Genomic DNA, 116,279 nt, shown 5'->3' on the forward strand with positions numbered 1-116,279 from the left:
CATATGTTTATCCTCCCAAAACAGGAATTCTCTGACAAAAATGTCGCTTGTTATCGTTTGTAAACTTACTTGCTAACCAGCGCCATTCATCGCTGCAATGTGTCATCATGATGACAGCCCTGGGTAAAGGACTAATTTGCAGTTATGACTGCTTCATATCGCCATACACGCGGCTGTGTCGGTTGCTGCCGTGCGCGCTGTCGGTGATGATGAAGTTGCTGTCAGTTAAACTGCGGGCGGAATCCTGCACGACGACAATTGTAGGCGGAATCACAACAGGCCGCCATTATCCGGGGCGCGTTGTGTCACACGCTCGCCCTGCTCCACCCGAGTACTGTGCCGCCATTCACTCCCATAACGACACAGACGGACGAGTGATAGAAGGCTCGCGAACTTTCTGTCTTAATCGCTCGACCCCCCCCCCCCCCCCTCTCGCAGCTGTTCCCTCTGACCTCTGCCTCTCGTTCCATCGATTCACGCGCCTGTCGGGAGTTGCGCGCGCACCTCGCAGCCGACTTCCCCGCAGCAGACGACACAACGTCACGGCGCCAGACGCACTGACAGACGCCAAGGAGTCACAAACCGTTTTTACCTGCCTGCAGCTTCACGGATATCGGCTTTGGTCGAGTGTTTGCATCCAGAGTTTTCCATTCTTGTCACCAACTCAACAAGTGAAAGGTAAGTAGCTATTTTTAGCTGTCCATTGACTTGTGTTTGGCGGCGGCGCGCGGCAGCTGATGCTGGAGGTTATTTTCGGCTGCTGGCCGAGTGTTGCAGGCGCTAACAGACCCTCGGCTTCTAGAAGTTTGTCACTATTCACCCACGTGCCCACGTTCATCGTGTACTCAAACCCCGTTATTACACAGAGTGTGCAGTGACTCACACATTCTCTACATGCTGGTCTTGGAGATGAACCATGGTGTTAGACGATGTTGAGCTGCAGCATGCGTTGATGTTTGTGGCTGTCAGCTGTTGACAACACGCAAAAGGTAGTAGCTACCGTTAGTGATCATCAGCCATATGTAACATGGCGATAGCTACTGTAGTGCGAGATCAACATCTGTAACAGGCTGTACTAGCTGCTGTTTGTCATCAGTAACTGTAACATGACAGAGTAGTTACACATTGGCAGCTGTCATCATCATGTAACAATAAGGTCCTTGTGTCATCATTTACTGGATGCCACAGGCAAGAGGCAGCGCCCTCTGTTGTATGTGGTCAGCAGCTGCCAATGGTCACACGCTGGCTGGACATGTAAAGGGAGGCCGGTCGATTCGACCATTTGCCGATTCGACCACAGCACTTGTCGATTCGACCAAAGTCCTTAGTCGATTTCGACCACATCATCATCCATGCGATGGTGAGTTTTGATGGAGTCTCCCCTTTATCGTCCTTCCTTGACCTTAGTGTTTCATTAAAAATAATTGTTTTTTTGTTTGAAATGGCTTTTTATGGGTTTTTCCGCTGGCTCCTACAAAGGTTCCCATGCGCCACATTCGAACAGAGTTCCTTTTCAGTGAAAAACAATGAAGCATCACGTGACTAAAGAAATAGAGAAAGTATACCAACGCCGCTGCATTGATTAGTAACTTCTGTACTCGCTGGTCTCATCGAATGAGGACTGTCATCAAATCGACTTTTGGTTGCGGACGATTCGACGTGGTCGAATTGGTCAATGGTTGACTCGACCGGTGACGGTGTAAACGAGCGGGCTAGTGCTATTTCGAGATGCGCAAATCGAGTTACCTGCAGTTCTTAGACAATAAATATTTTTCTAGGGACACGATGTTTACAACTTCGACACAATTAGTGCCAGCTGCTTGAGTGAAAGGCATGCTAGGGCTCTTTCATCTCCCGAGGACTCCTATTTTGAAACAAAAGCGACGTTTGCTGTACACCTGGTTAGGCAAGATGGCCCCGGGGGAGCTGTACTGATCACAATTGAGTTGAACAAGAAACGGAGAAAGCTCAGACCGAGTGTGTCGTTAACAGGTCAACTCAAATGTTGAGGAGAGGGCGAGAGACAACAGCGCAATATTCATAGTCATTTCGAGGTCACGTGATTAAACCTGGCGGTAGCCTAGTGAGTTGCTGCAAGTTGACCAGTGTGACATCGCGGATAGTACTGTGTACTGTGCTAATTAGTGTCGTAGTGTCGTGACCCATGTAGTACTGTGTACTGTGCTAATTAGTGTCGTAGTGTCGTGACCCATGTAGTACTGTGTACTGTGCTAATTAGTGTCGTGACCCGTATAAAAGTGAGTACTGTGCTAATTAGTGTCGTGACCCGTATAAAAGTGAGTACTGTGCTAATTAGTGTCGTGACCCATATAAAAGTACTGTGCTAATTAGTGTCGTGACCCATGTAGTACTGTGTACTGTGCTAATTAGTGTCGTGACCCGTATAAAAGTGAGTACTGTGCTAATTAGTGTCGTGACCCATATAAAAGTGAGTACTGTGCTAATTAGTGTCGTGACCCGTATAAAAGTGAGTACTGTGCTAATTAGTGTCGTGACCCATATAAAAGTGAGTACTGTGCTAATTAGTGTCGTGACCCATATAGAAGTGAGTACTGTGCTAATTAGCATCGTGACCCATATAAGACATCACAGGACGGTCGGCGGCTGGTGCAGTCCGTAGACATGTTATTTTGCTGCTGCTTGTGTACGAGTGACACAACGCATCTTTGAAATGTTTCATGCAGAGCTAAAATTTGCCTTTATCTCACGAAAAAGGTCATCTCAAGTCAGCTGACTGTATGTTACAAAATTCGTCTACATCATCACGGGGAGGGTTAGGGGCAAGAGAGGAAATCCAAACCGCACTGACCCTGGCACGCGGTCATACAGCGAGTCAGCTCTCGACCTCCTGTCGGTGCATTGATTACTACATCATATTGTATTGATTGTATCCTCATGGCCAGGCCACAGTCCGTCTTGCGGTGTTAGCTGGTAAACAAGCGCCCAGCTACATGACCACACAGCATACTGGCTGAGCAGGTGGCGTGGAGATGTCTACATAATTCATAAATCATAAATACGCTTGATGTACTATTTGCTTGTCCCCGGGACTGGATGAGTCCTTTATTTTATAGTCCTTCAAATTACTGCGCATCTGACCTCTGCTGGTGTTGTATCTATAGAGAGATATACATCACCTGACGGTGTGTTATCACTATAGTGAGTATCCAACACACCCATATACATCACAAGGCGGGGTATACAACATACCCATCACTAAGCAAACCCTCTCTACATTGTACTTATCTGGGTACTTCATAGGGTCTGCCGTCGGGGTTTTTTTCCGGGTACTCTGGTTTCCCCACCCTGCCTTCTTTTCCCACATGGTGCGAAGTCACCTCGAGGTGGAAGCACTCTCTCGCCACAGCAAGCAGGCAACCAAGTACCTGAGCTGTTTAGTGCCAGACGCACAGTCCCATAGCTCTAAATAACTGATGTGTGAAAGCAACTAATGTTAGTGTGTCAGCATGTAACATTTACACCTTGGTGAGAGGGCGCCACGTGATTGTTTCGTCTTTACCCCAAGCTGTACATTCTCAACGGTCAGCACCACACTGACGTCATGGCGACGGGGGGCGATGCTCATCAGACGGTCTCTGTTCTCACCTCTGTTCCTTCCTTCCTTACTCTGCGAGTAGTCTTGTTCTCAGTGGAAACACAAAGTTCCGACAGAATTTTTCAGAAACTTTGGACTAACAAAATGCGATCCTAACCCTTTGAGCTCAGCGAAAACAAAACTTGACAGACCAACAGACACATTTCCAGACTACTCATAACTCATGAGTTAAATCATAATAACTTGGTAGCATGATCGTTTACATAAACATTAACTAACCATTACATAAACTAAACATAATCTAACCATTACTTGTCATAAACTAAAGCGCAGCACGTGCTTAGCACCACGGTGTCCACGTGCAGTGCTGGTTGCCACAAGTGACAGACTCGCGCTGTCTGTGTCTTTTTGATCTTTAGGCTGACCAGCCGCTGTAAACAATCAACAACCCCAAAGTACTAGAAAGAAGGTGGGCAGATTTGTAGGAGAACAAGCCAGCAAAATAAAGGTCGACAGAAACAAGAGTCAGTCCCACTGCGGCAGGCTGAGTGTGGTTCAGTCGCTGCCCGGATCGTTTCCGCTAGAGCTCGGCTTTGAAACTGATAACCGCTGTGCAAATGTCTCCACCTTTGTTCTCACACCTGAAGTACCCGAGACAAAGCAAACAAAGGCGGCTTGATCGATCAGCCATACCGCAAGAACAAAAAGGGAAATTTCATAATTAGATAAACATAACTAATAGTCACGTGATCGACTAAGTGAGCTCACCACCGCTGGATGCAACTGGAAGACTCACCCCAATGATTTTTATTATTTGGGACGTGGTGAGAGTAGTTGCTAAGGTAACAGAACTGATGCTTGTTCCCACATCGCAGGTTGTTGATGTTGGTATTGGTGTTAGTGCGCACAAGAACGTGAAAACATTCATTGTCTCACTGACACCGTGACCTGCGTGGAGGTCGTCCCTTTACCCTTTAGCAGGAAGCTGGTACCGCCTTCTGCAACGTTGGAACCGGAACCAGGGGGTGGGGCTAAGCTTGGGGCTGGGGCTGTAGGGTGGTGGGGGGTTCTGCATTTGCTGTCAGTCATACCTGAGAATCCCGGACGCTCCCCTTCTGTCTGAGCAGCTAAATAGCCCGCCACCAGGTTATGCTACTTGGCCTCGCTCTTTCACGGAAAGCCTACCTGGGATACCTGCAGGAGCTTGTGGGATGGTGCGTCCTTCACGATCCCTGTGATGCTTGCTGACTGTGTAGACCGTTTTCCTGTAGAGCTCTTCCCGTGGTGCAGCACTGCGGCTGTCTGTCATGACCTGGGGCACATGTATCTAGGGGGGACTACTTGTAGCTCTTTGATGTACTCTTCCACACCACAAGCAAAAGCGAAGTTACCTGGGATGCTCGGTGTAATTCTTGTCGACCTGCTGGTGACGTCAAGCATGTCAGACGCCCAGACGCCCTCGTAAATCACGTGACCTCACCTTTCGCCAGAGGTCTGGCTCCTTCTCCAGGGGACTGGTCCTGGCTCTCCTCCTAACACCGTGTGATTGTTTATAGAAGAAAACTTGTTTTTGTTCCCTTCACGCCTGTGCAAGTAGCTAGATGTGGGTGACGTACCCAGCAGGCCAAGGTGGAGAAGCTTGTGACATTTTCTTGAGGGCCGGGGGAAGCTGTACGTTTGATGAGGGCGGGGAGGCTGTTACATTCGTCTTGGCGGAGGGACAACCTTGTCGCCTAGTTGTTTGCATTGTTTGTTTACGGTACCCTGGCTAGCCTTGTGGTCGTGGTCCATGTGTTGTGTTACGACCACGTCGCTCACGTGATGGTGTGGCCATGCTTATTGTGTTACGTCTGTGTGACGTGTAATAAGCCCTCATATCGCGTTACATGCTGCGTTCATAGTGTTACATTCACGCCGTGCTCAGACACTGATTGGAAGCTGGTGGTGAAAAAAGTTAAAAACAAACAAACAAACCACAGACACACGAAGCAGCGAGCTTGTGTCTCCTCCAGTCGACCTACCCTCCGCATGGCCACCCTCCGCTTGTTTCCGATATCTGTTTGTACAGTAACAGCGCCTTGCTTGTTCGCACCACAGACGGCGATACACGTAACACCGATATAGCAGTGCACACACCGATACTGCGATACATTCAGTGCTGATACAGCGATACAAACACCCACACAGCGATACATTCAGTGGTGATACAGCGATACGAACAGAGAGCGATACGTTCAGCTCTGATACAACGATACAAACGCAGAGCGATACGTTCAGCGAGGGGACTGAGAGACACTCGAGGCTCAGCACCGATACTGTGAGGTCTACTATATCTAAGGGATGGCGACGTCACAATGTATGTGTCTGTCTGTCTGTCTGTATAATTACTGATGACGTCACACGGCCGCCTGCATGTGTCACGTGATGTGTCAGTGTCAGTACTCAGTGTAACAGTCTGTGTGGACCAGACAGGAGCGGAAATTGTCGAGACAGGAAAGTGTTGGCTACAGTTGGTTGCTGTAGCCGTGACGTGCAGTGGAGTAATGGAGGGTGTTGCCCCCAACAACAGATTACACTCAATTAAAGGCAACTCGTTCTTCAGCAGAAAAGGTCGAGGACGGAGACAAAGCATCACTCGGTCAAAGCTGCTGACTGTACAGCTGTACAGCACCAGTCTCCTCCACCCCCCATGACACATCACATGACTGTAACAATTAACAGTAACAAAAACACTTTATTGCTGACATTTTCGCAAAAGTCTTCAGGCGGCAAAACTTTTTTTTAATGTCTTGCTGCATGCAATTTTTTTTCTTGTGACTGGGAGATGCTACATGGTTAGACTGTTACACTGGAGATGTTGCACTGTTGTGTTATTCTATAAATAGACATACCCGGCTAGAAGTGTAGGTGTGCTGTCTGTCTACATCAGACGGACGGACAAGATGCACATACCCACATAGGTACATATCACAGTTCACGTTCCCTCCAGCATGGAAATTGTCATGGATTATTGTGTTTCTGGAAACGGAGCCTGAACATTCTGCTGCCCCCCCACCCCCCACCACCACACACACACAGGGGCCTGCATCATCCCCGCTAACAGGGAGGGTGCAGATTGATGAGGAGCCTTAGCGATGCCACTGTTTATGTGTGGACTGTTAACCCTGCACGTGCCGAGGGTAGCAGAGTTCAGCAAGGACATGTTGTATCTAAGCTGATTGGACGAGCGGCGGCACGGGATCGAGTTCTGGGCAGTCCTGTCCACGAGAGTAGGCCGCGAATTGAACTAACATTCTTGGCTCTGTATCCTCCACAGCAAACACGGAATAAGTTATCGGCACGAGCGGCCATTGACGATAGCTTTGATACAGACGAGAGAATGACAATGACAAGGTAGACTCGGACAATCGTGAGTAGATGTCACCACAGAAGGACGATGAGTCGTGCTAGCGCTAGCTGGGTGGTCAAGTCAAGCACTCAGCTAACATGGCAGCCATACGGATACCCCTTCAACCTCCTCTGCTCCAGGCTTCTAGTCACTGACTGAGACTGACGGCAGTTAACTGTTTATTGGGTCTTCCTACCCCGCTCACACACTTTTACTCCGCTACAACTTTATTCTTCCACAAGGGTAGTTCCAGATAGAACTCGTACTAGTGATAGCGATGATACATACTCTACATACATGTTGAAAGATCTCTCTCTCCCTCACACACACACATCCCCAGCAACAGTAGATACACTTGCTGACCTTAGGTCGCCTCGGGCGAGGACAAAATAACGGCCAGTAGAGTTGATCAAGTGAACTGCACGTGGAATTGAGAGACGACTGAGAAACAGCACATCAGCCCTGCGTACCGCAACGCGGGCGCACGCGTGCGCCCGCGGGCGCCTACGACGGGCGGGCCGGACCGCAGCGAAATTTGAGTGAGCGCACGCGTACTTGCTTGAGAGGTACTACGCCACGGGCGCAAAGATGGCCGCCATGGTTGTAAAGTTTAGACTTGTAGATGATATTCACGTGGATCTTCTAATAAATAAGTATTTTGCAATAGATAGATATATGCAACGACAAAGAGGATATTTAAAGTTCAGATTTCATCGTCATGTCTTCTAGAGATGGTAGATGAATTGCCTTCGACCTTGAAACTTCGAATCGGACGACAACAACAGAAAGTCTGCTCGTCGTTTGTTTTTACATGATATGCTTGACTACCGCATTGTTCTTTTTCCACATAATCTTTAATTCTCATGGACTTTTTCCTCTTTTAGTTCCCAAATGAATGCACTAAAAGTATATTGTTTGGCGCTGCAATAGATTGCTTCTATTAATTGTCGTCGTTGTCAAATATGCCATAAACAAAATTATTTTCTACTTCGCTGTCAGCCGCCATTTTAACAGGCGCCCACGGTGGGCGAAGGGTATCACAAGCTCTTTAGGGCGTGAGTGAGCGCCCGCGGGCATCCGCGGTGAGCGCCCGCGTTACGGTACGCAGGGCAGGTAACTTCCCTCTTCTGCACTTCCGGACAAACACGAGGGTTTAGTGTTTGGGTACTGCACGTTAACAACTATGCTACATCCCAAGGAAGGAAACACTAGGTACACACTAGGTACGTTAGGTACTCACCAGGTATAGCTAGGTATAGGTATAGGTCTGAGTGGAAACTCCTGGCAAAGCTGTGGAGTATTGTTAGTTTTTTTAACAGTTGTGAACAGTTTAGTCACTTTAGTGGGAGAGACAATAACGGTTGTGTACCCGGGGCACGTGTACACATTTAAAAGTTCTACACGCTGTGTTCTGCAAACCGCATCAAGAGCAGCTGTGTGAATGTCCCGGTCAGCTGGCGGGCCTCGTCATGTTGCCGAGTTTTTAAGTGTTTCAACTGTCATTTACAGATTTCTGTCTCTCTCTGTCTGTCTCCCTTTCACACACACACCTTCTCCTACCTTCATGTTATAACACCCAGCGTGAGGTGTGAAAGGCTTCGGCAAAGTGTCGGAGGTTGGGGGACATGCCGTGGTCGTGGTAATAAGCTCTGGTGTCGTGCTACTACTGGTGTACTTGAGGTCGAGCTTATCTCATCGGCGACTGCTGGGCTGTAAGGAGTCCTGGGCCTCAGGGTAGGGGGAGTCGACTCCCCCATCTTTTTGTTGTTGTGGTTGTTTTTGCATTGGAAGACAATCAGAAGACGTCCGTATGAAAACGAGAGCTTTTGGAGAGATGTCGCTGACTGGAGGCATAACTCGCAGTGCGTCTAAGTGAAAGGTAATAATAATAATAATAATAATAATAATAATAATAATATCCAGAATTAAGCAAACACCGTGAAACAACAACAAAATCTGGGGCTTGCTGCACCGTTTGGTCTTTATCATGTAACTGCATCTTTATTACGTAACTATTATGTCACTGTGCGTGTATGTGTGTTTATTATGTAGGCATACAACCTGCTCGTTATGTTTTGTTGGAGGGGGAGTAAATGGGGAGGGTATGGGGGAGGATATGGTAGATGTTATATGCATGCTGACACATTCAGGGTGGCAAGGCGGCAGGGCTGTGGAAGATACTGTACCGCACGTTAGGAACCTGTCTGCCCACAAGTGGGAGGAAATGTGTTGGGAACAATTGGAGAGGGTTGGGAACTCTAGCGACTCTTGTGAATTACCTAAACTTAGTGACTGTGATGTGAACTTGGTGAAGCTGTCACTGTTGTCATCACCGCCGTGATTGGCTGTAGTCAACACTACAGGAGATGGCAGCCCTATCCTCCACTGGGGTGATTAGGAACAACACTACAGGAGGGTGAGACGGAGCGTTACGACGTGGGTGATCTCGATTGTAGACGGAAGCAGAATGGAAGTAAGCAAGCTGCTCGCTACCTCCGTGGTCTGGAGAGTTCTGATTAATGTGTGTACGTCATCACCAGTGAACACCTGCACACGCTAACAGGTGTGAAGTCAGCAGGTTTCGGTCTGCCGTGACACAGTTACCTTTTCCTCCCGACTACTCAAGTCTGGGGCTGACGTCATGAGAATTACACGATGGTGACGTCAAATGTTTGTCGTCATTGCTAAAGTCTGAAGCTGACGTCATGAGAATTACACGATGGTGACGTCAAATGTTTGTCGTCATTGCTAAAGTCTGAAGCTGACGTCATGAGAATTACACCTAATGGTGACGTCAAATGTTTGTCGTCACTGGCGACTGTTGGTGCACGTGATCTCGTTCCATGTTGTCCTGGTCCATTGCACTTGTTTGTTTTCTAGGAATCGTCCTCACTCAGCCCGTAATGTAAACAATCGCTGGGGTAGTGGGGTCGTGGGGTCGTGGGGTCGAGTACATCCAGTCGCTTGAGACTTTAACCAGTTGTACTTTACCTTTGAGTAGTTTTCCTTCTTGCTTCCTTTGTGACCAACTACTTAGCTCAGCACGCTTCCCTCCCCTTGCTGTGTTGGGGGACAAGAGTGAGGAACGTGAGATATCTGCAGACACTGGGGCTCAGTGTGCGCCCCGTCTCTCCACACCACCCCGGTGTGAAGCAGGCTTCCGTTGAGAGCCGGTGTACACAAGTGTACGCAACACGTGATCCTCATACCTGCCGTCAGGTAGAACAACAAAATCAGGTAATAAGCAGGTATTAAGCTGGTAATAAGCTGGTAATAAGCTGGGTTACAGCACACAACAGGCGGCTTGGCATGGCGCTGCTGGCGGCATAAAACAACAACATCCACCACCATCATGACTGAGTCTCTTTGTGTTGATAATGTGGAGACAGCGGGTGATCAGTGACATCTCGGGTGAGTTTCAGAAACAGGGTAGAGTAGGTGAAGCTGTAGTCTTTTTGTACTTTCTGTGAGGGCTTTTGCGAAAACTGCTGTTGGTTTTTCTTCTTCTGTACTGTAAATCATACACAAATAATATTTTTTAAAAATTCTGGCACTAATAAAACCTGAAAGAACCAAGACGGAAATCGTTGATTAGAGAATGGTGACAGTGCCAATATGGTGATGCTGGTGGTGATGATGTTGGTAGTAAGGTGTACCCCAGGGAACAGGACTTGCCATTGTTCGATGCCAGCTGTAAGGAATGCGTTAGATTGCCGCTCTTGCACTCTGTGCCGCTCGTTAGTATGGCGTCTGCACTTGGCAACATGCCTTCCAAGAAAAACAAACAAGATAGTTGCTGCGGAAGTTACAATTAAACTTTATTAACGAGCGTTTCTACAAGGACCAGAACTTTTTCAGGCGAGCTTTGACTCAGTGCCTGTAAAATCTGCAGTGCGCATGTCAGGAAAAAGCATTTCCACTCGCATGTTTTGAAAGGGAGGAACCGAGCGAGAACATGTCAGACGATTTTCTTGCTTTTGTTGTCATAGAAACAGGGCAACACTACATGCTCGTCAGAGAGTATCGTTCTGCAGCCTGGGTGTATATCCACACATAATTATACAGATTATAGTTTAGGCAGGCTTGGTGAAGGTTTGCAGGATTTTCGTAGGACTGTCTTCAGTCGGCAAGATGAGCGCTGACTGCTGACTTCTCACTGACTGTTGTCGCATGCTGAGTATGCCTTTGACACACCTATCTCTGTATACCCGGTATGGTGCCCACCGCTGATCTGGAAAAGCACGGGAAGAGAACAAAGACGATATTTTAAAGTGTTTTGTCGGTTGTTTGTACTTCAGTGTTGTTGTCGGTGGTTGTACTGCAGTGCTGTATGATGGTGGTGGTGTCACTGTGTACATGTAGCTTAGTCTTCAACACCCTGTTTTTTCTTGTCCATCCACCCGCGACCCTTCTTGACAGCCTGTGACCATTGACTATGTTTTCTTGTGACTTGCAGTAGTATATCTTGTGTCTGCCTACAGTACCACTACAGTAGATGTGTTTGCAAGCTCTCTGCCCATCGTCGTGAAGACTGTCACAGGGAGTTTGAGAACTGCCAAGAGTGTCTCTCAGATGGTGAATTAATTGCGTTCTAGCCGAAGCAAGCATGATGCGAAAGAGATTTACGGCGCGAGCAGTTGTTTTCCGTGGAAGGTACACAGCTGGTGCAGGCCAAGTGGGGTCCTTGCTGGTCTTGAGGCCTGCAACTTGACCTTACATGACAACATTGACCCCCGACATTGACCAACATTGACCCCCGTGGTCCAGGCCTGCTGGGTGCACTTCATGAAGCACTCAGTGCTAGTACAGCGGCTCACCTCTAGTCTCACCACACCACTTCTCCTGGCAAGAGCGAGCAGCTGCCCCTGACTGGCACATGGCTAATAGTCAGAGACTGACCACTGTCTCCACCTTTCCGGAAAAACTCTCTGACACACAAACACCACTTCGTGCGACAACGACAGACAGTAGGAGTGGTTGTGTGGGGATCACACTTGAGTGATCTGGACTGGAGACCCTTCACTCGCATACACACACACATGGAGTGCAGACCCTTCACTCGCACACACACACACGCATGCACACACCGCAAATCACTCTCTGAGTATTGGTTGAATCATCTGTCGTCCTCAAGCAGCTTGTAGCGCCCTCTTACCGAGACCAGACTGAGGCAGTCACGCGCCTGTCTCGTGCTTTAACGTCTCTGTGTCGGCTTATTGCTGCACTGAGTCGACAGGAGAAGTACAACACAAACAAGGAAAAACAAAACAAAAAGTCCCAAATACTCTACATCGATTGTTTTTTTTCTCTCTCACAACTGGTTATCTGATTCCTGCTAGCCTCCCCTAGAATGTGGGTTGTCTCCCCACACAGTGCACTTTGTCTCTTGGGAGAAAAAAAAACAAAAAACCCTGGCGCAGGTTGAATGCGGTTAGTTGGACACTTGTCATCGTTGAGATAACTACAGGCAAGAGATTGTTGTTACCATGACGAAGGTACTTAGCGATCTACCTTCTAGCAAGTTCACAGTTCATCAGAAAGTTAAAAATAAACTGCACACATTACTTATGTGCAAACAGTTATTTCGTCTCATTTTAGGTTGTATACATTTATCGGCAGAGTAATAAATTGTTAAACAACTATGAAGAGTGTATGACATGGATGAACAGATGTGTTTGTTTCTCTACATATATATCTTGGTGATGCAAACACAAATGTGATATACTTGTGAAAACTGTGAGAGAGAGAGAGAGGGGGGGGGGTGTTTGACTTCACAGACTTATTGGGCTGTCGCCACCTGGTGGATTCTTTAGGCTACAGTTGTGTGCTCACCTGCACAGGAATGTTGTAAGGCTAGAGTCAGCCCTACAAGACCATTCATGCGTGACCAGGGTCCCATCAATGGGGTGACAGACAGGGGTGGGACTGGGCGACTGACTTGTTTCCGTTGCCAGACATGAGCCGCTAAGTGAGCGAGATACAGAGTTTGTATACTCACACTGACACTGTGCATGACTTAACTCGACTGTCACTGTGTCACTCTGTCACTCAACTCTGTCACTTTGTCACTGCCATTCAACTCTGTCACTGTGTCACTGCCATTCAACTCTGTCATTCAACTTTGTGACTGTGTCACTGCCATTCAACTCTGTCACTTTGTCACTCTGTCAGACGGAAGGAGCAGTAATGTAGCAGTCAGGTCGCCTCCGCTGTTGCCAGTCGCTGAGTACAATTTTAAAACAAACCGTTGACCGTTGCTGATTGTCATGGAATACACTCTGTGAACAAGGCGGTACTGTCTGTCTTTCCGTCGCAATGCTTGTGACTTTTCAGAGCTTCTCGCCCTTTCACCTCCAGTTAGGCTGGCAGACATGAAAAAAACATTGCTCGTGTTAACTGAGGTTGACAGTTGACGACTTAACTGTTGTTGTCAACAGTCGGGTAGCACACTGCTACAATGTTCACTTGTCTAACAGACGTGGCAGGGTGCACCAAGCTCGGGTGGCTTACACCAGGCGTGAAGTGAATGAACATCGGGGCTTCACACTTCTCACTCAACTCTTTCTCCTCTGCAGCCTGGCAACACACGGCCTGTGGCTGTACACAGCCAGACTTCAGCCTGGAGGATCTTATCGCCCCCTCCCTCCTGTTGTAAGTGTTGTGAACTGCCATTTGAACTCTGTCGGTCGCTTGGGTGCCAGCAACTCTCGTCTTGCCATCACAAGTGTACCTGTGTGTGTGTTGCCTACAGACATGTCGGACAGCCAGCCACCCACCCGTCATCCGGCCACCCTTGTGCGAGTGGGAGTGCTGGCTGGTCTTCTGTAGTGCTGGCTGGTCCTGTGAGGCCTCCATCATCAAGTGTGTATGTGAGACTGTAGTGCTGGCTGGTCCTCTGTAGTGCTGGCTGGTCCTCTGTAGTGCTGGCTGGTCCTCCATCACCAACTGTGTGTGGGACTGCAGAGCCTCGCATGTGTCTCAGGTACGTACTGTCGGTGCTTACTGACCAGTAGCTGTCTGTAGCTTTCATGCATAGTGTGGGAGGAAACAAGTCAACCCCTGCAAACCCACATACATCCCCGCGCTTGCTCGCACGCACGCACCCACCTAACTAAACCCACGCTCACAATACAAATGCACATCCTCATACACGTCCATATGTACAAACACTCAAGCACGCTCACCCGCGAACACACCCACATACACGTTCACATACTTGCATACGTCAGCACACGCAAGACATACGGGTGGAGGGGAAGAGGGTGGCGTGATGATGGAGCTCCGATGTGCCCTGATGCCGGTACACGCGGGGTCGGTGCGGAATGTCGGAGGTTCTCCAGGGGAGATAACGCTGCGATAGGGTGCAGCTGGCGCTGCCGACCGTGTCTGGTGCCGGCCTCCAGAATCTTCCGCCGCTGACGCCATTGAGGCTTTTTATAGCTCAGCCTGCTCAGACCTTCCCTCGCCACGTGCGACTTGTAGAGATCCTACACCAACCCTCGGGCTGGACAGGGTCAGGTAAGGGTCAGCCTGGCACGGGGCGAGTGGTAGGTCAGCAGTCAGCAGCCACATTTCTGGTTGGCTTGATGTGCAGCCGCCAGGTGCCGTGCATCTTACATAATAACAACACTTGACGATCATTTCCTGTGAGCGGTAACTGAGAGAAGGACATCTACCACACTGACAGACATCTACCACACTGACAGACATCTACCACACTGACTGACATCTACCACACTGACATCTACCACACTGACATCTACCACACTGACTTGTCGTGAACTGTATGTTATCTATGTAGCTGGTTCTTTAGTGCTCAAGACAAAGTAGTGCCACAGGTGTGGAGGTGTTGTGTGGTGTATGTTGGTGGTGTTGTAGCTGCTACATTAGTGCTGAAGACAAAGTATGTCACAAGGACTGTGCTGCAGTGTGTATTGTAGTGCTGCACAGACTGTAGGCTCCCTGTTGTAGTCCTGTAGTGTTGTACTACACTATTGCTGTAGGTATTTCTGTCTGCACCCAGCTGGTGACGTCACACGTGTGACGGGATCACTCTATTCACCCAGCTGTTGACGTCACACGTGTGACAGGATCACTCTATTCACCCAGCTGTTGACGTCACACGTGTGACAGGATCACTCTATTCACCCAGCTGTTGACGTCACACGTGTGACAGGATCACTCTATTCACCCAGCTGTTGACGTCACACGTGTGACAGGATCACTCTATTCACCTAGCTGTTATAAATACAGACACCGAGAACTTATTATTGTTTTATACTTTTGCCAGCGGCTACAGCTGCTGACCACCTCCTAGTCTGTCCTCAGGCGACTGTTACAGCAAAGTGAAAGCTGATTGGATGACTCCATGTGTCTCCGGGGTGTATCCTACCTGTGTGATTAGCTTACCTGCCATCTGCAGCGGTGCGGGGTGCGTGCGACTTCAGTAGACAACGCGTTTGACAGATAAGATTTGCATGTTACTGTACCTGCTACACCCGACACCAGCTTCAGCCACCTGGTGCATTCGCTGTTTACGGGTGGAACTAGTGGCTGTCAACATGACAGACTACAATAGAGACTGGTTCAGAGATGGCGAGAAGGCAGTCGGAGGAAGAAACGATACATAAACATACCCGGACATCACACACACACCACACACACCGTACAACATACACAAACAGCACACAAACACACACAACAACAACACACACCGTACAACATACACAAACAGCACACACAAACAACAACACACACCGCTAGAGGTGCAAGGTCCACCTCAACACGACCAGGGTCGAGGAGAGGAGGAAGGCGGGAATAACTGTTTCTCTGGCCTTCCATAAATCTTCTTTTATAAAAGCCGGTAAAGCTGGGATGGCGACAGGACAACCTGCAGGATAACCAACTGCAAGCTGCTCGCTGTGTCTCTGGCTTGCCAGGCAAAGCCCAGGCCTCCCTCCTGCCATCGTTAGTCTCCCTTGAAACATCAGTTATCCGCTCACTGCTGCCACCTGTAGTCTCCCCTCAACATCAGGTACCCGTCCATTGCTGCATAAGCAAAGATCTTTTTCCAGTCACTGGCACGAGCCACCTTTGAACCAGCTACCCTCAGGCTGGAAGTCATTGCCCTCTGAAGCTGTGCCGCCTTCATGGCTTGTACCTGAGTAACCCAACAGGTGTTGTAGTACACGTGTCTGTTACTTCCATAGATATATATATATGTACATGTATATAAAGTAGCGGCATTGTCTCTACACCTTGTATTACCTTTGATATGGCTTGGCAAGATTTGTCTGCTTACACCTTATATTACATTTGTCTGTTTCGCCTTACCGTTGAAATTGATATATTTTTTCACGGGAATGGCAGAGGTGATCCTCCACGTGGTACTTCAGGTAAGGCGAGGTGCGCCCCCCCCCCCCCATACTGACTGGTGCTGATTCAGCAGGAAACTGCCGGTGATAAGGATACCAGATACCTGGTCGTAAAAGACTGGCCTCTGTGTGAGACCGGACGTGTCGGTGCCGGCAGCTGAATCAGTCTTTGCAGGCCATGTCCAGACCTGTTCTGTCAAGACTGCCAGCTGTGCCACCATTCCACGCCCGACTTCCAGAAGTTTCGGCGGTTCTCACTGAACTGACATCGCGACGACCTTACCTCCCGCCATAAGCGCAGCTTGGTACACTGATGTATCTCTCCAGCTGATTAGTGTTACTAATGTGTCTACAGCCGACTAGTTTATGTCTACAGCAGACCTAGTCAGTAGCTGCACAGACCTCCAGCGGCTTTTGAACACTTGTCAGCTTGCTGGACTCTTCGCTCGACAGTTTGCCGCTAACGAGTTTGCTGAAAAGTTTACAATTGTAGATTTTGTCAGAAATAACCAGGTGCTGTCATGGCCGAGTGGCCACATACATACCGACGCCTGGTATGTGAGTACATATATAGACACGTAGACAAGACCCAGATAATTGTCCCTTCCTCGGCGTCCGGGGGTAACTATCGGGAGGATAAGATCCTGCACTGATGTGGTGTAGGAATGTGTGCGATATTAGAGCCTCCCGTCTGTTTGTTTTAACTCCGCGCTGCGCTTATCACAGGGAGGAGGGATGAGGATGAGCAGGAGGGAGGTAGATAGCAGGCAGCCCAAAGCGAGGCTGTAAATTTGACGTGTTTTTTTTTTTTTTCCTCAGAAACGGGTGACGTCAAAAGGAGCTACACCTGTCAGGTAACACCTCGTGACGATAAGAAGGTGAAGCCATGGCAACCAGAATTCCCATCAGCAAGGAGAGCTTCGGATTTGAAGACCGGCAGAAGAAAATATGGGAAGAGATGGAGTCGGAGATGGACCGTAGAAGGCGTGAGTGGGAAGAGGAGATCGAGAAGATGAGGAAGGAGTTCTTCATGCTGCGACCAGAGAGCGACGACAGCAGGACTGCAGCGCTGGCAGAAGGCGGCCCCGGCTCACCTCTGGGGCTGTGTGGCGAGCGGCTAGTTCGTAGTCGTCTGCTGGACAACTCCGCCAACGACGAGTGCAGGGGAGCGGTGGTCAAAGACGAACAGGGCAACCCAGTCTTTAAGGTAAGGCGTGTGTGGACCGGACACCTGAGTGTTGTTTGTGTGTTTGGCTGTTTGTGATGTGTGTGTAGTCTGTGTGTGTTTGTGTGTTTGACTGTTTGTGATGTGTGTGTAGTCTGTGTGTGTTTGTGTGTTTGGCTGTTTGTGATGTATGTGTAGTCTGTGTGTGTTTGTGTGTTTGGCTGTTTGTGATGTATGTGTAGTCTGTGTGTGTTTGTGTGTTTGGCTGTTTGTGATGTATGTGTAGTCTGTGTGTGTTTGTGTGTTTGGCTGTTTGTGATGTGTGTGTAGTCTGTGTGTGTTTGTGTGTTTGGCTGTTTGTGATGTATGTGTAGTCTGTGTGTGTTTGTGTCTTAGAGGTTGTGACTTGTTTGTGTTAGGATGTGTGTGTGCGTGAACGATATGGATATGGTGTGTCTTATATCTTTCGTCGTATTAAGAGCAATTTTGTTTATGTGTGCATGCTGTGTTGTTATGTAAGTGCAATTTGTTGTGTGTGGATGGTGTGTGTGCATGTATAATAATAATAAAAGTAATAAGGTTAGTGTATAGCTCCATATCACAGCCCTATGAGCAAGCTCATGGCGCATTACAAATGATGCCAGTGATAACAAGAACAAGAATTATTACAGGGAGAAATTGAAGAAACTAACCAACACGACACGAAGAGAAAGGGAAAAGGCGTGTAAACGGGAATAATAATAATAATAATAATAATAATAATAATAATTGTAGTGCTGTCTGATTGACAACTAAACCAATACAGTCCTCTATTCTCCAACAAGTCTATGAAATGACCACAGATACCTAAATTATGGGAACTAAAGTGTTGGAGACAAGGGAGAGGCGGGGCGGTGCCAGGGCCTGGCAACAACAACAACAACAACAGACTGACTTCGGTGCAAATGGCGGCCTGCGACCGTTAGTCGGCGGCTACACGGCAGTCTACCAGTGAAACAAAATGTGACAGTCGACAAACACAGTCCAGCACATCACTGGGGTCACGACAGGTCAAACAGTGGACTCTGAAATCAAAACTAACTTACAAAACAAGCGCTAATGAAATCGCGAAGATGTCGTCCCCTCAAGGGACACCACTCTCCATGCGTTATGCTGTGTCAGTGTGTGTGTGTTCCTGTCCGTTTGTTGGCATTGTGAATATTGTGTGGTTTCGTGTGTGTGGGGGAAACAGTTACACTTAGTGTAAAAATTTAATGCGCACGTGCGAGTAGGCGCGCGCTGTGAGAGAGAGAGGAGAGAGGTGAGCACGCAGGCAGGACTGGCACTGAGGGTGAGTTGTACTATCTGCACCCCTCCCCGCTATTTATAGCTCCCAGGACTGGCATTGAGGGTGAGTTGTACTATCTGCACCCCTCCCCGCTATTTATAGCTCCCAGGACTGGCACTGAGGGTGAGTTGTACTATCTACACCCCTCCCCGCTATTTATAGCTCCCAGGTCTGAAGTCTTTTACTTGCACAAGATTAGAGACATCCTGCCACTCACATTTAAACTCGTAGGAAAGTGTATGAGTACAGTGAGTTCCCGAAATCTTAATACGACAGACAAATACTGACAATTATTTCAGGGAAACGTTGGCGAAGGGGATGAAATAATTGGTGTTTTACACCGACCGAGTAAAGAAGGCAAAGCAGCCAGCCCTGTAATCAGATGCCACACTCAGAAACAGAACAGCGTGTCCAAGACGGGATCTGAACCCAGGTCATCCAGTCCCCACTGTACATGTAGTGATGATTGCAGGGACTTGGACGCAAAATGCGTTATGTAAATGTTTTTGATGACAATTTTATTGACAAGTCTTGATCATGTGACCGTGTTATTCCATACAGTGCTGTAGCTACTAGGAATATGTTATTCCACAGAGTGCTGTAGCTACTAGGACCGTGTTATTCCATACAGTGATGTAGCTACTAGGACTATGTTATTCCATACAGTGCTGTAGCTACTAGGACTGTGTTATTCCATAGAGTGCTGTAGCTACTAGGACTATGTTATTCCATACAGTGCTGTAGCTACTAGGACCGTGTTATTCCATACAGTGCTGGTGCTACTAGGACTATGTTATTCCACAGAGTGCTGTAGCTAGTGTCGCTATGGTCGATGCTGCGCGCCCTCCTGCTGAGGGCCTTAACGTCGTTTAGCAAACTCTGTCCAGGATGTCCAAGCTCTGTGGCGACCAGTGTATCGGCTACATAGGATGTCGATCACTTACAAACCAACTGGTGCATACACGGTGGAGAGGATTCCAATGGGAGTCTCTGTGAAAACAGCTCGTCAACAAAGTAATAAAAGAACGCTGATTCAGCACGATAAACCTTAAATATTAAGCTGTTGCAGCTGGTTATTACTACTTACATAAATGTAGGTCTGTGTGCATCTCATTAAAGGGTTATTATCGACATTCGGATACAGTGTCTATACACAACGTGATGTATAGCTAGACCAGAATCTGTGAGAGAGAGAGAGAGTGGAAGAAGAAGAGAGAAAGTAATAATGAAGAAATGAAGGTTTGAATGTGTGTGTGTTGGAAGGGGGGGGGGAATAACAGGAGAGCCCTCGCTGTTAGAGCGACTGGGTGCAAGTTGGCTGGAGACTGAGAATGGTGGGTAGAGAAATGACCATTCAGGTTTGTGAGACATTCAGTCACATAATATTTGGTGTAACAAGACTTTTCTTACATGTTAACGGACATGGCTCTGATTGAACGGCTCTCTTGTAAATGTTCATGGGCATTAAATGTAGGTAAAGTGTCGTATTTGCCATGATGTAGTAACAGTTTGTCCTGTATTTGCAGGTGTTGTTTGATGTACACGACTACAGGCCTGAGGAGGTGACGGTCAAGATGGACGCCAACAAGATTCTGGTCAACGCTAAGCACGAGGAGATAGTGAGTGGCTCGTCTGTGAGTCGCGAGTACAGCCGCACTGTCAACCTGCCCGAACGAAGTTGACCCCATGACCTTGCAGTGCACCATGGGACCAGATGGCATTCTCTCAGTGGAAGCACCGCTGCCGGTGCCAAAGTACTCCGCCGTCAAGGATTCAACAGCTCTGCCGGTAAAGGTCGCCGCCTCCGACTCTCCTTCCCAGCCATCAGCCTTCCCCTCGGCTCTCAGGGGCGCTGGCCATCCACCGACTGATCCAGCTCACAAACCCGTGGTAACATTTTTGCAGAACTCTGGTGCAAGCCCTTCCCCATCACTGTCTGCACAGCAAGCCACACCGGCGTCTTCCTTCCAGACCAGCTCCGCGCGCGACGTGTCGGGAGGCGTGCCAGGCTATTCTAAGGTCACTCCACCTTTTCAAGCTTTCTCCTCCCCGCCCAGCTACAGCCCCCGGCTGCCAAAGGCTCGCCGGTGATGTCGGTGGACAAGGACGGCAGGTTCAAACTGGAGGTGGAGATCGAGGATTTCCGGCCGGAGGAGCTGACGGTCAAGACGCAGGACCAGCGCGTGGTGGTGTGTGCGCGGCGCGAGGAGAAGAGCGGCAACCGCACGAGCTGTCGCGAGCTGAGTCGAGAATACACGCTGCCCGACACCGTGGACCCGCTGACCATCAAGGCCTTCTTCACAGACGGCGGCAAGCTCATCGTGGAGGCTCCCTACAAGGATGGCTCCCACGTCACGGGCAGATAATCCGGACAGTGCTGCCCTCAAGCCCAGAGTAGCGGAACGTGGGTCAGTAGGCTTTGTCGGCATCAGCAGGTAGCAGGTGTGCATACAGGCGATTCTCGTGACCCCACACCTGTGGGTCAAGGACGTTGCACCATGGCGAGAAGGGCAAAGGATTCACTAACTTACCTAGCTCCGCCCATCATGTGAGCTCAGTTCATACGCTGATGTACGATTATCTTCCTGTATATGATTTTTTAATGATATTAATTCACATAACCTAAAGTATTTTTGTTTCCCAAGCTGACTCATCAAACCACAAATGTGGCAAGTCGCTCGCTTGCAGTGTGCAGTCTGCTTTACACTTTGGCTGTTGACATTTTGTAGAACTGTAGTAGCTGTAGCTTGTCACCTGTCAGCTTTCAGCCTGTATCGTAATTTATTTGTTTTTAGCAGCAAACATCGTGTCTGGCGTCTCCTGAATGTAGAGGAAGTGTGTATGTGTGTGTGTGTAAGTGTGTATGTGTGTATGTGTGTATGTATGTGTGTGTGTGTGTGTGTGTGTATGTGTGTGTGTATGTGTGTGTGTGTGTATGTGTGTATGTGTGTGTAGTCCTACACAGTTTGTGTGGTGTGGACAGAACTACACACGCTGTATTCAGATTGGACAATGTTTCACATCCCAAGGCTTGTCAGATGGAATTGCAGGGTTAGGCGGTGTGGAGTTGTCGCTGTCGCTGTTCTCACCTGGGATCAGCAGCTGACGTCACTGTACACAGCAGCTGACGTCACTGTACACAGCAGCTGACGTCACTGTACACCAGCTGAGTGCCAACACCAGGTAGTCTGCTGACAGCGGTAGTTTATAAACCAACTTGCGTCTGTTTGTCCAAGTGTAGCAAAGGTTTCACGTGATGGTAGTCAAACATTAGTCATTGTCAGTCTCAGTTAATAATTAGTTTGCTGCTTGCCGTCTAGACGGCGCTGCTGGTGGTCTCCGGCTCCATGTAGCTACTTGACAGCACTCCTAGTAGCTCTGCTCCTGTTAACAGTACTCGTTACAGTACTCCTGTGCTACTTGACAGCACTCCTAGTAGCTCTGCTCCTGTTAACACAGCTACTTGCAGTACTCCTGCTATCGAGCAATGCCTGGTCATCTTCACTGCTTATTGGCATTGTGAATAGAACACTGCGCTGCACGCTTAGTGTATGTATGTGTGTTTGTATGTGTGTTTCCATCCGTTAAAGCACAAACATTTTGCCAGCAGGCTTCCCGTCAACTTCATGCTCAGCCCACAACAGAAATTGTCATTTTCTTCAGGACGCCTTTCTTTCTCTCTCTTTATCTCAAATAAATACATCAAAGCGAAATAACCAAGCAGTGGCTTATTCAACACAAGGATTGCAGCAGATACCAGTAAACTGCGAGGCTTCACCAAAAGGTGGCAGACCCTGAACACACACACACAAACAACAACAAAACTATTATCTCCCCTAGCGATATAAACAATAATATGAGTTCAGCACAAATGCCAAGGCGAGGGCGGAGAATAAATTTGAGATGAAACATCACCGTGTGAACCTGATTCGACAGACTACGAGAACATTTAATATTTGTAATCTTTGAAATATTCAAATAAAAGGTCACATTTCAAGTGCCATGCATCATCAGCTAACGATGCCCTAGCCCTCGTCAGATCATAGTAATACTGTTCACAGGCTCGCGTGGTATCACCATAGGAACATAGGAACATAGGAACATAGGAGCAGTGGTCAACGGCGGACCAACGTTTCATCAAGATTAACAGAGCTGGAACCTTCTTTCTTTCACTGCGAGGTCTTCGCCCATCCTACAAACAACAACACACAGCTGACTGCGGTCACGTGCCGAAAGTCCAGTTCACCGGTAAGGGAGGTAATCCACGCTGGGGCGGATAACGCATCAACACTTATTCGCAATACAGGAAACGTGGCGACCTCCCACAAAGACGCAGGTGGGAAGTCAAGACATATTTCACTCTGTGGTGTCCGGCCACGTACAGGCCGAGTGTACTTGTAACTGTTTTGTTTGAAGCAAAGATGGACTGACATGGCTGATTGTTGTCTGATGCCCCTCGTCAACTCACGAGGTCAAGGGTTAAGCCAAGAATGGCGGGCGCCTGTTGTAAATAACCTTGTCTTCAGTCTTTATGCGCGGATATTTTATTGTCCTTTAATTCCTCCTTATTTGTCTCCTACCATTTACTTCCACGCATGCTGTCATCTCCTCCGGGGGAAGTGTGGGTGGCGTGGACGAGTCACGTGGTATCAGCGCAGGCCTGGGGCCGGGTGCCCGCCGTTAGACGGCAGTTGAGGGAAGGGGGTTGTAGCAGCAGACAGCTAAGCTGCTGTTACTGTAGGATCTGATGCTGCCTCCAGTGTACACCCGGCCCCTAGGAGCCTCTGATGTTGATATGCAGGGTAGCTGGCCCCTTGGTGTGCCGTGAGGCATGCGCTGCCTGGTGCTCCACGGGTGAGGGCTGCACGAGCTACCCCGCCTCTCCGGCCATCCTAGAAGATTCTTCTGTTTCATCCATTGACTGCTGCGGATGTTTTGTGGACCTCAGCATGGCGGACCTGTTTATGATTATGGGGATTATATGCGGGAGGATGGACCTAGCACATAATACGGCATTTCGCAGTGTCCTCAGGTTTGGTGTGAGCATAAATCTCACTCGCCATCCGGCAGTGGCGACGTTTGGTGCCGACATGAATATTTCATGAGCTCGTGCGTGGCGCCCCTCGTCAACAGACTGGCAACGCTCGGCACACATACAGGGTGAGTACCGGACTGATTCCCGGGCTGACTGATGCCGGAGAATGTTTATGGAAGATCGAACATGTTTGTAGGATGACCAGGTGTTGCTAATGGCGACCTCGCGCACACCACACAAAGTCAAAATGGCGGCTGGGGAGGAGGCGAGCCAGTGGACACATGGCTGGTAACTGGCAGCAGGCGGGCCACCTTTTCTTGTTGTTGTGCTTGTTTACATGCTAGCTGCTAACAAACAGATGTTTACAAAGAAATTTAATCCGCTAGGTGAGCTTTTTCCAAACGTTGGAGATGATTGCATTTCCGCCATAATACTGTTTACAATCGACCATTTATTTTGTGTCCTGCTGGGTGTTATCTGAAAGCGATCGTAAATAAAGTAAAAGAAGTTCCTACAGCTTTGTGCAGGTTTTTATGAGAACATAATAAGTGGGTGTCTGAATGTTTCAACTGGTACAAGTGTTACATCGACATGCGACACGTGACAGTGCGCCGTCAACATCCGGTCTCCAGCAGGCGAGCACAATTTCTCGCATCGCCATCTTTACACACATGCACACACACGCACATGCACACACACATGCACACGCACACACGTACACACACAATGAAAGCATCTCGATCACCATCAGGAGCACACAAGCACACAGTTCCACTAGCAGGCGATGTGGAAGTAAGTAACTGTAGGCATCTACCTACATGCATCACCTCCAAGGTATCTTGCGTCATCAAAGTGTAAGATAAATAAACAACTCGGGTTTATTTTGTAAAATGTCTTGACTGCATATTAGGCAAAATGTCAAAGCAACCATCAAATCGTGAAGACATCATTATCAAGGTTAGAGAAGCAGGAACCACCAAGACCATAATACTTACCCACAGCCTACACTAGGTGACAACACTGACTCAAGGCACTTGCTCTCCACCCGCTGGTTGTGAAAACAAAGCTTACTGTTCATGTCACCCAACATCAAAACACACACCTACGATTATGCTGCAATATTACAAGCATGGCACTGATTGTACTGACAACAGTTCAGGTTCATAACTCATCATTTCTAAACAGCCATAAACATTTATTTTAACCGCATAGCAGCCGGCAGTAATCGTTTGTGTGCTTGCGCGCGTGCGAAAGAGTTCTCATTTGTCTTGAAAACCTGTGACAAACAAAGTGTAAAATATTAGTCACCGTGACATAGACATGCAGACATCTCCATGAATGTCAACACGAGGCACACACATGACAAACACTAGTGTTAGTAGTGAAGGTTGGCACATGGCGTGTGTCACTAGTGAAGGCCTCACAGTGTCACTGACAAATGTCACATAGGGTGTCACTAGTGAAGGCCTCACAGTGTCACTAACAAATGTCACATAGGGTGTTAAAGTGAAGGCAGTCACAAATGCACAATTTATCAGACTGCAGCACCAGTCACGTGGGATACTGCTGGGTGGTGACAGGTGGTCATAGAGTCGATGAGCAAAAAAAAAAAAAATGATTGCTATCTGGATTAACATCTGCCTCCATCTTTGGTTTGTTTAGTTGCCATTTCCAAGTCTCACTGCCAGCAAATATTCCGCTGCTCCCACCCAACCGTTTGGATGCTGTGTTTTCTCTCAGTGATGTCCATTTCTCCTTGAAGCTACCCCTACTCATACCCCTCCCGCCAAAAACAGGCTCCCACCCTCTGCCACCTTATCTACCCAGCCAGACCAGCCAGCCAGCCAGCCAGCCATCCACTGCAGCTCTTTGTTGTGGCGCGATATCGCCGTGCACAGCGGGTGGTGCAGCACGGGTGTGCCGGGTGGTCACGTGCAGTTATCCGGCAAGTGCGTGCGTGTGACTGGACCGTTGTCAGCAGTCCTCGTGGAGATTGGAGAGCTGCCGGCGCCCTCTACCCGTGAACTCCTCGGCAGGCCAGGAAGTAAAGCTCCGCTGCGCCTGAATGAAATAGAAAGCAGATTTCATTCTCCCTCTTGCTGCCAGTTGCCATGGAAACTAGCGAGCTGCAGCAGCTACATGGTGCATGACCTACTGTCATAACGGACAGACACATCACTGCTGCAGATTACCTTTCCGCCGATTGTTTCTGGGGCTAGTCTCCACAAACACCAACTTTGGACTGATTGCCGGCTCTCCAGTAATTAATAAGCTCTCCAGTAATTAATGAGCTCTCCAGTAATGAATGAGCTCTCCAGTAATTAATAAGCTCTCCAGTAATAATATCAATGAGCGAGGGCTCTTCTTGTGACGGGTATAAAGCGGGTAGATAACAGCCTCGTTCTGCCAGCATCGCCAGACTACACGTAGCATGTCTATATTAGGACTGGGTCCTCCAGGCATCAGACTTGTTTCTTTTCTGCTAAATGTGTAGATGATGTTTATATGGTGCTTTGTGTGGCACCCCTCTGGTGTTAATTGCTTGTACATACTGCTTGTACATACTGCTTGTACATACTGCTTGTACATACTGCTTGTACATACTGCTTGTACATACTGCTTGTACATACTGCTTGTACATACTGCTTGTACATACTGCTTGTACATACTGCTTGAACATACTGCTTGAACATACTGCTTGACAGATCGTCACTGTGTGCCGCACACACCTCCTCCCACAACAAAGGATAAGATGAGGGGAGGCTTGGGACACCCAGGCTGTCCGGTCTATGGTAGGCTTTCTCCAAGAAAGAGTAGACAGAAAATACAGGGGATAGAGAGAGAGGTTAGACCACAGGAGTAGAAGATAGACAGTAGGGGCTGACAGTAGGGGAGACTAGGGCTATATGGCGGCAAGAGACAGTACGGACAGAGATTAGGTAGTTAGACAGCGGGCGGAGTGAGAAGACAAACAAGGGGTGGCCTGGGTACCCTATTAAAGCATGCACAAGTGTGATCCCATCTTGTGCTACTTCTCTTAGGGCGAGAGTAAGAACAAACAGTTGCTCCATTCCTCGTCCCACGAGCTTTATCTGAACAAGCGTAAATAAAACCCAGTGCATGCAATATGTGTGTGTGTGTGTGTTAAGTGTTAGGAGGGGTGGCACCATAGGTGTGTATTGTAAACTGTGATGGCGGTAAGACACTGTGATGTACCCTGTACCCTGCCCGCAGCCAAAGACAATCATGTTTAGCTAACACACGAGAACTATAGAGGACAGCAGGACACGATATCCACTACAACACTAATAGCAATAGCTGTTTGTTTGTTTGTTTGTTTGTTTGTTTGTTTGAGGTTTACGTCGTGCCGGCAACTAAGTCTATATCACGGCGACAACAATAATAGCAAGGAATTATCATCAACAATAACAACAACAACAACAGTAACAAAAGCAGTGTTTGAGAAGCCAATAATATGTATACAAGTTACAAAAGGTCAAAGTGTAGAAGGGAAACTTGCAGTCTGCCAAAGCACTGACACCGGCAATGACTGACACTAACAATACTTGTAGATAATATCAAGTTTCAGTACAACAATGTTTTACACCTTTCTGTCTTGGTCAACACCTTGGGCTTTTCATTTACCAATCTTTTTAATTTGTACTGGTGGTTGTTGAAACATGCATTTCATGTCCCCTACAGACTGACGACAGCTGAAGGTAGAGTGACAGACTGCCACACAGACACTGATGTACAGAGTGTAGCAGGCCTTCAGTTCAATGTCTACAGCCCATGTACAGCTGGGCACCAGATACTAAACATTGCAGTTGCCTGACTAATAGACATGCACAGAAATGATACAGACAGGTAAGGCAGCACACAGCCTCGTTGTCTCCTCTCTCTCTTTCTCTCTCTCGCGCGCACACACACACATCTATATATCACCAAACGATGGTGAGATACTTATTCACAGGTCTGGATGGAGAGTTATATGAACACAAAGCACCGAGCATATCTAGAATAATCTGTACAAAGCAGTACACGTTGATTATTTACAAAGAACACGATAAAGCAGCAGAAGAAACTGGTTGTGTGAAGTCGCGGAGGTATGAAAACAACAAATAAACACGAGGCTGTGTAAAGCTGGCAGTGGAGGGATCAACACTTGAACTTTGTCCGACGAGGTGAGAGTGAGACAAAATACTCACTACACTGACGACTAAAATTAACAAAAAGACAACAAGACTTGTAAACCAATCACAAAACAAGCTGGTGAACTGATGGCCGCTGGAATACTAATTGTTTGTTTGTTTGTTTGTTTGTTTGTTTGTTTGAAAAGCTAGCGTTCGCGCACAGGGAGAGGTAAACACAGAGGGGAGTCCTACAGGAAGCACCACGTGGTTAAACTGTTCATCTCCCTACTTGGCAGTCTGCGACAGTTCGCACTTCAAACTCTTTGTACAAGCGAAGTCTGGTGAAGTCTGAGGAGACACCGGTCACGTGCAGCAGGCCGCGCGCCACGTGATAACACGCACAACGAGAACACGCATGTCCGCGCTCCTGCTCTAGTTTCCATGGTTACAATATGAGCATTGCTACACCTGTCAGGCTACAGCCTCTCTGAGAGAAAGAGAGAGTGTATGAGAGAACGAGAGGAGAAAAACCTTTACACTGAGGGTCGCTACACCAAGTCCTTGGCACTTGACTTTCTTCTCGTTTGTTGGGTGTCGGCGACATTGTTTCATACGGGTAGATACCTGTCATTCTCACCCACCGTCTTCAAAGATGTTTGCCTCTCGCTATTCAGCTGCCCGCTTTGTTCTACAGGTGAGCAGTGTCTACCTGAAGCCTTGAGAACCACAAATACGAGAAGGTAACCGAAGTTTGCCTGTTGGACCGACCGTACAGACAGGATGCTCCGTGATGCACAGGTGAGATGAGTGTTGATGTCCGCGCCACTGACAGCCAGACAAGGAGGGTGAGGTGTTTTTGTGCGCGCATGTCTGTACACGTGTGTGTGTGTGTGCTACTGAATTGTGTGACCTCGTGGTACGGTGCTGCCACCATAGCAACTGGCGGGATGCACAATACGACGATGAGTATAGAGGCTTCTCCCCACCCACCCCACCCACCCCAACGCTGAACATGGTTTGCTGACGTCACAGGCCACCCTGGGAGGAAAGGGCCTCAGAACACATCTGTGACCCCTGACCGCTGACCTCCCAGCGGCCGTCTTCCGTCCGACGCTGCGCCAGGTGCTTGGGGGGCAAGGTGCGCGTTCTCCTGTCTCCTGGAGCGTTGTGTAGGCCACGGTGAAGTCTCCACGCTCCGCTCGCGGGCCTCCCACCGTCTCCGGGCAACCGCACGCCACGCATCCTCCCAGCAAACGGTCCCTGAGAGCGGCCAGCGCCTGGCGCAGGTCCGGCAGGACGAACCACGACAGCGGCAGGAGGGCGGCGCGCAGCAGGTACAGGCGGTGCAGCGACACGTCCACCAGGATGACCACGTCCATGCGCATGTTCTCGTAGAACCACCAGCAGATCATCAGCGGCAGCTCGCACACCAGCGTCACCACCAGCGGCAGCAACATGTGCATGGGGCGCTCCACCTCCTCCCCCACCTCACACCTCGGCGCGGAGGACGAAATGGCGGCATCTGCAACCACCTCAACACAGCCGTCGCCATTAGTGGTGGTGATAGTAGTTGGGGGTGTGGCTGTGACGATGTCTTGATCAATCGCATCCCCGCCATCCGCAACGACGGTGACATCCGTCGCATCATCTCGTCCATGGGACCAGCTGGTGGGAGGCGACGGCAGGAGGCTGGCTTTGAACCCGTCCCGTGATCGGTCACCCGTTTCTTCTGCTGTCAGCTCGGAAAAGCCCTCCCGACTTGCCCTCCCTCCGTCTCTTGCTGATTCATGCGGCGGGGAAGCAGCAGCAGCAGCAGCCGCAGCACGGCACAGCGCGTTGTGTGAGCGCGGCGGGCGCGAGTGTTGGCGGGCGGTGGTCATGTCCAGGTAGCACACCAGCCCCACCCCCGCCGCCAGCAAGGCGATGACACCCACCGGCAGGTAGAAGACGATGATGAGCACGGCGATGCGGGCGGGGAAGACGATGTGCAGCGGGCAGAAGGTGTCGCGCCAGTAGTTGGACCGCGTCGTCTCGTCCACCGACAGCAACACCACCGGCAACGGTACGGCCAGCGCCGCCAGCCACGGCCAGCACACCGTCAGCACCTACAACAACGACCGTGACGTCACCTTAGCATCACAACAGTCCCTCTCACAGCAAGCACGTCCGCAACTTTCCTCCCAATGTGTCAAGGACCCTGACCTTTTTAGTCACGTGACAGACTCGCACGTGAGGCGGCAGACAGGCGAAGCCGGAGCGAGGTCTGGGTTGCAGCACGTCATACTGGCCGGGGAGAGTGGCCCTCCATCCCCACCTGTCCCCCAACAGCCGCCAGACGTACACGGCAGCCACCGTCACCAGTGTCCAGAAGCAGACAAAGTCCTGTGTGTAGTCACCCACTAGCTGCACCAGCACGTGCAACTCGCACGAGTGGTACATGGACCTGCAGCAACACGTCAGTTCATGATCATCTTTTGCTTACATTGAGGTCACGAGACATACAGCCCTCCTCAGGTTTGCACTCTCGTGCTTATTCAAGGTACATTACGATGTGAGTGTTCAGTACGAGGCTCATCTAATCATGGTGTTCAATAGGTTACCTCAAACTCACCTGGTGACGTAGGTGTACAGGCAGGTAGCAGACTCACCTGGTGACGTAGGTGTACAGGCAGGTAGCAGACTCACCTGGTGACGTAGGTGTACAGGCAGGTAGCAGACTCACCTGGTGATGTAGGTGTTCATGTAGAGAGGCTGTGTGAAGGCGCCCACCACCAGGTCCGCGGCACACATGCTGACGAGCATCACATTGCGCACGCGCGAGCGGGTCTGCCGGCACGACAGGATGACAAGCATGAGGGTGAGGTTGATGACGATGATGAAGACGCACAGCAACACGTCGACGACCAGCACGGTCCAGAACAACGCGCGCTCGTTGATCATGGCGCCGGCACGTGAGATAGTCTGGGGAAAAAAACAAACATACATACACAGATATGTCTGGATTGATCGACGGAAAGTAGTCAGAATGGATGAAGGAAAAAAATTATCTTTTTTCTCCCTCCTTCACCCATACATGTGTACACCAATGCGTGAGTGAGCGAATGAAAGAGTGAAGAGAAGAGAGCCAAGAAGGAAGGAATGAAGGTTCTGTCGACGAGGACCTCAAACAGTGCATGAGGTCGGTCTTACTAGGGGGGCACCTACAGTTGCCAGCTTTGTTTGTACCAGTCAAGATCCTCAGCCCTCCTCACTCCCCCCACTTCTCACCTACTTACCGACAGGTGACAGACGGCTGTGTTGCTGGACCCACCGTTAGGTCCACCGATGGTGTTGAGCGCTTGTCTGGTTACATTCTGTTGTGGCTGTTGTCTCTGTCTCGTTATTATTATTATTGCCATGTTCATGTTGTTTTGCGGTTTCCATGACAATAGCGCAAGACTGCAGCCAAATAATTGCGATACACCACATGGCCCTCCAGACAGCCAGACAGCTGAGATACCTCTCGTGAATGCTCTCTCTCTCTCACTCACACACGGTGCAGTCTCCCAGCACTTGCAGGAAAGAGATGAAATGGTTAAGAACCTGAGGTTCGCACGTGTGTGTGTGTGTGTGGGGGGAGATGTAGTAGTAACAGTGACGATGCTTGTCTCACCTGCCAGACCAGCCACACTGCATCATTGACTGACTGACACAAGCAAGCCGCTGTAGGGATGCGGGCGGGAGGGCGAGCCACCATCACGAGACCACCGTGGCCTCACACAAGGAGGGTTTATGCAGGGCGGCAGTCTGTCCATCCCCGATACGGTGGCAGAGGGCTTGTAATTTGCCTGGGATCACCGGCGAAATGTATCTCTACAATGCTCGTCACAGCATTGCTTTGGCATGGAAAATGTTATTGGTATTGGCATTCAGCAGAAATGTCTGCCCTTATCCAACTCACTTCCAGGATTCAAGGATGTTCCACAGACTGGGACGGCGAGTGGACTATGGGACGGGGAGTGCCATCATTAAACATGTAACAGCAAAGTTACCTCGACATCAGACCGGGTACCACCCGCAGACTAGGCCTTGGCATTAGCATGATGAGTGTTAGCACCAACCTAGGCCTTAGCACCAACAGGCTCAGCACTAGCCCAAAGTGCATGTTGACACTGTATTTATTTCAAGAACAAGGAGCTCTACAAGCAGAAAATGTTTTCAGCACCCTGCTCATAAAAAGTCCATAGTCTGATGGCGAAAAATGTTTTTCCAGGAGATAAACAAGCCTTCTGACAGCTTGTTCACCAACTTCGCAAAAACTCTGGAGAATTTTTCTCATTTTCTCTTAATACTTCCATTTAGATTAAAAAAAAAATAATGGAAATTATGGAAAAAAGGGTAAATTAAATTTACAACGAAACTCGCCGAGAGTTCATCGTCCTCTAAGGATCTGGGGCCAAGGTATGTGTGTGGTTCTCTCCAGTCAATGTAAAAGACATTCTAACACCTTGTTTGGAAAACTTTATTTTCTTTATTTTTATTTTCGGGACAACAGTATGTGTGGATAAGTGTTACACCTGCTGATACCTTCGCTAGCTACATGGTAAAATGACAGAACATGTGATCACACAGTCGGGTGTCTACTGATACACAGTCTCTGGCTTCCGGTAAGGATTGCAGCCTGTCGGGTGGTGCTCAGCTCACACCATGAACCCTGACCCCGAGTTTCACTTGGTCTGAAAGTCCCGACTGTAGAGAGCAGCACACTGCACACAGCATACATGTGATCACAAATGAATGTGTGATTGTTGTTTGTGAACACAGCCAAGCATGAATCACCAGACACCTTGCTGTCACCACAGTAGCAACAAGCTGAATGTTCTTTCCGGTGTAGGGGTCAACACCGGTGTACAGACACAACTGGTCATCTAAGGCTGATGTTTGACCTCAGGAAATCCCTGTCAACACTCGGCGACACGGCATTCAACATCTGTGTGCTAGAGACCATTGTCAGAGATAGTTTACATCGCTGATACGAACTTGAGACACAAACCGGATGTAGTCAGCTGTGGAGGAGGGTGGATGGTGTTACATAAGCTCCTGTGCAGGTCGTCTGCACATACAGTGATGGAGGAGACGTGGACTGCAGAAACCAACCAACCACAGACAGCAACAGGCCAAGCAAGCAGCCACAGACCTGGCTGATCTCTGCTCACAAATGTTTCTTGTCTCAGGACCTTAGATATGAGCGAGTGATGTGACAACGGCCGATGTCCCTGCCATCTGGCGAGCTCTTCTAATCTCTTGGCCACAACACGACACCAGCACCAGACAAGTCCCGACCGCGCATCGGGTCGCCTTCCCTCGAGAACAGATTGGTAGAGGACAGAGATGCTGATGGACCCGACAGCGACCCTTTCTTCTCTGACCCCACAATTATCGTACATCAATACTTCTCTGACCCCATACTTATCGGACATCACATACTTCTCTGACCCCACAATTATCAGACATCAATACTTCTCTGACCCCACAATTATCGTACATCACTAACTTCCATAGCTGTCGCTCTCTTTGTGACTCCTAATTAATTAATGCCATCCCTAACTTGCAGTCACCACTATCGTGTTCGTCTACCTGTCTTTGCTTTAAACTCATGTTATGTCTACTATTCTCTACTTGTTACTTTAAGACGCTGTTAAATATCAAAACACTATTCCTGTCGATGACTAAAACTCAATTTTTGTTTATTAATCAGCATTCCGACCTGGCCAGCGAGCATTCACTACAGAAAACTCCGAGTGAGACTAAACTAAATGTTAGCTTGCTGCCAGCGTATGAAGTTCCTGCTCATAGTCTCACACAAATCGCGTCCAACTTTTGTTTGTTTACAATTTTATGAGCAAAGCAGACGTCGACTGACTGAACTGATCGGGGACATGACACCAGCCAATACCAAAGCCTGGAGATGTTCGATAAGAGGATGAGTGAGGTGTGATAGAATGAATGCGACAGTAAAGCTCTATGGCTGCACCTGGCAAACATCGGATTCACGATGAGACGAGCTGTGACGTCACGTTTGTATACAGAGGCACGCAGCTTGTTGACAATGTAAATGTGCAGCAGACTATGGAGATGGCCGTGTCGTTGGCCTCTTTGTGGGAATAATGAGGTTAGCAGGCGTGAATCTCAAAATCAAACAGGGTGAGGATGATGGCCGTGTTTATACAGTCCCCACACTCGTCACAGAGCTTGTTCAGCCATCCATGAAAACACTGCACACACTGCACTGAGTCCTCGTCATCGCCTAGTGGCCATCCATACACCACTCTGACAAGAATGTCTTGCATCAAGAGATGACAGCAGACAAAAGGCGATGAGGGTCAGCGGCACCAGACGATGAGGTCAAATTCTAACAGAAGATAATTACAAAACAATTCAAAGAGGAGCACGATAGCACTGGACAGTGAAGTATGCTGAAGCCAGATGAAAAATGTAAGCAACGAATAAACATACTTCTACAACACACACACACAAAGTAAACAACAGACAGACGTTATACACACTCACTTCTACAACACACACACACACACACACAAAGTAAACAACAGACACACCTCCTAGGGTCAGGACAGGGTCACAGTGAGTGGTCGTTGTGAAAAGATGGACCTAGAGGTGGTAAGAGACTCAGAGTCGAGGGCTGACGGGTAGTCCACCCCAAGTTGATGAGACTGGGTAGGAGGGAGACCTCTGTCCACACATCTCTGTCTGTGTGGGACTGGCGGTAACAGGACATCCAGACAACCAGAGAGGAGGGCACAGGACGAGCTCACATGATTCACAGCTGCTAGTCAGACTCATTTCCTGAGGCTAAAAGCGACAATCAATAGATTATTATAAATATACTGACATGATAGACTGTTACAAGGATATTATGACAACAGACTGTGAGAATACACTGTTGTAAGAACTAATAACGGTCGGTTACACTAGACTGTGAATGACAATAATAAACACAAACAATAAACGCCTCATAAGACAGACCAGTGACACTCGACACTGAGTCTCTTCACAAACCTACCAAACTACAAAAAAGTGCTTCGCGGACAAATCAAGTCTCTTCACAACGGGTTCTTGTGTCCATGCCAGCAGCTGTGACAAGGCTCCCCCAACCACCCACTGCCCCTGCCACCACCACCACACACACACCTGCACACAAGAACTTGCAATACCTGGCTGAAGTGCACGTCTTGCCAGGTGGACACGGTCCGGCCCTCGATACTCCTCTCCAACAGCAGACGTTAGTGACCAGCAGGATGCACCCTCTCCCACACCAGCATCCCTCCCACTCCTGTTCACTGAAGCCAAGGGACTCGCCAGCTCCGGCATGCACGCGCAGCTTCCCGTGAACAAACTCGCCGAGCGCACGCGCTGGGTCCCGCTGCGGGGCGCGCGATGTCGGCAGCTATTTATAACTGATGCCAAACGCTCAATAGTGCTACAATTACCCACATTCACAGTACAAACCCCCCGTCAACAATTAACAACTCAAATTAGCTGCTGAAGTCCTGGCGATCGACCATATTGGAGTTTGCACTAAACTGGGGGTCGGTACCTGTGCACCTGCACACCTGTCTAGCGCCGACACCTGTGGCACCTGTAGGAAGTCTTATTGGCGACTACGTGATTAGCACACAAACCACAACACAGCTGATCTGCCAAGATCGAAACCAGTCTAAACGGTATTGACATGACACAAACAACTGATGTGTTCATTTCTCTCTCACTAACTGCCACACGTGCGTGCGTGTGCGCGCCTGCGTTTGAGTTTTTTCATGTGGCATGCACGCCTGGTGGTTGGTGACTACAGTTCACTAGCCGCCTCGACACCTCGTCTCCACCAGGCTGAAACACGGGTGGTGCCAGGCTCAGTGTATGATCTACCCAGCCTCTCCCTCTACCCGGCCTCTGGCTGCTGCATGATGTCAGTAAAACATGGCCGCACGTCCCGTCACTCAGCATCCACAGTCAAACTTACTCACGCATTTACAGACCTGTTACAGACAATAAACAACAAAATAATTGTTTACAAACTTAAACTCCAGTGTGCACCAATAAGACTGCAGCTAGCCATTAATGAGCTCAAGGTACGCGGATGGCGGATGGTAGAGATGGGGACAAGGACCCTCCCACGTTTTATTGTGACTATAGTGATATGACATGAGCTGCTTGCCCAGAACAGTCCTAGCACGGCAATCACACTTCTGTGACATGATATGAACTGCTGCTAGCACCCACCAAGCACATTAAGAGAGGGGTGGTGGGCTGCCCAGACAGTTTGGACACTCAGGGTGGCGCCAAGCGTTACGAGGGTCTGACAAGCACGTAAGTCACGTGACAAGAGAACATTGCCTTGGCTGCCCGGTCAGCTGTGAGGATGAGGGACAAAATGGAGATGTCAGCAACAGCGATGGGTCATTGATGTGGCAGTAATTGTTGTTTGCAGCCCAGCATTAAGTTAGCCTCATTGTCCCAGTGGAGGGACGATCGGGGCTGGACTGGAAAACGAGGTTAGCTGTGACGTCAGCCCCCTCCCAGACATGCAGCCTCCTTGATGATCTGACTGGCCCCAGTCCGTGCACTGGAAAATCTCATTTTCCCTCCTCACAAAGCCTTCGGTGCCTTATCAGGTTACGATGCTGGTCTCTGCTTCTCCCGACATGCTATGAGTATGAGTGAATGAAAATATTAAAGATAAAACCACGGACACGTCGAGGTCCAAGATAAAGCAAACCAAGCTCCCAAGTAAACCAGCCTGTTGTGTAAGCTTTTATGGTCTCAATCCTCAAAATATTCTCTACATAATTTTTGCATTCTGCCACACTAGTTCACAAGCTTTCAGGATATCCTCAGGATTATATTGTTTCATGAAAATGTGCAGGCTCTTTTTCAGGATGTTTGCTATAATACTACTGTATCTCATCACGTGCAAGCTGTAATCAATTACTGGAGTAGAAAGGGATGTAGGGAAGTGGACAGCCAGCGATTAGAGCATCACTATCCCACTGGGAGACACCCCAGCTGGTTTGATTAGTGTATGGTGAACCATTTGAACCAACTGGTTTGATATGGGTAGGGTGAACAAGTTGAACCAGAAGCTGATCGAGTCTTTGTTCACTTTAAGATTTGATGATGGTAGGGCATTGAGTGAAGAAAGGAACACAAAACAGTGTGCCCTGAGTTAAGTGGTGCCTGTAGCACTTCATTGCTGAAGACCAGCTTACAGATCCACCTTTACCTTCAGTTTTATTTTTCAAAAAACATGGAGTGTAAAACAAATATGTCTACCCTCAAACACTTCAGTCACACGATGTCAACATCTTTAGCAAATGCTTAGGCTAGCTTTCTACATATGGTCTACAAAGCTTCTGGAAGGTTTGGGGAGAGCCTAGTGGGGTCTGGAAAGCAAGTTTCTGCTGTGTTTCAGCAGCCAGTTGCCAGAGAAGTGTGTGAGGGTCCACAAAGTTTTGCATTTGAAATATTTACTCATGCTCATGTCTTTGACAAAACAGATAAGTAGTAGTCCACTTGGTATAAATAAAAACCCTCTGCACCATAAACAAAAAATAAACAACAGCAGCTGCATTTCCAATCTGCATCAGAAAGCATTACATCAAAGGTTGTGCTGTTGACGAACATGTTAATCAGTGCACATTATACCCACAAGAGTAGTTTAAGGCCGTCTTGCCATAATACAGAGAGTGCTGCTTCAGTTGTTTCACGCTGTGGTGAATGAAACCACTGGTGAGTACTAAGACAGTAAGTCAAATTATGATCAATAACAAACAGATACATACTAGAGAGAAGATGAAACATTGGTGACACTGTCAGGTTATCATCTATAACAAACAGATATATACTAGAGAGATGTCAAGACACTATCAATCACTGGTCAAAGGGAAGATATATAGAGATGAGATTATCCAAACACCTTTAACTCAAAAGACAAAGTGAAGATCGTAGTGAGTAGTGTGATAAAGACACTGGATAAATCAAAATACTGACAAAACCCATGCACCTACAAATAAAAACTACTATGAATGCCTTATTTAACACGGTAGTAAATGACTTCTCTGATACTTCGAAGTGATGATGTAGAAGTTGTATAGGTACGACCAAAAATACTATAATGTCCCGTTATCAACACACAATAAAAATAAGAACTTAATTCAATGAGTTAAGATCTTTTTAAATGACACAAGACCTAAATACTTGCCAACATAAGAATTTTATATTTGCCACAGTGTCATCTGTTTGTTGGCATTTCTGCTTCTTTGTTTTATGGTTAACTGTCCGTTCATTTGTAGTCTTTCATGCACAATGCACTCAGCTTGCTTGCACATGGGGATATTGGCTCTGTGTTATTTTTATATATATACATCAAAGATTGGACCGAACGCGAGATGCCAGACCTGCTCTCATCTGCTCAAGACAGGACCGGGTGGAAAATTATGTTTGTTGCTGCTGCCGGACGGTCCCCCCTACGCCCGGACCGGGCATGGGACTGAACTGAACTGAACTGAACTGTTATTGTAAAGTCTGTATTTGGTAGCAAACCTTGGTTTTTGGGCTGTCTTTTTTTTTTTTTGCCAAATCCTGTCCAGCCTCACCATTACTGGTGTTGCAATTCTGATATAGGTGTCTTGTGCAGCTGCCATCTTTGTGGAGAGTGGCTCCCTGCTATTTCAAGCTGTTCTCCTCCTAGAGCTGTACTCTATTCCAATCAATCTCTGTTTTTCCATTGCCAATACTTTAAACTATGATTTTGTTCTTCATTAAAGTGCTGGTGTCCATTCCACATGAATGTGCACTAGCTCTTAGTTTGCTGGTAAGGTCGTGCACTTCTGTTCATGCCTTCTATCGTGTTTACAATGTAGAGGTTTGATAACAGCCTCCTACCAATGGAAATGAGGGTGTGATTGATGCCTGTGAAAAGTTTCTTGCATGATGTTCTCCAAAAAGATTCTGAATACAGGTGATAGGGAGCACTTATCATGGAGGCCCACTGTTGTGTGAAAGTTATCCAGTAGTAAAGTACTCATTGAGCTCTTGTACAATGCTTTGGTGACTTGAGTGAGGCCCTCTTTCATGCTGAATTTCCAAATTATATGCCACAGCCCCTTGTGCCAGACTTCCAAACTCCTTTATAAAATCAATGAGGTTGTGGAGTGGATCCTGCTGATGTTGCATGTATTTTTACAGATTTACAGTTGAACTGTTCTGCTGTGCTCCTGCCTAGTTTAAAGCCAACCTCCTGAAGCTGTTCTGGATTATTATCAGCACAATCTTGTCTGAGTGGTTGATCAGCACTATTGTTCTGTAGTTCTGGCACTGTTTGCAGTTTCTAGTGAGCGCATCCATACTTCAGACCAATTCGTTACCAGATTCTTTGAGGGCCTTTGTTGTTTTATTTCCCTGCCTTCCTCAAAAAGCTGGGCTGGAACACTGTAATCCCCATGTGACTTCCCTTCCTTCAAACTGTGTGTAACTTTCCGACCTCTTCCCTTTGGACTGGCAGGTCTGTAGGCTCACTGGTTCTAGTCCTGTTGCTCTGGAGGACATTGATTGGTATCTGTCATCAACTGGCAGTCCCTGCAACATTCAGTCCACTGGATGAGTACAGCTGTGTTTTCTGTAAGAAAATGGCCATTGCTGCATTGGTGAAGTTGTTTAGTAGTTGGTAGGCCCCCTTCCCCTATGCTATTCCTTCTTCTATGATCCTTGATTGGTCCTCAGTCCAGTTCTCCTTAACTGCCTTCATCCCCTTTCTGATGCTGCAATTCACTGATGTTTGCCCGGATTCTGTTTCAGGGCTGCTTTCCCCTTCTCTCCAATGGAATCTAAAGTAATTTTATGACTACTGTCTGTTAGTCTTTCTTCACTAAAATACAGCTATTTCATGTTTACTGATTGATGCAGAAGCTAATTGTGCAGAACCAGCTGAATTCCTGGTCTGCAAACTACTCGGCACTGATGACACACCCTGAAGTGCTTACATGTTGAAAATTGCTGGTTCAGAAGAAATTAACATATCACAAGAATATTTAATATTCCTGTTGCTGGCTTTGACACCAAAATGCAAACAAAAATTGTCAATATGAAAATATAAAAAGCTAAGGATTTTTAAATGAGGTAAATGATGCAAACTAACACTCTTATCATCTTATATCAGACCTCTTTAATTACCACCTTGTTCACAAACAATATAATTATGCATGCATATCTTAGGCTTCATCTGTAAATGTGTGGATTTGCATTAGCCTCAAACATCCACACATTTTCTAAAAACATGAAGACACATAAATGCCCATCTTTTGGCATTCTATATTCAATATATATTTGGAAATCCTAAATGCCAGTTTGTTTTTTAGCCTGTGCATGACATGTAAACAAAAAGAAAACAATTCAGTTTATACAATATACTTTTTTCTAGAGAAACTAAATAATTTTTAAGACATGAATGTAAATTTTATTAGCAAATATTCCAAAATCGTAACACCAGATGTGTTGATGCTCTCAGAATACTTTTAGGGCATTTGTGTGCAGTAGTGATGGGGGTGAGTGTATGTGTGTAATGGGGTGAGTGTATAATGGGGTGTGTGTGTGGACTCGCATGTCTGCGTCTTAATTGCAAGAGCGAAAGAGAGAGCTGAGAGAGAAAGTGAAGAAAGATATTGATATCGGGGTGGGAGTTGGTTACAGAAACAAGTCTATATATCACACTAGCAGTATCACCACGATCGATGACAATATTTAAAAAAGGTTGATCGAATGTTATCCCCTGTCGAATAGCCGTTCCCCCTATTCAATAAACATTGCAGAAAAAATCCATTTAAATATTCATAACAAACTTTGACATAAAATGTTTGTGTAGCCTCTTGCTGTTTTGCTGGCAGGCGCTGAGATGTGAGTCTGGCAATTGCTGCACAGCAAAGTTAGTGTTGAGGTGTGCTGACCCACTTACACACTAACTTAAGTTCCTCATCCTCTGTGTTTGCTTGTCCTCACACTTCTCTCGGTTGTGGGAGGCGCTGGCCGTGCTGTAGCTGTGTGTGTGTGTGCAAACAAGTGGAGGAGAGAGAGGAGGGAGGCCAGTGGCCGCAGCCAGCCATGTGTAACAACAACAACAAGCAGACGTTCACTTACCTCTGCTCCTCACGGCAAGCACATCGCCCAAACTTCTCCACAACGAAATTCCTTCCTCTGCATGTTACCGGTCTTCCATTTTCAATGAATTAATTGACACATCTTTGGATTCATTCGCTCCAAGCAGCGAGATGCCAACTTGTGCCTGTCTTCCAAATTTCGTTCGTCTGGCAACCGAGCAAGCTTTGGTGGGTCAAGGTCAGTGGAGGCGGGGTGGCAGTTGTTGTGGTCCTGACTACACGGGGGGCTGTCTGTGTGTCTGTGTGTCGGTGTGTCTGTGTGCCGAGCTGCACACTTATCGTCTGTCAGTCGTTTAGTGTGAGTCTTGTTGTGGACAGCAGACAACGCCCGTCTCCATCCTTGTCTCCAGCACGGTGCAGGCTGAGCCGCTGCATGATGCATAATTAATGTAAAGTACTTGTAATGACAGGAATATCAACATCAGTTTTATTGTGGCTGTGATCATCTTGCCACGCGAGTGTGTCCATTACTGCTCAAACTACATTTACTAAATCTTACGAAGACCAACTCAATCGGAAAAGTCTTGAGACAAGAAACTGCACATCAAGACCACCTTGCTGCTGCCAAACTAGACCTGGTGTCCATACCATGGATTCAGCAGTGGCTGAGTTCAAGAAAGATATCAAGGCAAAGAGATACACAAGTGTAACATCTTTGGTGTAACTAGCAAACTCTTCTGTAACCCTTTAAACTTTCGTCCTCTAGTCGCCAGAGCAACCTGCAGGCAACTCACTCAGGGCACTGAGCCTCCCTGCACACCACTGCTTTGTAAACTGCATGACAATCATTTTCAGAGGTGTACCTGTGCTAGGAACTTGTTCTAACACAGTCTCTCGTGGAAGCCTTATATATCAGCTAGGTAGGGAGAGGACTAAGTTGTACCGGTGGATCAACACAAGGGCTACTTTAAAGGCACAAGCACCAAGATGTAGAAATGTCTGAAATTTACAGACAGCAATTTCCGAAATACACGATGTGATGCTAGTCTGACACTACGACTTTGCATTGGTGTTCACCAATTTTGTACTCAGCCAGTGACTACAAGGTTTGAACAACTCAACTCAGTTATTCTCCGATTATTCCACTCGCAAACCCACTCTCGCTCGCATAACAAACAACAAACTGTTGGTCTGCTTGCTTTTAGCGGTAACTCGCCCACATTTATTTTGCGTCAGCCAATTAAAAATATAACTTGTTTTTTCTCATTTTATTTTACTCTGATAAACTTGAGTGGTGCTGAAGTGAACAAAATGTGAATGTTTGCAAGGTGGAGATTAATATTCTTGTCTAGCAGTCCAGACTATGTACACAAAGCATACAGGTCTGACAATGAGACATTTTGCATCTGTTTGAAGGCGATTTGATCAACAAAACAGCAAACACAACAACAGCATTCAAACGTTTAGTAGTCATGAGCCTGCTTTTGTGATAGACATCCCCCTTTCCCCTCCACCCCCAACAATGTACACAGGTATGCCATCATAAGCGACTTTTACAACTTCTTAAGTCGTGCTCAGGTACCTGGGACATCCTTATTTCAAATATTTTAGTTTTTTCTTAAATGCTTCAACACAGCTCCCCTGTCTTCTACAACATGGATCTCTTTGCTTACTGGTTTACAGCAATCAGAAGACTCAATGATACACTAAAGCTATGTTCTTGAAAATTCCATGCTAGATTATGTCAAAATACTATTAGTAATGAGCTATCTTTGAACCAGAAAACCTTATGTAGCACTAATACACCAGTCATTAGAGTGAAGAATTGTTAATGTCAATCGCTTACAAGTTTGACAAGAACTGAACCCTGAGAGATTTTTTAAAAAGTTTTGATGTATGTAAAATTTCCATGATAATCTGTCTGTAAAGTGAATTTGCTTGTTAACCAGGCACACCATGGAACATCTTTTAAGCAGATGTGTCCAACTCCTGAAGAATCACAGCATCCCCCATCACATTAGGCATTCCACACTGTTCTCTATTTCTTCTCTTTGTATGCGAAGAAACAGTTTCGCAAATTTTAAAATAAACAGAAAATGTTTCAATGTACTAGCATTTAAAAGCTGTTTAAAGACAGTGGTTTAAGAAACATGTCAAGAGGGAGATGTACATGGCTGCACACAATATGCATGAATGACAAATTGTGTTTGTAGTGGAGCAGAAATCTTTTGTCACATTTTACTTGTATTTCTCTGTCCATTTGTCATCTTTGTGATCTTGGAAACGACAGAAGGGAATGCAGTTTTATGCATATGTACTTGGCCTTTTCACATACTGAAGGGGGAAAAATACACAGCATGAAGGAAGCAATCCAACAGAATACAACAGCATAAAAGATGCCAACTCAAAGGCTGCTAAGCTGGGCAATAGCTTAAACTAGCAGCACAGTTGCCAGAACAGGACAAGGCCATCCATGTTGAACATGCATAACCACGAGAAGATTGGAAACCTCAAAGAAAGATCATGCATCTAAAATAAAGTGAAAGCATCGCTGACAAGACAGGTGTGTATAAATCTGTAGGATGTTAGATCATCAAGTTCTGGTTAATCATAGAGCATAGCTGAAAATGAAGCAGAAAGGAAACAGCACATTTGTAGCAAGCACAACAAACACACAGAGTCCTGAAAGCTGTCAAGTGTATTCAACTACTGTGGATCAGGCAAAGTAACCATGACATTCGTGCCATACAATAATTAAGTCTTCCTCAATGCTATCATGCACAAAAACGTCTGCTTGCGGTAAGCTATGACACAGTGAGCACGAGTCTGAATCTATATGCAGGAATTGTTTAACATTTAACCACCCTATTCACAACTGCAGAAAAAAGTACAACAAATTTTCACAAAACATCTCAAAACATCAAGAATGAAACAATGGTAGTAATCATAAAAAAAACCCATACTGTAATGGTGAGCAGAATGCAGTGGATGGACAAGTCTCATCAAATCATGATGGGAAAAAAATGAGTCAGATCACAAACAGGAGTTGAGGCATGTTAATCAATTTTGTTGGACAATTGCCTACTAACTGCTGGCTTTGCGCCAAGCAAGCTGGCTTCAAGTACCCATATGCAAGTGTGTGGGTGGAAGAATGGCCAAACATGGAACTGTTGAGAAAGAAGCTGAGGGATTTAAATGGCTGCCCAAAACACCAAGCGAAACTGCACAAAGTCCTTGCATCGTCCTTCAACATGCCTGGCTGGATACTGATTCCCTGGATTGCCTGAATGACCTGTAGTGGTGCATCATCTTGGGGAGGGGTTATGTTCCTACTGCTGCTTGCATTCTGCTGGTTTTTCACCTTCCTGTAAAAATAGAAAATAGCAGTATTATGCAACGTGTTAATACTATATGGCAGAGCTCTTGCAGCAATTTTATTCCACTTAAGGAGCAAAATATACAGGAACTAGTTTTACAAATCCTGCAGTTTCTGATCAACAAAATTTATAGCACTTATGTTTAGATGCATTGTCCACCACGATCATGACAAGCTTGCAAAAAACTGTTTAGTTTTCTGACTGCCAGCTTACAAAAATATGCTTCCAGTGGAATGAAGTGAAACATGCATAGTCATTTATTTCACTGACAAGTTGTCATCACCCAGACACTTATACTCTAAAACTAATAAACAATAACCTCAGATATCCATCACTAATTAAAAAAAATTAACATTCAGTAAAAAAAAAAAAGTTTAGACACATGAATAATTTAGCTGTGATGAGAATCACATCCATGATGTTGGCACAAAAAGACCTGCTTCTGTCACTGCACAACATTAAAACACAAATTTAACTATCCAGTCGGTGGATCTCAGCAGAAAAAGAAAACTGCACGCTGAAACTTAACCCTACAATTTTAAGCATGGCTTAAAAGTATGGAAAACTCAAAATTCTTTTAAAGTCCAAGTACAGCTCTTCTGACACATGACTATTTATCCTAGATACAAATACCCACCTTTTTGCATTTCATCTATTCAAAGTTTTGTGTTCATGTAAACATACTTAACAATTCAAAGTTATAAAAAGCTACTCTTATAATCTATGGGCTTTCAATCAAATAAATATTAACAGATTTAGACTAAATTATGTGCGAAGTGAGGAAACTTAATTTTAATTAAAAGGAATACTTCTCCAGGTAGAATAAATGTTACTGATAATACACAAGAAAATAAAAAATGAATGTTAAATGTAGCATATGAGATGGCACAACTGGACATAAAGAAATGGTGCACACAGAAATGATAACCAATGAACTCTTAAGTGCAAAATGATCTAGTGGTGCTCAAATGAACCTTAGCACAAACAACCAGCACAACGCCCCATGCTGCTGGCCAGTGGACACTTCACAATCATGCTACTGAAATACTAAACAGTGTGCGAAGAGCCCCAGTATACTAATGCAAAGGAAAATCCTGCATGCTGAACAACCAACCATGCTGGACACTGTTAAGATGTTAGCCTACCAACACCACAGAACTGCAGTGGCCACTGTAAAAATACTGGAAATCCAAAACATACTGCCTAAACTTTTGGGAGCAAAGGAACTTATTGTTGACCACTGGACGATGTGACAGATTCTCAAGGTCTGCCGATCCAAGAAATAATGCCCCACTGACACAGCACATTTCTAAGCAAATGCCAGCCTGGCAAGTTACTTGATTAACATGCTTTTTCGATATAAGCATCATTTTTGCCTTGTTTTTGATGCCAATGATCTTGTAGTGGTTGTCATAACACACATGGTTACAATCTAAAGCAATGCAAATTATGTTAAAACAGGTTTGTCGTAATTCATGGCGGTGATTGTCATGATAATAAAACACCCTGTAAGAACAGTAGTGGTCACTGCAGTTCTGGTCATCTTCAATATCACCTGTCAGCATGTACAGATCACAAACAACTGTACACGATCTTTCATTGCATGTACTGAATCAATCGACAATTCAACTTAACCTCCCTAGCCCAATTGTTGTGCATATAAAATACGCAGTTCTACATATTATGCACTGTTCAGGCAAAACATACCATTCTGCTAACAAGATAAACATCAAAGGCTAAGATTAATATTACTTGTAAATAGTATCAAAAACTTCTTTCCCTTATGTGCAGAAAAAACACAAAGTGCTTTAAAGTGATTGTAATAGCAAATGGTTAAAAAAATTTCAATTAGTTCATCAAATATCGCCCAAAAAAAAAAAATTCTAGATCACCTGCTCACAAACAGCTGGCCTCCAGCGCTGAAATTAGATACTGCAAAAATGGATCTATAATTTTATGCATATGACAGAGGTAAAAGATCAGTTTAAGATGGTTTAATTTGTTCTTTACACAAAATCTGGACCAGACTATCCCACACAGTTTTTTGAGGGAGATATAGTGTAACTCTCATAAAAGTGAACTTGCACTGCCTTAATTCACTCACATCTTTTCCCTTGTGCAGAAGTGAATACCTTGACATGCACAGCTTTTGTTTCGCAGACTGTAGTGGGAACTGGATAGTGTCACAAAACACACCACAGAGTGCAAAATAAATTAGGGAAGAAACTGTTAACATTGTCAAGGATTATTTTAAATAATTACTTCTTTTGAAGAGCTAAATTGGGCAACCAATTAGGGTATTTCATCATTTATTTGGTGCATGCACAGTACACATTTGTGATTAAAGCAGAAGCAGGAGTTCAGTCTGTTAGTCCTTCAGTTGACTTCACTGAGACTTAGGAATGCACAGAAATAGGTAAAATATCACTGTAATGCTATAAAATGTCGCAGAGGTTAATTTAAAAAAAAAAAACCCCAACTATATCTGCTTTATGGATAGAAACTGCACAAAACCTTGAAAGATGAACACTGTTGTTGAAAGCATTACAAAGAGAAAACTTTGTGTTTACAGCAAACTAAACAGCATATTCATTTTGCATCAGAATTTAAGATACATGACCAGCGTTTAATTAGCTATGCCTCAATATTACATCATGGATATTAAAGTTAGTGAAAGAATAAAAGCATCTTGAAAAAGATCAGAACAGCCGCTTAGAGTTTTAAGACGGAACATCTTTGCCAGGCTTGGGAGGATAAAAGTGTAAAAAGTGCATGTTGCAGCATCAGGCATTGATTAAAAAATAATTTGGAGGGAGCATAATAAATGTGAAAAGTAACTCTGTTGGAACATATGCTTTAATAAACTCCATAAAACCATCACACGATAATTTTTTTTAATTACAAAATGAATCTTAGCATAAACACAGAAATGTGCAGAGTGATGTTTGCCTACTGTATTTAAATGTCACCGACAGGATTGTCAAATCAAAAATATATATCGCAACAAATAAATACTTTTGTAACAGTTGTTTATGACCAGTTCCCTACACACAGGGGAAACAATTTTCCTAACATTAGAGGTCTATCCATGTATCATTTTTAAGTCCATAGAATATTTTGTGCAAATGCAAATCCACTAATAATTGTTTAAAACTAGTTATTTTATAAAAGCCCTTACAATTATTAAATTGGGCTTATAAATATGCTGTTCATACATAAGTCACTGTACATCTAGAGCTCACAAATAAATATGGTTTTATTCTCTCAAACCACTCCTATCCGGTTTCCCTCACTTGGGAAGAAAGGTGTTGCCTACAGTTGCAGCTAACAGAGGTTCTCTCCCCCCGCACACATTGAGCCAGGCACAGGCAGACCACACTGGGCTTTTTTATGAATTAAGTGGGCTAAGTCACACTTCACTTTCAGCGTTTCATTTTGTTTCTGCATGTAAGCTTACTACTTTGGCAAAAGCATTGAACTGTGAAAGTGATCCACATCGTCAGACTAAGAATTCAGCTTTTTCAAATCGCCTTTTATTCACATCAATAAAACTGAAATCCAGTGTCTCGTAGATGACACCCCTAGTGAAAGAGTGCATATATACTTGCTTCCCTTTTCCGGTTTGCACACAGCTAAGAAAATCGCTAAATGCTGTTTAAGAGCTGATCTACAAACATCCCTCGTTAGGTATTTTGTTTTTCTTGAAAATCAGCATCATTCATGTGCATTTACCAAAAGTGAATTAAAAAACTACACTTCAAATTACACCAGTTAAATTTTTATATACTAATTTAAATAGCTAATTTCAAATAAGCTTTTATCACCACGGAAATCATCCTAATGTGTACGAATATTAGCCACAATAAGGGAATCAATAGAAATTTTTTTTTTGATGATTTTGAGATGCCAAACTATCAGAAAACACATGGAACATTGCCCTGCATAGACCTGCTTTGCTTACTTCCCTACAAAAGAATTACATCGGAAAAACACTGGATATTGTTTAATTTAAACCAACGGAAGTAACTGGCTTTTCCTTGTAGAAGTAACTGTTGGCTACAGCAAGGTGTTAAAAATATGCAATTGGTGCTGTGGATAACCTGCATAAATGCACTGAATAGGGGCTTTCCATTTGGGACAAATGGTCAATAACTTCTGAGCTTAAGAAAAAAAAAAAGTTCGTTCTTAATCAGATCCCAAAAATAATTCGTTTTACAAAAAGATCGTTTTGGAGGAGTCAGTGGCATAAAGCCCATTCATACACAATGAAGCTGAATGTCTTTTAAAAAAACTTTGCATTTATCCCGCAGCTTAAACATAATGTTCTAAAGCATATTCTATTAAGACACCATTTGTGCATCTCTAATCGAGGCATTTAAAAGACGAAATGTCATTTTGGTTTATTAATCCAATATAAAAATACACCGAGAAGACTTTAACTGCAAAGAGCTGTACCCAGATATGCAAAAGATTGTTTCCTATAGTTTTGTTACTTAAACTTCAACCACATTTTAAAAACAAATAGCAAATATTTAAAAAAAATTGCAAAGTTATGAGTGCAAATGAAAGTTAACCCAAAGCAAAACATTTGACTACAAGGGCCACAAAGCATATACAATGTCCATTTGAAAGCTTTTGCGGCAGCAATACAACAGTCACAACACAGCCATTCCAGGGACAGAGAAACAGTGCAGATAAAATTACCTATTTCATCAAGCCTGTTCCTTTACAAGAAGAAAATAAAAAGCAAAAGGCAGTTAGAAAAAATTGGCACAACAGGAAGTTGGTACAAAATACCGTCTTTATCCGTCTACACTTTCAATCTGCTTTACTACTATAAAGTAGTCTCAACCCTACTGCTTTTAAAAGCTTCACTAAAAAAGTTACTAGATTAAGTCTTACCAACATTATTTTTATGTTCAACTCTTCCCATATACATAGCACCTGCAGATGCGAAGGTTTTCGTAGCTACATCTCAATTGCATCGATTCATCCATATGAATAAGTTAAAAAAAAAGAAACACATCCAGAAGCTCTACAGTTGTAAATAGGCCTACCTTCATATGTGCATGAAAACACACTGCGGCAATTAAAAAAATAAAAAATTTATAAATGGATGTCTTGAAACAGGCATAAAACCCTTCTTGCCTTATTTTTTAAGTTTCAGATGAGTGATTGGGAAGGAAATATGCATAAATACAGAAAGTACTAATCTGCCTTTCAGCATATGGCTGGATCTAAGAAACAAAAAATCTTTTAACATTCTAAAACCTTGAACTAGTAGATGATGCCATAAAGAGGAAAAAAATTACTTTGTCTTTTTGGAGCTGCCTTATGTTGATGCTCAGTTTATCAACACCAACGATAAAGGGTAAACATCAAACTCTGACTCAGTCAAAGTCTTATCTCAGTCAAAATCTTATTTAATTCTGTATCTGCATTCAGTGCTCAAGTAAAATGGGAGAAAATTAGCTAAATCTATAGGGACCAGAAGTTGCTGAATTTGTTGATCAGAAAGTGCAGCCTATCTCTTTTTAAACCAAAAAAATAAAAGCATGATCTTAACTTGCTTTTAAAACTCAACTCTATGCCTCAAATCTTGTCTTATCCACTACCCTTCCATGTCATTCTTGCCCACATGACTCACAAAATATCAAAACAGAACTATGTACATCTCCACATATCAGACATTAATAAGAACTTACTGTGGGCTGGTAGTCTGGATCATTTTCTTCATCGTACTCTCCCTCTTCATCCTAGGTGTAACACAAAAAAAAAAAAAAAAAAAAAAAATCAAATAAAAATAATCGAATCTTGGTATGGCTAGAAAAGAAACCCATCAAATTATGTGAAAAGTGTTACGCAATTGCCGTATTAAACTGTTAACACCAATCCCAAACAGTGTATCAACCCATTGAAATATAGGATGCAAGTTATAAATAAAAGAGATAATCCAAATATTGCACAGCTCTAAAGATTAAAAAGCATCAAGCTTACCTCTTCTTCATTCTCTTCATCATCATACTGCAATGATAAATAAAATTACATATACACATGTTTAAATGGTTGCTAAGATTAGAATTGTATGTATTAAATTAATTCATTGATGTCACCTTTTCAGACAAGATGTCTCTATTAGTCTTTACATTTTGGCTTTTTTCAAAAATAACTATACGTCACAAAACTATCATTTTAATTAGGTTTCTATACCACATTCTTGCAGCTCTATGCTCCACTTGGGGTGATTGGGAACAAGAAAAAGAAGAAGATATATCACATTTAGCAGAAATGAACCGTTTTACCTTTAGGAAGTGGGATTTTCTTTCTTTTTAAAGAAAAATCATTTTAGCAAACATGAAAATGCCTTTCAGATTCCTATTTCGGAAGTAGAGCCACAGTGAAAACTTTGTATATAAACACAAGTTCCTATTATTAATACACACTTTTTTTTAGTCCATATCTCACGTATATTGTCCAGAATCAAGAAAATCACAAAATACACACTAATACGGCTGATTTTGCTGACAAAACCAAACAACAACAAAAAAAAACAACAAACAAAAAAAAAAAAAAAAACAACAACAAAGGCATATTCTATCGCGTTTTGCTCATTATACCACCAAGAACTTTAATTTGAAAAAGACCAGATGTCCTGTCGTACAACTCAAAGGAAGTAACTTGTAGATAAATGATTTGGCTTTAAAATGAGCTACTGTTTGTTTCTGTGCCATTAACCGTTCATGAATTGAAAAAAATAAAAGCACCAAACGTGTCTGATGCGACTTTACCAGCAAGGCGACCCACCAGCTACGGCTTGCTGGTGTGACCACAATGAATTAAGAGATGCACAAAGTTTCTCAATTTGTAATCTTTTACCTCTTGACTCTGTATTCTGTTGTTACTTTTGACTCTGTACTCTATTGTTTCTTTTAGAATAAATTTACACTTAAATATCATTAAACTGTAAACTAGCACTGCATGCACCTCTCATCTAAAACCTGTGCACAGCAGAATCGACAACACAGAAGACTGGGCACTTTTTATTACGGATTTGCTCTGTCCAACAAATACCTTCTTCTAGCATCCCCAAAACTTTCTACACCAAAGATTTCTGATATTTCTAAACCATTACCTCATCATTTTCTAAAGCCTCCCCAGTGAAGTAAAGAACAGCTCTGGGCACTATTCTTTCACGAATGAAGTGGCCTATTTCAAAGTCTGCTGCTAATAATGCCTCCAAGTCTTCATCCTGAAACAAAAATGTCTTTCTCAAATACTGAAAGCAGAGCCATTTAAATATTAAAATCTCTTTTAAGAAATCTCTTATATAATCAAGCATGCAATTCTGCTCATTCCTCGGTCTTTATTCATGCACTTCGTTTACCAAGTTATGTTTGCAATGGCATCATCAGTCTGCGGATGCTTATGTTTATTGCATGGTAAACTGTCGATTTGTTATGAAGTGCATCAAATTCAAATACCATTGGAATATGCACTTTCCAAATTAACCGATACAATTAAAAAAGTTGTTAAAATTTTAAAGCTGACATCAGTAATTACATTAAGCAATATCTAATTCTGAACTGGGTAAGATCTTTCCCTACAAAACTATTAATTTGTAGAAATAATGCATAAAACATTCTTGCAAAAAAAAAAATAATCTTAAGTTCTGGCATTTATATAGCACCATTACCTATGATAACTAAAAGCCTAAGATGCAAAGCCTTCACTAGGTTACAAGGATAAGAGCAGCTTGTTACAATGAATGCTAAAGAAACCAAATCGACAACAAGAAGGCAACAACCAAATGTTTGCTTACCATATCATCCTCATTCTCACCCTCGGGCACTGTAACAGATCCAACACAACATTAGCATTTAGTCAACTATTTACTCAGCCACCAATCTACAAATCCTAACTTAAAACATGAAATCTAAACTTAGTTATAACTTATCTACATGTACTCATACTGGATAGGAGATGTCTTAAAGTCTTTGGAATCTTACCTCAGATACATCTGTGTGTAAAATCTCAAAAACCTCAAGACTGATTTCTGAAATTGTCTTAAACAAGCCACCCGTGTTAAATGCTACTCAGCTTTTTGAGTTAACAAGCATAAATGGGAATGAAGACCTACATCATTCTAACAGCAGGTTACAAGAAAACAAAACTAGCATAAAAATGCAAGTATTACAAGGACTGGCTAATAATTTAAGACGACAGCAGGTGAAATTTGTTTTTTAGCTATTGCTGCTCTTAGGTAAACATTAGACCAAGAAACCTATGCATTTTTTGGAAAGAAGAAAGCTTGAGCTCTGCAATAAAAGTAATGAAAATTAGCTTTCCAGGCAAAGCCATGATCATGGCTCATCTTGCTCTAAGAGTTAACCAGAAGAAATAAACCACTGCTTTTGAACATGCTGATGCCACATGGACAGTTACTGCTATATTAAATCGAGCTCAGAGCTTTCCAAACTTTTACTTCACAGGAACTAAAATTTACCCAACAGAATTCACAAAAATCCTAAACAATACCATTTAGAAACCTTCTAAACAAAACCACCCACGTTCTTAATTCCTGCAGTACAACTAAAATGTCATACTGCCCCCTGGCATCCCCCCTTCCCCCGTGTGCATGTAAAGGGATGAAAAAATGAAAATAAGTTTGTGAATTCAATGGACACAAGAGAAATTATGGGTCACTGCTGTTTAGACAAAGTACTACCAAAGCATTGGATATGACCAACTGGTGTAGTTCAGCTGAACATTACAACAGCAATCAACCCCACCCTTTAACTTATAAGGCAAAGTCATAAATCATTTTGCAATTGCTCTTGCAAGCAGATGTCAAGGGTTTGTCATGAATGGAGAAATGCAAAAGATTTTTTGCAACCCCTCTCCCTAAAAGACAAATCTCATCCTATAACACAATATTTCTGGTTTTATTGTAAATTGTATCAAACAAAGACATGCTCTTACTGATAATGCATACCTGTCGGTGGGTTAAAGAAATTGAAGAAGGAGTCATTCTGTACTGTCTTTGTGACAGTGCGGGTTGTGCCTCGGCCTTTATGCTTCTGCTTCTTCTTCACAACTTTGACTGTCACGTTCTTTCCTTTGTTCCATGTAATTGGACAGCTGAACGCACATGCAAGTCCCAAAAGACATCAGCAGCGTGTCATGACAAAAGGCAACCATGCACACAGTAATCATAGAAAGGGCAAGAGGAAACAGCCAACGAAGTCACATTATACACTGCTTTGGTATGCGCAGACCAAAGTACCACAAAGCACAGACTTCTACAAAAAGCTGACAAGCAGCTACTAGACCTACCCCTCCATGTTTAGGCATTCTCTTAGCCCCTTTTTACCAATGCACCCAAATATGCTAAGCTAACTGGGAAAATTCCCAAGAAATGTTTCCTAATAACCATCCAAGTCTAAAATTCCTGACACATGCCAAGCTAAATTTCCTAGTCAAACTCAAGGGAAGCGGCAAGGCCAAAAGTAGGGGCTAAATGCTATTGATTCTTGACTAGTCTTCAAAACCGTTGTCAAAAAGCTGCCATGATAAATATCAGTCTCATCAGACCATCATTCTCTGATGTGCTTAACTTTAAGCACATCAGATCTTTAAATGCAGGATGTCAGTGTTTTGATGGCTATAACGTAAGTCAAAGAATCACTTAGCAAGAAAAAGGACCCTGTGGACGAACCTAAACTTGTATTTTTTATGCATCTAAAAGTAGACTTTTCTTCTAAATTCTGCATCCTCCACTGCTGACTCGAGTTCCTTGAATGTTTTAAAGTCCATATTTGTGTTAAGATACTGTCAAAATTAAGCAGAAAGTGACACAGCTCACTTAAATATCAGCCTTTGCTTACCCTTGACATTTGATGATTTCCGGTCCCTCATAAGAGAAGGGATCAGCAGGATCTTGTTCAAAGCGCATTGTGTATTGTTTGGTCAGCACAGTCTCTTGAAAATACTCATTTGTTTCAAAATGAAACTCTAAGATAAAGCCCTGGAGATAAAAATAAACATTTACCTTTATTTCCTCTATCAAGAAATAAAAACAACTGCAAACAGCATTATTTTCAACCAACAAAATTTTTTGAACTGGTCTTGTAAAAGGAAAAATGGACTGTGAATGAAAACTGGTCTTTACCACGCCTCTTAATAAGTTGAATTAAAAACTCAAAGCATCCTGCCAGCACTATTTTCTTGCATGTGCATTTCAAAACTTACCAGAGGTTCAGATTCTGTGAACCTGACTTTGATGTCGCGCAGATGCTGAAGAATAGGTTCATCATGCTCCTGAAAGCATATTGTTGCACAGCCACCCATCATACACACGCGCACACACATCCAGTTCTCATGAAATTCCGGCTATGCTATTATGTAACTTTCAAAAACACAACAAAACAAAAAATAAAAAAATAAAAAATGATGCTGAATCTTTGTGACGTAAAGAGGATGCATGCGCTTAGGCACTGCTGGTGTAAAAGATTGCCTTTGTCCAACCTCAGATTATGATTGCAATTCACCTCAACTGATACTGCAGCTAATCATCACACTAGGTTTCTATCATGAAACTGACAGTTCAGTGCATTAGTCATTTATCATTGCAATGTTTCCAAAAGATATGGAAAATGGAAAACTACTGTGTTCAAAATTAAATGTCCGTTGACACAAGAAGAGATGTAACTAAAATATAAACAGAAGAAGCAAATAAGACTAGTTTCAGCAAGTAATTTGCTTGTGGTGTTGGAGGTTGGGTGCTTGTGCATTGCATACCTGTACCATTTCAGCCAGCATGTCCACATTCTTGAAAATTGTTAACCAGAAACCTGGTACTCCCTTCACATCTGCAAAAGGATTGCCATAAATTGTTTTCGAATGACCAATGTCCCCAACAGTCCCACTTGAAGCATTTTTTGTGCAATTATTGATCATCAGGACAGAGTTACACTAGAACTGGACTAAGACTATTCCAACAATGTGCTTTGTAACACTGGCAACGTTAGAGGCACGTCTTTATTTTGCTCTTGTCCCGTCTACATCTTACTGACATCATGAAATGTTCTTTAAATTTCTTACCTTCATCTTTCTTCTTGTCTTCATCTGACTTTTCTGTTAAAGCTGTCTTTTCTTTAAGTTCATCCTGACAACAACAAAGCAATCAAATTCAAAAGTAAATTAAGCACATCAGGGGAAATAACCAGCATAGCTCAGATAGAAATTCTGTAGATGCCATCAGCCCACTGTTTATGTTTCGTTTAGTCCTTGTTACTCCTCGAGGAGCATAGGGCCACAACAACACCTCACCAGCAGACCCAGTTCTGGGCACCCCTCCCCTCAGTTGGGCCCATGTGGTTCTCAGCCCGCTGTAGTTTTCTTTAATCATCAACTTTAAAACATTCATTTTTCATATCTTTGGTCTTAACAGTGACAGCATCATGCTATACTCGATCAGACAGCCATTACATTTAAGTGCTAATAAAGTACATTTTCATCTACAAATTTTAAATAATAATTAACCAACTAGAGGCAAACAAGGATTAGAAGTGACAGGGAAAAAAAATATCATAAGAGATGGACATTATCACATAAAGTGACAGTAATGACATGGGATAGATAGAATTCCATGGTAGGCAGAGTAAAGCAGCATGCCTACTGGGCAAATGCATCACAAGCTCAAACAGATAAGCTGGGGCATGGCCATAAACTAAGTGAGAGTGCAGTGATCTTGAATTTGATGCAGAGTAGATTGTGGTACAGCTAGCCTTTCGCTTAGGTAATAAAATGTAAGCTGCACTACTTTAGATGTCGTGGACCAGGTAGCTAGGGATATCAATAAATATAGAGCTGCAGCAACCAAATGTGGATAACACAAACACAGGTGCCTGATGTGCCTAATGCAGCTGAGCCTACACAGTACAAAAAGATGGGTTTACAACAAAGGGCTACAATGGAACTCTACATGGGCACAAAAGAAAAAAAGGAAAAGAAAATGTCCTTACACTTACAGCCAGCTTGTTCTCCTCCTCCTTCTCATCATCTGATGGCCAGTCACACTCTTCCTCTGTTGGCTCTACTGTACCAGTCACAATATCACGCCTCTGAAAGAGGTGATTAGTACCAAGCTTACATCTCTTGGCTCTAATTGTATTTCATCAAGCCACAGAATACTCTAAATCAATTTTGACTTCAGTGTCCTTATAAATATACAGCCAAGTCTTGTTGCACGTAACTTTAGCTTGTGTGAATCAAAATAATAAGTGTGAAGAAGATCAATAACACAGAAGCATTCTGACTCACCTTGTCAAACAGGGATGCATACTGAGCGGCATACTTGCACTCCAATGCATGCACCTCACGGTAAAACTCAGACTCCAGCTTGATGCCTTCATTTTGAAGTTTTTTCATGGCTTTAAGTCGTCGTTTAACCACTTTGGGCAGACTACACAAACCAGCACAATCAAAAACTGTTGACCACCAAATATTACTTTGAATAGAATCAGCACATTTTGCAGAAAGTTAACTTTTTTGTGCGATACAACTTAGCTATAAGGTGTTATAAAATTGGACCTAAAATGAAAGATTTCTTTTGGTTATCAATCATAAATTAAAACTGATGGACATGGACCAATGGAAAAGTTGCAAACTTTTGAACTATCTAAAGGGGGACCAACAAAAACAACAATTAGTTGTTCACTGTCAGAACACTGATGTAAAATTTACCTCTGGATGTAACCTGAAGGAGTCCCCACAATGGAGCCCAACTTGTCTTGCAGTGCAGCAAGAACTTGTGGATTCTTCATAAGTTGATGGGCTATCTTGGTGGACTCCCCACTTGTGTCTCCAGTTTGTTCTGTAAAGTGGTGTTTTTTAAATTGAATCAAAATTTACTGTGGTGAAAGCAGTCTGCTATGAGGAAAATTTTTTTACATGCATTTTTGCTCCTATAGCAATGTAACCAAAAAACTGTGAAATATGCATGAAATAATAAAGGTGGAGAAGTCACAAACAGCATGCATTTATCTTTTTATAAGCAAAATGTCATACTTAAAGTATCTTACAGGGTTCCCAGGGATCAGGGATGGTGCCAAGTAAGGACCTTATAAGGAACTTGTAAGGACCTTTCATGCATTCGTAAGGACCTAAGTGACTGTCATCAATGCTTAAGTTTTTCTCACGTACGGTCGGAAAAAGGTATTATTTACAAATCTTTGGGTCTTCTCTATGTTCGGAAATGCTGTACATGTATTAATCAAAGAGTTAATTTTGATGCCTATCTGCCATATTTAGATAACTTAAAAGGTCTCCTTAGCACGCTGATAACATACTCAGTTAATGTTCTAAGTTTTCTAGAACTCTAAGTAATAATAAATGCAAAACCTGAAAGCCATTCTTTAGTGTAATACAAAAGTCAGTTCATGTCTCTCTCTCACACAGACACTCAAAAGGGTAGGGGGATTGGTGTTTTATGCCGTGCCAGCAACCAAGGCTACATCACGGCAAGGCAGCCAGCCCTGTAAACAGATGCCACGTTCAGAGAAAAGAACAGCGTGCCCGAAATGAGAGCTGAAGCCAGGACAGCCAACCTTCACTGTATTAGTGACAGGCGCTAACCGTTGCACCACCGGACCGCCTCTCACTCAAAAGGGGAGAAAAAAAAAATAGAGCTATGCACAGCACTAGAAGATCAAGGCTCTGGTTCAAGAAAGTTTCTAAAGACCTTTTGAAAGAAGAGTGTTTTTTGCAAATACGGAGGGGCAACTAGTGTAGTACAGATGTGTAGACCAACCTTTTTTTTTTAAATTAAGGTGACTACAAGGAATGCAAAGGCTTGGAGTTTATCTCGTGACTGATCAGGGATGTACTTCATAAGCTCGTTACAGCTTTGACTCGGTCAAAATCCTGGCGTCATGAGTACTTCCAGAATACTTATAGCATAATAGCTTATTATATTTATGTCACTCTCACAAACTAGCTGTACATTTATTGAATGATAACCTTTTTTATTTACAAATTCATTTTCGTGCTCAGATGGTTCCTAAATTTTTACATGGGTGTCATTTACGCACCCAAACGCGTTTGGAAATCCAGTGACTGTAAAATTATGATTTCTGCTTGTTTGCACATCGCTGGCTTGGTATTTTACCTAGCCTTCGAAACATGGTGAATTGTTCGAGAAACTTTCAACTTATATATGTGTATTGATCATATCTCCTACAACTATTTGAAAACATCCCGAATAAAAGGAATCAAAACATTACTCCGAAGGCTTGATTTCGCCATATTTTGTTGCAGTTCACTATAACGTTTAAGATCCATTGTGAAAAGGGATATAACTTTCATCTACCAAAAACAAGTTTCACATCATCGTCCTATGGTTCTTCTCCAAAAAATATAAACGAAAACCGAGTGGCTCATAAGTTAGTCACTTGCTAGTCTTTAGCTACCCCTACCTGGACTAAAGTTACTCCCGAGCTGCGGACTAAAATTTGCTTAGTTGGGAGCAATGCAACGGTCTAAGTCGGGTGCTATTACCTTGCTATGTCCCGACTAAGGCCTTACGCCCGAGCAGTGCAACCGGCTCCTGTCGAAGAATGAAAAGAGTGTGATCCTGATGCTAAACCAAAGATGGAATGAGTTGAAACTGTCAAGCATAGCAGTCCATTTTTTTTTCTTCTTCTTCTTCAAAGCACGTTCACCCATTGACCAAAGATTCAAGGATATTCTGCAGGCAGCGAATCGCGCAAAATGTTTATCTTTAGAGTCTTTCATCAACCATATATTTTTCTTCCTTTAGCCAGTTCTCCTGAAAAGAACACTACCCCGGCATTTTCTGAATCGTCAAGAAGACTATCTCGCGAAACGTAAGTTCTCGTCGTGAACGAGACTTAGCAGTCGTTTGATTGAAATAGCGGTGAGGCGAAGAATCGTCTGTATTTTGCGCCAAAGTCGACTCCAAAAATAAATTTGTGGATTTAAAAGAGGCATGAAAAATACATCTGTGGTAATATTTTATCGATATAAGGACTTGTAAGGGTCACAGAGAAAATGTAAGGACCTATGTGAGGAATTGTAAGGACCGCATGGCAAATATAAGGACCTATAAGGCCTTATGGCGAAAATTCTCTACGCAAGGACTTGTAAGGACCTGTAAGGACCCTGCGAACCCTGATCTTTACTCTTTGGCTGCTTCTAACCAAATATTGGATTGGAAACGCCTGTGCGTTAACGTTCTATTTTTAAAAGAGAAACAAGAGTGATGGCTAAAAGGCAGATATGTGATTCCCCCTATTTATAGCACTGGCTCTGACACCACGCTTGGTTTGATTGGCGTTTTATTGGGCTGGAAATAGAGTGATCCCCCTCTAGGGTTTTCCAACCGCACAGAATCAATGTGAACCGTACGCATTCTGGGATTATCGTGTGGTCAAGGAACACGCTACAGGAAGCCGTAGCAAGATCACTAACAGTAATTTGGATGATCTATAATCAGCAGATTCCCTGGATCAGGAATGAGATGGCAGGGAAAGTGATCACGTGTTACTGGAGATGAAGATTCTGATTCTTATCATTCTGACAATGACAGTCATTTTGATTTTGATCGGACACAATAAGAAAAATGTGAAGAAAGTTCCAACCACAGCAGTGAGACACACAGAGTTATTCCACAATTGCTGGAAGTATCCAGAAGTGGGAAACAAACTGCAGCAGACAGGAGCACAGTCAAAGAGGGTCGAGCAGCAGGTGGCAGAAGGGGGCGTGACAGGACATTATTCGATAAGACTCAGAAAGACTTCTCAAATGTGCGCGATATTGAGAAACGGGGAATGAAAACATCTGCAAGATGCAGCAATGTCAGCTGTGTGGTACTCTGCTTTGGAATTTATCACAGCAAGCTTGCCTACTGGAAATAGAAAATTTTAAAGCATGGTACAGTGCACAGGCCTGGCAAGGGCATTCAGAGAAGAATGTGGAGTACAAGTTTTTGTGTATGAATGCCGAGTTTGTTTATGACATGACAGTGCTTGTGACTTGCGTGAATGAACTACATGAACTGTTGGGATGAACCTACCACAGGTTTCTTATGGCGGGTAACATGTGTTAATGAAGACAGGTACATATTGGTGAGAAACAAGTTGAGGTTTTAACCAGTAAACCCTGAACTTTATCTAGGCTGTTTTTTTCACTTTCTGAATGAAATCCACAAAAGTTATTGAGTTTTAAAGTCAAGAATTACAAGAGTACTTGATTGCGTGTGACACTGTTTGCGCATTTAATTGATTTTTCTATTAAAAAATACATTTGCATAAAATAAGAATCTAAAGAATCTTATTTTTTGGTTTTTATTGGTCTCATTAGAAGAATCACTTCTCTCTATGAATTGCATGGGTTTTATATGCTTGGCATGCATCTACAACACTCCAGATTTTTTTTAAATGACCGAAAAATAATCAAAATTCCCTGGCACATGCACACGTTTCTCATTAAGCGTCAGGCAGTTAAAGGGTTAACTCATTGGAGATGGGGCCATAGCCGGCTTCGTCAAATCGCTTCCTCTTGCTTATTACGAGGCCATCGCATAGGATGGATGCTATGGTGTCATAGTACAATTTGCAACCCTGTGCGTAAATGAACGAATACATAAGGGAGAAAACACAGGAACCCTTAGGACTTGTTCCTCCAACGATTACTTCCCTTTAAAGGGTGAAAAGTTCAACCAATCGGGTGTTACCTCGTGTAAATTCCACTTTTATTTTTTGTTTACTTGAGCGCCTTATTCGTTGGAGGTCACTCGATTTGACGTGGATTTGTACTCAAAGAACAGAAAATGAGAAGAAAACAGTAAGTAATATTTTAATTCTAATGTATATTCTAATAAAGTATTATCTTGTTTGGTACTTTATGCTTGTATATATTATGTAAAGAAAAATTGTTTCTTAATTTCTTACTTTTGTGACCTTCCGCGCGGTTGAGAAATTTCTGCCCCATACAGTTACTATCTTTGATGTGAGCTTACTATAAGAAATCAGAACCTATAATTCTTGAAGTTAACACCACGCAAATGTTTATAAAATGCTCTTTTAAATGGAGTATCATATATATTTGTTTTTTGTAGTTTACCAGATATAATTTTTTTTTAAAACCTTTGAAAATTTACTTCGCAGGTTGAAGGGGGTCCGAAGTGAAGCATCGTCGAGCGGCTTTGTACCTTCGTAGCATACCGATAATAATATTATTAAATGCATCAATCTGATTTTTTGTTGTTGACAAGAACAATGTTTATTCATTTCAAGTTTATATGCGGTTATCAAAGTGTGATTCCTGGAAGTGTAACTTGTGCTAGCATGATATATCCTGTGCAACCCTGTTTGAAAATGTTTTTAAAATTCAATTACACCAACCTAATTTGCTTTGGATTACCTAATAAGTGACTGTTCATGCAGGATTCAGATGTAAACAGTTTTGTTTCACACTGTTTGATCTTATATTATTAGTTTAATTTTTTCTATCTTACAGTTATTTTTTTTATTATTTTTTGAAATTGGTGAATTTCCATGCAAACGAGTGAATGTGACTCGTTGAAAGCCTTGCGTCTCCATTGAGTTAATGTCAATTCTTTGACATACATGGCTTTACTTTATAACATACTCCTGCTTTTCAACTGCTTAAAAATTGAATATACAAAGACAGCGGATCTTTGTCTTAAAAAACAATGACTTTACTATATCTACTTGTTCAGCAGTTAAATTTGATATGGTGCAAACCATCAACATCATTTTCACTAGCATAGTTTGCTAGATTCCTTTGCTTAACCACAACTTTTTTTAATGAAGCAATTTTCTAATAAAAGAAACTTTTTTTACCATCCCCATCTTCTGCTTCTTCTACGTCCTTGTCCACGTCTGGGGTTTTGCTGAAAAAAAAAAAAAAATTATTGATCAAATTAAAAGCCATCCAGGATCAATTATACTGTATGCTTGTATTATCTGGATCAGATGTAGGGACAAGATGAGTGGCAGGTTAGAAACTTTACAAATGTGGAAATAATTTTAAAGAACAAATGCATGTTAGCTACTTTACTGTAAAATGACAGGCACGTCTTGTTGAAAATTTCTTATCAGGCCACCTATACCTGCAGATCAAGTCTGTTCTTTGCTTTTTCTGTGTGATTTTTAAATGCTACTGTCCGAATGAATATAGATACTATGTAAGCCCAAACCATAATTGTATTAAAGTCTATTTGGTGGAGCAGATATGAATGGTATTGTTGTGCTTCTATATAAAGCTGCATCTAATTGCCCTCTTATCACACTAGGAATGGTACTTTTGTCATTAGTTGTCTTTACAAATGACTAGTCACACTATCACAAGTTCTGCCTGGACCAATATGCAGCACAAGAGATCAAAAGTGAAATACTTTCACTTGTCTGTCATGGTACCTATAATCCTTTTTGGAACTCAGAATATTTTCAACATTTTGATTTGGGAAATTACTTTTTAAATATGTTTAAAACATTCTATACTGACATTCATTTTGCAAAGAAGTTTTCAAGGAGCCCAGCATAATATATAAAGAAATCCTGAGATTAGACGGCTGAACAGCTGCAAACTGACGCCAAGCCCTAGTTTCCTGTTCTTGCATTATCAAAGATTGTCTTGTCTTAGTCAAACCAAAACTACACATCAAATGCACAAGAAAAAGTATGTTTTCTCCACCACACCAAATATATATGTGGACAGTCATTTACAATAATACAGTCACAGATGTCTTCGTTGCACAGTTAAGATACTCTGCCAAGTCATGGTCTCTCCCTTAAATCTTAGTTTTACCTTGGACAGAACCACATTGTTAAGCTCTGCAAACGTACCTTTCATACCAAATTTTTTTAAAAGGGGAAAAACAATAAACTTTTTAAATAAAGGCCTACATTTTTAGTTCAAGGTATAGTTGGAAGTCTGTATGCTTCTCATTTTTAAGCAGTCTGAACTCTTATTTCTACTTTTAAAAACTAAACATACTTTAGTTGGATTTTTTTTCATGTTCTGTGGGATTTTTAAAAAATCTTAAACATACCCTCCATAATTACCCATGCTAATAGCAAATTTCAGCAAAACTTTCCAACATGCGATCAGTACTAAGTTCTTGAAACCAGCTTATTTTTATATTTCAAAATCTTGATATTTATCTAGATATAAACAAAGCAGACGTATGTAGCACATTCATAAAATTTGATTTTAATGGGAAAAAACTATGCATGTGATAGTACATACTGTAGAAACTGAACGAAAAATTCAAGTTTTGGAGATAAGTAAATATACTTCGTCTGCATTTTTTAAAGCGGAATTCAGCATGGTGACACCTTATATAAATACATACGTTTCTGGTTCAGCCATCTTCCTTCAGATCCTGGAAACATACAGGAAAGCAACAAGTCTATGAAAAATCTGCTCACTGCAACTACGTTAAAAGGGATGTTAAGACCGGTTGGCAAAATATTACCTTCTCTTTAACATGTTTTTCTTTTACATGTGATGATAAAGCATATCATTGATTTCCTTGGAAAAAAATTAAAAATCAATCTTATCTGATTTGTGTGTGTGTAGGAAGGGAGTGGGGGGGGGAGGAAACTGCTTGGTGAGATGCTGCTCAGAACATCACTTGTTTTGGACCTTTCAAACACGCGTTCTAAACTTTCGCTCTATTATAATGCGGTTACCATTAATTGTACATATGGATACGTGTCTACATACTGTTTATAATGTTACAATATATGACTGCGAAAACATAGAACTAATATCTGGAATATGCGATATTCTTAACATTCTTCCGACCTTTGTCACGCAAAATGGCTGGGAGATCGAAGAAAAATTGTTTTTGGGGGACAATCTTAAATAAAAGAGACATTTAGATGTTATTTTATCACAAAAACTTTTGACTATAATGATATATGTACAAGTAAGGATTACAGAATTGTTGCTGAAAGGTATTGCAGTCAAGCGAGCAAATTTAACCTAGTCCACATGTGCTTACCGTCTTTTCGCAGAGCACGAGGAATATGGTGGCAAAGAAATCGGCATGAACTGTTCTGTAAAACTCCTTTTCGTTGGTCCGACCAACTTAAGTAAAGGTAACAACCAATGAAACAAAGCGTTTCATGCCGTCTTCTTTGCAATGCAGGCAACAGTGTTTGGCGCCAACGCTGGTGACACAGCCAAATTATCAACATGAAAACAATGTATTAAAATAATTGACCCTGGAAGTGAGTTGGCTTCAAACATTACTCTAGCAGCAAATTATTTACTCTTTCTTATTGACAGACCTAGAGTTTTTCATCCAATCTCAGGAGTAACAAGGGAGGAAACAACGTCGTATGTAGCAGTAGCGTCCCATTGTTTATTAGCGCTCACCTCCAAACACACAATACCTGGCGAAGCCCTTTAATGTTGGAAGTTCATGATTAGAGAGCAGACTCTAATTGTTCAAAATATGCTATTAAAATAGCTCGAGAAAAAAAAATCAGTATATGATTGATATACAGATTTGAATCATAATCATTAGAAGGACAACGGTAATGTTCACATGAACGATCAATATAATTTTGAATCGATCTGTACATGCAGTGAATCTATATAATGAGTTAATTCTGAATGAATCGAACGACCGTTATGAGCTATTATAGTTGATCATGCATACTTATTACTATGGACTCATAAAAGATGTATGCTGCAGAAACCTGTGGGAAAATCCATACCCGTGAGTCCAATGCCGACAGCGCAGATATTATAGTCAGGGCCGGTTCTACCATTAGGCGAACTGTAGAAAGAACGGCGACTTCTATTCATGCAACTGACACCACTTTTGTGCACCTGTTTCACAACCCACCCTAACATCCACCCAGTTTCATTACTGCTCATAGTGCTGTCGAAGATGACGCCACTTATTTGGTTGTAGGGTGGCTGTTGATTTTATACGGCGCTATCCTATTTATTGTTCAGTAGCAGAGCTAAAGATATCGCCACGAGCCCACGACGTGGGGAGGAGAGATGGGTGATGGCGGGTTATCTCAATCTTTACCATGTCTACTAATCGCCACCTCACCTGGCCGCCGTCCTACAGTGTTCCAGTACTTTTTCTTTGCTGTTGCCCCTAACAACGATTAGTCTGTGAAAAAGTTGTCTATATTTCTGCGTTAGATCATTTGTATTAGGAAAATCGCATTGTCCTAACTTGTCGTAAGACGACGATTTTTTTTTTTTTTTTGTGACATGTCTGATTTCATATTTATCTAAGTCCCTTCAAAGGAGACATGGTGCCATTACATACTAATTAATTAATTAGTTTATTATTATAATATTCCTTTTAGGATCCCTCACTCACTTTTTCTCGCCTGTTCTCTTGCTTCTGTGTACATTCAACCCGACAAAGCCATATGCATTTTTAGCTTTATTCTGACGAACCCAGCAGATATACACCTTAGAATTGACCCTAGTTTAAAGAACAACTTCAATACTAAACAACTAACAATAAAAAAAAAGGTAGGTTCACTATAGTCACTAACAGATGTTGACAGGTACATTAAAGGAAAAATGTAATTTTAGGCAACTATATACACGCTGGATTTAAAATAGAATAAAATTAAAAAATAAAATATAACATAAAATATAAAAATCCTTATCTCTAAATAATTGTTATCGAGGCTCAGTTCATTAGCATTAGTCTGTCACTGTTATCTCGCACACCAATACTAACACAGCGCTCCCATAATCAGTCACTTAATTTTTCGGTTACTGATTTGCTGTCTTTTGAACAATCGACTAATCAAGGAAGCAAGCAAGCATTCTCGTGGCGTATGTAAATTTCCCTTTGCGCGTACTTGAACATATATTATGCACATAACTAAGTCTCGTTTGTATTTTTTTTTTTTTTTTTTATGAAAGCAGATCCAGCAGTATTTCCATAATCAGTGTGTGTCTATGAAATCAGAAATCTTCTTCTTCTTGTTCTTTGGATATGTTCTCTTCTTCTTGTTCCTCTTCTTCTGTGTCTTCCTCCACTGACACAACCTGCTCTACTCCAAACTGGAAGTCGCACTTACCCTGCACGGGAAAAATCACTTCACGGGGGAGCACCGGGTTCTGAGACAGAACCTCTTCCACGGGACATTCAACCGTGCCCACGAGACTGCCCGGCGTGTTCTGGTGGTAAAAGTTCACAATGACTACGCCTTTCATTCGAACCTGAGCCTCAAATATGCCTTTCCATCGCTTTTCCTTTATCTCCACCTTGACCTTGGTAAACGACATTGGTGGGACCAAGACATTCGTGTCCACGCACCATGTCTGAATCAGCTCGACTGTGTTCTCCTCCGTTTTGTCCACGGTGATGTTCCGTCCGTACCCGAACGTGGCCAACGCGACTTGGTCGGGTAGGGTCAAGATGAGACCAAGGTTCACGCCGGTTATGTATCCCTTTGTGATGGAGGTTTTAACTGATGCAGTTGTTGTTCTTTCCATTCTTAGCGTGTGTTCCACTTCCGAGTCCGTTCTGTTGGCGAAAGTGGAGGAGTATATGGTGGTGTTAGGGGGGCTGGGTACGTTCGTCTCCCTGCTCCACAAAATTCTCTCTGGGGGAGAAAAGCGGACACGATCCCAATTAACCTGCGCTTGTGCTTTTTGGAAATTCTTGGTAGAAAGACGTGGCGCCTTTTGGAGAGCCCATTGTCAGGGCCGCCGAGAGCCAGCTCGGGCCCCGGGACAGACGATCTCTCCGGGCCCCTTGTAATGCTTGGGTGTTCTGTCCTTAGACGTTTCTTTAAAAGAAAAAGAAAAGGAGAAGAAGAAAAAAAAATCCACTGACCAAAGCCGGGCCCCCTTGACAGCCGCGGGCCCGGGTACACCAGACCCCCTGTCCCCCCCCCCTCTCGTCAGGCCTGGGCTGTCGTACCAGAAATAACAGAGATTGAATTCCACACTGAAGTTTTCTTTAATTCAGTATGTTTTCTCAGCAGCTGGTCTAACCTCTCTCTCTCTCCAATTCACAAAGAGGTCCCACACCACTGTCAGCCCTGCTTTTTATTCTCCCTACCCTCGAACATTCTAGCCCTTCCTCGCACAGACATTCTACTTCGTCGCAATAAAGACATTTTTGAACATCGCTACATTGTTGAACATCATTTCCTCCCTCGCGCAAGACATTTTACTGTGAACATTGCTACATTGTTGAACATCATTTCCTCCCTCGCACAAAGACATTCTACCTTTTACATTGCTGCCGTGCTCAACATTCTGGAATATAGATGCAAATCTACAACCCAAAGACATTATACTTCGTACACTACTAGAGTGCTACACTTCATGCACTAGAAAAGCTTAAAATAGTGCCACAACACGAAGCGTCAGCTTGGACTGGGTATGTGGAATGACGGGTACTATGTTCGGCATGTCTGTGTTCGTCATATCTAATAATCGTTCTTCGTGTCTGGCACTTTAAATATTATGCTGCGAAGAGTTGCGTGGAAAGGAATGTCTACAATTTTGTAGTAACTTTCGCTTTGAGAATACCCGGAAAATGTACATATTAACGTCTAAACAAACAACACATAAACATCCTGAGCGCGCGCACACATCACCCAATAAGGATGACTAGTCTGTATGGTGGTAGGGAGTGGTGTCTACAGCTTCCCACATCATGTGACAAAATAAGCTTGTGCTGCCTCTTGATGCAAAATCGAGAGTACATGCTGGCATACAAATATTATAGGGTAGGATTTTTGGACATTTTAGGGTCGACCACGTGGCGGTTAGCGGAAGGAAGAGTGAGCACCCAGAAAGCGAAATCCGTAATGTTTAAATACAGGAAACACGTGGCGCTCTCTCTCTCTTACACTTCGGTGAGACAGAGATACAGCGACAGTCGTGCGCGTAGATGAGCTGCAGGAAGGACTTCATCATCTCAAAGAAACATAGTTTTTAGAAGCAGGGTTTTAGCTTAAGGATAGGGACAGACTTTTGTTGTAGTAGAATTAGTAGTGGTGTTATTAGTTATTGTCTTGTGTTGTTTATCCTCTATCTTCTCGCCCTCATCTATCTGTTCTTTGCTTTAAGTAACAAAAGCACGTGGCTTACAGCATATCGGGTAAAAGGGGTAACCATTTATGTCGGACAGTGATCGAGGTACCCAGTTACACTCTTATTCTTCGTGAAGCACGAAATATACTCACTAGACAGCCAGCTCTAATCAAACAAAGCAAATAATAACAGCTGAGGTGAGAAAGTCAACCTTTGCATGTCTGCACTCAGCCGCATGGATTCGAAACATATTTTCCAGATTTCCGATGTAAAATATTTGTTTGGATCGGACAGAAGAAGGATACAGCAGATCGAAATAGTACAAAACACGTGGCTACCAAAACTTCAAGAACTGCACAGCCAACTGCAGTTGCTCGGAAACGTTGTTCAGTGTTTATAACCAGTAATCGACGATGGCTGAAACAATTCCTGAAACACTGGACAGACACCCAAGTAAGATCGAGTACAATGGCAGACACTTGACAGTCTCGACCACACAGCCAGCAAGTCTACAGCACATTCTCAGCTTAGGTTAACACTACGAACTTGTATTACTGGACTGCTGGCAGACGATTTTCTTTAAAAAAAAAAAAGGCATTATACCACAACGCTTCCGGTTTAGTCACATTCTTTGTTTAGGCTCGCCGAGACTAACAACCGAGAACTTGGCAAGATACTAAGCGCTGGTCTTGGCAGACAGACAGCAATCCACCTATAGGCTATACACGTCCGTGGGGAAAAAGGAATCTGATTTCTCCGCCATGACAGTTGTCGTGCCGTGAGGATCATAATTATACAAGGACTGCCTGCCGTGTGCAAAATGGACTTCGTGCAAAAGAGGTGGGCCGTGTGCAAGTATACCCTCTAGACCCGTGCGCAAGAAAACTGAGCGAGCCGTGTGCAAAGCCCTTCAGGGTATGTCGTAAGGTTCGTGCGCAAGTTAAGGGCCATCACTCGACCGTGTGCAAGTAAACGCCCATTACTCGACCGTGTGCAAAATTATCATTATTGGGCCGCATGCTAATAAAGAGAGCATGCAAGTGATCTGTGACATTTTTGAATTTCTACCACCGGCTGGTGTGCTTGACAACATGACTGACGTCACTCAGTGGCGTAGGAACCAGGGGGGCAGCGGGGGCAGCCGCCCCCCCCCCAAGTAAAATACAGGGGGGGCAGGAATATCCTTTTGCCCCCCCCCAATATTTGAGACGTAATTCCTCACAAAGAGCAAAGAACCAAAGAAAGGTAGGGGAACGTAGAGAGGAGACGGTCATCACCGTCACAAAAGCTGGCCCTGAGGCAAGTGGAGGCTCTAAAACCTCTGACGATCAGATCGGGGACAGTCCGTTGGTATTGTTTGCCATGCTAATTGCAGGCTGTGTTGAAGCCTGAGCGAAGAAAGCAGCCGGACAGTACATCGGTACATCGAGTGTGGTCTCCCTCCCCCCCCCCATAATGCGACGCCTTTTCTTTGGCGGTTTTCGTTTGACCAACATCAAACATCCCCCACCCACTCGCTGTCACCCTAAAATTATCTGCTATCGCTTACAACCGAAGGGGCCGCACTGGCCATCGGGAACACAGAATGCCAGTAACGAATTAGTTGCATAGCAATACCCCAGTGAGTCTTGCCAATCAGACAGGAACCCTTACACTTTGTGAAAAGCTAGCGAAGCATGAGGAAGGCAAAGACTCCGAGTCCCTATATTGGTAGTTTTCTTTAGAGACAGAGAGACTGGTATTATTGCTATCTACGACTCAGGGGAAGTGCATAAGTAAGGTGACCAGACCTTTCGGGGGCGAAAGCGGGACACGTGCCGATGATGGTGTCGTCACCGTCAAAAAACGCCGAAAAAAGTGATTTTTAAAGACAACTGAGACATTTGAATGACTTGCCAGAAAGCCAGAAAGCGGGACATTGGGCTTCCAGCCCGATATTCAGGCGGGACAAGAGGTCAAAAGCGGGACTGTCCCGCCAAATGCGGGACGTCTGGTCACCTTAGCATAAGTAACATTTCTAAAACTACACAAGGGCACTCTTTTATCATCAACGACTGTGGCTGGTACTCAACATAAGTTATCTGTGTTATACTGTTTGGTTTGTATATGTGTGTCCGTGTTTTGGTAGATGGCCATAGAACGTGTCGCATCGCTGGCTCAGCACCGTCGGGTAGCGAGGAAGGGGATGGCCCTGAGGCCATTCCCACCCTAGTTTCGTCACCTGGCCACGGTGGTCTGGCCAGTTTATGGCCCTTAATTATACGGTAGCCTTGCGTCCCTTCCTCTCTGGTCTCTTTGGTTCTCTTTGGGGTGGATGGGGCTATTTTCCCACGGTGTGCGGACACCGAGTTCAGGTATAAGGCTGTGCCTCTTTGTAACGTGTATTATCTCGCGGACGCTGGGCCCTGTGGGTAGGGAAAGGTTCTGGAGGTTTCTCGAAGCCTATAGAAACCTGCCACACAGGTATATGTGGACTGGGAAGACGGCGGGGCGGAGAGACCTGTGCCCGTCTCTGGGAGTAGTCGGGGGTTTGCCACGTGCTGTGTGGACTGTCGCTGGAACTGGCGTGGTGTCTAGAAGAGGGTTCCAGCAACCAGCGTATTTTCCCCGCGTTTGTTTTGAGATAGAACAACGCGTGTCACGAGCCGTTGGGTGAGTAGGCTTAATTAATCTTTACCTTTGTTTTTCCACCCGATGGCTACCCTGCCCAGTATGCAGACGTGTACGGTGTGTGACCGAGTGTGACTGCGCAGCCTGTGCATGCGCGCATGTGTGCATAGGTGTGTGCGCGCTGGTGTATATGTGCAGAGCTGGAATGTTGATCGTTGCTGTCACGGGGGTTTGGTGTTTTCTTTTTTAGGTATAATGTTTGGTAGCCGGGGAGTCATTCTTTAATTTGGTTGTTTTTTCTTATTTAATGCTGCTTTGCCTTTTAACAATAAAGCAGCGTGTTGTGATGCTACCACTGTGTACGTGCGTGCGTGCAGTACCCCCCCCCATCCTTTTTTACGTAATGTGCGATTGCGAACGCCGTTCACTGTCAACAGGGAGTTTGCCCCCCCCAACGCCGAACATCTTCCTACGCCACTGGTCACTGTCAGCTGGCAGTATTTTTCCGCCTGTATAGTTGTTGGTGCGACCTGTACACTGAAGCCTAAACTTAAGGAAGATGCTCAATAAGGGAAAGTTAACAGATTTTGAGCGCTTTCAGTCTCTATTACAGTTATCACATTCCTGTAATGCACCAGCACTGGGTCGCCACGCCAATATATATTCAATATAAAACATAAAGTGAAAATAACGACGTACACAACTGACGACAGTGTGGCAAAGAACAGAACAACAATCCCACAACAAACCCATTGTGTTTCTTGTTAATAAGTATGCTGTATTTACTAATGTTGCTATAGTCCGAGCAGTAAGCTGCAACAACAACAACCGACTTTATTAATCCCAACGGGCAATTTAGATGGGAGCTGTGCCCTGTTTCCAAAATATATTTATATGGGAAAAAAAACCCACAACCACACACATGCACACCTACCCATCACACACACACACCGCTGATAGTTCATCTGTGAATGAGTAGCTGAACTGCGGATGGCACAAAAGATTTCAGATGCCTATTGCTTTTGCATACTGGCATGGCATTGCGTTTACCGGAGCTTAATAAAACAAATTCTCCCGCTAGCACATGTTCAGGTATGGACAGAATGTGGGAAGCTTTCCTAACTAGTTGTTGATTACAGTTGTATGTAGTATTATCGTTCTGCCATCATGTGAATATCGTGGGCCGCCATGCACTTCTATATCGCCCTCCTTACTCTAGAAATAACAAAGTGACTAATTCAGCGTTCTGTGAAGAGTTTATTCCCCTGGTCTCCAACCTAGCTGCTGCCAACAAATACTTGTTAATTCTTGGAGATGTGAATCTTCATTTTGATGTGCCATCTGACCCTGATACGAAGAGACTTTGTCAGCTGTTGGATTCCCTTGATCTTGTTCAACATGTCAACTCCCCTACCCACTGTAAGGGTCACACCTTGGACTGGGTTATTGCGAGACCCGGCCATCACACTGTTAGGTCTATTGTTGTGGAAGACTTGCAACTTTCGGATCATTTTCTTGTGTTGTTTACTACCAGCATGTCAAGGCCTGGCTTACCGAGAAAGTGTGTGTACACTAGAAATGTGCGGGGCATGGATTCTGATTCTTTTCGTACTGAACTTCAGCGTTCTGCTCTCCTGGTCTCCCCTCCTGACAATGTGGATGAGCTTGTGGCTCTGTACAACAGCACCCTGACTGCTCTTCTTGACAAGTTTGCGCCTGTGAAAAAGAGGTGCATTACTGAGCGTCCTGATACCGCGTGGTTTACTCCAGAGGTACGCCGAGCCAAGAAGGTCAGGCGTCAGGCGGAGCGCAGATGGCGAAAGAGTAGACTGGAGGTGGATCGTCAGATTTATCGCCATACAAGGAGCCAGTGTTCAGCCATCATTGTCAAAGCTAGGTCGCGGTATGTTATGAATATTCTAAGCTCTGCAGTTTCTGATTCTCGCAAGATGTTCACAGTTGTGAATGGTCTCCTGGGTAAAGATGTGACTCAGCCTGTTCTTCCAGAGATGGATGATCAGATCGCTGCCAGTACACTAAGTGCTTACTTTGAAGACAAAATAAAGACCATCATGGACAGCTTCAGTGACTCGGTTGCTACTGTGGAGCAAACCAGTGACTTGTTTTGTGGCACGCCCCTCTCTAACTTTCAACCAGTGACAGAAGATGAACTATTGAAATTAGTTCGGCGTTGTCGCCCAACCACGTCTGTGGATGATCCTATCCCCACTAGTGTTCTTCTCCAGCACCTTGACATTCTACTTCCTGTACTAGTTCGCATAGTCAATGCTAGCCTTTTCTCTGCCTCTGTACCCAGACAATTTAAAACAGCTGTGATCAAGCCTATCTTAAAGAAGCACAACTTGGACCCTAGCTTGTGTAAAAACTATAGACCTGTGTCGAATTTGCCTTTTGTTTCGAAACTTGTGGAGCGTGTCGTTGCTCAGCAGTTGACATTCCACCTGGACCGCTACAGCTTATTGGATAAATTCCAGTCGGCGTACAGACCCAAGCACAGCTGTGAGACAGCCCTTCTGCGTCTTATGAACGATCTTCTGTGCAGTGCGGATGCAGGGAAAGTGACTCTTGTGGTCCTCCTTGATCTGAGTGCGGCCTTCGATGTCATTGATCACTCCACTCTACTGACTCGTCTCCAAATGGAGGTGGGCATTGGTGGTTCCGCCTTGCAGTGGTTCCATTCCTACCTCAGTGATCGCACACAAAGGGTGATGGTCAATCAAGCTTCTTCAGTGACAGTTCCACTGCTGTGCGGTGTCCCGCAGGGCTCTGTTTTGGGCCGGTTCTATTTTCTATTTACACATCTCAGCTTGGTCCTCTCATTGAGAAGCATAATGTGAACCGTAAGATGTTTGCAGATGACACTGAACTCTATTTTTCATTTAGTACTGACAGTGAGTCGGTGCGTGAGGCAGTTTGTGCTGTAGAAGATTGTTGCTTAGAGGTCAAGTCATGGATGCTGAGGAATAAACTCAAGCTTAATGATGAGAAGACAGAGGCGATGCTATGTGGTTCCAAGCTTAGCCTTAGTAAAGTCTCTCTAGACTCTATCCAAGTGGGTCAAGCTAGAATCCCCCTCTCCAGCTCCGTACGGAACCTTGGACTCTATGTTGACAATCTTCTAACTATGTCTGATCATGTCAGTTCTGTAGTCAAGGCATGTTATTTCCATATCCACACTCTTGGACGACTCCGACCCAGTCTTAATAAGAAGACTGCAAATGCAGTTGCTGTGTCCCTCATCGGTTCTACATTAGACTATGCCAACAGCTGCCTCTGGGGGATTTCAAAGAGCGAGTTGTCGAGGCTACAGCGAGTGCAAATACGGCTGCGAGGATAGTGGCAGGAAAGAAAACAACTGACCATATTACTCCTGTACTTCGTGACCTACATTGGCTTCCTGTGGAGAAGCGAATTGAGCACAAAGTGTTAACCTTAAACCTATGGCTGTCTTCACGACCTTGCGCCTGCCTATCTGCAAGAACTCATTCGCTGTTACCAACCCAGCGGAACCTTCGTTCAGCAGCACACTTCAGACTTGAACGACCGAGTGTTCAGTCAGGGAATGCTAATAAGAAGACTGCGGGTTTCAGATCCTTCTCCAATGTAGCCCCGCTTTTTGTGGAACTCGCTTTCCCCTCTCGACCAAGGAGTCTGATAGTATTGGATCTTTCAAGAAAAATCTGAAGACTCACTTGTTTAAACTTTTTTGAAGTTTTCATTTGACCTGCAGTTTGGTGGCTGCTGGGATCACCGCGCATTGAGCGCATCTTTGTGATGCGGATACTGGCGCGCTATAAAACTACATCATCATCATCATCATCATCACTTGGTTTTATTGACAGTGGCGGGAAAAGGGGTCACTGATTCTTTCTCTGCCCAGGGCCTGTTTCCTTTCAAAGTCACTTGATTACCAAATATTTTGTTAACAATCACAGCTGTAAAAAAATTATACAACTTGTGGATTTTTATTTATAGAGTTATTGAGGGTATTTAAATTTGGTGGGTATTTAAAGTTGGCAGGGATCCCTCGAGTACCAATTTGCAGCAACTCTTTATGAAAAGTAACATTTGCATTTAGTACTGGAACAATAATGAATACTTTTCCATCTGAATTACTCTTCACTTCCTGTCTCTGCTAGGCAATGCCGATGTACCTTTTGTTACTTCATCACATAATTAAACTTAGGTTACATGATGTCTGCTGACATGTCTTGATAAGCATGTTTCTCACATCTATCGTTATGAGCTCTGAAAGATCAATGAGACTCCAGATCATTTTGGCGTATCCTAAATGTGGGTGCATAAGTTTTCATACAGTTTTTAAAATGTCTGTCCAAATAATTATAAGCCCTCTTAATAATGCCTATTATTTGATTTGCCTTACTTATCATGCTTTGAATATCTGCATTGAAAGATAAATTAAAAATTAAATTCAATTGACAGCATTCAAAATTAACCACTAAGTCCTCATTATAACCTTTTATTATTTGCACCTCATCACCCATTTATGTTTTATATGTGCATCTCAGATTATTTTTACCTACATGCATAACAACACACTTTACATTGAAATATAATTTATATTTATCGTACCATTCCTGCCATTTGTCAATATCACTTTGAAATGCTATGATGCTTTCTGCATTATTACATATCTTTGTACCATTGGAAAACAACTTTTAAGTACTGAACACCATTTTCGGTAAATCATTTATAAACACAGCTTACAATACCAGTTCTAAAATTCTTACCTGAAGAATTCCACTCAAAACTTTGGCTTTACCTGATTTTGCAGATCCTACCTGTTTTTTGATCTAAGCAAATTACCACAAACTTCACATGTAGCTAAATAGACTAGTAATCTCTCATGGGACTATCTTTACAGCTTCACTCTCATCCAATAATGTTATATCCTCTATTTTATGACTTCAAGCAATTGTGTCACTCATGATCTATTCTTCCTAAAACCATACTGGCATCTATACATGTTAAATTTATTGGTCAATAATTACTAGGAACAAGCTAATTGATTGTGCTTGCCTTTTTCATCATCGTCAACAGCCAGTAAGTTATCCTTTTTCCTAAAAGCACTGATACCCATAGTTAGTTACTGCCCGTTATGCCGGTCGGCACGTAGGGCAGCGACAAAGGTCCATTGATACCCATATTCACCTTTAATTAATGTATCCTGAAAATGTTTTGGGAGTTGCCTTAGTATCCTTAGCAACCTGCCTTTAATACTCTTTTCGGGATTTCCTTATTAACTTTGTACAGCTATTTCTCACTTTTGCACATCCAACAAATCCATCCTTTCCATCAAACTATCAATCACATACTATATACTTTTCTGAAAGACATTATCACCTCGCACTTGCAAGGGTAATTCTTGTTAATAAACATCAAAATTAGGAATGTTATCTTCTGTCTCAGTAAACCCTGATAATTTCTTTGGTTTGATTTCAAGGATGCGTAACGTTCTTTTTCTTCTCTAAGCGTGTTCCTGGTATACATATCAAATGCTCGTACACATATTCGCTGTATCCTTGTTGTGTCACGTATCCGGCATGGTGTACACCCACGTGACATGCTTCTAAAATTAATCGTCTCACATGACATGACTGTAGACCAAACATGTTTCTTCGTCAAAAGAGCTGAGTCCGGCACAGCTGATCGCGATCATGTTTGTGTCGGTTTTCCCAAAGAGCACAATTCAAATTTGATGAATTACAGAGAGAATATTCCTTGGACATTAACCATGCCTCAATAGCAAGAAAGGTTACATTCACATATATTAAGCTGAAAAACAGTTGCTTGGTGACGCGCGTAAAAACGGCACGAAAGTAGCGCCGTGTGCAAGTCAACCGTCACCATAATGATCATGACTGTAGTAGCGAGCCGGGTGAAAATATCAGGGGTGTGTGCAAAATAAGGACGGTCGGAGGTAAGTTCAGCGATTAGAATTATCTAGCTCAATTAGATAATATTTTTGAATCTTTGAAGACTTCATCAGCGTTCCCACTATTGTTGTCAGTCTGCGATTGTAATTTCAATTTTTGTCTTCAGTTTGAGGTCCCTCGTAAATTTAGAATATTCTACGGTGTTTTCCTGACCACCTGACTGGAAATTTCGACGTGCGCATTGATAGTGTGCTGAGGTGAGATCCACTTAAGTAAGCCTTTTCTTTTCTTTCTTTCTTTTTGAAAGCTTGGTGGGGCACTTGCATAAAAGGAATACGAACCATGCAGGAATAAGATACTGGGGTGGATGGTACAAATGGCAAATAATATGATAAAAGTCCTCTTTCCTCTTGAAATTAATATTCTAATTTTGTAACCGAGTTTTTAGATTTTAAAATAAATAATAATAAAGGATTTAGCCTGTTTCTCCACCAGGCAGTGTTATTCAACAAAAGAAAAGCATGAGAAACAAATACAATAGCATGTCTTGTAAATTATTTAAGGGAGAAGGGAAGGAAAGACCCAATTGTGCTGGAGGGTAGTCATAAAGAAGGTGGATTTTAAGACTCATCTGTGGGACGAACTCTGCATAAACACACTGAAGCATCTGGCTTGTCTGGTAGCGTGTCTACAATTGAGACAGGTCTCCCAAGACGAGGTAAAGGAAAATCTTGTCCTATAATCTTCACTGGAGAGTAATAGGTTAGAGACCACAGTTTTCTTTTGTTAAAGGAGCTACTCATTTCATCTCCCTCACTCCCTTATCCTCAATATCTATGGAGTCAGGTTCCTATTCCCAGCACTTGGGTTGACCTGGGGAAGTTTGCTGTCATATACGTTTCAGTCACACTCACCATTTGAGTTTGGATGCCAGTGTGGCGATCTGAAATTGTGTTTTAGAGGAGATCGTGCTTTACGCAGTGCGCATGCGTAGATATTCTATTATGATTTCATATTAACACACATTGCACAAGTTTTAATTTGTATTTGTAGCTATACAATGCAATACCTATTTTCTTTGTCAAGTCAAATATACAAGCACATTTAAAAGTAATATTCCTTCAATCCCTCATCCCAGAAACAAAAATTTGAAACGTTTTACATACTTAAACAGAAAAGATACTTTCCATATCTTCTTTCAGTGTGTGTGTGCACGCATGCATTATCTGTGGCTCTGCGCATGTGCACTGTGAAGCACAATCTCATCTGAAGCACAATTTCTGATCGCCGCACCAGTATTCTAATCGCTAGACAATTCTTGGACAAGACCATAAAGACAACAGAAGCATGGGTGATTTTTAGCCGAGGCAAGTCCAGATTAGCAACCACTGCTGCAAACAGAGGAGTGGTGGAACGTGATGAAAGACAGTACCAGCAGTGTTATTTTGATAAACAATTTTTTTTGTCACAACTTGTTTAGAACAGCTAGCAATAAGTCATAAAGATGACCTCGGGGCTGAAGCACGGGGCCCCTTCGAGAGCGGGGCCTGGGGCGGCCGCCCCATTTGACACCCCCAAACGCCGCCGCTGACTGTAGGAAGATGCTCGGCTTGGGGTGGGTGGGAGGTAAACTCCATTCTGCCAATTAACCCCCCCCTCCTTCCCTGGCTCCTGCGCCACTGTATGCAGGTGTGCATATTCAAATAGGAGTATTAAGACACAAACAACATGAGCACAGTGGCAAATACTACAAATGCACACTTAAATCAATTACAATAATAAGTGTTTTTATTTACTTGCTGTACTCAGATTACATATTGGTTACATCTTTTTAAGTTTTTTTTTTTTTGGCTAAGCTTTATCTAAATTTATTGGATGTTTGAGAAGCTTTAATTTTGTTTTCCTGGACAAAATAAGAGTAGCTTAATGCATAAGGCTATGAATGACACTGTATCAACAGTTCAAAACTTAGAGAGGTGGCAGCCTATCTTTTATCACTCAGTAGGGCAGGCAGACAGTGCAGCCAATTAGTTGGGTGTGAAGACTCATGTTGAAAGGCCACTGGGTGACAAAAGTGCAGTCTGACCTGGTGAAATCTCTGCTTGCACAGTTCTGTAGTTATCAACCATATGAAACTGTTATAAATAATGTGGTCATTATGTGACAAGTAATAATTTTTTTTTGACTTGAAGTGAGAAGGAGGTCTGGAAAGGGAGACAAAAGGCTGAATAGAAGCAAATAACAGTCAGAAACAGACTCTTCCATTAGCTATTTGCTATCAGCTGACACAAACAGAGAATTCTTTGTGCATTTAGTTTGTGAGAAAGATGGGGAATGGGACGGTTGTTTTCCCTGTGTGTTATTGCTCCATTACAGTTATGTGTTTTAGTTGGTGTGTCAGTGTCTCATTTGGTCACACGGACTTACAGAAAAAATCAAATCGCCTCCATTGATATGTCTTACAGCCACAACAACCACCATTAGCTCATGTTTACAGTGCAATCTTTTTTATCATTAGACATGTGCTACTGTGCCTACACCATCACCCCAACAGTCTTTTTTTTTTTTTAATTGTAATGCCTCACTTGTGGCTCCTGTATGGCTGACCTCTTTTTTCTCTACTTCTCATTCTTTTGCCTTTGAAAAATCTCATGAGAATGTGAGACATAACAAAAGTCTTTGTTTTGTTGGTTCATGGTTCGTAAAGTAGAGTAAGGACATGGAGTTAGCAACTGTTAAAAAAATGCTGAAGAACCATTTTGAAATGACGTCATTTGTATACCAAAGTAGCTTATCCTTTTAACAGTACAATTGTCTTCATTGATTTATTTTTGTCTTGAACAATATAAGTTTCAGCTTAAGTAATGGAGTATGACTTAATGAATTGCTGAATTGTGTGTTGAAGGATAAAATGGGGCGATACACAGGAAAGACATGTCGTCTGTTATCCATGCTGGTCTTCACATCTAGTTTTTTCCTGGTGGAGATCGTGGTTGGTTATGTCACCAACTCAATTGCCTTGGTAGCTGATTCTTTCCATATGCTATCAGATGTGGTGGCACTGATTGTGGGCTTTGCTTCTATTCGAGTAAGTAACATGCTAGAATTTTGTGTGAGAATGTCAAATATTCAGCTTAAAAGGCTAAAAGTTTTGTTTGAAAAAGGATTTTAAAATGTTACCTAATTATTACTAAGTGTTTTGTTGCTAAATGGCTAAGCTAGCCCATGAAAAGCTTCTAATTGCTGAAATTTTTTTAATTGGAAAGCAGATCAGTTGTTCTGGACTCTTGTTTCTGATTTCTTTTCTCTTGCAGGTACAGAAACATGTATTAATTTGTCAGCTATATTTATTGCACACACAGGAACATCTGTTAATATCTCAGCTATAGTTAATTATTGCATGGATGTGCTTAATGTCATCTTCATTATCTATGGATTGCTGAAAAATGCAACATAGTCCCTGTTTTGTATCTTAGTCCTCACAGTTACAGGCTTTATTATGCTACAGGTATTGACAGGTGCTCTGAGGTATTCTTTCATTTTCTTTGCAGATATCAAAGTGGCCTTCCCGGAGCAATACATATGGTTGGGTGCGTGCGGAAATTGTTGGTGCTCTGTACAATGCTGTGTTTCTCTTAGCTTTATGTTTCTCCATCTTGGTGGAATCACTGCAGCGACTAGTAAAAGTGGAGGAGATTGAAAATCCCAAACTTCTGTTAACAGTTGGTGCTCTTGGTCTTTTAGTCAACATTATCGGTCTTCTTCTCTTCCATGGACATATGCATGGTGAGTGGTAACAACAAAGCGTTGCTTCTAATGGCAGTCTTCGCTGTTGACTTACTGTCTGCTACCTTATCACTTGAGTCCAGTCTTGACCTTTGACTCAAAAAAATAATGAAAAATGAATCTCAACCAGAAAATAATCAAAATGACTAATAAAGTAAGGAGAAAAAAACTGCAACCTCATTCCATTGTAAAAAAGAACTTGTAAATCCAAAGAAATTGTCTCAGATTATATTTCCAAAAAAGAACATTACAGGCTTACACACAAGTGGTGATCACTGCGATGATAAAGAACAAGTTGAGGGTCAGAAATAGGCTTGAAAATTGTGAGTTCACTAGCTTAGTCTTTTTTTTCCCCTTTTTGAAAAGAAAAGTACATCCTGAAAAATTAAAATCTTCAAATTAAGGCCTTGTTTCCATGTTCAGGAATGTAACTCTTCAAATGTGATTAAGTTAGTTAAATAACTGGATGTTTTACCTTTTTTCTTTACATAGTTTTGGAGTAAAAATGATTGAATATGATAAACACAGGTGGTGGTCTCTGACTGAATAGTTCTGTGGTGCAGGTCATTCTCATGGAGGCGAAGCAGAACACCATATTGAAGAGAGAGAAGCTTTAATGGTCAATGGAGCTGGAGAAAACAGTCCATCAGTTACTGTGCAGATAGAAAATCCACATGGTCACTCCCATTCAAAGGGCAAAAAAAGAACAGGTATGTCTGTTAACAGCAGTAATTCATGGGTGGGTATGTCCTGAGAAAAAAAAATCTTAAGATGGAAAGTAAAATTAAAATTTGTTACTGATAATGAAGGGCCAGGGACTATGAATCGTAAAGCAATAATTCATTGTATTGTGAACGATATATGCCAGTGATAATAGATATCCCTCATGGAAACAGATGTCGCTGTGGCTGTAAATATTTGATTTCATGGGCTGTCATCCAAAATGCAAATCTTTAACAAAGAAGACTTTTCTTCAGCTCTCAAAATTAACAGTACTGCCAATAAATGGAGGTGGGAGTGGCTTTTTGCTGCGAAAAGAAAATGTGAAACTTAGCTTCATAAGATCAATGCTTGTGGCGAAACTTACTGTGTGCTACACAACAAGTATATTTCCCTTCGTTACTTCTGAGAATTGGGTACTAGTATTAAGGTTTTTAGTAGAATAAGAAATTGTGAAATATGAATCATTACTAAATTTTCTGTATTAATAAAATGCACAAGAACGCTGAATCTTTGATAAAGGCTATGTTCTTTTGGCTATACATTTTCTAACTTCTCCAGAAGCTATTAGAGTTCGTTTCAAAAATTTTAGGACACAGTGCACTTTTTGTACTCATTAAAATCACACATACTGAGCCAGAACATTTCCAAGCAGGAGAATTTGTTATATTGAGTTTAGGCAAGCATACTATGCCCATATACAGAAGTGATAGACATTTGAAATTGTTTACACCCTCTACAATCCAACTGCTCAACCATAGATTATAGATAAATTGTCAGTTGTATGTGCACATGGGTGTGTGATATAGCTGGGCCTTAAAAGCGGTTTTATATGTAAGAATGCATGTTTTTATGTTTTGCTGTTTTTGTTACACACTTTCCAAGCTATAATTGCTCATTGGGATTAATAAAGTTGGTCATTTGTCAGAATTGTGAATTATCAAAGACATTGTATGACTTCTAATATGTGTGTGAAAACTGAAATGCATATTCGACCATATGGGACACATAATGTTATATGTATATGTGCTAGTGCTACACAGCTTTTGAAAAGTCTTCAGTCCCAGGAAAATTTCCAGCTCCCACTCAGTTATGTTGGTCCCTATTCCTGCTTTGTACTCCAGATGTCATGGCAACATCAGTGACCTTGTGAAAAGCTAGAAGTTTGCAGGGTTTTTTTTTATTTTGCATACATAACTTTTTTTAACAATGTGTGTTTTACGGGTTATAGAATCATCTTTCCCTGTTTGAACTTGGAACAGATCTTACACCATGGCTTTATATATTTTCTACCAAAACCAGATAAGCACAACACGTGTGATTTTTACACATTTATCATTGCCTAAATGCTGGATTATAGCATACACATTCATTTATCACTGTTAAGATATGTACTTGATACTGTACAGTTATTTATTGCTCTTCAGCAGTGTAGGGAACATTTTACATTAATTTAGGCAGGACCTGTCTTCTGGTAGTAGCTATTTCCCATCTGTTGACTTTGCAGAACTTGTGTCAAAGCTTCTTAGCACATTTTATTGAAATTGTTGGCTGCTTATTAATTTTAAACAATGTGTTTTAGTTAATGTATGTAAATGTGCAGAACATTATGATCTTGTGCAGCCTCGTCATCTCAGATGAATATGAAAGGAGTGTTCTTGCATGTGCTGGGTGATGCCCTTGGATCCGTTATTGTTATTATAAGCTCCCTTGTCATCTGGTTTGCCGAGGGACAGTGGCGATTCTATGTGGATCCTGCCATGAGGTGATAGTCTCATGTTTTACTCAAATGTGTCTTTAACTTGTAAATTATCTCCGCTGTGTATTGTAAATTTATTATGTTTTATATAGTTGCTCAAAAGAATTTCATATTTCCATATGATCTGATATTCAGATCTGTTTTACTTTCCATCTGTGATGTGTATTTCTATGAAACCTACACCAATCCTTAATAACACTGTACATGTTTTATAACCCTTTGATTTCTTATGTGCAGTATCATGATGGTCTGCATTATACTGGTGACAACTATTCCACTCTGTAAGTATCATACCTTGTGCCATTTGGCCATTAAAATCAGTACAGAATGTTTTTAAAACAGTTTAGCTGTTGTAAGGAGAAAACTCTTGAAACTTTTGATGTCCGGAAAGGAAGTCCTTGTGAGAAGGCTTACTGGGTCCATTCATGATGTCCTGAGCTTTTCAAAGTTAAGGGTTCTAAAGTGGTGTCACATTATATATGTAACCTGCCACAACAAATTGAGTCTTAACTTGGATGTTTGAGATTTTGCAAATTGCATATTTTTAAAATGTATAGGTTCTGACTTTTCTTTTGATACAAAAATTGTTCTTCTAGTCCTAAAATTGAGAAAGTTATAAAGGTTTGAAATGTGCAAGTATGGTGGTGGCATTTTTGAGAAAAGCAGGTTCAAAGATTTTCAGCAGTTCCATTAGGTTTATATCAACTCAAAAATTATCTGCTAATGTGGCAAAAATGAGTAGAAAATAAATTGAAGAAAACTACATGCTTTGATATTCCGGAAAACTTGGAGAACTGCTGGGTCACACAAAAATAATTTCTAGAAGCACAACTTGCCAGATTGTTTGTTCATGCAGATGTAAGTTTGTTAAATCAGTCAGTCATCCTTTGACTGGCACCTGTTGTTGTGGGAGGCACATGGATCGACACAGCAGCAGACAGGGCCTACTGTGGTGCAGAGTTAGCTCCTATTTGGTTGTTCAGCATTACTGAACTTGTTGAGAAATTGTACAGCGCTTCGATGAAGTGAATGAGGCCTTCTTCAATGTTGAATTTTCACATCATATGCCCTAGCCCCTTATGGCAGACTCTGTCAAATGCCTTTTTAAAGTCAAAGTTGTGGTAGAGGTTCTGCTGATGCTGAAGATGCTTTTCTATATGAATGTGACATTCGAAGATCTGTTCAACCGTGCTTCTACCTGATCTGAAGCCAGTCTGTTCTGCTAGCAGCTTTTCTGCAGTGATTACGATGCGTTTCCGGATGACCTTCAGCACAACCTTGCTTGGGTGGTGGTAAGGCTTATGGGTTTGTAGTTCTGACACTGTTTGGTGTTTCCTTTCTTCGGGAGGGGTATGATTAGTGACTGCGTCCATTTTGTGGGCCATTCCTTGCACTCCCAGACTCTTTGGCACAGGATAGTCAAGGCCTTTGTAGTTTCTTCCTTACCCTACTTGAGCTCAGCTGGCACATTATCAGCACCTTGGTAGCGAGGGGAGTGGTTAGCAGTGTGATTAACGACTCAATTTGTTTACCCCTAAACTTTTGAAGACAAATCTTTTGATTAATAAATATTGAAAATACAGACTCCAGGTTTTCTGGCAAGGTATAATATGATGGGGTTCTGGCAGAAAAATAGTACTGAAGCAGCATATTTTCCCATTAATTGAATAATCAAGGAATCCATTTTTAAGAAAAGTCAAACTGAATAAAAAATTGTCTGTAATCACCTTTCGAGCCATCTGCTGCATTGCAAGATTGCTTCACGCAAGTTAAGACTCATTTCATTGTGGCGGTCACTTATAGTAATTGAGCACATTTCCCATGTGTAAATTGCCCATTGGGATTAATAAAGTTGGGCATTGTCATTAGTTCAGATACATAATTGTGATTTTTGCTGCAGTGAAGCAGACGTCCCTTATCTTACTCCAGACAGTGCCTGAGCACCTGGATCATGGTATTCTCAAGACCAAGTTGGAACAGGTATCACATTAACGCTCTTGCTTTGAAACATAATGAGTGTATAGCAGCTACAAAATTTTTATTTTGTACACTTTATATTTGCAAACAGTTTAAGTGTGAAAGAACTTGTGCAAGTTATCAGCAAGGGGTATTTGTTGGCTTTTGTCCTGGCTACAGATGCAAGGTTATTTTAACAACTCCAATTTCGATAACAAGCCCTTATACCTCAGACAGGCTCTTTGGCAGGTAGAATCTTGTTTTGGTTCAAAGTTAAGTTTAAAGGTAAAGGTAATCACATAAGGCCTGATGCTTTAAAGCACTAACAGTTTCTTTTTATGGCATACAGCTGGAAGGAGTTGTAGGTGTACACGAGTTTCACCTGTGGCAACTCACAAGCAACCGTATTGTACTCTCAGCCCACATTACCTGTCACAACATGCGAGATTATATGGCCATTGCAGCAAGAGCTAAGGAAGTCTTTCACATTGAAGGGGTACACTCCACTACAATTCAGCCAGAGTTCATAGATGTAAGTTGTTTAATGATTCTTTTATTGTGCCCATTAAGGAAACACCAGCATGGTGTACAAAGTACATCAAATACCATAATACTGTTATGTCTCCTAAACTACGGTTTTTGTTGTGATCATTTTTGTTAAAATAATTCTGTTATATTCCCCATCTCCCCCCCCCCCAAAAAAAAAGGCTTGGTTCATCCTTAAATGCAAGCCTCTGTGTGTGAAAACTTTCATCTGTTGTCTGGCATCTCAGAAAATCTCACACAATGTACATAATGATTGATGACAAAAACAAAGTTTATAATGAGTGGACTTTCGCAAAATGCACTATGCTACTCAAAAACAACAGAAATGACACAGAATATAACTTGTTTCACTTAAAGATGTTTAGTATCACAAGGTTTTTTGGTGGGGGGCTTCCACTAGCTTTGTCTAAATAAGTGTAAACAGGATAAAAAGTAAAACAGTGAAATTTGAGAGAGAAACCAGGCATTAGACTCTTCGCTAAAATGATGGTTTTCTCATAAGTAGCTCTTTTAGCATGCGCAGTTATCTAAGAATAAACTTTAGTACCTCAGAAATGTAATTTCTTTTTTTATCTTCCAGTCCATGTCATCTGAAGGACTAGATTGCAAACTTATTTGTGCAAAGAATCAGGAGTGTATAGAGGACACATGTTGTGGTACCCGCAACAAAGGCAGCGAGAAAAACAAGAGCCTACAGGAATCCACTCCATTAGCAGTAGCCTCATCAGGAGACCAGACTGCTCCACAGATAAAGCACAATGCAAACTCTCCTTCTGGTGATGAGGCCGTCACACCAGCAGAGCCATCCACAGTAAGTGACAATGCACCACCTTATTCATCTGACAAATGAACACAGCTTCTGTGTTTGAACAAGAATTCATTTGGATGAAATGTGGATCTGTGAAGAAGGAAATCTTGATAGTAAATTGCTGTATATGTTGGTGGAAGGAGTGGGCAGCAGCAGAATATAATCATAATCCATGTTTCTAAGGAACATATTTTTTCGCTGCAAAACAGAATTCAGTTATATTCTGGATTGTTTATTTCTAGATTGATGAATTTTTGGCAAGAAAGAACTGATGTATAGTACTGCGTATAGGATGAGAATGAATGAGCAAATGACTTTTTTTACAGTCTTGCATTTTTTAAAATGATGATGTGCATGTAGCTGAACTCAAAAATGGAAGGTGGAGATTAAGAAATTTGTACAGATCATCCAACATCGTCTGCATCTCCGCAAAAGTGTCACACTTGTTTTATGTCTTAACATATCAATTTGTACTGGTATTCTCATTTCTGTGAAACAAAAATCATTCTGATGAACAGTTTTGTGCTTTATTTTATTTATTTTTTTTTTTGCATATGATGGTAATGTTAGGGATGGGATAGAAAATAAAATAGTGTTTTGGTCGATCTGTAAGGTTTGAGATGGGTTGATGGGAGAGTGATGAATGTTATGTAGTGTTCTTGCAGTTTGTATGTATTACAGATGAGGGAGTTTTTGTACACATGTTCTTATGGCAGATAGTTTTTATGTAAGATAAACCGGTTAATTCTGGTACTTTGTCTTGATAATTCTACCAGAAAAAATACTTAAAAAGAATAATAATTATGGATCAAGTTACTCATAGCTTAAATGGTGACATGATTTTAATCATTAGTGGTCACTCACAGCATTCCAGACTTGCTTCTGGCATGAAGAAGTCATGTTTGTCACATCCCAGTCATCTGTTCATAAAGTGGCCTCATGAGGATAGGACCTTACCCTCCTACATTAGGGAGTAAGAGGCTGCTTTAGGTGCTGATTGTTTAGCTGCCTCTACTCTTTCACAGTGCGCACCAAGGTCTGATTGTAAGGTTTCATAAGATTTCAGGTGTTCATATTTTTGTGTTACCTCAGAGCCAGGGACCTGACACAATACATATTCTCTGTTGTGTAAGACTTCAAAAGATATGGCTTTGGTCATTTTGTTTACCATCTGTACATCACATTTTGCATATCTGTGGTGAAACAATCTTGTGAAATGAAACCAAAATGAATTCTTCAGAAAGACATTATGTTTTATAAAGCATTTTCTATTGATGACTTTCCTTAGGCTCAATTTGAACAAAGCAGATCTTTATGGAGGAATGGGTATTGGCCTGGTTCCAGAAAAGTGAATATATGTGGTGTTATAGGCTTTGTGTTATAGGCAGATGTTCCAATTGGGCAATCTAACTGTGATGTTAGGTGAAACACTTCCACCCAGGCTGCAGAGAAACATAAGCTTTTCTCAGACAACTGATGATGTTTAGATTTCAGTCAAAGATACCAACAATATATTGTCAGCATGTATAAGAAAAAAATCAAGATCTTTAAAGTTTCAAACCCATGTGTTTTGAGCTTTTCTTGCATTGAATTGCATTATTAATTGCCTGTGATAACTGGCCTTCTTTTGGTTTTCTGTAGCAGTTGTTGATGACTTGGCGTAAAACTGCTAACTTCTTTGCACTTGTTATATGTCACAATCACTGTCATTCCTAGCAGAGTAAGCATTGTATCTGGAGGTTTTATTTTTCTCTTTTTCGAACTGTAAAACACGCTAGAATGAAGATAATAGTAGACCAGCTTGCTGCTACTACAGATCAATGGTTTAAAATTTTGTCGTTTGATTCTAATAGCCAGGTATGCATGAAATTTAAAGTATTTAAAAAAAATAATAAACAATAAACACGATAGGAAATAAATCAAAATTATAATTTAGGTTTGAAGTTAGGGAGCAGAAATTGTTCCTGCCTCATTCCATTGTTAACTTACATTTCTTTCAAAAGAAATTAGGTATGTCAAATCATGATTCCAAAACGAAAATGTCAGTACAGGCTTACGATGATCTCTGCAGTGTTTGATCCTCTATATAGTGTGGATTTTAATTATCCCGCAACATGAAATAAACAAATGTAAAAAACTCATTAAGAACAAACTGTCAAGAAAAGCCTAAAAAAAAGTTGCTTCATAAAGTGGTCTTGTAAAGGTTAGTCAATATAGTTTTTGTATAGGTAGACTCAAGGATGTAACTGTGGAGATCGCCTGAGGAATAATTTTCTGCAATTGCCGTTAATGGCATTGTTGGTTGTTTCCTGGCGGTATATTAGAATTTTTTAACTCCATTGACTGCCTTTAGAAAATGGCAAGTCAGAGACCAGAGATTTCATGTCTATCTTCAGTGCTAAATACACTTAAACTTCATATATATGCAACACTTATCTGTGTGTTTAGGCTTCTTATGGGTCCTCCCACATATTTTTGATATATAAACTGGATTTTCTTGTGATGGGGCCCAGTTTGGTGTGGTAGCCTACTTCACAACAACCATTTTTTATCCCATTTACTTACCTTTATGGATATCTGGTTGTGAAAAAAAAACAACCCAAACAAGTTTGAAGGAAATTCAGTGAAAAAAAATTGAATTCTACAAATATTTGTCTATGTAGAAAAATAAAAGCTACAATTGTACCTTACATGGTTATCTTTTCATATTAAAAAAATAAACATTCATGCGTCCAGAGAGGAAGACCTGTGGGGCATGACTGGTGAGATTAAAAACTATTTCCTCTTTTTTGTGAAGAAACTGGTCAATGGATCTTAACATATTCAGTACAAATTGACACCATTGAGCTGTAGCTATGAAAATACTTGCATCTGTGGGCATGAACTATTTGGGAAGAGTTAAGGGACAGGATGACAGTATGCAAGTACTTTCAGCATTGTCTGTCATCACTGTAGCTCTTGTCACCAAGTAAATTGAAACATAGCTAGTGCCCATTGTAAAAAGGGGCCTCAACCATTCCCTGTATTTCTATGAAAACTGGCACATCAACATCCATGGGGATTTTGGTGCACAGTGCATTGGCTTTCTCTTCTTCCTCCAATAGGAGTTTTTTTACTGTCCATCCTAGCTGTAGTTTCTTGCATGGAGATTGTAAGTTAAGTGAGTAGTTGTGGCTATTCATTCTTTCTGATGTGAGCAAGATGCTGATAGTACAAATGAACAGTTTGCTTAACAGTTGACTTGGTATACATTATCAAAATTTCGTTCATGAGCTGTTGCCCCCACTCAGCCTGTTAGTATGTATAACCATAAACCTACAGGGACCTGTGTGTGTGCTTTAGAGAGAGAGAAAGATGAATGGGTAGATTACAGCTTACAACTTTCTTCACGTCTAAAAATTGTGTACACATTGCCTGAAGAAACAAATTTTAAGGACCTGATGAAGGAAGGGGAATGGTTTTGCCGACAAACCGTGTAGTTTGTTGTCACAGACAGTAGCTTTGCATTTTTCAAGTTTCAATCAAAGCTCAACACTGGCCAAAATTTAGTCTCCATCTTTGAGGATATGTGTGGTTTGTCAGAAGCCTTGCCTGTACTTTGTATATCCCTATTTGCTGTGATCTTTCAGGACATCTTTTGTTTTTACAGTGTTTTATTCAGAGCGATTTTGTTTAGATGGCTCATACTCCCAGACAAGTGTGTGTTTACTACTTTTTCTCATTAACAATTTTTTGGTCAGATCCCTGCCTGTACTCCTCAGCATTCTGTTATGTTCTCCATGTTTTCATAACATGTTAGTAAAGTGATATTTAGTCAATTTTTGTTCCCCTATTATTTGTAGGCAAAAGCCCTGCTGTCATTCTGAGGAGTGAAAATCCGGTGTGCATGGAGTGGTTTTCCTGAGTGAGATAACATTGATGGTGTTTAGATGGCATTAAAAAAATTTTCTGAGCATCTTTCAGTGAAGACAGTCTGAGACATGTCCCTTTCTAGTGTTCAGGCCAAAGACTACAGTTAATCTGCTGGCATGCTTTAAGTTTCATTTAAGAAAAAATTAGATCACATTTAGATACTTGGGCTAGATGAGACAGTTTTGTTAAGAAGAAACGAATGTGGATTGTTGGATAAAACATACTGTTGCTTTGTTCTTTTCACATGTATTACTGCCACACATTTGCTTTCTTCTGTCTGAGGATGCAGTCTTGCATTAATAATAATGATAATGGAAACTTATAATTCACAGCATCATGACCAAGATTGATCACACCTTTGTGCAGACCAGCAATGATAAATGATAGATAACTGCTAGTGGACAGTGAGGTACACTGAACACACTGAACAACATAAAGATGAGGTACAAAAGTAGAAGGTAAAGCAGTGGATGAAGGTATGAAGGAATGTAGATACTATAAACAGTGAAAGATAGTTGTTTATTGATGGTTAGTATGACAGACAGTATTGCCAGGGAGTTAAGAGTAGTAATTCAGGGTTAGTACTTTGTGAACAAATATGTTTTCACAGAGCGTGTGAATGTAGCCTTGTAGTCCGAGTGGCGAGTGTGATGAGGAAGAGAGTTCCACTGTTTAGCAGCACAGAGGGAGAACGTCTGTTGTCTTTATGTGACTGTCTTTGTGGGTGGGAGGGAGGCTTGAATGTGCGAGTCTGATGAGGAGTGAAGGTTTGGGGCAGTAGTGTGGACAGACAAGATTTCAGTAAAGTAGTGGTGGAGCCTTCATTAGGGAGATCAATATTGATACCATGTTTTCACAAACAACATATTGAAATTAGAACAATACATTTACAACCATACATGTGATGTTATGATTTGACATTGGTTTTGCAGAAAACATGTTATAATAATGTTGAAAAACCGGCATCAGCTCAGAGCAGTAATCAGTACTTTTATACTATGAATTATACAGGTATGGTTATTGGTAATTTGCTATACTAATGAATTTTTTAAAACTAGGAATTGATAATTTTACTTAATTTTCTGCTTGCTGTTTTAAATAGTATCAGGATTAAAAATTTGTTAATGCTTTTAAAGTCATTGGCTGAATTCATGAATGATTGAGAATATAATCTCCTTAGGAGTGCATTGTCTTTTTAAAAAATAAAACAAATCAAGAGTTCCTGTTGCTTTTCATGGTATTGAGTGCCAGCTGGAATGCAGTCCTCACCAGTGGAGTTCACATTACAATGCATGCAATGCTTTCCTCACAAAATATGTACTGATATAGAATGTAAGGGTCTTAGCATAACACAAAAGGACCAGTTATTATCTTAAGAATGTGCTCAAGTCAATTTCTGTTATACATCTGCACATGCAGGCTTAACAAAGACACAGACATTCCAGCTCACATAGTTGCATACTACACCCACAAGGAGAAAAAGAACATTTCATGAAATAGCTGTGATCAGTAAAACCCATTTTCTTTAATAAAGTTGGCAATATGGCCAGTTTAATACTGCTTGGATAGTCAGATATGACATGTAAGCTACACAATATAAGCAACGCATCCAAAGGCTTGCTGTTGCAAATGTGAGCAAAATGTACAGAATACTGTAATTCATCACATGATATTAGCATGACAAAGGAGTTTGTTGTCCATCTAGCTTACATAAAATATCACAGTACAGGTGAAGAGTCACAGCTGTGAGAATGAGAGAAAATACATATTTCTCTACATTATTGAGTTGTGTTTCACGAGAAGACTACAGGGAGCAACAGACCCTTATCCAGTTTCATGGTAGTCATCTTTCGCCTGTACACTGAAGAACTAATGAACTTTATGCTTACTTTCTGTGAACATCAGGATGTTACTGCACAGATTATTGAGTTCATGAAGGGTTGGTTCTAAATAAAAAATGTGGAATATTCTAGTGGTTCCATGATGAAAGTTGCCGGAAAAAGGTGCGTTTTCGCACCTTTGGTTTGTACTCGTAGAAGCCCCGGCGAATTGTCGGGAACCGCTCCTGTAGCAGCAGTTTACGCTCTATGTCAGGGTCAGCCATGATGGAACTAGCTGGCAGTGTGGGCTTCAGCAAATTGTCCATTTTAGGCGCTGAGGACAGAGCACCATGAGCATGGTAATTGGGTTTTTCTCCACTTAACTCTCTTACCATAGCTTTTACACTTTATACATACAGTATAGCAAAAGAGGTTGTGTAAAGACTGATGTTGTACTGTTGATAGCTGCTCTGTCTCTTTTGTCTGAGTCTTCAAAACAGGATGGACCGTGGGATTTACAGAGTAAGCTGAAGCACCCAAGTGTCAATGATTTCAGGAGCAGGCCCACCCAGACCTCCATTGACAATCCGGCCGTGACATCCCCTCCCATACACACATTACATTCTACCGGAATTCTGAACAGTGTGTGTATGTGTGTGTATGTGTATGTGTGTGTGCAGTAAATAGAATTGCAAGAACGTCGAAAATCTACTGAACGTGACCTACGAGTGAACGCCGGACGCTTGACAGCACTGAACGCTGTTTTAAAAGAAAAGAGGCCAACTGTACAGCCAGCGGCAAGAATTAACTCAGGTCCACAGATTCACCAGCCAACAGACAACTCACCCGCAGCAAAAGATGTCGCTGGGGGGGACATGGCTTCGCTGGGCTGGTAAAACGCCCGCAGATGTTCTTGCTTCTCTTGCTTTGACTGTAGCTCCTGAGTAAAATTTACAGTGTCGTAAACACTGTTTATGCCTGCAACAGACAGTTCGAACCTAAGCATGAATGTTTATCACGCACAGAGATAAAAGATAATTATTATGTTAAAAATTATCAAGGATTAATAATCAAGAAAGAAACATTGTTGTAGATCCCATATTTGAAACTTCATGAAATGAGGGTAACCTATGCGGCGACGACAGTCACGCCCATGGTGGTAGATATTATTGTTAATACATCCATGGTGGTGGCGACACGAAGCAGACGGACAGTGTAAGGGTGCACCTAGATGAAGCAAACGCTAGAATGAGAGTGAAGATCAGTCGGATGTTTCCCCTGACAGGGTTAGGGTTAGGGTTAGGCCAATGACAGTAGCCTCCCGGGTCCCGTGCCTCACACAGCCAAACACCTGGTGTAGAACGCCAGCTTTTGTATGCCTCCTGCTATCGAACGTGCTGACAACAGACCAGCGTTCTGTCAAATGCAGCCGTGTTTTTCTTTGCTTTATGAAATGCTAATAACGAAGTATTATAATAAAGCGCCATCCTTTGGTACAGCAAATCGTGGCACCTGCATCCTCACACTCATGGACGCAGAAGCACGCACAGATTAAAAAACAAAAGGAAGGTCATGGCCACAGCAAAAGGAAAATATAAGATTTCATAAAGATTTTAAAATCAGAAGAGAATGTTTTTTTGCGAATATGGAGTGGCAACACACACACGTAAACAACCCACCGTCCATGTAAACCAGTCTGGAGCCGTTGTAGTTTGCAATATCTCTAACATGGCGCCATGAACCACCAACACTGCCTTCCCGGTTCCTGCAGTACATTGCAATTGCTCGCCTAAGTACATTGAAATACTATAAACATAACAACACAAATGATTACAGCTGGAGGATGAACTAAAGGTTGAACAGTCCTAAAATACATTATTCGGTTATAAAGTACATTTTTGTCCAACATCCACTTTTGAATGTCCCTCAAAGTTTCTGTCACTGATTTTATATCTCTCAAGAGCACGCGTGTCTGCGAGTGTGTGCTTGCACGCGCGCTAGTTTGTGTAATGACATGATGATGATGATGATGATGATGATGATGATGATGATGATGACGACGATGACATGAATGACAGCAGTGATATGAAGAAGGTTATGATAAAGTTGCCAAATCAGGTCATATTCTCATCCCCTTCCCCATTATTTAAGCTTTGCAATCCTTTTTTGAATTCCTCCTATATTATGTCCATGTCCAAACATGAGTTCCTCCTTATCACTCTGAAGGTCTTAATTTGTTTACCTTGGCATCCCCGGGTTGGGGTAGCGATAAGGCATGTGCTTCATACACTCGTCGTAAAGTCTGCTGTACCGGTTGTCACCTGCTGGTGCTTGCACAGCCTCCCTTTGGACCTTCGCCGGTTTGGTTTCCTCCCACAGTCCGTGCTGCTCAAAAAAAAAAAAAAAAAAAAAATGCTGCTGAGCTACACTGTGTGTGTGTGACTGCACTCTTGCCACTAGCAGCTTTCCGCATTTCTCGGCTAATCCCAACCCAGAATAAATATAAGTGTTAAATGACATAATATTATCGAAATGAGAGTCCATTTATTAATGGACTAATAGAACATAAATACAACAGTACATTTTCTGTTCCGTATAGTCGTATTGCTTGGGGTAAATAAAGCAGCTTTAAATTATTCTTCTTTAGTGAAAAGTACGGATTTTTCCTACTTTTGGAAACAGCTTTTAAGAGTTTAAAAAAATCATCAGAGATCGGTCTCTGTCTTATAATACTTACAAGAACGGGCGTAAAAAATTTAACCCAATAAAGTTCAAAGAAAAAGGGTATAAACAAAAAAGTTTAAAATTATTTGGAAACACAGAAATATGAGTGATACTCGTATCAGCATCGTTTACATTGAAAAAGGCAGAAACATAGCAAAATGGGGAAAATAGCTCAAACCGAATAAAATACTTTGGAATTTTGTTATCAATGATATTTATCATCCAAAGACACTTTGCAGTGCAGCTGTTTGTGAAGCCTGTCAAGAACAAAAATATTGTAAGTCGGCGCGAGACGCCATTGTCGCGCCAACGTGCAGTGACGTACAAGCGCGACTGAGTACCGCTCGTCCAGTGGTGTCGCGGGTCTGATGCCAAGCGACGTCAGCACCCTCTCTGGTCTGACGGTGTAGGAAGTGCTGCAACAGACAAAACAGATGCCCTGCAAAGTGTCAGTGACATCATTAGGCAAGTGATCAACCAGTTCCAAAAGAAACTCGCTAACTTGACAAAACTCTGCCTCGGCGTCATTTTAGCACGAGTTGCTGACTTTAACGGATGACAATAGCTACGATGGAAACGGGAATGGAAGAGAGGATGAATTATAGCAAAAGAAGGAAAATCTACAAGGTGAGGAGGAGATTAATATCACTGCTGTTACTTGTGCACTTACTAACGCGGTTGCTGCAGTTGTTCTTGCAGTTCTCTTCTTTCCTTCCGGAAAGACATGAATACTTCTGATAGTAACGTAGTAGGGATAAAATGGAGGCAGCCGTTGCCAACATTTTTCGCGGTTAATAAGACACAGTGTCAAAATGATCACGAGTTTAATTCGCAAAACATTATAATGAAAACACAATACCAGCTGATAGATACGCCTGATGGCAGACTCACATGCCAAGCACCAGTCGTCCTGCTGTCGCGCAGCCTGACTCTTTGGAGGCCATCTTTGTCAGCTGCCTTCAGGGGACTTGTGGCCAGTCTTAACGTGCTTTGGCGTGCACGTGTGAGATTAACAGTTATCATATTTTTATCGTCTGACGAGGGGCGTTTTGTTTTGTAGTATAGCTGGTTTCTTGAGCGTTTTGCTTTAATTAGTTTCTACAGTCTTTTGTGTTCTCTTTTGTGTAGGTGCCTTCGTTGCCGTGGAGATATGGTTGCGTCACATAAGCGCAATACAAACGTCATACTGTTTCCTGCGTCACATGTGACGTAGTAGACGGGGGAATCGGTGTTTCTCGCCGAACCAGTAACTAAGACTACGGACGTGTAGAGTAGAAGGCTGACTGTCTGCCGAGACCAACGCTCGGCCTCTTGCCAAGTTCTCCACGGCTGGTCTCTGCGAGCAATTGACGGTCAGACTTCCGCTTCCGGAAAAGCTTGAAGATGGAATTGAACGAGACTTTTGATGTCAACACTATAACCAAATCCTTGCCTGTTTAGAACACGAAATTACTTGCTTCGTTAGTCTGAAATCTTTCTTATGAATGATAAATAGCATGAAACGAACATAAACATTGAGATCTAAAATCTTGGCTCTCAATAGATTTAAACCTTTGTCTGAACGGCCTCTAGCATGAATGAGACCCGCTCGCCATTCTTGCTCTTTCGATATACCTGCCCGCGGAAGCGGGAAATAAACATTTGACACTTTCACATTGGCATCCTTCCACGCAGCAGTTGTTACTCTCTCAGACTCTGCTGACATAGACTTGTCGTCGTTTACTAAACCGGAAGCTGTTCTGTCAATAGCCCCATTCTAGGAGTTAATTGAAAAAAAAATTGTCTTCGAGCCATCCAGGGGATTCATAACAAAGACTATATCACGGCAAGGCAGTCAGCCATGTAAACAGAGGCACATGCAGAGAAAGAATACCGTGTCCGAAACGAGAACTGAACCCAGGACACCTAACCCTCACTGTATTGGTAACAGACGCGCCACCGGACCGCCCTATGTGACTTGGAAACAGCATCAGTTATATAATGTGCTTCTGTTTCTACAGATAGTTACAGGTTACAGACCAATACTACAGGCTAGAAATCAGACAGCGTGTACTGAAGACTGTAGGGGCTGCGCTGCTTTCTTCCGCCATCTGGGTCCCCCAGACTGCCAGTCTGCTATTACTGACTGGTGTTTGAGGGCATCGTTAACAGATTGTTTAAATATTAATTTGTCTACCTGTTCATTAAGTTTAAATACCCGTTTCTCGAATATAGTAACTATTGTAAGTGACCCTCTACATGTATCTGACCTTTTGCATCTGTATTTATCGGCTGCGTTTTGAGGTGTCATGATCTGATGAACTGCTTTCGGTTAGGGCTTTGATTGCAGGGTGGCTACCACCTGTTGTCGCTGTTCTCCTCTGTCCAATACTAGCGACTAGTGTTACACTGAGGTCTCAGAATGACTTTCAACTTGTCCAAGCCAAGTACTCCTGGTCAACCTTTTGGCAAGAGACTATTCACAGCAATTGCGCCAGTAGTGTGGAATTCTCTCTCACTGCAAGATTGACATGCTCAGTCACTTGCGACTTGCAAATATTATCAAATTTAAAACAATATTTATTTGGCAAATGCTTCTCGCCTGAACATGATCTTTTGCTGAAGGCTGCAGTTTGACCGTTCTCTATATATCTGACAAATAGTCCTTTTTTTGTGTGTTTGCTAACCCTGCTGTCTTATCGACTGTTCCCTTTCTGTCTGTTGATTCTATTGTTTTATTCTTGATTGTCTGAGCTGTTTTATTCTTTTCAAAAAAACCCTGTTATTGTCTTTTTTAAGTCATTATTGTAAATGCTAACACTGTATCGTGCACTTCATAAAAAGAATAACATAAAAATTACTACTACTTATTACTATTGTTGTTGTTGTGGTAAGCGATAAGTGTGTACGGGTGGTGTGTGTGTGAGAGAGAGAGAAAAATAGAGAGACTTACTTGTCGGCGTCCTTTGAATTGGCAAGTGGTTCCGTGTTCTCCCTTCTCATGATAAAATGGAGTAAATGTCGCTGGTTTCATGGCTTCACTCCTCCAGCAACAGCTTGAATTGACTGTCAGCTTTTTTCAGCGCGGATACCTCGTCTTACAGAGCCTGTAGGGCACGTGCGAGTGCAGTGCCAGAGGTAGAGGTAGAGGTAGATAGTCAATCTAAACGAAGGTTAATGCCGCAGTGCGGCAGGTTCAAAAGACACTTCCACCCGAGCGGGTGGTAGGTAAGCGACCCGGGTAGTCAATGCTGACTTGCGCAGTAAGCAAAACATACCAGCGGTGTCTCCGGGGTGACACCTGAGATAAGACAGATCCAGTTGGCTGAACGCCTAGTAATCGATCATTTGTAAGGCCAGCCACCTACATGTGCATAGATAAAAAGAAAATAAAGGCTACCGTGTAAAGTGTGTACAGACTACTGGGTGTCACTCACTCACTCACTCACTCACTCACTCATCACTCACTCACTCCTCACTCACTCACTACTCACTCGACTCACTGAGAACTCACTACTCACTCACTCACTCACTCACAATCACTCACATCGACTCACTCTCATCACTCATCACTCACTCACTCACTCACTCACTCACTCACTCACTCACCTCACTCACTCACTCACTCACTCACATCACTCACTCACTCTCACTCCTCACACTCACTCACTCACTCACTCACTCACTCACTCACTCACTCACTCACTCACTCACTCACTCATCACTCACTCACTCACTCACTCACTCACTCACTCACTCACTCACTCACTCACTCATCACTCACTCACTCACTCACTCACTCACTCACTCACTCACTCACTCACTCACACTCACTCACTCACTCACTCACACCTCACTCACTCACTCACTCACTCACTCACTCACTCACTCACTCACTCACTCACTCACTCACTCACTCACTCACTCACTCACTCACTCACTCACTCATCACTCACTCACATCACTCACTCACTCACTCACTCACTCACTCACTCACTCACTCACTCACTCACTCACTCACTCACTCACTCACTCACTCACTCACTCACTCACTCACTCACTCACTCACTCACTCACTCACTCACTCACTCACTCACTCACTCACTCACTCACTCACTCACTCACTCACTCACTCACTCACTCACTCACTCACTCACTCACTCACTCACTCACTCACTCACTCACTCACTCACTCACTCACTCACTCACTCACTCACTCACTCACTCACTCACTCACTCACTCACTCACTCACTCACTCACTCACTCACTCACTCACTCACTCACTCACTCACTCACTCACTCACTCACTCACTCACTCACTCACTCACTCACTCACTCACTCACTCACTCACTCACTCACTCACTCACTCACTCACTCACTCACTCACTCACTCACTCACTCACTCACTCACTCACTCACTCACTCACTCACTCACTCACTCACTCACTCACTCACTCACTCACTCACTCACTCACTCACTCTCACTCACTCACTCACTCACTCACTCACTCACTCACTCACTCACTCACTCACTCACTCACTCACTCACTCACTCACTCACTCACTCACTCACTCACTCACTCACTCAACTCACTCACTCACTCACTCACTCACTCACTCACTCACTCACTCACTCACTCACTCACTCACTCACTCACTCACTCACTCACTCACTCACTCACTCACTCACTCACTCACTCACTCACTCACTCACTCACTCACTCACTCACTCACTCACTCACTCACTCACTCACTCACTCACTCACTCACTCACTCACTCACTCACTCACTCACTCACTCACTCACTCACTCACTCACTCACTCACTCACTACTCACTCACTCACTCACTCACTCACTCACTCACTCACTCACTCACTCACTCACTCACTCACTCACTCACTCACTCACTCACTCACTCACTCACTCACTCACTCACTCACTCACTCACTCACTCACTCACTCACTCACTCACTCACTCACTCACTCACTCACTCACTCACTCACTCACTCACTCACTCACTCACTACACTCACTCACTCACTCACTCACTCACTCACTCACTCACTCACTCATCACTCACTCACTCACTCACTCACTCACTCACTCACTCACTCACTCACTCCTCACTCACTCACTCACTCACTCACTCACTCACTCACTCACTCACTCCTCACTCACTCACTCACTCACTCACTCACTCACTCACTCACTCACTCACTCACTCACTCACCTCACTCACTCACTCACTCACTCACTCACTCACTCACTCACTCACTCACTCACTCACTCACTCACTCACTCACTCACTCACTCACTCACTCACTCACTCACTCACTCTCACTCACTCACTCACTCACTCACTCACTCACTCACTCACTCACTCACTCACTCACTCACATCACTCACTCACTCACTCACTCACTCACTCACTCACTCACTCACTCACTCACTCACTCACTCACTCACTCACTCACTTTTATTTGTCACTGTCAGATTTGAACACACCACCTTTCAGTCTTCAGACCTCGTCGTTAGCCACCAGGCTATACAGCCGTTAGCAAACAACGTGTCTAAAGTTCGTGAAAAAGTCAACTTCGTCAACAAACGCCCCAGAACCGGTGACGTCATCGACAACGAGGCTGCTGTTAACGAAGATGACTAGTGCACGACGGACCACAAACACCCTGCTACTGTCCCCCTAGGTACCTCCAACTGCCAGGAACACACACGTCATACTCAATGGAGTGAACAAGATCGGAGTGACAGACGGCAGCAACCTACCCGATCCTCTCCCCTTCAGACATCATTGTACGCGTGGTCAGAGTTGTCTGCCCAGTCAATGGAGGACATCGAAAATGGACTACAGTACCCTACAAAGAACACCAACAAGAAATAAGTGACAAGATGGCCCGGCCCTCCACAGTTCATGACAATTGCTATCCCATAATGTCGAGGACTTTGTGTGGACGGCAAGACACAAGCAAGACAAGGGAGAGAATAAGTTTCACTGACCCAGTGACTACGCGACACGAGGTGTCCGTGCTAACGGTCACCAGGACACAGCACGGGACTCACCCGTGAAAATATTTCACATCTTCAACTGCGACATCGACGGTTTGCTCGTGAAAACACACTATCCTGGCTCTGTACAAAGCATTAACGTGTTTGTTATTGTGTCTTACAGACATTGCTTGACGTCAGCAGTACACTGCAATGTTTCTCTGACTTCCAACGATACTTCAGTCCTGCTTCTACACTTACATCGCAAGGAAGAGCTGCCGGCCGATATCCTTGTTTTTAGTAAAAAATGTATTTAATAAGTTTTTGCATAGACTGCAGTGTACGGTTGACAATTTGATTTTATTGCAATTTGACATCGAGTTTAACCAGACAAGTTCTGGACTTAAACCCACAGATGAAACGCAGGGTTCGGAGACAGACCAGGAGGAGATCGATCCTCGGCCCAGAACCGGATCCGCTGGGGTGGTATGGTTGCGGCACTAGGAGGACAAAGAAGACTAAAAAGATAAGTGGGTTTGTGTGTGTGTGTGTGTGTGTGCTGCTTCCGCCATTTTGTAAGTCTATGATCATGTTGAAAGCACAGTTACATCAGGACTTACAGGCCTACCACAGAGACGTTAATATTCGAATACCACTTCTACCTACCACAGCGTTCACATGGCAACCTACTATTTCTACCTACACATCTGGTTTTGTAACATCATTTCTCATCTCCATCTCTTCCCCAGAAGCACATTTTCCCGAGTTCCTCGACCATCTCACCGGAACATGGAGATGAAGCTGAGTTTGTAAGGTGGCCAGTGACAAATCACTGTCATGTGACCCCCAGCTTTCATGCTCGTTGACCAACGGTGACCTCGCCACCAGTTCTGTCCATCCATTTTCACGGTTCCTCAAAGCCCCATGGGGAGTTAATCACACCAGCGCTGTCCACACTTTCCATGTATCCTCCTCCCTGTATCTTTCCTCTTCTTCTGTCTTCTCTTCTCCACTTTCCTTATTGTTTGGGCATCGTGGTGTTGATTCCCTCTCCGATTTAAAACAAATGATATCACAGATGGTTGGCCTCTTCGAAAGTGAGACGTTTGCGATTTGTTTGTGGCTGTCGAACCTTTGCAGTCAGATGTTCCGAAATGTTTGTAAAGGAGACATATACCCACGGAGCTGGCGCAATCACAAAGACATTTCTCAGCTAGAAAATCGCTCTTGGTGGAGATCAGTGGCGGGCAAACAGTTGAAATGCGCTCTGGGAGAGACAGGTTGCATCAATTCGGCATTAATGTCCTCCGCCGTCTTAACTACAAAGACAGGCTGGAAGATGTGTATGTGTGTGATGGAGGAAATGTGTATTTTTGATCACCTTTCAGAGACCGCTGGACACAGGATCTGTTTTGTCATGTGAAGTATGCCTTTGCTGTGAATGTGATTTGTGAACGCTCAGGTTGTTACAGTTCTGGGCGTGTGTCTCTGCATGCGTGCGTGTGTGGTGTGAGTGTGCTCTTCTTTCTCTTTTTCTTCTCTTGCTTCTGTCGTCAAGGAAGAGTTTTTGATAACTGTGGCGTTAGCTTAAAGAAGTGAGAGAGAAGGGTTGTCTGAGGAATGGTTGTGTAAAGGAGGACATTGACTGTATGACGCATTGTGCTATCGCCAAAAACCAAACAAAAGCAGCAGCAGCAACAACAACTACAACAACAAAACAAAAACAAAACTAAAAAACAAACCCGGTATTTCATCCACAAATACATTTAGACATCATCCCCTCGTCCTCGCAAGTACAATTGAATCGCTGGACATATCAAGAGAAAATTTCTGTTATTTCCAACGTTTTTAATTTAAAGGTATAAACACTTGAACTTTTCACCTTTTGTTTTACATGACTTTAAAGAAAGCAAATTAAATAAGGAAGAGTTTATTTTAAAGAAAACAATTTGATCCAAATCTGATGTTTTGTCCATGTCAGAAGGCTTCAGAAATTTCTGTTTGTGTCGTTGTCGCGCCGAGAAAGTCAATGAAAATAGAAAGATTCGTTTGTCAAGGTAGCACAGTTGGTAGACATCTTGCCTTCTGGTTACAATGGTGCCACAGCTTCAAGCATTCGTCTTCACTAGTTTTGAAACTTTATCCTCTGGCTTTTCGGCAGTCGGCTTAATTTGTTGTCAGCGACTGTTAGTATATACATTCTGGGGCCGCCTCATTTCATTTCTTAAACAACATTCCGTGAAACACGTCTCCAACATCATTTCTTGCAGAAGTGAGCTGTATGCTCGCCAGCCCATGCTTTTGGCACAGATACCTGCGAAAAAAACAGTGCTAGCTGCCTGGCAAATGTCTTAGTGGCAAAAGTTTTCATGAAAATGATGATTTTTCTTTAAAAAAAAAAGTTTCATGTAGAAGCTTCTACAACAGTTTTTTTCAGGGCTGTTCAAATGGTTTTTAAACTTGGGAATCCTCCAACCGTAGACAGGACCATCAAGTGTGTCTTTCGGAAGCTGGCGAGATCCCCTCAAGCTGTCTATCAACATGGGAATAGTTTGTGTGAGCTGCACACCTTGTCCCTCACCTGGTACAAGTGAGACACCCAGAGAATGACTGGCATGTTACATCACAGTGCCTGGCGTCTACCATTACAAGAACAGTTGAAACTATTGTATTTTTTGTCCAACTTTTCTTTAACTTTTATATTTATTCTAGTAAAAAATTAAAACATTTTTCACTCTTGTATATGACGGTGTGTGCTAAGTTTTTTAATTGTTTTTTTTTTATCTGTTCTTATTTTTTTGAAACATCAGTGTTGCTTTTACGGGAAGGTGATTGATACATGCTTTTGAAGTCTGGTTTTGTTTTCTCTCGTTTGCCCTAACCACCAACTTCACGTGCTAATGAACTGCTGAGGTCACATGACGGCGAGAAAGACATTTGTATTTGATTTGCCCAACTTTGATTGGATTCCAGTGTAACTACATTTTCTTTGAACTTAAATTGTCATGTATACATGTGTGTACCTTGCGTGGTATAACTGGTATATAGAAGGTATGTTTCCCCATAGCACAAAGAGGGATGTTGGGCGAGATGTTTCTAATACCTGGGTAACGTTCAGTGTAAACTACTACTTTCACTCCTTCTGTTCTCAAGAAAAATTCCTACAAACATCTGTGACGTAGGCCTGAGACAGGAAGTGTCGGTCTGCGAGTATTTCAAGACAATGAATGGTGTAGCAATGAATTAGATATCTATGAATAAGATCAGCCATATCCATCAATGGGACAACTGGGTCATATGTGAATGAGGCTCTTCTGTGTACACATATGACGTCACGACCCAGATTGTGGGAAATAGTACCCTGTACTGAGTCTTACCCAGGCATCAGGAACAAATGTACACCCAACTAGACCTTTGAACTTAGTTTTGTTTGACTTTGGCTGGTCTCTAAGACTGAGAAGAGATAGAATCAGAGGCTTCCCAGTATGCTGCGCGTTTGCTTCCGTTGCACATTGCCCGGATGTCGGCTTCTTCATTTCATCTGCCTCTAGTATATCCAGACACGGGAGACTACGGGTTGGATGAGTCGACATACAATGGAAACGGAAACTGATGTTGGGTTCGAAACGGGAATGGTTGTAGCAAGGAAGCCAACGAGTAAACAAAAACAAAGGCGAAAAGGCAAAAGTGCAGGGTATACTGTACACAGGGTCGTGGAATGTGCACACTTCCGACGTCAGATGGGTCAAGGATGCCATTAGTCAATGTCAAGTTCATGTTTCTGGTTTGTAGGCGTCAGCACATGTTGCAAGGTTCAGTGCACAGAACCCTTGACAAGCGACAGGAACAGGTGTGTCTGCCAAAAGGTGTGAAAATTTACGCTGTCATCTACACTCGGAAGCAGCCTACCGCACCCCATCCACCCACTCTCTCGCTCCTTCTTTCTATTTTTCTGGATCGTCAATCTGTTTTTCTCTACCTGTTCATATTGAGGATATTATGTGTGAAAACCTTTTGTTTTAGAGTTCGCTCCGGTCTCTGACACCTTTCTATCTACCTTTACCAGACAGAGATAGCGAAAAAAGAAAGAGATACACTGACAGACGCACGAATGTACGGTAAGAAGAAAGGAGGAAAGGAAATAAAGAAAGAAAGAAAAGAATAAGAAGAAAAAAAAGATTAAAAGAGAAAGAAGAAAGACGTAATAGTGAAAACAACAAAGGGATGACGGCAGAGGTATACACGAGTGAGCAGGTAGATAAGCCGCGCGTCGTGCCAAGCACTAAATCTCAGGTCACAAGAGTGGCAAGTGACAGAGGCTCAAGGGGAGGCAAGTGACAGAGGCTCAAGGGGAGGCAAGTGACAGAGGCTCAAGGGGAGGCAAGCGTGACGACAGCGCACCACATACCGCGCATCACGTGCCGCTCGAGCTGCAGCACGCTTCCTGACCTTGACTCTATTACTTTTGACGCTGCAAGAGTACATTACGTCATTCTGTGTTGTGACGTCATTCCTTCTGTCGAACGAACCTTGTGCTGACGTCGCGTGACCCACAGCCCTGTCCGTTGTACAAAAGTCATTCAAACTGTCACGTGGTAGTGTTTCCTTTATATTTAACCTTGGTTTTCGGTGTTTGTTTACATGAAGTATCACGTGGTCATTTCGCAGACAAACAACTCTATCTTGCTCTCCCAGAATCAACAGTTTCTAGTGATGTGAAATAAAAACAGTAAATAACAACAGCTTTTGAAGTAATGCTAGGCTCTTGGTTAAAAAAAAATCAGTCCATTATCATGAAAATGTGAGAGTGGTGATTCTTACTTTGTCTAGTGTCTAAGCTTTTTATTTTGTTGTTGTTCAATAATAATAATTAATATAATTTTTTTTATTATTTTTTATACTTATTACTATTGATGATGATATTGTACCAATAAAATAGAGATGCAAGACATGGAGTCCACAGCAAACTTATTCTCGCGCGTGTGTGTAGTGTTTTATTTTGTTTATTTGTGTGTAAGTGCTTTCCTATTCACCCCTTCTTCTCTCTCACTTTTATCATGACGCTGTCTTCCAAATGTACATTTTGCACGCGCGCACACACACACCGATTAGATTATCTCTCTCTTTTTCTCTCTATTAAATTATCCTCAGATTCGCATTGCCCACAATGGTGTCTGGTGAGCACGTTTTCGTAATGAAGCTGGTAAAAGAATTTTATTTATTGCAAATCGAAAGACTCCTCTCCTGGAAAAACAAAACAAAACAAAAAAAAAAAAACAAACAACAAACAAGCAAGCAAACAAACAACAAACAAGCAAGCAAACACACACACACAATCACACGCACATATACACACATTCTTTCTCTCCTCACAAACAACGCGATCACCCACGATGCTACCGCGGCTGCAGGGCGGCGGGTCGAAGAGGACCGCTGGATGATGAAGATAATGTATGGTCGACGTGGGACTGGCTGTCCCAGCAGACCAGGCCAGGACAGTTACAAACTTTTCAGAGATGCGGAGACAAAGAGGGGTCTGAGTTTACCGAGACCTCCAACTGACTGGCCTCGCTTGCCCCCGGAGAGACAGGCCACTGTGTGTGTGTGTGGGTGCGTGCGTGCGTGGATGAGAGAGAGAGAGGGTGTGTGTGTTCTAGCGAGTGAGCGTTCTCTCTCTCTCTCTTTCAAGTCTCACTGGAGGGGTGCACGCATGTGTGTGTAAGAAAGAGCAAGATCACATTAAAAGAAATCCGTGATGACGCCCAATAAATAAATAACTAAATCATTATTCACCTTTCGATTTGTAACCGCATAAAATTCTAGAATGTGGAAAATCCCTTGACTGCGGGTCAGCATTCATATGAAGACTGTTTTTCTACTCTCACCATCATGACAAGTGATCACTTGTTAGGATTTTCGAAACAAGTGAGATCACATCAGAGTTTGAAAAATATCAGTCTCATCAAAATAACCGACCTGAGGTCACTTGTAGGCGGCCATCTGGATGCACATCAAACACATGAACAGATGGCTGGCTTTATGCTTACAAACACTACCTGATGGAACATTACATGTGGAAACACAGTGGCTAGTCAAGCAGCTAGTCTATCATGCCTTTGGCTTGAGTTTGTACTGAGCAACGCAAGCACTCGTAACCAAGCTAGCTATCTGCTAGCATAATGCTAGGCATGGCCAGGGTGAACAGATAAACAAACAAGCTAGTTATGTGCTAGCATAATGCTTGGCATGGCCAGGGTGAACAGATAAACATGAATAAATGAGCGAAGTAGTTTACTGGCATAGACTCCTGTAGCCTACTGGCCGAAGTGGCTCATCATGTCTAGAGTACGTCCCGTGGAAAGCGGAATCAAAGCTTTCCCTCCGCCACATGTACATCTGTAAGCTTTAAATAGCTCCTTATAAATCAGGTAGCCACTTTTATTTTTACTGAAAAGAATGAGCAGGATGGAGAGTGGGGGTGGGGTGGGGAAGCAGAATCCTATCCACAGGCCACAAACCAGTGACCATATGCAGTAACTTCCAGAACACGGAGTCTACCCTTATTCTAAGGGGTGACTAATACATTTACTTTTGCATTATCCTAACATAAAAAATTCCATTTAAAATGAAAGAAAAACTGGATAAAAAATAAAAATACGTTAAATGAACAATGTCAGTGACACTAACTCAGATGAAGTGATGATCCAGACATTTTAGAGTTGGCTAATATCGATGCAGTCTTGGCTTGCATCACATGAGAATGCTAAATTTTGATTGCCCGAGGGTAGTCACGTGACCGTGGTGACGGGCCTGGCGACCTACCCGGTCGTAAAATATGCGGCGTTCAATCGGAGCGCCAGTTGAGAAGGTGAAGAAATGGGTGATTTACCAGTCGACACACCACGTGACCTATCAGACGCGCGCGCAGCAATCAGCGGAAGGGGTAGGGGTTCGGTTACCAATTAGGTCGGGGAGTGCCGGCGATTAGCTGCCGAGCCTTGCACCTTGGCCCAGTGGGCCGCGGGCGGACCGCAAGTCAAACAAGTGTGCCGCGCGAGGACCGCGCCAGTGCACGTGCGACGCGCGGCGACACGGTGCGCCTAATGAGGCGGTCAGCCTCGTGCCGCGAGGGGGCGCCCGTGCACCAGACCTGACGTCGGGCTGTTGTGCGGCGTCAAAAGTTGCAGCAGCTCGTCGAACGCCGCCGACCTCGGGTCCGAGTCCCCCGATGTACCACTCCCGTGCACCCACCCAGCCTCAAACATCCTCAATAGCCTCCCCTGGCAAAAGAGAAGTGGTGCGCGGGAAAATGACACGCCGGAAGTGGCATGAAAGTGATGGCGCCTTCACACACCAGTTGGCAATCATTGACTAGGTTACCGCAGCTTATTCTTCCATTGTCGGAGGAAACCAGCGAGCAGTTTGCCCTCGCCCCCCGCTTCTGTCAGACTGTAGAGCGGGACCCACATCTGTGTATGCGCGTGCGAGAGAGAAAGAGAAAAAGAGAAAAGGATAATCTTTAAGGAGTGAATAAAACTTACATTTGAGAAACACCTCCAAGAAAAGACAAACGTATAGTTCAGAATAAACGCAAAAATAAAAACGGTATCTTGAGAGAATGTCGATGCCAGATATCAGATATCAGATATAAATTATAGCAAATTGTATTGAAACAGATTTTTCAATGGTGTGAAGAGACACGCTGGGTCATTAGTGTCAAAGTGTCAAATGATACAGTAAATTATTTAACACCTACATACAGCAAGGTACACGACAGTAAACCCAGACATTATTGTGACTGTCTGTGGTAAAGTTTGTTTTAAATATACATTATTTTTTCATAAAATAAGTAAACTATAAGCTAAACTACATCGTCCTCGTCATGTTGTCATTTTAAAATTTGGACTGACATGTAGATGTTAAATTGTTACATATTTTTAAAAAGTTGATTTTGTCAGAGCTTTCTAGCATCAATGCTGTTAAATTACAATAGATAAGTTGATGTGTTTGACAAAAATATGTCGGACTTCTCTATTATATTTTATGTGAGAAATGTTTGCCACATTCCACAGCTGGTCCATGCACAAAAAAACAAATTCCAAATTTCCGAACCCACAGTCCGAACACTTCCACTGTCACAACACATCTTATGTTCCTTCCGACCATTCAATTCCCCCTCCCCCCTAAAAAAAAATCTCCAGTTGAAAATGACACCAAGTCTCCACTTGAATAGAACACAAAGTTTCCACTTCTAGGTAACACAAATATGTCCACTTGAAAGTAACACAAAGTTTCCACTTCTAGGTAACACAAATATGTCCACTTGAAAGTAACACAAAGTTTTCACTGACACCGATGCTCTTCCTGAAGTTATTTCTAATTCAGCTCTGGTTGGTGAGCCCGAGGCGGATACGATGAATAAGCGAAGATCAAACAACAAAAGTGAGAAAAAAAACCCACAAAAACCTGGAGAAAAAAAGTCTTTAGCTAAATGGCAAGTTCAAAACTTAACTAACATTCTTCAAACATTAAACACACGCTCACCGAACAATCAACAAAGATACACACTCACCTCCAAGATACAAATCTGGTCAGGATGTGCCCAGTCCAGTCAAGGCTAACTTCCAATTCTGTTCAGGACTTGTTAAATAACACAAATCTGGTCAGGATGTGCCCAGTCCAGTCAAGGCTAACTTCCAATTCTGTTCAGGACTTGTTAAATAACATAATTCTGTTCAGGACTTGTTAAATAACACAAATCTGGTCAGGATGTGCACAGTCCAGTCAGGACTACAACACCAAGTCGGTTCAAGACTTGTTGCAAACAAAACGTCCGGACACACTGATGACACCGAGGAGACTGTTACTTCTCCCCGCCCCCGTCAAGGAAAAACTCACACAACAACATCCCAAACACTCAAACACTCTTTCCTTTGTTCTTCGAACAAAACAACCTATCAACACCAGTTGATTAAAAAAACAAACAACAAAAAAACAAAGCCCGGCCGGCCATCCCTGTGTGGCGCGCACTCAGACAGTAATTGCTGTCTTTCAACCTCCCCCTTCCAGTTACTTTTTCCCTGTCTCCTTCCTAGCTCAAAAAAAAAAAAACATTAAAAAATATAGCGCAGCAGGTTTGTGACATACCTCAATCTCATTTATTATTACATTCTTTGTTTAACCGTCTGGTCAAACAGATTTCTCAAATCATGAAGTGGAGTCATATCTGGCGTCCTGTCGGTAGAGGTTGTTGCTACTAATCCACTGAAAGACTTTGCAACTTACATATCTTGTATTATTTTAATTTTAACATAATGATTATTTAAAATTGGAACTTTTGTAGTTAAAAATAATTTTTTGTGCATCAACACTCTTGGCCAAACAGACAACAACAACAACAAAAAAAAAAAAAAAAAGGAAAAAAAGAAAAGAATGTCTAAACTTTTGACATAAAGGCACGAGAGTGATTAGTGTTCAAGGAGTGGTGAAATACTAAATTAAGGATGAATGAAAACGGTCCAGCTGATATTCAGTCTGCATCAAACCTTTAAATGTCATGTCAACATCATCTTGTGTGATAATGTCTGTGGACTGCCACCTGTTTGGCAGTAACAAGTTGGTTATTTAACTAATAAGCTTCGTCCGTCAATGGAGAAGCAGCCAGAGACATTGGTGTGGAAGGAATGTGCCATGTCGCATTATGTAAAAAATACTGTCATGTTTGAAATGAGTGTAATGGCGAAGCCTGCAAGGAAAAATAACTTTGGTACACGGGAAATGGCCAAAAGCAGCTTTACATGTACGATCATCGAAACACAAATCATTTCCGTCAGTAGGTCGCGCACGATTCTCGATTGGGTATGGGAGCCCCTCACAGGGTGCAAACGTACCCACTCTTTGGACTTCTAAAATTTTGTTTCATTTTCATGTGTTTATTTTAGAGGAAACATCCACTGCTTGCCAGGCAGTTGACTCAAGACTTGAAACGTCACGAAAGCGGAAAAGGGAAGACGACGACCAACCCTCTGTCTAGAAGCTCTTCAAAGTGGAACACGACAGTACCGTCAGCAAAGCAGACGTCAATTCCGCCGTCCTTGATTACCTGTTGGAATGCAACCTGTCCTTCATGCTGGAGAACGAGAAGTTTTCAAAGTTCGTGTCCAGACTCACTGGCCAGGAAACGCAGTTAATGAGCTGGAAAACGGGGAACCAAATGTTGGAGGTAAGTTTTACTATTTTTTTTTCTTCCTTTTTTGTTTGTTTTACTAGTTTTATTTTAAGTAGGGTAATGTATCCACAATTAATATCTTTTGTTCTTGGTCACAGAACTCAAATTTCATGTGCCTCGACTACTTGCAGGGCGAGAAGTGCGTGGGCTTGGGACACCTCCTGCCTCAGCTCAACACCCTCAAGATCCGCATCGAGCAACAGAAGTCCAAGCTAGAAATCTGTGGTCCCCTAGCTACTGCTGTCCTGAATGGGTTGGAGACCAGACTTGCTGATGCCTATGAGGACCAAGACACCCTGCTTGCAACTGTGTCGAACCCAAGGTGAGGGAGAGTTTTCGTTATTTCAGTGTATTTTTTCTTCATTTATAAGCTACTCTCTGTCACTGTTCTTTTGAGAATGAGAAGAATGTGAAGCGCTTAGAGCTCAGATTACACGAGAATAAGCGCTATACAAATATCCGTAAATAAATTAAAAAATAAACTTTTGACGGAAGGTGGGGGGAGGGGTGTGTTGATTAAAAAAACAAAACATAACTGGTCACTGGTCTTTTGACACTTGCCTACAAATCAAAATAAGTACATAAAAACCAGTACATTTTATAAAATTAATTAAAAAACAACAATAAGAAAAAAAAATTAACGAAATTAAACAAAGCATTAATTATTGTGCATATTATTGTTTCAGGTGCAAGTTGATGTGGACTGGGGACCAAACCCTGCGTGAGAAATGCAGATCCCTCTTGACTGCAGAGGCAGCATTGATGGACACGCCAGTCCAATCCCCAACCAAGTGCTCAGCTCAACAGGCAGACTTCATCATTTATGAAGAAGTTACCGGCACCCCTGAGACAACTACCTTCCTGATGTCTGGATTGTCGCAGAATGTCAATGAACTGGACAAGTACCCCACGATCAAACAACTCTATCTGCGCACCAACACCGTCTTGCCAAGCAGTGCTGCGGTTGAGAGATAGTTCAGTCTGGCAGGACTTATCATGACAAAGCTGCGCACTAGGGGACAGACAGCAACTTCGAGGCCAAAGTTCTGGTCAAGTTCAATTCCATGAAGGACTGAAAGCATGTAGATTTGTTTTAACAGTATTCACAAATTATCAGCACTAAGTCAAAAGTTTGTTTTATACCTTTGCATTTTGTTGTTAATATGGAGTTTTTGGTGGTCTCAGATCAGAATAAAGGTCAATGTATATAAAAACCAGTTCTTGTGTTAGCAAGTAATAGTGTTTTGTGTGTATGTTTGATGTTTGTGTATGTTGCTACAGCCAGCTGACTACAGCTAACTTGTTATAACATCACGCTTTTAAAAGTAGCCAAAAGAAGCCGGCTACATTTTTAAAAATTGTAGCTGTAGTGTAGCTGGCTACGTTTTGAAAAAAAAGTAGCTGTAGCCTAGCCGGATACAAATTAAAAGTAGCTTGCCTATCCCTGGAAATGCTAACCCTAGTCCCTCTTGACACCGGAGCAAGGGGAGTGAAGAAACTGCTTTTATTATTTCTTTATTTGGCCTCTGGGATGCTGACAACAACAGTTCAAAGGCAGTTGTTTGGGGTTTTGGGTGCTCTTTCGGGGCAGTTGGTTATGATGAAATTAGCATCGGGAATAAAAATTAGGCTCTGGGGAGAGAACAATAAGTAATTAGGCTACTCTACACCGACTGGTAAGATATTCAGTGTCTGAGCGTTAGTCCTGATAAACGCGTGCTCAGGATGACTAACAATGAGACGCCTGCACCCTAACATTACCTCTAATACTCCACGGCAACCCCATCCTCCACAGTGGATCTCCATACGACTGGTGCGAGGCAGGGCAAAAGATTACCAACAGACTTGCTTTGGCTTCATTGCACTTGAATTTTGAGCTCAGAGGTTTGTAACTTGTGTCGAAAGTTGTTGCTTCTCTCCTCGACTGTCATCAGGACTGCGAGTGCTTGAACTTCGTGCTGTCCACGAGTCGTCAGGACACATTTTTGTCTCCTTCTGGCAGTCGTTGTTGCCCAGTACAAGTTCCATGTTGTAGCCCAAAAGCTGGCTAGTTTGACAAAAAGATCGGAGCTTTCTTAGTTTTTTCTACTAAGTTTTTTAAGGTAAAAAAATTCTGCCAAGTTTACGGACTGCTTTCGTAAGCAGTGGCGTAGCAAGATGTTCGGCTTTTGGGGGGCAAACTCCCTGCTGACAGTGAACGACGTTCGCACTCGCACATTATGTAAACTTCTTCTTCTTCTTCGTCGTTCACTCAAATGGACACGCCTGCCTCCTGCACAAATGATGCTGTGCGCCGCAGGTCCTTCCAGGCTGCCGTGTAGCTTTCCTCATACTGGCGTCTCATCAGTCCAAATGCGGTGCCTGAGTTCTTCGTGCATAGACATTCTTGTAGTAGATGTGCTGTTGTCTGACTGCCTGTCTGGCACGGGCACTGGTCTGTCTGGCCGATTCGGAGCTTGGTGTAAAAGGGTGGTAATTGAGACGGTTGTGGCCTGTCCTCAGCCTGAAAATAATGACCTGCTCAGCCCTTGTAGCAGGTAGTGATGGGGTCGTTTCGGTTGAAACGTGGGTGCTGCTGCAGCCACTAGTTTGTGCTGTTTGGCCTTGATGATGGATTTGACTTCGCTGTAGGTGGTGGACCTGTCTTGCTGCTCTTTTTTGGATCCTTCCTTGGCTAGAGTGTCTGCGGCTTCGTTTGCCAAAAATCCCACAGTGGGAGGGAATCCACTGTAAGACGACTGTGCAGTCTCCGCATAAGGAGGAGAGAGCAGTGGACAGGTCGTTTCAGTTTTCTTGTCTCTGGCAGTCTGTAAGGCCTGCAGAACAGACAGTGCGTCCGTAAAGAAGACGACTTTTGTTGGAGGTGTCTGGACTGTTTCAACGTGGGTGGGCACCGGTCTGAATGGCAACTGCTTCAGCCTTGAAGTTGAGGTGGGAGTAGAGGCCGGTTGCGAGAGAAAAGACGGTCTTCTCCTCCTCCTGGGTACCGGATGTAAATTCCGGCGCCACCATTTTTCACGGCTTGTTCGGCTGACCCGTCAGTGAACACGTGAGTCCATTGATCTTGTGGGAAGTTGTTGTGGATTATATTCCATAGTACAGGACTTCTTCACAGCGTCTAGGGAGTCTTTCTTGCTGACACCAGGGATGCTGCAGTGAATCAGGATGGGGGGGGGGGGTAGAGCACGCACGTACACAGTGGTAGCATCACAACACGCTGCTTTATTGTTAAAAGGCAAAGCAGCATTAAATAAGAAAAAACAAATTAAAGAATGACTCCCCGGCTAACGCATTCACAAGAAATGTGATAAACGTTATAATCATATAAATCATATTAATCAAGGTTGGCAAGTCAGTGTGCCAAACAAACTGCGTCCTCGGTGATTTCTATTAATGAACTCCATTGCAATCTCGTCCAGATTAAGCAGATCAACCCTCTCTTTAAATACATACATAATGAGACAGTTATTCAAGCGCGTTTGTGTATTGGAACTTTTCAGGTATGTTTTTGTTCGTTTTAAGGCAGAAAAACTGCGTTCTGCAGTTGCCGTGGTAACTGGTATAGTAAGATACAGTTTCAAAAGCTTATCGATCTCGCTTAACATCTTTCTCACTAACCCTTCCGGCCAAGAGCAATCCCCCCGTCTCCCATGTTACCTACTGGTCAGCTCTTCCAGTACCTCTATTACAAAATACACTACCAAACATTATACCTAAAGAAGAAAACACCAAACCCACGTGACAGCAACGATCAACATTCCAGCTCTGCGCATATACACCAGCGCGCACACACCTATGCACACATGCGCGCATGCACAGGCCACGCAGTCACACTCGGTCACACACCGTGGGTGACAGCGAGTGGGTGGGGGATGTTTTATGTTGGTCAAACGAAAACCGCCAAAGAAAAGGCGTCGCATTATGGGGGAGGGGGGAGGGAGACGACACTCGATGTACCGATGTACTGTCCGGCTGCTTTCTTCACTCAGGCTTCAACACAGCCTGCAATTAGCATGGCAAACAAGACCAACGGACTGTCCCCGATCTGATCGTCAGAGGTGTTAGAGCCTCCACTTGCCTCAGGGCCCGCTTTTGTGACGGTGATGACCGTCTCCTCTCTACGTTCCCCTACCTTTCTTCAGTTCTTTGCTCTTTGTGAGGAATTACGTCTCAAATATTGGGGGGGGGGGGCAAAAGGATATTCCTGCCCCCCCCCCTGTATTTTCCTTGCGGGGGCGGCTGCCCCCGCTGCCCCCCTGGTTCCTACGCCACTGTCTCGCTTAATATCACATTCAAATCAGAAAAGCAATTCATACTTGAGCGAGTGCTATAGGGCTAGGCTGTACAAGGCAGTCACGGGACAGACTGCATGGCGACAGACTTCAGCAGGTAAATCAGATTCGGGGCGCTGTGTCGTGCTACCTCCATGACAAGGTAGACGTTCTGGTGTGCTTACAATAATCGTTTGATCGGACTGCCACCGTTCATTGTTCAGTAAGAGCGACTGACTATGTACTCAACAAGCGCATTACTGCTCCTGACGATGACCTTTATTTGAAAGAAGTACCTCGACATATGCATAGTAAAAGAGATCGGGGATCGTAGTTATGAAGTAAGAGTAAGTCAATCCCCCCACCCCCCAAGGTCCAGATTGGGACCTCAAGGAAATGAGTCTTGTTTCCGAAATTATAAAGCGATGTCCAGAGCCCGCGATCACTACTTCATGTGTGTGTTTACCTCAGGACACATCTGCCATCGTTCACTAACTATACTACTTTAGGAGTACAACATCATCTGCTAGTCCAGAAACCGCTTATAGTAACTTCAGAAACAAGACATTGTCCGAGTTCCCCATGTTGCCATTAGAACAACGACTTATCCTCGCTTCATAACTACGAC

General features: G+C 43.2%; 5 protein-coding genes across 15 annotated transcripts; 2 read left to right on the forward strand and 3 right to left on the reverse strand.

The window, feature by feature from the left end:
• Window positions 1-477: 477 nt before the first annotated feature.
• LOC112559528 (major egg antigen-like) lies at window positions 478-24,382 on the forward strand. The gene is given in 5 exon segments (XM_025230855.1): window positions 478-678; window positions 17,159-17,546; window positions 20,358-20,504; window positions 20,506-20,921; window positions 20,924-24,382. Coding segments are annotated over 4 exon segments (1,158 nt in total). The 5' UTR covers window positions 478-678; window positions 17,159-17,225; the 3' UTR covers window positions 21,198-24,382.
• A 4,494-nt stretch (window positions 24,383-28,876) lies between these two features.
• Window positions 28,877-41,909, reverse strand: LOC112559524. 3 transcript variants are annotated; one of them, XM_025230843.1, is made up of 5 exons: window positions 35,211-35,706; window positions 34,596-34,848; window positions 30,722-30,960; window positions 30,202-30,442; window positions 28,877-30,104 (listed from the first exon to the last, which is right to left on the reverse strand). In XM_025230843.1, the coding sequence occupies exons 3-5, from the start codon at window positions 30,937-30,939 to the stop codon at window positions 28,893-28,895; spliced, it is 1,671 nt and encodes a 556-aa protein (XP_025086628.1). In that variant the 5' UTR covers window positions 30,940-30,960; window positions 34,596-34,848; window positions 35,211-35,706; the 3' UTR covers window positions 28,877-28,892. The 3 variants fall into 3 exon arrangements, with proteins under 3 accessions (XP_025086628.1, XP_025086626.1, XP_025086627.1); XM_025230841.1 differs by lacking the exons at window positions 34,596-34,848; window positions 35,211-35,706 and adding an exon at window positions 41,185-41,909; XM_025230842.1 differs by lacking the exon at window positions 34,596-34,848 and having other exon boundaries at window positions 35,211-35,702.
• A 427-nt stretch (window positions 41,910-42,336) lies between these two features.
• LOC112559525 (nucleosome assembly protein 1-like 1) lies at window positions 42,337-64,676 on the reverse strand. Of its 4 annotated transcripts, XM_025230847.1 has the most exons (19): window positions 64,575-64,676; window positions 63,921-63,950; window positions 62,407-62,456; window positions 61,701-61,751; window positions 61,275-61,355; window positions 57,266-57,395; window positions 56,843-56,984; window positions 56,545-56,643; window positions 55,622-55,685; window positions 55,319-55,389; window positions 54,770-54,838; window positions 54,406-54,545; window positions 53,514-53,659; window positions 52,341-52,369; window positions 51,654-51,770; window positions 50,519-50,545; window positions 50,227-50,277; window positions 49,226-49,245; window positions 42,337-44,509 (listed from the first exon to the last, which is right to left on the reverse strand). In XM_025230847.1, exons 2-18 carry the CDS (start codon window positions 63,935-63,937, stop codon window positions 49,234-49,236), a joined length of 1,296 nt encoding a protein of 431 aa, XP_025086632.1. In that variant the 5' UTR covers window positions 63,938-63,950; window positions 64,575-64,676; the 3' UTR covers window positions 42,337-44,509; window positions 49,226-49,233. The 4 variants fall into 4 exon arrangements, with proteins under 4 accessions (XP_025086632.1, XP_025086630.1, XP_025086629.1 ...); XM_025230845.1 differs by lacking the exon at window positions 49,226-49,245 and having other exon boundaries at window positions 56,551-56,643; window positions 64,575-64,672; XM_025230844.1 differs by lacking the exon at window positions 49,226-49,245 and having other exon boundaries at window positions 64,575-64,672.
• A 12,192-nt stretch (window positions 64,677-76,868) lies between these two features.
• On the forward strand, window positions 76,869-90,532 carry LOC112559526 (zinc transporter 1-like). Of its 5 annotated transcripts, none has more exons than XM_025230850.1 (11): window positions 76,869-77,183; window positions 77,306-77,396; window positions 77,703-77,857; window positions 80,045-80,227; window positions 80,691-80,925; window positions 81,489-81,635; window positions 83,269-83,410; window positions 83,642-83,685; window positions 85,305-85,384; window positions 85,710-85,892; window positions 86,487-90,532. In XM_025230850.1, exons 4-11 carry the CDS (start codon window positions 80,051-80,053, stop codon window positions 86,754-86,756), a joined length of 1,278 nt encoding a protein of 425 aa, XP_025086635.1. In that variant the 5' UTR covers window positions 76,869-77,183; window positions 77,306-77,396; window positions 77,703-77,857; window positions 80,045-80,050; the 3' UTR covers window positions 86,757-90,532. The 5 variants fall into 5 exon arrangements, with proteins under 5 accessions (XP_025086635.1, XP_025086636.1, XP_025086637.1 ...); XM_025230851.1 differs by lacking the exon at window positions 77,703-77,857 and adding an exon at window positions 79,332-79,383; XM_025230852.1 differs by lacking the exon at window positions 77,703-77,857 and having other exon boundaries at window positions 77,306-77,411.
• A 1,576-nt stretch (window positions 90,533-92,108) lies between these two features.
• LOC112559529 lies at window positions 92,109-98,468 on the reverse strand. Of its 2 annotated transcripts, none has more exons than XM_025230858.1 (6): window positions 98,103-98,468; window positions 95,496-95,586; window positions 94,689-94,831; window positions 94,126-94,211; window positions 93,293-93,424; window positions 92,109-92,780 (listed from the first exon to the last, which is right to left on the reverse strand). In XM_025230858.1, the coding sequence occupies exons 1-6, from the start codon at window positions 98,150-98,152 to the stop codon at window positions 92,596-92,598; spliced, it is 687 nt and encodes a 228-aa protein (XP_025086643.1). In that variant the 5' UTR covers window positions 98,153-98,468; the 3' UTR covers window positions 92,109-92,595. The 2 variants fall into 2 exon arrangements, with proteins under 2 accessions (XP_025086643.1, XP_025086642.1); XM_025230857.1 differs by lacking the exon at window positions 98,103-98,468 and adding an exon at window positions 96,062-96,681.
• Between the last annotated feature and the right edge of the window lie 17,811 nt (window positions 98,469-116,279).

Source organism: Pomacea canaliculata, linkage group LG3, assembly GCF_003073045.1.
Source record: "Pomacea canaliculata isolate SZHN2017 linkage group LG3, ASM307304v1, whole genome shotgun sequence".
NCBI lineage: Eukaryota > Metazoa > Mollusca > Gastropoda > Architaenioglossa > Ampullariidae > Pomacea > Pomacea canaliculata.

Coding starts and splice junctions, on each gene's coding strand:
- LOC112559529 (XM_025230857.1), bottom strand. CDS start 96,114: ATGGCCTCCAAAGAGTCAGGCTGCGCGACAGCAGGACGACTGGTGCTT. Junction 95,587..96,061: donor GGACGACTGGTGCTTGGCAT/GTGAGTCTGCCA, acceptor TGTCTGTTGCAG/CACTTCCTACACCGTCAGAC. Junction 92,781..93,292: donor AGCGACATCTTTTGCTGCGG/GTGAGTTGTCTG, acceptor CTCTGTCCTCAG/CGCCTAAAATGGACAATTTG.
- LOC112559525 (XM_025230844.1), bottom strand. Junction 56,644..56,842: donor ATGCATCCCTGTTTGACAAG/GTGAGTCAGAAT, acceptor CACCTCTTTCAG/AGGCGTGATATTGTGACTGG. Junction 53,660..54,405: donor GAAATCATCAAATGTCAAGG/GTAAGCAAAGGC, acceptor ATGTGCGTTCAG/CTGTCCAATTACATGGAACA.
- LOC112559524 (XM_025230841.1), bottom strand. CDS start 30,939: ATGATCAACGAGCGCGCGTTGTTCTGGACCGTGCTGGTCGTCGACGTG. Junction 30,443..30,721: donor ATGAACACCTACATCACCAG/GTGAGTCTGCTA, acceptor GTGTTGCTGCAG/GTCCATGTACCACTCGTGCG. Junction 30,105..30,201: donor TCTGTCACGTGACTAAAAAG/GTCAGGGTCCTT, acceptor TCGTTGTTGTAG/GTGCTGACGGTGTGCTGGCC.
- LOC112559526 (XM_025230852.1), top strand. CDS start 80,051: ATGGGGCGATACACAGGAAAGACATGTCGTCTGTTATCCATGCTGGTC. Junction 80,926..81,488: donor CTTCCATGGACATATGCATG/GTGAGTGGTAAC, acceptor TCTGTGGTGCAG/GTCATTCTCATGGAGGCGAA. Junction 81,636..83,268: donor AAAGGGCAAAAAAAGAACAG/GTATGTCTGTTA, acceptor GATCTTGTGCAG/CCTCGTCATCTCAGATGAAT.